At 39.1% G+C, this 133,324-nt stretch overlaps 2 protein-coding genes across 3 annotated transcripts; both read left to right on the top strand.

Annotated features, from left to right (window-relative positions):
* Positions 1-8,304: 8,304 nt before the first annotated feature.
* LOC133420062 (hepatocyte growth factor activator) lies at positions 8,305-37,652 on the top strand. Of its 2 annotated transcripts, XM_061709625.1 has the most exons (14): positions 8,305-8,493; positions 8,583-8,637; positions 8,836-8,929; positions 12,972-13,045; positions 13,139-13,282; positions 14,486-14,617; positions 17,638-17,748; positions 19,714-19,888; positions 21,789-21,886; positions 25,842-26,130; positions 30,610-30,749; positions 32,328-32,468; positions 35,092-35,234; positions 37,340-37,652. In XM_061709625.1, the coding sequence occupies exons 1-14, from the start codon at positions 8,443-8,445 to the stop codon at positions 37,511-37,513; spliced, it is 1,821 nt and encodes a 606-aa protein (XP_061565609.1). In that variant the 5' UTR covers positions 8,305-8,442; the 3' UTR covers positions 37,514-37,652. The 2 variants fall into 2 exon arrangements, with proteins under 2 accessions (XP_061565609.1, XP_061565611.1); XM_061709627.1 differs by lacking the exons at positions 19,714-19,888; positions 21,789-21,886.
* A 6,681-nt stretch (positions 37,653-44,333) lies between these two features.
* Positions 44,334-120,199, top strand: LOC133420508 (uncharacterized). The gene is made up of 14 exons (XM_061710203.1): positions 44,334-44,420; positions 44,535-44,580; positions 48,929-49,159; positions 58,826-59,026; positions 72,362-72,481; positions 84,280-84,378; positions 85,490-86,255; positions 86,360-86,597; positions 95,732-95,864; positions 96,013-96,534; positions 98,140-98,228; positions 99,945-100,053; positions 111,938-112,117; positions 118,887-120,199. The coding sequence occupies exons 1-14, from the start codon at positions 44,367-44,369 to the stop codon at positions 119,021-119,023; spliced, it is 2,925 nt and encodes a 974-aa protein (XP_061566187.1). The 5' UTR covers positions 44,334-44,366; the 3' UTR covers positions 119,024-120,199.
* The last annotated feature ends 13,125 nt before the right edge of the window (positions 120,200-133,324 follow it).

The following is a 133,324-nucleotide window of genomic DNA, read 5'->3' as shown; positions in this document are numbered from 1 at the left end:
ATGTTGAAAGAGCCATATTGGACCAAAAACACAAAAAACAAATATGTCTGGAGCCGCAAAAAATAAAAAGTCTTGTATAAGCCTTAGAATGAAGGCAAATGGCGAAAGTCAAAATTTTGAGAAAAAAGTCGAAATGTCAAGAAAAAAGTCGGAATGTCGAGAAAAAAGTCGAAATGTCGAGAAAAAAGTCAAAATTTTGAGAAAAAAGTCGAAATGTTGAGAAAAAAGTCGAAATGTCGAGAAAAAAGTCTCAATGTTGAAAAAAAAGTCAAAATTTTGAGAAAAATGTCGAAATGTTGAGAAAAAAGTCAAAATTTTGAGAAAAAATCGAAATGTCGAGAAAAAAGTCGAAATGTTGAGAAAAAAGTCGAAATGTTGAGAAAAAAGTCAAAATTTTGAGAAAAAATCAAAATGTTTAGAAAAACGTCGAAATATCGAGAAAAAAGCCAAAATGTTTAGAAAAAAGTCGAAATGTTGAGAAAAAAGTCGAAATGTCAAGAAAAAAGTCGAAATGTTGAGAAAAAAGTCGAAATGTTGAGAAAAAAGTCGAAATGTTGAGAAAAAAGTCAAAATTTTGAGAAAAAAGTCGAAATGTTGAGAAAAAAGTCGAAATATCGAGAAAAAAGTCGAAATGTTGAGAAAAAAGTCGAAATGTTGAGAAAAAAGTCGAAATGTCGAGAAAAAAGTTGAAATGTTGAGAAAAAAGTCAAAAGTTTGAGAAAAAAGTCGAAATATTGAGAAAAAAGTCGAAATATCGAGAAAAAAGTCAAAATTTTGAGAAAAAAGTCGAAATGTTGAGGAAAAAGTCGAAATGTCGAGAAAAAAAGTCGAAATGTCGAGAAAAAAAGTCGAAATGTCGAGAAAAAATTTGAAATGTCGAGAAAAAAGTTGAAATGTTGAGAAAAATCCAAATTTCGAGAAAAAAGTAAAAATGTGGAGATTAATGTCGAAGTACAATCTTGAGAAAAAGTCGAAATGTCGAGAAAAAAAGGGGAAATTTCGAGATTAAAAAGGAAAGGAAAAAGGAAGAAAAAAAGAAAAAAAGGAAAAAAAAAGAAAAATAGAAAAAAAGAAAAAAAAAGTCAAACATTTTTGAAAAAGCTCCAGGAGCCACTAGGGCGGCGCTAAAGACCTGCATGCGGCTGTGGAGCCTCGGGTTGCCGACCCCTGTACTAGAGGAAAGTAGCTTCCAGGTGCTTCTGATCAACAACATTTGATGATCTGTTGAAGCCTGTGATGAATTGATCATTGATCATTGAATTGCGGGTGTGCAGACCTCTGTAAAAGCAGATGTTTCAGCAGTTTGCAGGTCTGGAGCCTTCAGGTGTGTGTTAACACAATGCCAAGAGGGGAAAATTAAACATAAGCAAAGGTCTTAGAGGAGCATTTGCTGCTGCCCATTTTTCTGGGAAGAGTTATAATACAATTTGAATTTCATGAGTAGCAAACATTCTTCCCAGGAATGGACATTTCAGCTGGTTCCCCCCGAGGTATGACTGAAAAAAAACCAAAGCAAAAACACACATCTCAGAGTCCACAGGCATCAGTTAGCATGTGAAATGTTCAAACTAGTGACGGTTCAATTGGAAAAACTCTGAGCTGCCAGGAGACAAGCTCTTCTTGCTAAAAAAAAACAAACATGCCAGCAGGGTTTAGGTTTGCAAAGTTTCCACAAGACTTCTGGAACAATGTATTATGGACAAAGTTGGGATTTAACCATCAGTTAAAACACCACATTTGAAGAAATCCAAGCACGGCACATCTACACAAACAGCTCACACCAACAATTAAGCACAGTGGTGGAGGGGTAATGATTGGGGAACCTTGCAGACACTCATTACTATACAGCAGGGGTCGGAAACCCAACATGTTGAAAGATCCATATTGGACGAAAAATACAAAAAACAAATATGTCTGGAGCCGCAAAAAATGAAAAGTCTTGTATAAGCCTTAGAATGAAGGCAACACATGCTGCATGTTTCTATATTAGTTATACCTGGGGGAAGATTTTTTTTTTCATTATGCACTTCGAGAAAAAAGTCGAAATGTCGAGAAAAAAGTTGAAATGTCGAGAAAAAAGTCGAAATGTTGAGAAAAAAGTCGAAATGTAGAGAAAAAAGTCGAAATGTTGAGAAAAAAGTCGAAATGTAGAGAAAAAAGTCGAAATGTTGAGAAAAAAGTCGAAATGTCGAAAAATAAGTTGAAATGTCGAGAAAAAAGTCGAAATGTTGAGAAAAAAGTCGAAATGTAGAGAAAAAAGTCGAAATGTTGAGAAAAAAGTTGAAATGTAGAGAAAAAAGTTGAAATGTAGAGAAAAAAGTCGAAATGTCGAGAAAAGTCAAAATTTTGAGAAAAAAGTCAGAATATCGAGATTAATATTGAAGTACAATTTCGAGAAAAAAGTCGAAATGTTGAGAAAAAAGTCAAAATTTCGAGAAAAAAGTCAAAATGTCGAGATTAAAAAGGAAAGGAAAAAGGAAGAAAAAAAGGAAAAAAAGAAGAAAAAAGAAAAAGAGAAAAAAGAAAAAAAAAAACAGAAAAAAGAGAGAAAAAAGGAAAAAAAAATAAAAAGAAGAAAAAAAGGAAAAAAAAAACAGAAAAAGAGAAAAAAAAAAATAAAAAAAATTGGACTCCCTTCTTTGACCCAATATACTGTACATGCATGTGAAGGGACTCAATTAACTGGCCAAAGTACGTCAGACTCCACCCTAATCGCTGGTGATGGTTTCGCTTTGAGATTGTTGACACTGGGCTTTTCTGACCCCCCCTCCCCGTGAAAGCAGCAGATAAATCCCTGGATTCTCTGGCAGCATTACAATGAAACAATGGAGTTACAACTTTGTACTTTTATAAAAAAATCTTTGTATCCCTCTCTCCTTAGTTAATAAACAACAGTCTTACCCTCACAGACCTGATGCCTCCTACTTGGCATGAGCCTCATCAGTTTCAATAATTAACATTGTAGTTTGAGTTAATCATTCTGCCTTCTCATCTCAGCTGTTCCTGGATGTGACCGAACTCTCCAGCCTTCTCTTCGTATCTTTAGCCCAGCATCTGGAGAACAGTAGCTGGTGAAAATTAGAGGTTAAATCCTGGGACTGGAGAGTTTGTCTTGATGCAACATGCCACTGCTGGAATGCTGACACACTCGTGAAACCTAAATGCTTAGTTGGGCTACTTACTTTCAAATGGCCCTCCTTTCAAAGACAGGCTATTGTCATTACCCAGGTCTTAAATAAAACCATCATTTCTTCCAGATGGTAAGTTCAACTTCAAACTGAACTTTGTAAATCTCTTTTCCTGATAGACCTTAGTGAACCACGTGTGGATGTTTAGTGCTCTTGTTTCACCTTGTTTTTCCTCCTTTTGTCTTCTGGTAACTGCAGAGAACTGGAGAGAGATGCACGTTGGATTCCTGATGTTCAAAGCCAGACAAACCTTAATTAGACCACGGTCAATTCACTGCAAAGGGATGCTTCTGTCCTGATGTGGAAAACGTTCGGTGAGCGATAACGACTGATACAACATAGATACTGAGATACATACTGAGATAACGGAAGGATTTTTACCTTACTAATTATTTAACTGTTTCATGTGAATAAAAAAGGAATATCATATGATATGATGTCTACCCCCTTTTTACAACTTTTAACAAGTTTCTTTTGTTTTTGATCCGACAGTCAATAATATATTTTCTTTGATTACGTGAAGTCTTGTAAAGTACGCTTAACTCAAACACATAAGAGAAAGACAAAGAGTGAATGAATCATAGGTGAGACTACGGCAGCACGGTGGCTTATTGGTCTTTCTGTGTGGAGTTTTCATAATCTACCTCATGCTTGAGTGGGTTTTCTCCGGCTTCTTCCCACAAACATGCATGTTATGCAGAGTTATTATCGTTCACGAAAACGAACGAAATAACGAAAACTAAAATTGAAAAAACAATTTCGTTAACTGAACTAAATAAAAACGAAAATTAAAAGACAAAAACGATAACTAACTGAAACTATATTGCGTGTTTAGAAAACTAACTAAAATGAACTGAAATTATAGATATAATTTCCTCCGTTTTTGTCCCTGTCAATATAAGCCTCTTGGTATGATCAATTTATTCCGCTCTGGGCGTTTATCTCCAACTGGCAGCTACGGCACCTGAACGCCTCACGGTCCGTGACGTCAAAACTAAAACTAATAAAAACTAAACTAATAGTAAGCATTTTTGAAAATATAAAAACTAATAAAAACTAGCAAACCCACACTAAAAACGAATTAAAACTAACTGAATTGAAGGAGAAAAAGTCAAAACGAAATGTTGAAAGAGCCATTTTGGAGCAAAAACACAAAAAACAAATATGTCTGGAGCCGCAAAAAATGAAGTCTTGTATAAGCCTTAGAATGAAGGCAAATGGCGAAATGCGAAATGTTGAGAAAAAAGTCAAAATGTTGAGAAAAAAGTCAAAATGTCGAGAAAAAAGTCGAAATGTCAAGAAAAAAGTCGAAATGTCGAAGAAAAAAGTCGAAATGTCGAAATTAATGTTGTAGTACAATCTCGAGAAAAAAGTCGAAATGTTGAGAAAAAAGTCGAAATGTTGAGAAAAAAGTCGAAATGTCGAGAAAAAAGTTGAAATGTTGAGAAAAAAGTCACAATTTCGAGAAAAAAAGTCCAAATGTTAAGATTAATGTTGAAGTACAATGTCGAGAAAAAAGTCGCAATGTCGAGAAAAAAGTCGAAATGTCGGGATTAAAAAGGAAAGGAAAAAGGAAGAAAAAAAGAGTGAAAAAAGAAAAAAAAGACAAAAAAGAGAACAAAAAGAAGAAAAAAAGGAAAAAAAAGGTCAAACATTTTTGAAAAAGCTCCAGGAGCCACTAGGGCGGCGCTAAAGAGCCGCGGGTTGCCGACCCCTGTTCTATAGTTATAATATCATAATAAACTGAAGCCACTAAATTAGTTTGGACTTGCTGCGAGCTGTGTCTGACCCCTAATTCAGCAGATCTGAGGGTTTAGTAATAGGGCCTGGGAACTTCTGTTGCATTGTGGGGAGTGGCAGCCATGTTGGTAGCTATAAAAAGTGGATAGGAAACGAGCCTTGAGAAGACAAGTCATAAAAAGCCAAGAAAATAAAGAAAAAACAGAAAGAAAATAACCAAACAGCATATTGGTTTATCATGAGCAGTTATCAACTGAATACACGATAGCGTTATATGAAGAAGATGGCCAGTTTGAATGGTTTGGATCCATATAAGATCCTAAAGACTTCCACCACTAAGATACCCAAGATGTTTTCTTATCTTGTTTGTGTTGAGAGTGTGTTTATAATCGAGCAGTTCAGGGTTTGAAAAACGTTTGGATTACATAATATCCACATAAAGAAAGAAACTACCATAAATCACGATAAATCAGAAATGTAGAAAAATGATATTTCAGAGCATTGTCCTGTAGATGAGCTTCAAGTAAACGTAGTAAACAAACAGAAGTGTTAACAATTTGTACATGAATCTAACATGACCAAGCATATAAACTACAGCAACAAAATCACCCATGAGTTAATCTCCACTGAACAACATCCATGTGAAAATGTTCAACTTTGCAGCACAAATAAGGATATTAACCGCCTGGTTCACAGAACAATTTGGGCTGCCATAGCTACATTTTACATCCTTGACAACGGTGCGAGAGGTAAATTAATTTAGTAGAACATCAGATAAAACTATATACAGAGATATATGTATTTATAATTAGGGGTGTTGACTTTCATTGGCCATTCCTCATCAGTCATTGCCATGATGTGAAGCTTAGAGGATCATTCAGCAGCTTGTGCCAACCCCTCGTTTTCCACTGAAGATATTCACTCAGTGTCGTGCCTCTATTTTTATCCATTCATTTTTCTATACCCACTTAATCCAACGCAGGGTCACAGGGGTCTGCTGGAGTCCATCTCAGCGCAGTATGAGTGAAAGGCAGGGATCCACCCTGGACAGGTGGCCAATCCATCACAGGACCACATTTAAACACTCACTTCACAATTCCTAATATCATCCTCATCATTATGATTATGTTAGTAACTGGCACAGTTCCCAAAAGCTAGTAGCAGTGTGTAAGAGCCATTTGTGTTGGGTTTGAATGATTTATGTCTGGAAATGTTTTGTTTTGGGTTAGCCTCCTACCACTTGGGGGAGTGGTGGCACTCTCCACCACCAAGGTCAAAGGATATATAATTAAGGTGATGAACAAACTCAGGTGTTGCTGAGTAAGAAGCAAACCGTTTTTTTGACCGTGTGGTATGGTAAATGAAAAGGAAAGATTTGTATGTTTTTTGGACTAAAGAATTGAAATGCAGAACTGGACAGCGTGGACACATTTTGTTAAATTGGAAACAAAGTGTGACTAGAATAAAGTTACTCAATGGAAATAGTTTTGGACATTTGCATTTATTGCACGCGTCACAAAAAGTAAGACCGGCAACTGGTGGTGAATTTCTTTGGTATGCAAAAGGGACCCTACACAGTGGGTGATGTTTGATGTTAACATCATCATCAGCTGCTAAGAGATTCCTACACATGAGGTCCATGAGCATCTTTTTGGGGTCTAATTGAGGTCGGCCCATCATTACGCTTATTTAGCCCCAAAAAAGGGGCTCTCAGTTTGTCTTTATCTGGTCTGACATTGTCTAGATTTTAGACTGACAAAACAAGTTAAAGAACTGTTTTGTGTTTAGTCTATCTGACACGTCAAAAATGAAGACTTTTCAACTTTCACTTTCCAAACAAGTTGTTTAGAGGAATACAAAGATGTCTTTTGACAGCAACTACAGTTATTACATACATGAAATGCTAACTCATGTGAGTATATTTATCAAACAGCAGAAACATACCCCACTCACCAGCGCCCCCTAGAAAACTTTGTGCCTCAAGCCCCACAATACGGCTTGATGTACATGCACGAAAATCGGTACACACCTGTATCATGTCGCAACTTAAAGAAAAGTCTCTTGGCGCCATGGCCGAAACCCAACAGGAAGTCGGCCATTTTCAATTAATCGTGTAATTTTGCCGCAATTTATGCCATTTCTTTGGCTGTTTCTTCGCTCGAACCGTAACGTGCACCCAGGTGTGTTATACATCAAAATATGTGTCTCTATCCTGCGACGATGGGCATTACTTTTCTCAGTCAAAAGCGTTACCGTGGCGACGATAGACGCCAAAAAGCGCACCCCCCCCCCTTCATCTGATTGGTCCATATTTGATAGTTCCTACTTTATGCCATCAATTTTGAATGGTTTGATATAGACAGTCGTGGGTGGTGTCATTGGACTCGGTTTTGAGTCCTTGAACATAATTGGTGCAAATTAGCCCAGCCCCTTCTTCTGATTGGTCGATATTTGATAGTTCCTACTTTCTGACATAACTTTTGAATGGTTTGACATAAAGAGTCGTGGGTGGTGTCATCGGACTTAGTTTTGAGTCCTTGGTCTTTATGGGTGGAAATTGCATGCGAGGGCCTGTTCATCGCTGCTTGCAGCTTTAATTATTCTTATTATTATTAATATTATTATTTTATTTTCAAGTATTTTTATTATATCAATGGTTACTGCTGTACCTGTTTGCTCCTCTTCCAGCAAATATATAGAGAAAATAACAAAATACGACACATCAGGTCAAAAACTAACAGACTTTTTCCCAAAAGCCATAACCGCCCTGAACAAAATGTGAATGCCTTCATGTGCAATCACTGTTTTTACCGTGCAATACTTTTTCCCGGACTATCTGTGCAATATTCCGCCACATGCGTAACTACAGTATATGTTATTATCTGTAAATAGGATCTTAATTTCACTATTCAAATGCACCTTAACCTTTTTTATATGTTTATATTATTCATATTTATTTATATTTCTTATACTCTACCCAGGTATATTGACAATAAAGTATTCTATTCAATTATATTCTATTCATATGGTCCAGTTAGTCATTTGATTTGGTGCCCCCTCATTGGCTGGGTGGCCCTGGGCGCTCGCCCGGTTCAGTATATGGATAATCCAGCCTTGCTTGCTCTCCCGCCTCAAAAAACAACTTGTATTTTTGTGTGTAACCAGAGATAGTCCTGACATAACGCCTCTTCTCTGGAGAAAGTTTGGTCTCCCTCCCTCAGGTTTGAGCTCCAGCGGGCCGTGTGTGTGGAGGTGATGGGAGACACCAGCCAGGGTTCGCGCTGCCTCCAGTCAAACCAGCCCCGTGACGTCACGGCATTACTCAACACAGCTGCAGCAGTGAGGGACGGGGACAGGACAATACATGCAGGGTTTCCCACGTTTCCGATGACGAAAAAAGCAGCCTGAAACTGACAGATAAAAACGTGACAGACCTCCCGACGTTTATTCCGACTTGAGGAAATAAACTTCTCCGCACGCAAAGGGGGACTGACGGGTGCAGACTTTTTTCCTCATGGCACACTTCACGCTGCTCGTTCTGACACTTGTTCTCGCTGCTGGAGCGGTAAGTTTGAAGCTTTATCTGAGTGCGTGCGTGCGGGGGAACAAAATATGTAGGAGTGAAATAACATCTTCTAATTCCCCTTTTTTCAGAGTGTTTTAAAGCCTGGTCTTGAAACAGTGGAGTCAAGCGTAAAGAAAGAGAAAGGTATGTTTTTTGCTGGTGTGTCGACTTGACTTGTTTGAGTGTAAATGTTGCCTATTCATGCTCAATCTGAAAGGAGGACTCTAGTGTGAAATACATGCAAGAATGACAGTTTCTGTTTCTATTGCTCAGTGTTTTTTTTTTGTTTGTTTTGCTTTTCCACTGCTATATGATGAGAATCAAATTTTGCTCTGTTTTCAGTTTTCACCACAACCGGCAAAGAATGCAAGTTTCCATTTCGTCTGGGGGGACGGATTCATCATAAATGCATCACCATCTCATCCTCCAGATCATGGTGAGTCCTTATCAAACAGCTAATTGTCCTGGATACACTAACAGTCAGCAGTGTGTGTGTGTGTGTGTGTGTGTGTGTGTGTGTGTGTGTGTGTGTGTGTGTGTGTTTGTGTTTGTGTTTGTGTTTGTGTGTGTGTGTGTGTGTGTGTGTGTGTGTGTGTGTGTGTGTGTGTGTGTGTGTGTGTGTGTGTGTGTGTGCGCTTCTAAAGCTGCTTCATCATGTTGTGGTTGTCTGGAGACTCACTCACTTTACGTCACACACACACAGAGCTGGGTAGAGTAGCCAAAAATTATACTCAAGTAAAAGTACTGTTACTTCAGAATAATATGATTCAAGTAGAAGTAAAAAGTAGTCATGCAAATAATTACTTGAGTAAAAGTAAAAAAGTACTTGGTGAAAAAACTACTCAAGTACTGAGTAACTGTTGAATAACGTCTGATTTATTTTTCAACACAACCATTCAAACAGACAAAAGTACAAAATAATCATCTTCAGGCAAATTAAATCAATAAAATAAATTAAAATTAATAAAAGATAAAAAATAGCTTAAATTAAAATAATCTTAAAGGAAATTCAAGTACTTTAATAAATCCCGGGCGCCGTTCATATGGCAGCCCACTGCTCTCTAGTCTAATTAGAGATGGGTTAAATGCAGAGAAATAATTTCCCCGTTGTGGGACTAATAAAGGAAGAAAAAATAAATAAATTAATAACAGAATAAAAAAATAAATTAAGCACAAGTAGCACAAAATTTCAAGCCTTTGTACTTTTCTTTTTTAACCAGGCAGAACTAGAACAAGCCCATGAACTCATATAAATATAATGTGTGTGTTTGAGTCTGTGTAAATGTGACAAAACATGCAAAAACAAACATTTTTCCCAAAGAATCACCCAGTGATGTCATGAGATTGAAGCATACGCGGATAAAAGGGATAAAAGAAAAGTAACAGCTCAACGTAGCCTAATGTAGCGGAGTAAGAGTAACAGTTTCTTCTTCACAAATCTACTCAAGTAAAAGTAAAAAGTATAGTGATTCAAAACTACTCCTAAAAGTACAAAATCTCCCAAAACTTACTCAAGTAAATGTAACGGAGTAAATGTAACTCGTTACTACCACCTCTGCACACACACACACACACACACACACACACACACACACACACACACACACACACACACACACACACACACACACACACACACACACACACACACACACACACACACACACACCTCACAATTGCCTCATGCACGATTTCAGCATAACATTTAAAGAGTAAAAAGACAAATATGTTGCAGAAACATCAGGGATTTATTGAAGGATGCTGATGCTTTGAGTAAGTTGGGGTGTGTAGTTAGACCTAATTACAGCTGGCAGCGATTGAGGGATTTATGCAATATTGTGATGGCAGCTTAAATTTTAGCGGGGTGAGAGCCAAAAGGCTTGGAGGAATTGCTTATTGCTGACTCGTCGGCGGCACTTTGAGTCATCATTTTATCACAATACAGCATTATCGTAATCAACCGTTTTTTTAAAGGTTGCATAAGATAAATACAGACAGTTTTACATTTACCGCTCACAAATCATCCGTGGGGTGTATAAACAGCTGCCACAATAAAACCGTAATGGAGTTTTTTTTTTTTTTTTTTTTATTGGGCCAGATTCTAACATGGCAACAGCATCTTTTTTATTATTTTGGAAACAACAACATGATAGTTGCTGAAGGGCTTTTCAGTCATCATTACTTGAAGTTGAGACAGGGAGGGTGGGTGTCAACAAGTTGGAGCGACGTATATGCAATTATATGTGGGCCAACATCTTTTGTCCACCTACATGTCTGCAATATGGCCCCGCGTGTTTCCCCCGCGATGAGCTCATGATCTCAGCGTTTTTGATTATGTGTTGTTAACAATGCAGAGGAATGCTGTTGTTGAGAAACGTGGACGGCTGACACAATTCACAATGCCATATTTGGTCAGCACTTTGACTTTTAATCTACATAAAGGTGAAAACTGTGAACCGCCCTGAGGCCTTCTGTGGATAATTTCCATCAAACAGTGTTTAAGGAACATTTCACACTTAAAACATCTGTAATTGTATAGTTACATTTAGCCAGTGAGGTGTGTAAACTTGAATTAGGGATTAAAAGAACAGATTATAAATTGTCATGGGAGTTAATGTAACTTACTTATAGCTACTCAGAGGTGGGTAGTAACGAGTTACATTTACTCCGTTACATTTACTTGAGTAAGTTTTGGGAAATTTTGTACTTTAAGGAGTAGTTTTGAATCACTATACTTTTTACTTTTATTTGAGTAGATTTGTGAAGAAGAAACTGTTACTCTTACTCCGCTACATTAGGCTACGTTGAGCTGTTACTTTTATTTTATTTTATCTCATGACATCACTGGGTGATTCTTTGGGAAAAATGTTTGTTTTTGCATGTTTTGTCACATTTACACAGACTCAAACACACACAGAGTTTCTATGAGTTCATGTTTGTTCTAGTTCTGCCTGGTTAAAAAAGAAAAGTACAAAGGCTGGAAATTTTGTGCTACTTGTGCTTAATCTATTTTTTTATTCTGTTATTATTTTATTTATTTTATTATTTATTAAAGTACTTGAATTTACTTTAAGATTATTTTAATTTAAGCTATTTTTTATTTTTTATTAATTCTAATTTATTTTATTATTTTATTGATTTAATTTGCCTGAAGATGATTATTTTGTACTTTTGTTTGTTTGAATGGTTGTGTTAAAAAATAAATCAGAGGTTACTCAACAGTTACTCAGTACTCTAAATTGAACTTTGTAAGTGTACAGAAAGTGTTTAAAAAGGGCTGTTCGTGCAGGCATCTCCTTCAAATCGCTGCTGCCTTGTTTTATGTTGGTAGTTAAAGGAGCATGAGGCCGGATGGAGGCAGGATTTATGAAAAGAATTCGTATACGTTTTCAGTTTTCTAGTAATAATGTCAGATGAAGCGTTCCAAACCCAAAAGAATGTTTCCTCTAGTGTATCTCTCCGTTGCCTTGAACAGGCTGTGTGCTGCAAAATGTGCTGCAATTCCGGGCCGGAATTTCCCGCGCTGTCCTGTGGATGTGACGTCACATGACGCTGCATGCTCGTTCTCCCCGTTCTCCCGTGCCGGCTTCACTGTTGGCTGCAGTACCCCCAACGGCCGTCATGGTGAAGGGTGGCGCTAGAGAGTCTCATTTCTTAAAAGGAGCCTCATGCTCCTTTAAAGTAGTACTTTACTTGTACTTTACTAACTTACCCGATTTTTTCACCTCGCTCCATTGCCCCCTGTGCTAACATGAATTCTAATTTTACTGTAAAAGCATATTCTGATCTCATTTAACAGCTTCGATTCAAATCATTTTGACCCCTATTTAAAGTTGGGTTGTCTTAAGTCTGGAACAGCATCGTGAAAAAACACAAACTATCCATGAAGTCACACTTGGGCTCATCATGCTACTCTGACATAATCTGATCCCTTTGCCTCACGTGTAGATAAAACAACGAGGAGAGAGTCGATTAATTTGTTTAGTTTGCTCACACGTTAATGAATTCATTCCCAGATTTTGGCTAATGTTAGGGATGAGATAGGTCCTCCCGCACAGAGCCAGCACAATAGTCGTGTCATGAAAGCAGAGTCGTGATGCGAGTTAACAGGAACTGAACGCTGCGCTCCGAGACCTCCTGACCTCCACATGAATCAATGAGTAACAGTGAATATATCGGTATATGAATGTGAATGAGAAGGTCACAGACGAGGAGCGCTTTTCCTTTTAAAAGCTCCTTTCTGGTGATCGTTGTGGCACTAAAGTGAGAACAGAATAACTCAAGCTTTTTTTTGGTATTATTTCAAGTTAAAGTTAATTTAAACATGGGAATGGGTTGCGTGTTTTGGTGAAATAAGACTTTGTCTCAAAATAAATCCTTTACGTCAGTGGAATTCCCTAGATTTGTACATATTGCCTAACGCTGTTGTTTATTTACTTTATAATGACTAAATGGTGAGTGTGTTTCCTTCCTGCCAGGTGTTCTGTCACACACAACTTTGATCGGGACAGACAGTGGGGCATCTGCGCTCAAGAGAAACGTCACCTACAAGGTCAGTTTATCGACGCTGCCTGCAGCACAGATGGAGGGAAGCTTTCATTTCTTCTCTCACTGCCTTTTTTTCCCCCTTTTTGACGTGTTTTAGACTCGGCCCCAGGTCCTCGCAGAGCCGCAGATCCGTGTCAGGTGAATCCGTGTCAGAATGGAGGCGTGTGTACGCCGACGCCTCACACGGGCTCCGTCAAGTGCTCCTGTCCCGACAGCTTCACCGGGAAACGCTGTGAGCAAAGTATGTGTCCTTTGTTGTTATTAACACTTGATTATTTAAGACTAAGATGTAGGGCTGGGGATCGATTCAAATGTCAAGAATCAATTTGATTCCGATTCTTAAGATTCAGAATCGATTATCAAGATTTGATTCGATCCGATTTGATTCCGATATTGATTTGGGTTAGTGTTATTAAAACTGTTTTTTGAGTTGTTGCATGAATTATATGACTGTAGTTATGCAAAATATTACTACTATCAATTATATTGAGATTAAACAGCAAGTATTGCAGCTAATGATGCTCTAAGGACCAATCAGCTCCCAGAATGCTGATAGAACTGCTTTCAGAAACATGTGGGTCAGAATTACCAAACAGATCCAGGGAGGAAACAGAGACGGATGAAATCTGTTTTACTTTTTCTCACATTCCGTTTTTATTTGTTCCGTTTTCGGCCCATTTTGGTTTTTAATTTTTGAGCATTTGGTTTTTAGCATTTTTTGCAACTGTAACCCCAAGACAGTATATAAAGTAATGAAATATAGACAATTTATGCAATTATAACCTAACACTTTAATGTTTTCATACATTTAAACATATTTAAAGGCAAAAATATGGCACCAGTTATTCTCGTGTCCAACAAAACATTCCTTTTTTGGGGATAAACAAAAAAAATAACCAAAAGTTGTAATGTAATGATGGAAAAAAAATAAAAATAAAAAAAAATCGATCTTTAGACATATGAATTGATTTTTAGGAATTAATATGAGAATTGATTTAGAATTGGGAAATCGATTTTTTCAACACAGGCCTTCTAAGATGTATCGTTCAAGTTCAACATTAAAAAAAAAAAAAAAAAAACATCGGTAAAAGTCAGTGAAACAATTTTGAAATTTTAAGGCCATAATGACATGCAGCGTTGCTTCAATGTTACTTTAAACGTTGGATGTGAGTGATGAAGAAATGTTTTTCGAAACATTTTCATCTTTCTTTTCTTTTTCTTATGTCTCAGAGAAGTTAAAGAATAGACAATTAGTTCTAAGTCATTGGTAAACCGGGTATTGGAAATCATTAAAATCGCTTGCAACTAAAATAGTGAAACATAAACAACGCACAAAAAAACCAGCCCAGTCCAGGTCCACTTTGAATGCATAAACAGATTAGCTCAGTGCACTCCATTAAGCTCTTTAATCCCCTCTTACATTTCAATCTGTTGTCTTTTGCAGAGAAATGCTTTGAAACCAAACACTCGCGCCACTATGACATCGGAGAGTCTTGGGGACGAATTCACCTTCGTAATGTGGAACAATGCACATGTGCAGCCGGGGAGATCAAGTGTGAGAGAGTCCACTACACAAGTAAGACGCGCTCTCTGCCTTTGCTCATGTCTTGTTTTTTACAGTAAAAAACACACTTCACTTTGACAACCAGCAAACCCAAGAATGAGCCACATGTCCAGGAGACATATCATGGACAACAAACAAAACAAGGGTTTTTTGCAAAAGCTAAAACAGAAAATTAAAATAGTGTCAGGTCTCCTCCCAGCCTGAAGAAATAGCTTTTTTTTTCCCTCCAAAAAAAACGGGAAAAAAAACCCTCTCATAGCAGAAGACGAGAAGAAAGGGCCCTACCCTTTCTTTGATCTCAGCCCCATAGTTACAAGAGTACCCTCTCCATTGAAGAAAAGGCAGATTATATGACTCACTGTGACTCAGGAAAGGTGTTATAGGACACACCCCGTGGGGCCATACTGCGCTTTTCATCTCCGCGGAGGGATGTGCATGAGCTTTTAACAGATTCTTTGGCATAAAAGAGAGATAGGCAGTGGGGTGTTGTCATGCTCCTTCAACTGAAACAGTTTCTCTTTTCATGACGGTATGGGCTCATTTTACACTGTCACGCAAAAAGAGGGAAAAAAATCCCCCCTTTTCATCGCTTAAAAGTAAGAACATGACAGTTAAAACAGTATGCAATGATTTGCAAATCATTTAAAGCCCAATCTAGATATTGTTTTTGAATTTGACCCTTTGTTAATAAGTTGTGACATGCATGTTACTGACTGCATTGCATTCTCCCTCCTTTTACGACTCAGAAGACCAGTTGTAGCTCTAAAACAACCCAAAATGTTGAAAGAGCCATATTGGACCAAAAACACAAAAAACAAATAGCCTATGTCTGGAGTCGCAAAAAATGAATTGTCTTGTATAAGCCTTAGAATGAAGGCAAATGGCAAAATGTCGAGAAAAAAGTTGAAATGTTGAGGAAATATTCCAAATTTCGAGAAAAAGTCGAAATGTCGAGAAAAAAGTCGAAATGTCGAGAAAAAAGTTGAAATGACGAGAAAAAAGTCGAAATGTCGAGAGAAAAGTCAAAATGTTGAGAAAAAAGTTGAAATGCCGAGATTAAAAAGGAAAGGAAAAAGGAAGAAAAAAAGGAAAAAAGAAGAAAAAAAGAAGAAAAAAGAAAAAAAGAGAAAAAAAGAAAAAAAAGAAGAAAAAAATGTCAAACATTTTTGAAAAAGTTCCAGGGAGCCACTAGGGCGGCGCTAAAGAGCCATATGCAGCTCTAGAGCCGCGGGTTGCAGACCCCTGCTCTAAAAGTAAAATGTTCAGATATATTTATATGTGTTAAAGCTCTGTACTTCAGTAAAGTCAGCGTTGTACCTGGAATCCTTTACTCCAGAGACGTTTTGTAAAAATATTAGCATTGCTTTGCTGAAATGAGCAAGACTCTCCCTGAAAAACATAGGATATGCTGCTCCGAAACCTGTACAAATATTTCAGAATTGACTATATTATGAACTTTTTAGAGGTTAACCGGCTCCAACTGGAAGGTGACCAGCTCCATCATGTAGTACCCCACATTTGCCCCCAACCATTGGTTGTGTTGAGATGCAAAACAAAAAACCCTCCTCTAAATTATCATGCCTTGGCAACCCTTACAAAAGGAGAATATAGAAACTGACAATAGTTTTCAGAAGCTTTACTTTACTTTACTTTAGGGCCAGCATCGGCCAACGCTTGTGTGCAGAGATCTCACCACGTTTTCTTAATCCTTTAATGATACCACGCACCAAAGATTGAGAAACATTACTCTGAAATCGTCAAACTAGTCTTTCACACATTTGTGGACCCCTCCCATCATTACATGTGGGATTCTTGCTGTCTGGGATGCTGCTGGAGTCTATCCCAGCAGATCCCTGGGACAGACAGCATTCCAGCACGTAACCCTTCCAGCTTTTGAATGAATTCATTTATCACTTGCATTCCCAACACGACCCACTGTTCATTGCTGCGGTCTTCATTTAGAATCGGATGATTATTTTGTTTTCTATCTTGCTCCGAGACCGTTACATCTCCTAGCTCATCTAAAAGCAGGACTTTCCCTCAGGAGGTGGATTCATCTGCCACTATGCTGTTAGGGAGCAGAGGGCTGTGCGGCGATGGACATAACACAGATGTTTCACTATTCTGTGACCTGATTTTTAAGATTTTTGTCATATTTCTTGTGGGGAAAGCTGAGGCAAAATGAATAACAAGCACAATCAGAGCGCAGGAAAGAAACAAACAAACCCGGGGGGCTTTTTTAGGCCGCTGTTGCAGAAATTGAACGCTACTTTTTTTGTGATGAGGTCTGTTGTTGAATGAAGGGACTTTTGTCCATTTGGGTACATGCACTAACCTGCAAATATGTTGCCTAACCTAATCAGAGGTGTCTTCAGTATTCACATTCATTACTCGGGTAGAAGTATAGATACTAGAGTTTAATAATACTCCTGCAGAAGTTGAAGTATCAACTCAAGTTTTTTACTCAAGTAAAAGTATTGGTTTCAAAACTACTAAGTATAAAAGTAAAATTAATGTAAGGGGGGAAAGGCCATTAAGGACAAAAGCCATTGAAAATGAATGCATCTTAGTATAATGCAAATATATTAAAGAACCATATATGTGTACTATTGAGCACAACAACCACAACCAAATTCACTCTATCCGGATGGAGCAATTTAACTGGATAGTTTTTATTTAAAGGCCGAAATGAAATAGAGTAACGAGGCTGTTTTTAAAATGTAAGGAGTAAAAAGTACAGATAATTGCGTGAAAATGTAAGGAGTAAAAGTAAAAAGTCGTCTGAAAAATAATTACTCCAGTCAGTGAAGTATAGATAACCAAAATTTCTACTTAAGTAAGGTAACAAAGTATTTGTACTTTGTTACTTGACACCTCTGCTAACAATTACAGCTAAAACTTTTATCCATGAGACGTCACATCTCTGGCTACGTGGCAAAGCGGGGACACTTTTTGTATCTCTTAAGCGATGCTGGACTGTACGGTTTGAGTCAATAGCGTTAAGATGGGATCCTGTGTCTCGATGTGTCCAGAGTGCAGCACAAACCCCTGCCAGAACGATGGGACATGTAGACTGATCCCATCCACTGGAAAGGAAGTGTGTTACTGCAAAAATGGCTACGGCGGGCCTCACTGCAGCCTCGGTAAGACTGCACCACTCAGTTTCACTCATTTAAAACGTTCACAAGACTAAAAAGGTGTAATGATTATGGCTGAAAAATAAGAGCTTTACCTTTTTTTTGATGGAGACTGCAGCCCGCTGAATGGCGTGTTGCCACTCGTCGCGTATTCGTGTCTGTGCACCACGTCTGCGTCCATGCATGCGTGTTTGATAATGGTTTGATTAATGGCAGCAGCTGAAGCTGCTACACTTGTGCTCAGCTGTTGTTAACTTTCCCGAAATGCATGTACAAACATTCTCCACCATGTTCCCACTGATTCCAATGTTAAAGAGCATATTGCAGGTTAGGGTTTTTTCAAAAATTATACCTGACCTTATGTGAAAATGACTATGTGAGAAGTTAATGTAGGATTTAATATGTTTTACAAGACATAAGGGCACGTATTCAGAGGAAAAAGTGGCTGATTTTAGCCAAGTTCCTACAAACGCTTTTGTTTTCGAACACCGCGTCATATGACACCACACCAGGGAGACGTCTCCACAGCTGCCCCATCTGACTGCCCAGACCCCATACACACGTAGCCGGGTATCTGCTAAACCCAAGATATTTTCCTACATTTGGACCTGTCATCCACATGAAAACGCAAATAAACGAATGTTTAAAAAAACTCCCGGCAAAGGGAAGATTTTTGAAAACTCCGTTTATGTAGATGCGTGTAGACCTGGTGTAAACAGAGACAGAGAGCAGTTTTGCGTTTTCGAACGTCACATTATGCTCCAAAACAACAAGAATCTGCTCTGATTCTGACGTCTAACGTGCGACCTTTGTTTACTACAGAACTACAGATGATCCACCATCTGTCCTCCAAGCTATTTATGAAATAAATGGTCTCTGCTCTTGACCACCGTTTACTGCGTTACACCGACACAGAGCCTACACCGTAGGGTACGCGGCGACGCGCAGCGTCAATTTAACGTGGCAGCTCTGTGGCGGGACACGGGGGACTCGGGCTCAGAGGCCGGAAGACCAGATGATCTACAGGTTTGGAATGCTTATGAATGTGGTCGAAAACGCAGATCTTCGGTTATGTGTGGAAGGTTTTTTTTTTTAACAACGATGTAATGTGGATACAAATTATTTTATAAACGAAGGGGGGGAAATATTCGGTTTAAAAAATACCCGGCTATTTCGGATGCATTTAATCAGAAAAAAGAGAAGATAATAAGCTTGTTTTCTGTTTAGAAAGTACAAACGTAGACAGATTACAAGTACTCACCCATCTTTTAGGAGTTATTTTTGGAGTTTCTTTCAGGAGCACGGGCGGGTGCTGCGGTGATTAAAGGCGGATTTATGGTTCCGCGTAAAATCGACGGCGTAGCCTACGGTGTAGGGTACGCGGCGCACGCAGCGTTCGGTGCGTCGCCGCGTACCCTACGCCGTAGGGTCTGCGTTGGTGTAACGCGGACCCATAAATCAGCCTTTTAAAAAGCGAGTTTCAGCTGTCAATCAAAAGAACGTGGGGGGACTAATGGGTTCGTAATTATAAGGCTGTGGCCCGTCATATTGGTGTGAATACACATTCACAACCTCTTCAGCGTCACAACTAACATTAAGATCCATTATTTTTCCTATTGTTGAAATTCACCGCACTCCCTCCCGCTACGTCACTTCCGGTTCAGCTTTTTCAGATGTGGAAGTAAAATACTCTCACAAAAACAACTCCGGAGGTCACTGTAGTATATATTTATGCGTATTTCAATGAAAATTCAGTTCCTACATTATTTTCCTACACATTGATTCACAGGGGTCTCCAACCTGCAATATGCTCTTTAAAGACGGCCATCATCAACACACGTCTCCATCTCCAATGCGGACAGTGAACACGCTCATGTTGTTTGCAAGCCCAGGCTTCACTGCAGAAATGGGCTTGAAAAGAGACAGGGTTGAGATTGTTTTGTGTGTCTCTGTGGTTTTATGTGCATGCAGAGCCAGAGACTGAGTGCTACAGCAGCAGGGGCACAGCTTACAGAGGAGTGGTGGGCACCACGGTGTCCGGCGCCCGGTGTCTGCCTTGGAACTCCGATCTGCTCTTTGACGAGCTCCATGTGGGCACAGTGGTTGCGTCAGCCCTCAGGGGCCTCGGGGAGCATGCCTACTGCAGGTGTGTGTACTGAAACATCCTGCTAAGTAGCTGGTGTTGCAACCAAAATCAGATATTAAGAGACACTGGTGATTGCTACAATGTAGGGCTGGGCGATATATTGAGATTTTAATATATATCGATATATTTTCAAACGCGATATGGTACGAGACAATATCGTTTATATCGATTTAAAAAAAAATAAATAATTTTTTTTAATGATTTGATATAGCTTATTTTGTGACAAATTGACTTGAATGTTTTATTTGATATTTGCACAAATGTTTTGTTATTTGCACAACTGTCAACCTCAGTGGAAAAGTCTGCCTGTTACTGTCTACATTGTATTAATTGCACAGTGTATTTTAATTTAATTGTTATGCAGGAAAGGGATATTTGTTTTATTTTATTCAAGAAGCATTTTTATTCTATATATGCAGGCAGTTTATTTTTTATTCATTTTTTTATATATTTTGATATTGTGGAGACTAGTGATGCACCGAAATGAAAATTTGTGGCCGAAACCGAAAATAATAATAAACACTTGGCCGAATACCGAACAATACCGAACATGGCTCTTCAGCAGTTTTTCATTTATTTTGCCAATTTTTTCACCATTGCATAAATCAAATACATTTGATTTAGGCATGCTTTTCAAAGAAAAAAATCTTTTACAAAATTACAAGGTAGAAAATATTTATTGAACATAAAAAAATGAAAATGTTTTAATTTCCCAGCATTATGTTGTTTTGGGTCCACCTCCTGGTGAATGTTAGGTAAAATTCTTATGGGGTTAGTTTTTGGTTGGCCAACGACTTATGTAGTACGCAACGTTACGGGACGGAGCGGCCAGTCTATTTCCTTATTTTACAACGCCGTTATTAATTGTTCGGTTTTTTTCCCACTTATTCCACCGAACACCGAAAGTGTTTTTTTGCCATTTTCGGCCGAACAATTTCGGTTACCGAACAATCGGTGCATCACTAGTGCAGACCTCTGTTAATAAAGGAACCTGTGTGACATTTGGCACGAGGCTTTGTATTAAAACTGACTGTTCTTTTAAGGATTTGCCTCAGAAAAAAAATTAAGCTAATGATGCTATGCTATAATGCTTTGGGGGAAACCCCAATTATGGCACAGAAAAAATATCGATATATATCGAGTATCGCCAAAATATCGAGATATGACTTTTGGTCCATATCGCCCAGCCCTACTACAATGCCAACTCACTTATCAGGAAAGCCAGACTTCCTTATACTTTTCTGATTATATTCCTCTTTTCAAGCTGCAATGTACAGCTTTTTTGCCATGAGTCTGCAAAAGCTCGCTGCTCCTTATCTTAATGAGCCAACAGCTGACGCTCATGCGGACGAGGCTTCAAACAGCATGTAGTCCGAGGCCAGCAGCAACCATGAAACCACCATGAGCATTAAACAAGCACATGGCAAAGCCGCGTCTCATCTCTGCCACTCTAACTGTCCTGCTTCTCTATCTATTGTTGTTTCTATGACTACCCAGCAGCCATGTGACATACCCACAGCAAATGATACGTGTCCAAAAATGTCAAAACATCAAAGAATAACTAAATAAAAGCAGACTCTTAATTTAAGGACACATATATCTGGAGGTTTTCGACTCAGATTGATCATTTATACTTAATTTTAGTTCATCTGGAAAAGATGGAAAAGACATACAGTATATTACGTACTATAATCTTGCAGCATTTCATTTAAATTCAATAAAAATAATGTTTAGGTGTGAGAGACTCAGCCAAAAGCAGAAAAAGGTTTCAATTTTTGGCATGGAAGCCGACGGGGTCCCTGAGAGCCGTCTGGAAGCAGCATTTCATGAAGTATTGTCCAGCGACAAACGCGGCAGAGGCGCATATTCACACATGCCCTGTGTGTTTCTGTGTGTGCAGAAACCCAGATGGGGACAAGAAGCCGTGGTGCTACACGGTAAATGACAGCGCCATCTCCTGGGAGTACTGTGACGTCCCCTCCTGCGTGATGGCTCTCTGTGAGTAACCGGGGCCAAGGAAAAGGAGCTTGTCTTCATCACTGAGTGGGTCAAGTGGGGAGCTCGCTTTTATGTCAAAATGAGCTCAAAAGTACTGTATATACAAGAAAAGAAGCTCATGACAAGAAAGGGATAATAAAAGTACAAAAAAGACTTCCGTACCAAGGAAAAATGACCAAAATATGTACTGGAAAGCAGCAAAAAAATGGAGGAAAGTGAGAAAAAAAGAGATTGAATAAACATGGATACCATTGCAAAACACTAAACAACCATGAATAAATGCAAAGTCAAATATAAAGTGAAGTATTTGTTACTCAAATAGAGCAAAAGGATATGCAATCACAAAATAGGACAGAAAAGATGAAAATCAGACACAAAATGAACACATATCCACAAATTCTGACTGAACTTTACAAACATATAATCAACAAAAAAACAACTTGCAATGGACTGGACGTTCCAATAACGTTAAAGTGTAGACGGCTGGGTCGGTATCCAGAAGAAGTGGGTACGGATGGATGGATGGATGGATGGATGGATGGATGGATGGATGGATGGATGGATATTGGAAAACATTTCAAACAAACCAAAAAGGCTGAAATTGTATGAACACGTTTTGGTTTCGTGTCGCATCTTTTCGTCTTGTTGTCTTAATCCTCGGTCGGAAGAATCAAGTAAACCTTGATTGCTACATTTTATCAAAAGTTCTGTCAAATCCGAAGTCGCAGAATGTTTAAAAAATGTTGCAATTGTTTTGAAGGAAGCGTTTATCACTGATATTGAGTTCTGTGGCGCCAGAAGACTGTGATATGTATCTGATGACTAAAGGGGCATATTTGATGAGACATTAGTTTCTACTATTGATCTCTTTCTAACATCTTTGCATCGATGATTGAACTTATCAAGAATGCCGTATCCATGTACGGTAGCTTCATGCAGCAATGATTTATTCATGCAAGGAATGTTGGAATGGCTTGTGGAATGCAAATAATAATAATCAGCTGAATTGAAGTGGTTCTTTCTTTACATTTGATCGTTTTTAAAACAAATATATTTCATGTTTTGCCTCAGCATTGCTCCATTTCAAGCCTACGGCCCTTTTTAGAAGAGAAGAGTTTTGATCTGAGCAATTTAGTCCTGGCAATACGATAGTAAATGAAATGATGTTATTTCAAACAGGTGATGATGAAAGGTTATTGTAATCATGATCTGGAATAAAACAGTATCCATGACAACCCTTAAGGCGTAAACATCTGCAGAAGATCTCTGGATTGGCAACAAATTTGGTAGAAAATTAATGAAGTTTTTCAAAACAAAGAAAGATTTGAAGGAATTAGCATATGTTTCCCTCTGTGTTGAAGACATCTTTAAACTATTCAAGGAACCTGGAACAATTTCAGTGCAGGAAGGACAAACGTCTAATTCCTTTTAAGGGGCGAGAGATTCTTTTCCCGTTAACACTGAAGTAAATTCACAAATTCCAATTAAAAATGTAATGTGCAAAAAAAGAAGCCTTATGTCAGCCTTCTCCGGGATGGACCATTTTACGGCCGAAATGTTCCTCGTTCCTGTTTCAGGTGCTTTAAATGTGTCACATCTGGAGAGAAGTAAGAGAGAGACGAATAACCAGTACTCGAGTTGTAAAAAAAATCAGGGGGGATGGTGGATTTTATCATATGGGGACAGATAATTTGTGCTGATTAAAAATAATATAATATATTACAAATAATAGCAGTGACCAAAACACCTGCAGAAATACTGCAGGAATGACATAGCAGCAGTTAAACGCAGCCTTCTGTAAGCTTTAAATATCCACTGGGCTTACATCAAATACATCAAAACACAACAATAAAAAACACTTTTCTGAACTTATCAATATGACTCTGTCCTTCACAGGATAAGTAAAATGCATCACTGCAAAAACTAAAACTCTTAACAAGAATATTTGTCTTATTTCTAGTTAAAATGTCTCATTTTAGTAAAAAAAATCTCATTACACTTAAATCTCACTGTAAAAAACAATTTTCACCTGTTTCAAGTAGATTTTCACTTAAAATAAGTAGAAAAATCTGCCAGTGGAACAAGATTTTTCGTGCTTGTAATAAGAAGATAAATCTTGTCCCACTGGCAGATTTTCCTACTTATTTCAAGTGAAAATTTACCTGAAACAGTTGAAAATTGTCACATTTTTCTGGTGTTATTTTTCTGGTGATGACTCTAAATGTTGAAATAGCAGTAAAACCACATTCATTGATGAAATGACATAAGGGATGGAAAGGGGGGATGGCAGTTTTACAGGGGGATGATTTGGACCGTTTTTATTTCAGTGGGGATGCCATCCCCCCTCATCCCCCCTCATCCCCCCTCATCTCCAGTACTGCGAATAACGAATAACTCAAAGAAAAAGCTTGGACCGGAAACAGCTGTACGACAGGAGGAACGGGACAAATAAACACCTGAAATGTTTCCCTGCTCAGCCCCTTCAGTTCCAGAAGTGTCTCCTAAGTATTGGGCGAAATAACAAGTGAGAATATTAGTACGTAAACAAGAATCACTGCTTTTCTTTTCTTCTCATTTTTAATATGGACCCAACTTTTTGGTGTTCGATGTTGCATAAAAAGCAATGATTATTTATGAAGGTTTTTATCGATATTTGAACACTCTCAGTCTGGATTTATTTACACAGCAACACTCGACGTTAGAGCAGCTGCTCAGCAACTCATTAAAGGGCCTTGCAATTTGATTAGAAATCTTGTTTTTGACAAAAAATTAAGCTTTTCTCCACCGAGTCGGACTCTTAAGCTGAATTGGGCTCAGTTGAAATGAGCTTTTTTAGAAACGAGGGCTTGATGAGATAGGGGGGACGAGGGCAGGACTCGCCCTGAGTCAACACTTGTCTGTTGTCAGGTGGAGCCACATGTTTGTGCGGTGAGTGGGATGTGGCGCAGTCGGCTGTCTGACGCCATGCCAGAGATATGGACACAGTTCACGGGGTTTTCCCATCTGCTGCGTCCTCCTCGGCATACGGTCCATACCGAGAGGACGCTCCGTCACCCAAACAACTCATATCAGCAGAGTATGAAATACATTCGGAAAAAGGAATTAAGAAAACTTAGGGTGGGTTACGATTAGGGCTGGGGATCGATTCAAATGTCAAGAATCGATTCCGATTCATAAGATTCAGAATCGATTATCAAGATTTGATTCGATTCGATTCCGATATTGATTTGGGTTAGTGTTATTAAAACTGTTTTTTGAGCTGTTGCATGAATTATATGACTGTAGTTATGCAAAATATTACTATTAGTATTATATTGATATTAAACAGCAAGTATTGCAGCTAATGATGCTGTAAGGACCAATCAGCTCCCAGAATGCTGATAGAACTGCTTTCAGAAACATCATGTGGGTCAGAATTACCAAACAGATCCAGGGAGGAAACAGAGACGGATGAAATCGGTTTTATTTTTTCCCACATTCCGTTTTTATTTGTTCCATTTTTGGTCTATTTTGGTTTTTAATTTTTGAGCATTTGTTTTTTTAGCATTTTTTGCAAATGTAACCCCAAGACAGTATATAAAGTAATGAAATATAGACAATTTATGCAACTATAACCTAACACTTTAATGTTTTCATACCTTTAAACATATTTAAAGGCAAAAACATGGCACCAGTTATTCTCGTGTCCAACAAAACATTCCTTTTTTGGGGATAAACAAAAAAATAACCAAAAGTTGTAATGTAATGATGAAAAAAAAAAAATACATAAATAAATAAAAGGAAAAAAAATCCCCAAAAAATCGATCTTTAGACATATGAATCGATTTTTAGGAATTAATATGAGAATCGATTTAGAATTGGGAAATCAATTTTTTCAACACAGGCCTAACCAAGATGTTTCAGTCACAGCTTGAAATAAGCGCTTGAATTAATCATCTTTCCTCACTTGTTTCAGCTTTTTCCCGAAGGATCATCCCGTTCCAAGTCTGGCCCGGTATTAAAAAACCAAACCCCACTAAGCCGAAGCTGAAGCCGAAGCCGAAGCGGCCCAGAAGTCCTGCGTGTGGGACGAGACACAAGAAGAGGTTAACGGTGGCCAGGGGCCGTATTTTGGGTGGAAGTTCAGCCCTGCCAGGTACTCATCCATGGATGGCAGCTATTTATATTGGACAGTCAGACTTCTGCGCCGGCAGTCTGATCTCTTCCTGCTGGATCCTCTCCGCAGCACACTGCTTCTTCCGCAAGTATGCACCGCAGCCCAGCTGCTCTCTATACGAAGCTGTTGAATCTTGTTCAGTAAAAATACTGTGGGATTTTCCACACAAAATAGGAACATTTGATCCCCCGTGTAATGCTTCATTCCTGCAGAAATGTCTCCTGTTTTAAAGGAGCATGAGGCAGGATTGAGGCAGGATTTATGAAAAAAATTTGTATACGTTTTAAGTTTTCTAGTAATAATGTCAGATGAAGCGTTCCAAACCAAAAAGAATGAGTCCTCTAGTGTATCTCTCCTTTGCCTTGAACAGGCTGTGTGCTGCAAAATGTGCTGCAATTCTGGGGCCGAATTTCCCGCGCTGTCCTGCGGATGTGACGTCACATGACGCTGAATGCACGTTCTCCCGTGCCGGCTTCACTGTTGGCTGCAGTACCCCCAACGGCCGTCGTGGTGAAGGGTGGCGCTAGAGAGTCTCATTTCTTAAAAGGAGCCTCATGCTCCTTTAAGAGTGAGGGTTGTGTTTTCTGAATTTTGAAGCTGAAGAGGTCATGACTGATGAAGTTATTCTGAGGCTTTGACCCCTTCAGCACACGAACAGAAGGATCAAGAATCCCTTTTAATTAAAACCAAAAACATTTAAAAAAAACAAACTCTTCCTTTTGATTCTCGTGACCTAACATTCACTGCCCTGAAGTCCTTAAATCATTAAGTTTGAGCTTAGCAACAGAGTGCCTTTCAAATATAGTACAATCAATGCTAAATAGTGTTTTCGTACACTTAGTATTCAATTACAAGAGATTAGAGCGACCTCAGATAAAGGCTTTTAGATCAAAGTTTAGATAAACATCTTAAAAAGGTTACTATGACAGAGTTAAACTGAGCAACGATTAAAACTTGTTAAAACAAATACTTACATTGAACTGTGTGCAAAGAGCCCCTTTATAAGTGAACTTTAAGTGAACTTATAACTTGAGGCTAAAGAAAGTTCTTCGCTCTGGTGAAATTCCAGTTCTTCCATTTTCAATGTTAGTTATATTTAATTTAGTGCAGTTGAGTTTTTATCCTGAGCATGTGCATTTAAACATTTATAAAAGACTCAAACAACAAACAAATCCAGTTTAACGTACATATCAACACAACATACATATATATTAACCCTATCTACATATGTTTGCTTCAAAGGGGAGAAGTAAAACCAGTTAACTCCCTCGTAAAAAGCTAGATCCTGGCCATTAGTAACAATTAAATGACAAAAATATATAATAAAATGATTATATTGTAATTATTGTAACAATTACAGCAATTATGAATCTGTGGTCATTTCATAACATCTCCCAACATTCAAATGTTACAGATCTTATATTCGCCATACATATTATTAATGTCACCTTCATCGAAATCATCATTAAAAATGATATATTAATATGATTATGATCATTAATTAGATTAGTACTGGTGATGTAAAAGTAGTCACTGACTAAAACTAGTATTGACAATTAATTACAAGGTAAGACAATGACTATTCAGAGACATTTAGAGACATATAGCTGACTAATACATGTCACCTCAGCTTAATAGTCCCATAAACTTAGACAGGACTTTGAAAGTCTCAGTGGGCTGAAAGATGAACAGAGAGAGAAAGGATGAACATTAATCCACAATGTAACAATAACCACAATCCTATTGGCCTTAACAGCATTTGGTACACATTTCATTAAAAATGATACTGCACATCAGCAAAATATTGTATTATCAACTCTTTCTCCAAGTTCTCAAATATTGGAGTCGTTATGACTCAGCTCGTGAGCCTGTAGGGGCCGTGTTCTGAAGAAAAGTTAAGAAGAAAAAGAAAAGAAAGAAAATCCTCCACATGAACTGCTGGGAATAGTCTTAAAAAGTGATGCCTGGATGCTGAAACATGCACAAACAACTCCAGTAATGACCTCCACGCATTGATCTGCGCCTAACAGGATCTTCTTTTCATCAGACGAGACGTCTTTAAAATAGTACATAGGCTACTTTTTATTCTTTCAATTCCGTAACCATTACCAGGCGCTGAAAGAGACAAAGAGTGCAGACTATAGCAAACATCATGCATTTATTGAGTGTAGGTGAAGAAAGCGCTGTCATTTTTATGTTGTGCAGCTACTAGGGATGGGCGGTACGGACTAAAAAAATGTATCACGATCATTTCTGGCATTTATCCCGATAACTATAGAAATGACGATTAAAAAAAATACCAATTCAACTCCACCTTTGTAACTATAAATCTATCTCGCTCTCAGATCAGCCATGTTTGTTACACAAAAACATCATCAACGGGAATTTATCTTTCTTTCTTTCTTTCTTTCTTTCTTTCTTTCTTTCTTTCTTTCTTTCTTTCTTTCTTTCTTTCTTTCTTTCTTTCTTTCTTTCTTTCTTTCTTTCTTTCTTTCTTTCTTTCTGGCTCATTTCCTTCCTTCCTTCCTTCCTCCTGCTCTCTCCTTCCTTCTTCCCTTCCTCTTTTCTTCCTTCCTTCCTTCCTTCCTTCCTTCCTTCCTTCCTTCCTTCCTTCCTTCCTTCCTTCCTCCTTTTTTCCCTTCCTTCCTTCCTTCCTTCCATCCTTCCATCCTTCCTTCCTTCCTTCCTTCCTTCCTTCCTTCCTTCCTTCCTTCCTTCCTTCCTCCCTTTTTCCCTTCCTTCTTTCTTTCCTTGTTTTCTCCCTTCCTTCCTTCTTTCCTTGTTTCCTTCCTTCCTTCCTTCCTTCCTTCCTTCCTTCCTTCCTTCCTTCCTTCCTTCCTTCCTTCCTTCCTTCCTTCCTTCCTTCCTTCCTTCCTTCCTTCCTTCCTTCCTTCCTTCCTTCCTTCCTTCCTTCACGTACGTTGTGCGTGGATTTAACGCAGAACCATAAATCAGCTTTACACAAAAACGTCATCAACGGGAATTTATTGTTTTTACCGTGAGATACAAATTCTTATTGTGGGGAATTTTTTTGACGGTTTATCGTGAACGGTAAAATATCACCCATTCCTAGCAGCTACCTTGCTTGGGTTTCTGTGGGAGTGTTTGAGCACACGGCAGCGATATGTGGCGGGAACGTCTGGAATAGGGCTGCAACAACGAATCGATAAAATCGATAAAAATCGATTATTAAAAGCGTTGGCAACGAATTCCATTATCCATTCGTTGTGTTGCGCGATTATTACGTCACTCACTAAAGCCTGATTTATGGTTCCGCGTTAAATCGACGGCGTAGCCTACGGCGTAGGGTATAAAGACTTTAACTTAAAACTTAACTAGAACTTAAAATTTGCTTGACACAAATGAAAGTTCAATAGAAACACGTGGGAAAAACAGCTAACCTTTTAAGTGATGTGTGTTATCAGGTGTAATGGCATTTTTAGGTTAGAAATAAGAAAACTTCTTGGTAAGATCCTTAGTTTTTATTTTTTCTTAGAGAACAAATTGTAATGTTCTAACAAATCCTGTTTCTGATTTGTATTTTTCTTTATTTTTTATAATTTATTTATTGTTTTGACAGCTCAGGTCCCTTTTAAACAAAGTATACCTCTTTTGTGCACTTTATTTTTATATATTTGGCAGATGTATAGCATACATGTGTATGTTTTCTGTGTTAGTCCATTTAGTTTAGTTTTTAATCAATACTTTAAAAGCTCAGGGATGTTCAAGGAGCAACCTGTTTGTGAACTTTCTGAAGATTATCTGCACTGTGAATTTCCACTGTCAGTTCTGTTTTCGAATGGTTGGAATTTAATGCTTATTTTTTCTTTTAATCCGATTCATCAATTAATCGAAAAAATAATCGACAGATTAATCGATTATTAAAATAATCGTTAGTTGCAGCCCTACTCTGGAATCAACTGGTTCCTGTTAAAAGGAAACGGTGAAATCTTAAAGTCAATTTGGAAATGGACAGGGAGTCAGTTAAGGGGTTGCAAAATCAGAGTTACCGTACACGATTAGTTAAGCTGCTGCTGCAGAAAAAGGAAGCCCAAAAAACATCTGGGCCTGAAAAGGAAGGGTTAATGTGCAAAAAAGGAGCTTTGTTGAGTCAAGTCTGGGTCATGCACCGGCTGTAGTCGCAGCACATTTGATCTGATCAGGAAACGGCCTCCTGAGATAACAGCTGTGCTGTTTAAGATAATCTGGAGAGCAGTAACGGGGACAAAAGGATATGAGAAGTGCAGGAGTAGGTCATGCCTTTACCAGGTGGCCTTCATTTTGTGGCAGTCTGCTCTTTTCTATTTTAATTTCCTGTGCAAACGTTCAAAATACAGGAGAGATAGGCCAGGTTGTTAGGACACCTACCACGAAATGCCCTTATCGCCGCACCATTCTGCTGCTCTCGATTCTCTTCTGTTTCTACGGCAACAACTCGATGAAAGTACACAGCGATGATGAAAGAGATGGTGGTAATTGGGGCAACCTGGATGTTGGACTAAAACATTGGACTGGCAGAAATGTAGAAGTCTCGTCTTCTAAGAGTTTTTCTTTTCTTCCCCTCCAGCCCTTTGAAATCCCAAATCCGCGTGGTGCTGGGCCAGCAGGGCTTCAACATCACCGGGCCCAACACCCGGACCTTCGAGGTGGAGGACTACATCTTTCCAGAGCAGTTCTCCGTGTTCAATCCCACGCTACATGACATCGGTGAGCATTCGGCCTCGTACGTGCCCGATGACTCACATAAACACGGAGACTTTCCGTACCCGTTTAGAAACACTCAAAACTCTCTTCAGACTCCACTTTGAGTGCGCAGCTGTGCATCACGGAGCAGCTGTGGCCCCGAGCTCCCCGGCTCTCAACACACACTCACAGATGGGTGTGGCGGCATCACGCAGGGAGACTCGGAGTCTACCACTTAGGGCTGGGCGATATGGACCAAAAGTCATATCTCCATATTTTCTAGCTCAGGTCGGCAACCCAAAATGTTGAAAGAGCCATATTGGACCAAAAACACAAAAAACAAATATGTCTGGAGCCACAAAAAATGAAAATCTTGTATCAGAATTAGAATGAAGGCAAATGGCGAAATGCGAAATGTCGAGAAAAAAGTTGAAATGTTGAGAAAAAAGTTGAAATGTTGAGAAAAAAGTTGAAATGTTGAGAAAAAAGTCAAAATTTAGAGAAAAGGGTCGAAATGTCTAGATTAATGTTGAAGTACAATCTCGAGAAGAAAGTCAAAATGTTGAGAAAAAAGTCGAAATGTTGAGAAAAAAGTCAAAATTTTGAGAAAAGGCTCGAAATGTCAAGATTAATGTTGAAGTACATTCTCGAGAAAAAAGTCAAAATGTTGAGAAAAAAGTTAAAATATCGAGAAAAAAGTCAAAATTTAGAGAAAAAAGTTGAAATGTCGAGATTAATGTTGAAATACAGTTTCGAGAAAAAAGTCAAAATGTCGAGATTAAAAAGGAAAGGGAAAAAGGAAGAAAAAAGGAGAAAAAAGAAAAAAGAAGAAAAAAAGAGAAAAAAAGGAAAAAAGAGAAAGAAAGAACAAAAGAGAAAAAAAGAGAAAAAAAAGGAAAAAAAAGGTCAAACATTTTTGAAAAAGCTCCAGGAGCCACTAGGGCGACGCTAAAGAGCTACATGCGGCTCCAGAGCCGCGGGTTGCCGACCCCTGTTCTAGCTGAATGGCGATACTCGATATATATTGATATTTTTTCTGTGCCATAATTGGGGTTTCCCCCAAAGCATTATAGCATAGCATCTCTGTTAGCTTCATTTTTTCAGTTTTAATACAAAGCCTCGTGCCAAATGTCACACAGGTTCCTTTATTAACAGAGGTCTGCACAATATCAAAATGTATAAAATAAATGAAATGAAAATAAACTGCCTGCATATATAGAATAAAAATGCTTCTTAAATAAAATAAAACAAATATCCCTTTCCTGCATAACAATTACATTAAAATACACTGTGCAATTAATACAATGTAGACGGTAACAGGCAGACTTTTCCACTGAGGTTGACAGTTGTGCAAATAAAAAAACATTTGTGCAAATCTCAAATAAAACATTCAAGTCAATTTGTCACAAAATAAGCTATATAAAAATCATTAAAAAAAAATAATTAAATTTAAAATCGATATAAACGATATTGTCTCGTACCATATCACGTTTGAAAATATATCGATATATATTAAAATCTCGATATATCGCCCAGCCCTACTACCACTTGCTCCCTAGCTTATTTCAACCATTTCATAACATTTCCTCTTCTTTCCTCCAGTTCTGGTCAAACTGAAGAAGCAGGGCGGGCGATGCGTGAGGAAAACCCCCTTCATCAGGCCCATCTGCCTCCCAGGAAAAACCACCACGTTCCCCGACGGCTTCTGCTGCGCTATAAGCGGCTGGGGACACATGTACGAGAGTGAGTGATGCGGCATCATTTCACTGTCATCATAACCGCCGCCTACATATTTGCAGTGCAGCTCCAGTGAATGATGTCTTTGTTTATCCATTAAAGCTGCCACCGCCGGGGGGGATGGGGGGAGTGCTGTGTTCGTTTGCACTGTAAATAACTTCCAAGGAAAGTTTTCTATTAATTTTCTGGACGCATATAAGGAATATTCACTCTCCTTGGTGCTGACAGTTAGATATGAAGATCAATATCACTATTAGATCTGTCACGGCCAGATGCTGATGAGCTCGGCTCAGGAAATGCAGATATTTAGTCTGAGTCAGCAGCTCTGAGCACAAACAAGAAAACTGGTCTCCAACTTCAGTTACTAAGGACGAGTTATGACCCCTGTACAGGACTGTCTCAGAAAATTAGAATATTGTGATAAAGTTCTTTATTTTCTGTAATGCAATTAAAAAAACAAAAATGTCATACATTCTGGATTCATTACAAATCAACTGAAATATTGCAAGCCTTTTATTATTTTAATATTGCTGATTATGGCTTACAGTTTAAGATTAAGATTCCCAGAATATTCTAATTTTTTGAGATAGGATATTTGAGTTTTCTTAAAGGGGACATATTATGGCATTTAATGTATATTTTAAACAGGCCTTGAATGTCTTAAAAACAATTTAAAGCTTGTTTTTTCTACATAAATCAGAAATCCAGCCTGTGGGCCCTGTCACTAGTTTTACCGCTTCTAAGCCCTTTTTCTGTGCTTCATTTTAGGGAAGGGGGGGGTATGATAATGAGGCTCTGTGCTGATTGGCTCCCTGAATGACGTGTAGGAGGGGAGGAGAATAAACCTCGCTCCAGCCAGAGCAGCCGGCTACGTACACAAAGCGTGTCCCATGCGAGAAGCTTCTGCGACAAAATAAAATCCATTGCTTTATTTTTTTTGTATTAGACTGTCCTAACTGGCCGCGAGTTTAACGGTTTCAGTGTGGACAGAGAGCGTCCGATGTCACGCAGCTCGATAGTCGGATGCTCTCATTCAGTTACACCCTGTAAACGGATCTTAAAGCCTGATTTACGGTTCTGCGTTAAATCGACGCGTACCCTACGCCGTAGGCTCTGCGTTGGTGTAATGCGGAGCCATAAATCAGCCTTTAGTCACTGCGCGCTGGCCCTGCAACCCCACGGCGGGCGCCCGGCGCATGGCTCCGGGGCGCATCGCCCGTTACCGGGGATCAAACCGACAGATTTCGCTGAAAATCTCGGAGGGTGAAGCTGATCCAGCCTGGGACGTACCCCAGAAATCCCTGCTCCCAAAGCGGCCGGGAACCTGGACAATTTAGTCAGACGGACCCCGCTTTGGGAACCAGGAAGTAGGCTGGAGCAGCGCGCATCGTCGGTTACCGGGGATCAAACCAACAGATTTGGCTGAAAATCTCGGAGGGTGAAGCTGGTCCGACCTGGGACGGACCCCCGAGGACCCAGCTCCAAAACCACCCGGGAACCTGGATGATTTAACCCGGATCCGCTCCGCCGCGGCGCCGCGTCCAACTGGCTCAAAGAAGGACCGCTCCAGCCGGCTGAGAGAGCTGGTTGTGGGCGTGGTTTCAGCAGCGGAGGCCGAACCTCTGCGCCTAGGGTGACGTCACCCTAGGCGCAGATTCTAATCGGCTAAAAAAAAATCACGTGACACTGGGGGATACTGTAAGGCGGGGGTCACAGACCTTGCAGAAATTCATGGTATTTTGTCTCCCCTGTGCTGGCAGGGTGAGGGGAGACCACTTTATATATGTTAAAACAAGAAAAAACTTGTTTTTCATAATATGTCCCCTTTAAGCTGTAAGCCATGATCAGCAATATTAAAATAATAAAAGGCTTGCAATATTTCAGTTGATTTGTAATGAATCCAGAATGTATGACATTTTTGTATTACAGAAAATAAAGGACTTTGTCACAATATTCAAATTTTCTGAGACAGTCCTGTATATTTAACCTTCTCATGCATGAGCAAAAATGGAAAAAGAAAAAATACTTTAAAGGCTTCATAGCCTACTACTATTAACCGTCACATATTCCTCTCTTACATCGTTTAGTTTCATTTCAGGTTGACGACCTGACAAAATAAACACTTAACAGGTTTACAAGCCATTAAAATATCAGGTTTTAAAGCTTTTCCTTTTCCCCTGCCATGACTGAAGTTCAGCACCCCCCAGAAGCAGACATTTAAAGGTATTTATTGTGTGTATTAGAGACTGGAAGAGGGAGATTGCAGATCTAATGAGTTCCCTGTGTTGCGTGACGGGACCCCCGTTAGAGAACACGGTTGAGCAGGCCGGCAGCGGCCTGGAGGAGAGCTGCAGCTGCTCCACATTCAGGGGAAACCATTTGAGGTGGTTTCAGCATCTGGTTAGAGTGCTTCCCTGGTATTTGTATTGCAATTTACAAAAATCATTGTGAATAGGCTATCAAAGAGTAAACGGCCTTTGGCTGCAGCTACAGGATATGTATTCATTAGTCGCTGCATTAATCGGTGCGAGGCTGCGTTTTACTGTCACCTGCTGCATCTGGTCGCTCGCGTCTTCTTTTGCATCCGCTTGTTTTTTGTCTGAGTTGTTGCTGGTTTGATTTTTTACAGAGGCGAACCAGTACTCCAGTCTGCAGGAGGCCGGCGTGAGGCTGTACCCGCAGGACAAGTGCAGGAGACCAGAGGTGTACGGCCAGCACGTCACCGGCGACATGATCTGCGCCGGGCTCAACGGCTGTGCCGACGCGTGCCAGGTGAGGAATGCAAACGAAACACAATGATTATCAAAACCAAGAAGAGACTGCGGTCCTGATTTGTCCTACAGTCATAATTAGGGCTGGGACGATACGGGTAACTCACGATTCAATACTGTGTCGATATGTGGCCCAGGATAACGATAATATCACGATACACGATATCTGCGACATTCGATATTTTGTAAGAAATTTCATCAACGATATATCACGATATATGTGACTGAAAAAGAACAAATACCCATAAAAAGGAAAACGTCTGTAGTTATGCATTTATTCAATGACAAAACTTCATACAATGTACAAATAAAGTGCATTTGTATAGAGCAGGGGTCGGCAACCCAAAATGTTGAAAGAGCCATATTGGACCAAAAACACAAAAAACAAATATGTCTGGAGCCTTGTATAAGTCTTGTATAAGCTTTAGAATGAAGGCAACACATGCTGCATGTATCTATATTAGTTATAACTGGGGGAAGATTTATTTTTTCATTGTGCACTTCGAGAAAAAAGTCGAAATGTCGAGATTAATGTTGAAGTACAAACTCGAGAAAAAAGTCGAAATGTCACGAAAAAAGTCGAAATGTTGAGAAAAAAGTCGAAATGTTGAGAAAAAAGTCAAAATTTCGAGAAACAAGTCGAAATGTTGAGATTAAAAAGGAAAGGGAAAAGGAATAAAAAAAGAGGAAAAAAAGAAGAAAAAAATAAGAAAAAAAATAAGAAAAAAAGAAAAAAAAAAGGAAAAAAAAGGTCAAACATATTTGAAAAAGCTCCAGGAGCCACTAGGGCGGCGCTAAAGAGCCGCATGCGGCTCTAGAGCCGCGGGTTGCCGACCCCGGGTATAGAGCCTTACTGCCTCCTAGTCTTGTAAATGTAAACACTGTACAGCTGAACAAATTAAAGTGCATGAACAATAGTGCGGTGACAACCCTGTAAATGTGTGTTGTAATAAAATATCGATATTTTCCGTCAGTTTATCGATTATTTATTGCGACAGAGAGCGCAACAATATATTGCAATATCGATTTTTTTCCCCACCACTTGTCATGATCCCTCGAGTTGAGGTGGGAAATATTATTGTGGAGCACCTGTCTGAGTAGTCGGTACCCAGAGTCACAACAGACGATTCAGCTGTTTAGACGGCAGCAGGGATGAGAGGAAGCTTTGAGAAAGGAAGTAAGAGCTTCTCCAGTGCCAGACTACCCACTCACCCTGCTGTGCCAAACATTGAAGCATCCTCCTTTTAAATTGAATGTCACAGTTCACTGTTTACCTCATTGGCAGAGAGCAATTTTTAGTTATGTATGAGCAGTACTGGAGTTGTAAAAAAAAATTCAGGGGGGATGGTGGATTTTATCATATGGGGACAGATAGTTTGTGCTGATTACAAATAATATAATATATTACAAATAATAGCAGTGACCAAAACACCTGCAGAAATACTGCAGGAATGACATAGCAGCAGTTAAATGCAGCCTTCTGTAAGCTTTAAATATCCACTGGGCTTACATCAAATACATCAAAACACAACAATAAAAAACACTTTTCTGAACTTATCAATATGACTCTGTCCTTCACAGGATAAGTAAAATGGATCACTGCAAAAACTCACAATCTTAACAAGAATATTTGTCCAATTTCTAGTTAATATGTCTCATTTTAGTAAAAAAAAATCTCATTACACTTAAAACAAGACATCACTGAAAAAAGATTTTTTTGCTTGTAATATGAAGATAAATCTTGTCCCACTGGCAGATTTTCCTACTTATTTCAAGTGAAAATTTACTTGAAACAGGTGAAAATTGTCAAATAAGTTATTTTTCTGGTGTTATTTTTCTGGTGATGACTCTAAATGTTGAAATAGCAGTAAAACCACATTCATTGATGAAATGACATAAGGGATGGAAAGGGGGGATAGCAGTTTTACAGGGGGGATGATTTGGACCGTTTTTATTTCAGGGGGGGATGCCATCCTCCCTCATCCCCCCTCATCCCCCCTCACCCCCCCTCAACTCCAGTACTGTGTATGAGGTTTCAAGTGTGTGACTCAGTGTGTGTTGGGCCCGTGCATATGTGTTTACGCCTGCTCTCGTGCTCTTCCCCAGGGCGACTCCGGCGGCCCACTGGCTTGTGCGAAGGGTGACGTCAGCTTCATCTACGGGATCATCAGCTGGGGAGACGGCTGCGGCCACTCAGCAAAGCCGGGAGTTTATACAAGAGTGGCCAACTATATCGACTGGATAAATTCAAAGATCACACGCAAACCCAAGGCTTCATGAATAACCGCGACTGTAGGATCTGAGTTATTGTAGTTTATAAATATATATAAATATATATATACATATGAATATATTTTAAGTGTTATTTTATTTTTTTGTAATAATTATGGAAGTTTATGGGATACTGTCTTTAACTGTGAAATGCTTTGTGAGTGAATAAACCTTTAATGACTTGACCAGACTTTGTGCATCTTTGAGACAAATAAAGAGCAGTCGCATTAATCTAACCCTGAGAGTTATGCAAAACCCAAATATTGAAAAAGAAATGCTGAATGAAAATGACTTATTAAAAAAAAACACCCCAATGTTACGAAAATACTTTTTTTTACACTTCCAGAAGGTGGTTGTTCTGGCGATTTGATATATTCCACTTTATCTCAAAAGTGTAAATGAAACGCTTTTTGCACATTTCCACGTCTCTGGCACCACTGGATGTGATGTAGCGAATCAAATTTAAAGTCATCGAAATTTCCAGCTTTTCTTGGCCTCATTAATACGATGTAGTTGTGCTGTAACACGACTTACTCATAATGCATCACATAAGGAATGATCATTTGAATGATCATCCTCTGATTATTCTCTCAACAGCAGTAAACACAATCATTTGTCAAAGACTAAAGACGTTTTTGTCTATCTTCTTTAATGTTGAGATTTTCTTTTTTGTGCACAGGATCCTGAGAATTAAACTTATTCAAAAAACACACAATTCCTGGTAAAGCTTTTCAAGGACTTTTTCAAGGAACAATTAACAAAATATAAAGGCTTTTACTGTGGATGGAGTTTTTCAATTTCTTTTTACTTTACAAAATTCTGATCAGTTTTATTTTTATAATAGTCATAGCCATAGTTTTATACAATCATCCCACACTCACAATTGTATATCATTGTGTGTCATATTTGTACTCATGAGTCAGAAGCAACTGGTACCAGTCATAAAGTTTAAATTTAAACTCAGAAAGTCGGAATTGTTTTCATGTACCAGACTTCACAGTCCAGCAAGACTGTTAGGGTTGGGGTGAGGTAAACATGCAGCTACACTCACTCTTCATGACAAAGGCTACAGCCAGACACGGAGAAAGGTTTACCATTCACTCAGGTGTGACATGATTCCAGTTACGATCTCCGACTTCTGAGGGAAAGGAGTGCACCATCAATCCCCTTGATCTGCTTTCTAGATGCAGTCACATGTTTAATTTAAAAAATACCACACACATGTTGCCATGTCAGTGGTCCTGAACACAGTTCAATGAAATCTTATTTCAAGTCTATTACAATACAAGTTGTCTCTAGGCCAGGGGTGGGCAATCCTGACCAGTGTCCTGCAGGTTTTAGATGTTTCCCAGTGTCATTAACAGACTTGTGCAGACCCTGATGACATGTTGATGACGGATATTAATTAGAATCCCGTGTTTTAAAGCAGGGAAACATGTAAAACATGCTGGATAGGTGCTCTCCAGGACCAGGGTTGGTGACCCCTGACCTCAAACATGCAGGACACCGGCCCTCGAGGACCAGGATCACCCAACGCTGCTCTACGCGCTTTCCAGAGACCCAGAGCATGACCCCCGAGCAATTATTCATTTAGAAGCTAAGCCAACGCTTTAAGCCACTGAGGTGTATTTCGACGGAAGAACCTTTTTGACGTGCTTACTTTTCATATGCCAGGTGCATGATGAATGAATGTCCACTTAAACTTTCTTCACGATGCACAATATACATTTATTTGACACTCACATAATCCAGTTTGCAAGTTACAGACATACACCAGCCCGGTACGGCATGACATTCTGTGCGTACATGTGTGCGTGCGCTCCTGCCAGTCGGAAACGTACCTGGTGAGCCAACAAAGGTTCATGGACTAAATAGGTTTCAGCGTCACATTGAAGCCAATCAGCACCTTGTAATCTGCTCTTACAATTCATTTCAACAATTTAACAATATCTAAAAGAACATATAAAAAGCACACAAAGTCAAACGTAAATCTACTCTAAATAAATAAATCTACCACCTTTCAGGCCTTTCAGGGACTTGAGTTCTGCCTTTTCCACATTTGGGAAAATTTAGCTTTTTAAATATTGGTTTCTGTGTTTGAGAAAAAGTTTGTCGTTTTGTAAAATTTGATGATGTGACAGATTTTATATGTGGTAAAATATGTTTTATAAAGTGTTGGGTGTTCTGTTCAAAGTGAGGATGAAAGTGTGAAAAAGCCCTGATGTGTGTTTTTAACCATGAGTGTGAGTTTTTATATGTTGATGTTGATTTTATCATGTAAAGCACTTTGCCTTACTGTTGTATGAGAAGTGCTATATGAAAAACGTTTGATAAAGGGTTTTAATAATCCCTTTCAGTAGGTGAAGCCCCCCACTCCACTGACCTTGTTGGAACCAGTAGTCCATGTTGGGATAAAAATTAGAAAGATTGTGGAGTCCTGGTTAGATTCTGAGAGATCAGGTTAAAATTAAGGTTAAAAAATAAATAAAATAAATTCAAGAAGTGACACCAGGTGCCCCTGGCCCCCCAGTACTCCCATCTCCCTGGTTCAGTATTTTCTTTTCCACCTCAAGGTCCTATTGTGGAACTACGGTTGCCAACCGTCCCTTGGAAAACGGAATCGTCCCGTATTTATAAACTAAAGTACGCTTCCCTTATTGAGCTGTAAAGGGACGCAGTTTGTCCCGTATTACTGTGAGAGTCAAAAAATGCCAATGGAAAATGGCATTGAGGTCAGTGTATCTTTTGGTCATTGGATTTTTCCGTCATGAGTGGGAATCAAAAAACAAAAAACGATTGGTTTATTTGATTTTCCTTTTAAAACAAAAAACAAATATTGAATTACACTGCATTTTTTCTTTTTTTGTGTTAATATGATTTAACAAAGATTCAAAATACGCTTTTATTTTCGTTTTCTATTTCATATAAGAAAAATGAAATCACTAGTCAACAGGAACGAAAAACGAACTAAAAACCACTGTTTATTCATATTCATGCACCGGAAGCTGGCATTTACAAAGCAAGCGCGCGAATGAGCTGTTCTTTACCAACCAAGAGCGCACATCAGCAGCATGTCTCTGGAGCCCTACTCACAGATGATTTTAGATAGATAGGCAAAACAAGGCCTATCATCCTCTGAAATCTCTGCGCACATTACGCAAGAAAGTGGCGGCGGGAGAGGATTTTCTACTGGCTGACTGTAAAACTGCAACTGAATACAGGGGACTTCTAGTACTCGGGGACTCGGGGCTCTGTACTACAGATGGAGGACAATAATTTTGATGTTTTATTTGATTAATTAAACTGCATTATTTTTCTGTTTCATATTTGTTTTGATCTCTTGTCTGCATTCTAATCACATATTTGTATGACACAGGCTAATCCAGATGCGTATGTCTCCTGACATTTCAGTGCACTAATTGTGGATTACACCTGCGTTTTTCCTTCCCTCCTCTTTTCTGTCAGTGTGCAGTTGAGGCAGTTATGCCGTCTTTCATTGATTAGAAAAAAAAAATCAGTGTTACAACTTTTCTTTTCACTACTATTAGGCTACGAACATGACATGTCCTTTTGACGAGGATCCAATTGATGCAGGTGGAGCATTAATCCACAGAGAATTTAATATAGTCTTACGTTGAGAGCTGATCATTAGACCACGCATAGGCCTAGATGTATTATCATATTTAGTAAAAATCTACTTTAAATTATGTAATTGATTACAATCACTTCTTGTGAGTAAATACTTTTGTTTGGACTTTTAAACGTCTGTAGGCTCTGCTAAGTCTCTCTCTCTCTCTCTCTCTCTCTCTCTCTCTCTCTCTCTCTCTCAGACTTCCTTAACTCAGACGTCGTTGTGCGTTTATAAAATTATTCATAGCCTAATATAGCCTATTATATTATCTTATAAGCTATTAGGGCCTGTATATTTCGTTGTCTGTGTTGTTTTTATCTGTGCTTTTTTTTAAATCTGTTTTTGAAGTGCCTTGCAAACTATGAAAAGTTCTATGACAATAGAGTTTATTATTTTCATTTTATCACCATCTTGTCATTTTGTGGGTAAAAAAGCCTAAGTTAATTTTATTTTACCTTTTGGTCTAATAGATGTATTATTATTGTTGCTGTTGTTCTTTATTTTGTATGGATAGATATTTATCTCAGCGTTTTTCCTGTGTGTGTTTCTTGTTTCAAGTGGTAATTGATGCGCGCTGCGTGACCGTTTACTATTTAGGCCACTCAGTGTCAGACCTGAGCCAGAATTTATGAATGAAGATTGAATGACACAATGAGTGACGTGTTTTTCCACCTACATGAACTGTCTGACAGTTAACCTGATGAAGGTCACAGCCTACCCAAACGTTGTAACAATTATAGCACGACCTTCGGCATAATGGACTGTCGGCATATTGTAGCCTATTCTAGTTTTTTTTTTATATTATTATTTTTCCGTGCTTTTCACAACCCTTCTCCCGGTAGAAACATGGAGGCTGCAGTGGAAATCATGAATGACCGTCTTGACATTGTTGTAGCTGCAAATGCATGTAGTTCAAATCCATCAGAAGAGTGAACTTTCACATGATATTGAGATGCTAACATGCAGCAGCCTGTGGTAAAGAACATTTTTCTATCTTTTAACAAGCTCTAGAACTGACGTCAGCCCATTATCCCCACAACAAATGACCACAGTCCCGTTGCTGCTTTGACCTGGTGTATACTGTTGCTATGACAACTGTAGCTACATCTGGGGGCGTAATGTCAGTAAATACGAGTAAAATACATGCCTCGCGTATAGTGTGAATGCACCGCAGAAAACACAGGGGGGGGGAATAGTAGCCTAGAGTGGCTGGCTCGAGTGGGACGGGGTGGTACAGAACAACTTCCCCTGGAGAGAATTGTCACAGGAATGCCTGTCAAATATCCAGAACTAAGTTCACTCGGTTGTAAATGCCAGCTTCCGGTGCACGAATATGAATAAACGGTTGTTTTTGGTTCGTTTTTTCGTTCCTGTTGACTAGTGATTTAATTTTTCTTATATGAAATAGAAAACGAAAATAAAAGCGTATTTTGAATCTTTGTTAAATCATATTAACACAAAAAAAGAAAAAATGCAGTTTAATTCAATATTTGTTTTTTGTTTTAAAAGGAAAATCAAATAAACCAATCGTTTTTTGTTTTTTGATTCCCACTCATGATGGAAAAATCCAATGACCAAAAGATACACTGACCCATTGAGCTGTTGAGTTCATAAGTTCTGTTTTTCTGTTTTACTACAACTGTAGCTACAGTCATGGCCTTTGAGGCACAAATATGTTTACAAGTTTTCTACAGAATTTCTGTTTGCACTTTTGTTATTGCACTAAAAATGTGCACGATTACAGAATGGATGTTCTGCTTTCTTTCTATTGTTTTATATTAATTTAGGCTATACAATTTTAAGTTAAGCAGGACAGGTTTCTCTAAGAAAGATACTTATTTTATTCAGTTCATTTTGTTATTTTGTATTAAAGCGAATTGCTGGATAATAATTTGTTTTCCATGTGTTCATGCCATTCAAAAATATGCATCTAATTCAATTCAAGTTCGAGTAAAATAGTTAAAAAATAGTTTAACTCACAAAAAAGGGGCTAAAATCAGGTTGGCCGGTGTTCTGCCAATTTCTGCTGCTTTGCCAAAAAATGCTACCTAATGTTTTTCTACCTTTGTAGAGCTACAATTTTACTGTGTTTTACTCCCTAAACCACTTCCTTTCCCCCCAAGTGGTCCTTGTCTCTTGCCAGGACGTCATTGTAAATAAGAATGTTCTTAATGACCTGCCTGCTTAAATAAAGGCCAATGACTGAATGAATATCAAATAAAGCCATAGAATTGTAGTTTTTTTTCTCTTTATCGTATAATGTACACAAAGTGTAATGCAATTCATGTCATGGGTCGTGTATTTTGAAGGATCAAATACTCAACATCCCATATTATCAATTCAGTGTGGCAATCAAACGTTGAAAATCGACTGTGCGCATGCGCAGAACCACAAAGTAGCATTTCTCGGCAGGTAGCAGAAATTGGCATAACACCGGTGTTCTGCCAATTTCTGCTGCTTTGCCAGAAAATGCTACCTAAAGGTTTTCTACCTTTGTAGAGCTACAATTTTACTGTGTTTTACTCCCTAGCCCACTTCCTTTCACCCCCAAGTGGTCCTTGTCTCTTGCCAGGCCGTCATTGTAAATAAGAATGTGTTCTTAATGACCTGCCTGCTTAAATAAAGGCGAATGACTGAGTGAATATCAAATAAAGCCATAGAATTGTAGTTTTTTTTCTCTTTATCGTATAATGTCCACAAAGTGTAATGCAATTCATGTCATGGGTCGTGTATTTTGAAGGATCAAATACTCAACATCCCATATTATCAATTTTACATCGCGCAAGAAATGATGCAAACGTTGAAGATCGATTGTGCGCATGCGCAGAACCACAAAGTAGCATTTCTCGGCAGGTAACAGAAATTGGCAGAACACCGGCCCTGCCGATCCCTTATTTATTATTCAGGGAGTTGGCAACCATGTGTAACTCATGCAATACACTGTTTCTAAAATAGAAAAGCTTAAAGCTTAAAAATGAAATAGATGTATAAACTGTGCATGACATTATTGTTTTAGTCAGATTGTGCTGCATGTGTTCCCAGCAGCAGCAGCAGCAGGTGGTTTATGTCTCCCAGGTGGGAGGCCGGTTCACGGCCCCCCGGACACACGTGCCTCCCCGCCCGGGGGGCGAGTTTGCGCCACACAAGCACAAGCACAAGAGCAGCAGCTATTTTGAAAGTGACCCCGCATTCAGGCAGCGACGGTGCAGCTGTCAGGAACCATGACTGAAGATGACGGATTCTGTTGTCGTGGAGGGATACTGCAGACTCCGAGATGGGAAAAAGGTGCTCACTTTGCTGCTTATTTGTCGGCGGAAAAACGACGGCAGGACCTTCACACACAACTTTTTTTTGTATTTTTATTGCTTAATAAACTTTTGTTTTTGTTTGTTTCCTTAGTGGAAAACTAGATGGCTCGTGCTGCGCAAGCCTTCACCCGTAGCAGGTAAGAAAACACCGAGGAGCCGACGGGTTTCCGAGCAAAAGCGTTTTGTCAAATGTGTCGTAAATGTAACATCGAGATATTGTTACGTCACAGCACGTGCGTCACGTGCCAACTTGTTTTTCAGTCGCGTGAAACTTCAGCTGGGTAAGTTTAATTAACAACATGGACCCAAAAGATGTTTTTATTAAGTAGCATACTGCTCTAAAATAAAACATATTAAAACACTGGACACAGACTTGTGTGACCACTTGAATGTGTTATGTAGGGTGGGGGGAAAGGTTGAATTCAAGTTTGCAATATCAAAATATGTGCAGTCATTGATAGAGGTTACTCAGTTTTGAAGCTCTAACTTTTACAGTAACATTGAGGTGAATATGTGCATTTTTTTATTTAAAGGTCTTCTTGTTGAGTTTAAATGTTGCTCCAAGGTCTAAGGCAGATTCTGGCTATACTTCACTGGATGAAGTGAGAGTGTGTGTATAATGTATGTGTAGGAATTGACTACCATGAGATGTGGATTGGTGTGTCAATCAATGCTTTGATTCCCAGGATAAGTGACATTGATTAACTAGATGAGGAGTCGCTGTCTGCTGATATGTCTAACGCAATACAATTGTGATTGGATTCAGGAGGTAGCGTTCAATATGAGATGTCAAATATAGATAATACAATTGCTTCCATTCATATCAAATACATGAGCTAAAATATAGTTTCACAGTTTTATTACAACTACACAGTTTAATGAAAAAAAAAAAAGTATTAAAGGCCTCATGATAGAATGTTTTGATGAAGATGACATGGTATTGTGTCTATTGTACTGAATGTTTCAAACTTGGCACAAAAAGTACATTTGTATTTGGCAGATTATTTCTTTGCTGGAACACTGCTTCTTGTCTTGTTCTTCATGCTGTTATACGGTTGGAAAGCCTGTTTTTTTTTTTTCTCCAAATCTTTTCTGACAATGCCAAACAGCTTATTTTGCTGTTGCTATTGACTCTTGTTTTGAATTTCTGGTACCTCTAGTTGCTACCAACCCAGGCACCTGATTGTGGAGGAATGTTATGTTCAGCAATGAGTCGAGATTCTGCCTACAGCATTTGGATTGTAGGGTCAAAGTGTGGCGAAGACTCTGAGAGCGCTACGCTGATTGCTGCACCGATAGAGTAACGTCTCTCGGTGGAGGCAGTGGGACGGTGTGGGGCGGCAACTCCCTCGCTGGAAAAATGCAGAGAGATATCCAGATGAGATTCTGCAACCAGCGGCAATGCCGTATCTCCACAGTCTGAGGCTGAACTCTCTCCTCCAAGATGACAACACTCGCCCACACAGAGCGGGTTTATCAGAGACTAGGCCTGTGTTGAAAAAAAATCGATTTTCTGATTCTAAATCGATTCTCATATTAATTCCTAAAAATCGATTTGTATGTGTAAAGATCGATTTTTTTATTTTTATTTATTTTTTTTTTATATTACATTTTTTTTTTTTTTTTTTCCATCATTACATTTTTGCCTGGTGAACTTTAATCCCAGTAGTCCCAGTAGTTTTGAAAACTCCTGAACTAAATTAACTTTTCTTTAGAGAAAATGCTGGACATTTCAGCTTAAATTTCTAAATGTTATATTAGTTCAATGAAGTTCATATTATCTATATTTACTATAGCTTGTTTGGTTTCTCTGTTATCGGACACGGTTTGTCATGAAATACCTGAAAAATGCCGCTTGCTTCATGGCAAGCTGTGTGTCTGGTGACAGAATAAATCAGACAAGCTAAAATAATTTAACTGCTTGAGCTGTTGCAATTTCTTTCTTTTTTTGCACTTTAAATGGATATGGAAATGCCTATTTGAGTTATTTATTTCTTAGTTATTTCACAATAATTATTGTGAAATTATTATTTCAATAGTTATTTTACAGTCATTTAATCCAGGCAACACTAACCCAAATCAATATCCAATCGAATCAGATAGAATCAAATGGTGATAATTGATTCTGAATCTTAAGAATCGGAATCGAATCGATTCTTGACATTTGAATCGATACCCAACTCTATCAGAAACTACCTCCAGAATTTGGGAGTGGAGAGGATGGAGATCTGCCAGCAGTCCTGACTTCAACCCCATCGAACACTTGTGGGATTCGTTGGGCTGTTCGTGCCAGGGTGACCAACTCAACCACGTTGGCTGACTTTGACAAATGCTGGTTGAAAATGGGACACCGTGGGTCACGGTGACGCAGCTGGCAGTACAGCCGCCTCACAGCTAGAAGGTCCTGGGTTCAATCCTCACTGTTGTGGCCGTGTGTGGTTGTTCCTGAAATGGATAAATTGTTAAATGGCCAATATGTGTTCTTTTTTTCAAGCTTCAATCATCCAATCCACCAGAGAGGATTTGGCAAATTTTCCCTGTGCACAACCCACATACTCAGCTCTGCTGCTCATCCCACTAATGCATGTTTTCCGGACAAATGTGGCATAATTTAAAAGGGAAATAAACAGGCTTTCCAACATTGTAAGATTTATTGCCAAAAAGCATCATTACAACAAAGAAATAATCTACCAAACACACATTTCCTTTACTTTTTGTGCTGTGTTTAGATGGATCGTTTCACCCCTAAAACAGAATTCATGGTTGAGTGGACCGTTTTAATAATTTAGGATGATATTGCTTTACACTCATCTGAATTGTGCATTGTGAGTTTCTTTTGGTATGTGGTGCAGGACAGCTTAACGCGCTGGACAGGTTGCACGTAGGTCGAGTCCTGCTTAACGTGATCTTTGATGTCAGTGTTTTCACAGCTGTCCTGCGCTCATGCCTCAGTTATGTGGGTTAAGATGTGTGTAGGAGAATGATGCGTGCTCACACGGGGGTTGTTTTTCCAGTTGACACCGATTGTTCAAAAGGTGTCAACGGTGTAGAGGACACTGCAGAAGCAGAAGCAGAAGCTACTGTGGGTCATAATTACACTGTAACTTTTGGAAATAACAATAGATTGTTGGGAAACTGGAAAGTAGGAATGGGCGATATTTTACCGTTCATGATATACCGTCAAAAAAATTCCGAAGGAAGGAAGGAAGGAAGGAAGGAAGGAAGGAAGGAAGGAAGGAAGGAAGGAAGGAAGGAAGGAAGGAAGGAAGGAAGGAAGGAAGGAAGGAAGGAAGGAAGGAAGGAAGGAAGGAAGGAAGGAAGGAAGGAAGGAAGGAAGGAAGGAAGGAAGGAAGGAAGGAAGGAAGGAAGGAAGGAAGGAAGGAAGGAAGGAAGGAAGGAAGGAAGGAAGGAAGGAAGGAAGGAAGGAAGGAAGGAAGGAAGGAAGGAAGGAAGGAAGGAAGGAAGGAAGGAAGGAAGGAAGGAAGGAAGGAAGGAAGGAAGGAAGGAAGGAAGGAAGGAAGGAAGGAAGGAAGGAAGGAAGGAAGGAAGGAAGGAAGGAAGGAAGGAAGGAAGGAAGGAAGGAAGGAAGGAAGGAAGGAAGGAAGGAAGGAAGGAAGAAGAAGGAAGGAAGGAAGGAAGGAAGGAAGGAAGGAAGGAAGGAAGGAGCCTAGAAAGAAAGAAAGAAATGAGCCTAGAAAGAAAGAAAGAAATGAGCCTAGAAAAAAAGAAAGAAAGAAAGAAAGAAAGAAAGAAAGAAAGAAATGAGCCTAAAAAGAAAGAAAGAAAGAAATGAGCCTAAAAAGAAAGAAAGAAAGAAAGAAATGAGCCTAAAAAGAAAGAAAGAAAGAAAGAAATGAGCCTAAAAAGAAAGAAAGAAAGAAAGTAATGAGCCTAGAGAGAAAGAAAGAAATTATCCTAAAAAGAAAGAAAGAAAGAAATGAGCCTAGAAAGAAAGAAAGAAATGAGCCTAGAAAGAAAGAAAGAAATGAGCCTAAAAAGAAAGAAAGAAATGAGCCTAGAAAGAAAGAAAGAAAGAAAGAAAGAAATGAGCCTAAAAAGAAAGAAAGAAATGAGCCTAAAAAGAAAGAAAGAAAGAAATGAGCCTAAAAAGAAAGAAAGAAAGAAAGTAATGAGCCTAGAGAGAAAGAAAGAAATTATCCTAAAAAGAAAGAAAGAAAGAAATGAGCCTAGAAAGAAAGAAAGAAAGAAAGAAAGAAAGAAAGAAAGAAAGAAAGAAAGAAAGAAAGAAATGAGCCTAGAAAGAAAGAAGGATAAATTCCCGTTGATAACGTTTTGGTATTGGTATTGTTTTTTATCGGGATAAATGGCAGAAATTATCGTGATAAATATATTAGTCCATACCGCCCATCCCTACTGGAAAGTGTGAACAACTGGAAAGCTGTGGGGTTATCAGTATTCTACTTCACTTGCCCGTAGACATCTTCTTTGCGGTGTGTGTGGTTAATCATCTTCTCGCTCCTCCAGATTGCCTCGTGCTGCTGGTTTTTAAAGACAAATCAGACAAAGTTCAGGGCAACAAAGAGAGGGCGAGCGTCACCTTGGAGGAGATCTGCGGCCTGGAGGCCGGGCAGTGGTACGAGGGAGTAGCTTTTACACTGACCGTCCTCTGCTTGAATCAAGCGGCTCTACTGGGCTTCGACAGCAGGGAGGCCCTGCAGGCGTGGGCCATCCGCCTCCGATACAGCCTTGGAGAAGGTGAGGACAACCATGCGTGTTTTGGATAATATTTCATCCTTGTGCTTTTTAAGAAACACTAGAAAAAACACAAAAACAAAAATAAAAAATACACTAAATTTTATGCAAGAACAAAATGTTGGACCTGATTATGCTGCAGTTGCTGTTTTAACAATAACCAGATGGGTTAATGCAATTTGCGGTAAAGTTTTAGTGCTTGAGAGTCGCTGAAGGTCTGGATTTAATAAGCAGGATTTTAGTCTTGAAGAACCATTTCCATATTCAGACCGGGGTTTACAGTGTTTTGAAGCTTCTTTACTTTTACAAATGTGTATCACTATGACAACTGATGCTAGAATCCAGATGTGTGGCTCACTGGACAATAAGAGCAAGGGCGTAGGTTTGCATAGGGACGGTAGGGACATAACACTACCAACTTTTCAGGAGGCTCAAATTGTCCCCACCAACTTTTAGGCAACCTTATTTGCATTATATAATGAGTTCAGATATATAGGTAATTTAGATTGTCTTCCCAAATTTTGTAAGGATAGAAGTGACCCTACCAATATTAAGTGAATTATATTCATTATGTTCAGACTTACATTTACCCCTTTTCACTTGCTGAATTTGCTGGTAGATTTTTTTTTCCCTCAAACGCACGCTTGATTGGCTGATCACTATTTTCTACATTATTTATTCAAAAATACTTTTATTTGCAGCCTATGCAGACATTGATTCAGATAATCATACATTAATCATAATCGAGGGTAAAAAGTTCAATTAATCTTGATTTAGATTTTTTCCATAATTGCTCAACCCACTGATGCATTTTAGAGATGAAAATAAGGGAGAAGAAGGTGAAAGAGACACACTGCCCACCTGAAGACATTTATATTTTCACATTTTTGGTTCAGGATTTTGTTGACATGGAAATCCAAACATCATTTTCCGCTTTCATGTCAGAATTGTGTCATTTCTTCAGTGTATGCTCCTAGATTGAATATATATTTGGATTCATGGGCAGGCAGGGACATGAGTGAGAGCAAGCATATCAAAATTCATGTGACTTTTTGCCCACACGTACTGTATGTGCTGAGCATTGACCTTTTGAGATATGCATTTTTCAGCAAGTGTGAAGAAACTCTGCATCCAACTGGATACGTAGCAGAAATCAATCTTCTCCTCTTTGATGTTATCACAAGATGCTGGACGAGTCTGTGCCGTCTTTTGGAGCTAATAACCCGCATCATACTTGCTATCGCTTCCATTCATAAGCATTTGTTTCCCCTTTAATCACATCTCCCTCATCACTATGACCTTAGAAATATCTTTTCTGTTGTTGATACAAATGATACACACCAGACAGAATCTGGTGCACATGTGTGCTGTTTCGGGTCTGTCACGTTCACAAGCCTGACGCAAGACGCTGCTAGTTATTATTTTGAAGAGTTGGTTGTATCACATGTGGCTGGAATTTGATGAACTTAAAGATATTTGCACGTAAGTCCCATCATCTTCTGTTTGTTGTTTAATGAGTCTTATGAACATTTTGAGTAGCTAGTTTTGCATCTGTGAGAATGAGGGTGCTATTAGACATCTGCAACACACTGATTTGATGAAGTTTGCAGTTGCACATACTGTCACATTTTCACTTAATTTAAAGATACTGCAGTGATTTTCACTAGGGCTGGGGATCAATTCAAATGTCAAGAATCGATTCGATTGCGATTCTTAAGATTCAGAATCGATTATCAAGATTTGATTCGATACGATTCGTTTCGATTCCGATATTGATTTGGGTTAGTGTTATTAAAACTGTTTTTTGAGCTGTTGCATGAATTATATGACTGTAGTTATGCAAAATATTACTACTAGTATTATATTGAGATTCAGCAGCAAGTATTGCAGCTAATGATGCTGTAAGGACCAATCAGCTCCCAGAATGCTGATAGAACTGCTTTCAGAAACATCATGTGGGTCAGAATTACCAAACAGATCCAGGGAGGAAACAGAGACGGATGAAATCTGTTTTATTTTTTCCCACATCCCGTTTTTATTTGTTCCATTTTCGGTCTATTTTGGTTTTTCATTTTTGAGAATTTGGTTTTTAGCATTTTTTGTAAATGTAACCCAAAGACAGTATATAAAGTAATGAAATATAGACAATTTGTGCATCTATAACTGAACACTTTAATATTTTCATACCTTTAAACATATTTAAAGGCAAAAACATGGCACCAGTTATTCTTGTGTCCAACAAAACATTCCTTTTTTGGGGATAAACAAAAAAATAACCAAAAGTTGTAATGTAATGATGAAAAAAAAAAAATACATAAATAAATAAAAGAAAATTAAACCCCCCCAAAAAAAAATTAAAAAAAAATCGATCTTTAGACATATGAATCGATTTTTAGGAATTAATATGAGAATCGATTTAGAATTGGGAAATTGATTTTTTCAACACAGGCTTAATTTTCACTGCTGTATTTACTGTTTCTTTCAGTATTTTACATAGATGCACGTATCACAGCTCTGTGGATAAGTGTATCCAAGTTCTTTACTTGTTCTTTATATATTTAAATTGTTAGTATTTATATCCAGATCAAACATGGGCAGGAAGAGACTATGTACAGGAGAGCAAGAGTAAAGGAGGAAGTATTGCAGTGCTTGTTATTAACATATGGCCTGATTCTGTTGTGAAGGAGCATCTTTGCACTCTGGTTGTTGCATAGTTGTCTGTTCACCACTTGTATCTGATGTCATCAGTACAGCTTGTTGCCTAGCTACAAACATAACATCCCCATGCATTCATGGTGTTTTTGGAGATTCTGTTTCTGGAAATCAAACCTTGCTCTCTGCTACAGATCCAAGTACCCAAAAGTTTGTCACCTGATTTAATTTTTTTTTTATTTTGCACCATTTTGCCATTCTTCCTCAATAATTTCTAAACATCAATAGAGTGTGTAGCTGCATACTTTCATTTTAGTGGGGTCAACAACGTACATCAATACTTCAATAACAAATGTGAATCTGGGGCAGAGTTTAAGTGGCGTTCCAGTGTCTTCTTACCTTTCTGGCAGAATGGCAGAATGTTCTATCCAGCCAAGAATCGTCTATCCAGCCAAACCTCAGGAACCTTGGTGGTGGTTTTGACTCTGCTATGTCTTTGGAACGTCATTCAAGAAAAGATCAGATTAGAAAAATGGCCAGACCTTGTAAAGTATTGAAAAAATCAGAGTTGTAGATGATTATTCCTGGTTTTATTCCATCTCACTTACACTATTGCAATAGCATTTTTACCTGTTTAAACGAAACAAGAGCTTGACTGTGTGTCTATAAGTGGTCTAGATTGCTGCTGCGAGGATTCTAACAAACACAAGAAAGAGGCTAAAACATAAACTCCTGCTCTAATCCCTTTGCACTGGTTACTCTTCCATTTTAGAATCAATTTAAAATTGTAGTTCTCACTTTCAGAGTCTTATGCGGTCAAGCTCCTGCCTACGTTTCTGACCTTTTAGAGCTCCACACCACTTTTCATAGTCTTAGGTCATTTGTTCAAAAACTGCTGGTGGTGCCAGACACTCATTTTCAGACTAGAGGTGACCAAGCTTTTACAGCATTGACCCCTAAGTTGTGGAAAATGTTGCCTGCATCTGTACGTTGCCTTGACTCTGTTGAATCCTTCGAAAAGCAGATAAAAACCCTCTTATTTAGCTTTTAATTAGACTAGGGCTTGGTAGTTTGCTCTGTATGTTTTAACTTGTTTTTATGTTTATCCTGTTTCATGCTTTTGTCTTGTTGTTACGTGTGGCTGTTGCTAAGCACTTTCTGGCTTTTCACCTCTGAAAAGTGCTATATAAATAAGCTTTACTTTACTTGCTAGATTTTACAGTGAAAAGATGATCCCGTTTTAAAATAACTTACATCTTTGTCACGACCAAATCATATCAGGGCTCTGTTTAACTGCCTTTCAGTACAGACTCAGACACACATAGTTAAACTGGTCAAATAAGTGTTTACGAGGGATAATTTAAAAAACCAGCATGATGCCGAATTCCAGCTGAGATGAAAAAAAACGTAACTTATTGCGTGTAATAAAAGATGAAAGTGAAGATAAAAGAACAAAGGTGTGATTCAACTTTAAACATTGTTTTAAACTCAGTGCTATGATTTGCACTCTTGAGGTATGGGGGCAAAAACAAAAGTAGTGTTGCAATGCCCTCATCTGTGATGATGTGCACGAACATTGGTTTTAACCTGAATATCCTCCTTTCTCACTAAAGCATGTAGCGTTCAATGCATTCAACTTTGATTGAGTTTTACTCGGGATATTTGACATAAGTCAAATCAAGTTTTGCTCGGGGCTGGTCACGTAAAAACTTTGAGATTTTCGGTGTCTTCACGCTTTAGGAATGTCTGACCGCACCGTCGCAGCACTGAGACTCGGTGGCATGTGCACTGCGTGGACCTATTATATAAGCTGCATGAGCGGTGAAAAAAAATAAGGGCTATGAATAGCGTTGGACTGTTCAGCAGTTGGCAGCTGAATTGCAAAGATGTAACTAATGACGGTGTTAGGAGACCTGATTGTGTGGCAGCAGCCAAAGACTAATTATGTTGCAGTTGTTCCTTCCAATTTGGCATTTGTCAAAATATACATGCAGAGTTGCATATGCGATGAGTGAGTTTGATGACTGGACTGTGTGTGTGTGTGTGTGTGTGTGTGTGTGTGTGTGTGTGTGTATTACTGCCTAATACCGCAGAGGGGAACGCATCAATGCCTGCAGAAATGGCACCTGTCTGGGCTCTGAGCCACCACGCACAGAGGTTTTGTCATCTTGTGTGACACCACATGAATCTTCTCTTAACCTGAGTGATGATGTGATGCAGCTGGCCAAGATTTCCTCGTCATCGCCCGCATTAATCTCACCCGCTCGTTTGGGGCAGCTCAAGTATTTTAGGTGTTTTTGACTGTGTCTTTGGCTGCCTGCCGCAGAACTTCTTCTGCAACACAAGAGGCGGAGTTTAAAAAAAATGCTCCAATGGGTTTAACTACATGCACCAATGCAATTTAAAAAATAAAATAAATAAAAACATGGTCTTCAGATGCGTTTTATTTTTCTTGCAACAGTCATTCTAGACCAGGGGTCGGCAACCTGCGGCTCTAGTGCCGCCCTAATGGCTCCCTGGAGCGTTTTCAAAAGTGTTTGACCTTTTTTCCCTTTTTTTCTTCTTTTATTTCCCCTTTTTTCTTTTTTATCTTTTCTTCTTTTTTGTCCTTCTTCTTTTTTTCTCCTTTTTTCTTCTTTTTTCCCTTTCCTTTTTAATCTCGACAATTCGACTTTTTTCTCGACATTTCGACTTTTTTCTCGAGATTGTACTGCAACATTAATTTCGACATTTCGATTTTTTTCTCAACATTTCGAGTTTTTTCTTGACATTTCAACTTTTTTTTTTTCGAGATTGTACTGCAACATTAATCTCGACATTTCAACTTTTTTCCTCGAAATCTTGACTTTTTTCTCGACATTTCGACTTTTTCTCGAGATTTCGACTTTTCTTTTCGAGATTGTACTGCAACATTAATCTCGACATTTTGACTTTTTTCTCGACATTTCGACTTTTCTTTTCGAGATTGTACTGCAACATTAATCTCGACATTTCAACTTTTTTCCTCGAAATCTTGACTTTTTTCTCGACATTTCGACTTTTTCTCGAGATTTCGACTTTTCTTTTCGAGATTGTACTTCAACATTAATCTCGACATTTCGACTTTTTTCTCGACATTTCGACTTTTTTTCTCGACATTTCGACTTTTCTTTTCGAGATTGTACTTCAACATTAATCTCGACATTTCGACTTTTTTCTCGACATTTCGACTTTTTTTCTCGACATTTCGACTTTTCTTTTCGAGATTGTACTTCAACATTAATCTCGACATTTCGACTTTTTTCTCGACATTTCGACTTTTTTCTCAACATTTCGACTTTTTTCTCAACATTTCGCCTTTCGCCATTTGCCTTCATTCTAAGGCTTATACAAGACTTTTCATTTTTTTGCGGCTCCAGACATATTAGTTTTTTGTGTTTTTGGTCCAATATGGCTCTTTCAACATTTTGGGTTGCCGACCCCTGTTCTAGACAATAAGAGTAATAATACATTTCCTGCTTGAAATAAAAGTCGTAATACTGTAGGTATCAATATTACAAAAAAGCTTCCAGAAATATTGGAATCCGATGCTTTGCATCCCTGCTATGAGATCCTAAACTTTTTCCAATAAAGTTTTGGTGCAAAACATGAAGAAACTCTCCAATTACATTTGACCTTCAAATGTCCTGCCATTGCACAAACTACAGCCGATCCATAGAACTGGATCAGTACTTGGATATTTACAGCAAGTGTTAGAAGCAGAGGTCATTAACTCTCCTCTCTTTGCAGCTGTTGACATTTAGTCGTTGACTAGTACCGACTGGAAGGAGATACCTGGACAAACAGTCCTTTTTATATACTTTCTGAACACTTACAAAGTTAAAGTGGCTTTGGCTTGTGTGGTGGGTTTCTTATCCACAGCATCATTTAAGTTAAATGACTTTTCTTTTTTTTTGTCTTGTCAGAGGCTTAAAATAGGCATTTATTTTGAGGTCAGTTGCCCAAAGCATGAACATTAGTTCCCATTTTCCTGCCATAACACGTCCTCACTCTAAACCACTTTGATTAATGTTGCTTCCTCCCCTAAAGAAGGTTTCCACTCCTTACCATCTAGCAATAGATCAAAGGTTGTTGTAGCTCTTGAATGTGTTTTGAAGCGATATTTTAAAATGTTAATAGGCTTATGTTAAATCATATTATGCGATAAAGTCGTGTTTGATCTCTTTGCCATAAGTCCTTCTAAGAATAATAGTGATGGATGTCACAACTGCTTTAATTTTAGCAGGTTAATTCCTCTTTCTGCAGCCCCTCTAGAACTTAATCATCTTTACTCAATGTCTAGATGTCTCCAAAGGTTTTTACCTGGGACCATCTGTGAGATTTATTGATTATGATTGGGGACCTGTGGATTCTAAACTTTACAGTGATTTGCTTTCTTTTTTTTTTTCCTATATTAAACTTTTTGTACGAAACAAAGATGAAGCATCAGAAACAAAGAAACAGACAAACTTAAGAACAAGGCTGGCCACTGGGGGGGATGCCATCATCACTGAAGTAAAAGATGGGATCAGATCTGCTTCTAATCTTTTATCTCTTCAGTCTATATGCTTTAGACCAGGGGTCGGCAACCCGCGGCTCTAGAGCCGTATGCGGCTCTTTAGCGCCGCCCTAGTGGCTCCTGGAGCTTTTTCAAAAATGTTTGACCTATTTTTTTTTTTTATTTATTTTTTTTTCTTCTTTTTTTCCTTTTTTTCTCTTTTGTTTCTTTTTTTTCTTTTTTTCTTTTTTTTCTTCTTTGTTTGCTTTTTTTTTTTCTTTTTTTCCCTTTTTTTTCTTCCTTTTTCCTTTCCTTTTTAATCTCGACATTTTGACTTTTTTCTCGAAATTTTGACTTTTTTCTCGACGTTTTGACTTTTTTCTCGAGATTGTACTTCAACATTAATCTCGACATTTTGACTTTTTTCTCAACATTTAAACTTTTTTCTCGACATTTAGACTTTTTTCTCAACATTGACTTTTTTCTCAACATTGACTTTTTTCTCGACATTTTGACTTTATTCTCAACATTTAAACTTTTTTCTCGACATTTTGACTTTTTTCTCTACATTGACTTTCTCGACATTTTGACTTTTTTCTCGATATTTCGACTTTTTTCTCAAGATTGTACTTCAATATTAATCTTGACATTTCAACTTTTTTCTCGAAGTGCATAATGAAAAAAAAATCTTCCCCCAGTTATAACTAATATACCTACATGCAGCATGTGTTGCCTTCATTCTAAGGCTTATACCAGACTTTTCATTTTTTGCGGCTCCAGACATATTTGTTTTTTGTGTTTTTGGTCCAATACGGCTCTTTCAACATTTTGGGTTGCCGACCCCTGGTGTATAGTAAAATCAGTCCGTCTTAATCCTCCTTAACTCATACTTCCTCCAATGAGCACAATCTTTGACGAGATATGCAACAAAATAAGTTCTCTTGTTGTGCCTGCTACGTCGTGTCTAAGGGAGGCAGTTTCTGATTATCTTTGGTTTGTCATGTGACCTTGATATGTGAAAAGTGTTTCCATTGCAGTGTTGCAATTTTTTTTCTTCTGAATGCCTCCTCATACAGACTCATTTTGTATTCATAGCTCCATTTTGATGATAGAAACGTGTCTATGGAAGATAACAGATCTGAAAATCTGCAGGGGGTCAGAAAAAAAGCCCATCTCAACTTCATGCATGTCATTGTCACTCTAAGCTAATTGGGGCAGAGCTATAGACGGACCTCCCAGCTGCTGCATCTGCACAAGCGCCACTGTGTGTTTTTAGTATTTCAAACCAGTATGCATTGCTTCTAGACCACCATCCATCAAGTAAACGGCGTGCTGCCACAGCTACCAAGTCCACATCTGCACAAGATTTCAGGGCCAACCACAAACTAGGTGCTTGTATCCGATTCTCATTCGCAACCAGACTTCCAAGACTCATTTGCCCAGATGTTTGTGACGCGCTGTGATTGAACGTATTTGGCTGAAGATGAGAGCTCTGCCTGCTGAGTTCACTCTCATGAGCAGCTGCTTCTCTCTTTTTAGTTGTAAATGAAATCAAGTCCAAGCTGAAGTAGGGCTGGGCGATATGGACCAAAAGTCATATCTCAATATTTTCTAGCTGAATGGCGATACTCGATATATATATCGATATTTTTTCTGTGCCATAATTGGGGTTTCCCCCAAAGCATTATAGCATAGCATCTCTGTTAGCTTCATTTTTTTCTGAGGCAAACCCTTAAAAAAACAGTCAGTTTTAATACAAAGCCTCGTGCCAAATGTCACACAGGTTCCTTTATTAACAGAGGTCTGCACAATATCAAAATGTATAAAACAAATGAAATAAAAATAAACTGCCTGCATATATAGAATAAAAATGCTTCTTGAATAAAATAAAACAAATAGCCCTTTCCTGCATAACAATTAAATTAAAATACACTGTGCAATTAATACAATGTAGACAGTAACAGGCAGACTTTTCCACTGAGGTTGACAGTTGTGCAAATAACAAAACATTTGTGCAAATCTCAAATAAAACATTCAAGTCAATTTGTCACAAAATAAGCTATATCAAAATCATAAAAAAAAAAAAAAAAAAAATTTAAATCGATATAAACGATATTGTCTCGTACCATATCGCGTTTGAAAATATATCGATATATATTAAAATCTCGATATATCGCCCAGCCCTAAGCTGAAGTAATAACTGTGTAACGAGACTGTTTTCTAACCCATTTTCAGTCTATACTACGTTCACTGACATTTGCCTTCACACCATTTATACTTTATTTTCCTAATTGGACAATTCATCACAGCAACTGTCAATATTTCTTGAAAGAAAATGCTATGGGTGCCTTCTGAGCAGACTTTATTGACGCAGTGGTTTAGTTTTGCAGAGCCTCACTCTGAACCCCTTTTGACTAAAGTAGTTGGATCAGACGTGAAGTTTGGAGGCCTGTTTTTATTCAAGTTGCTGCTCAACTTAAAATGTCTCTTGTTTTGCTCAGTTCATAGTTTCAGCGTTGGAGTCTTACCAGGGACCAAGTTGGAGAGCGGACCTGCAACTCTCCATTTGTGCAACAACCTACTGGCGCTCTCCCGGGACATCCCTCCCGCCATCATCGCTCACTGGAACCTGCCCGACCTGCGCAGATATGGACCTGTGCCCAATGGATTTGTGTTCGAAGGAGGGACAAGATGCGGTTACTGTAAGTTTATTTTTCATTGCTCTCTAATATGATTTGCATTTGGATTTGTTTAAACTTTGGTAAACTTCCAAAACATCATTTTTCGTCAGAATTGGCTTCTTTTTTTAGCATCTTGGTTGCTGCACACTTTGGCACATTTGGAGAAGTAATTTGACAAACTGGGCTGTGTGATGTGGAAGCGTTTAAAATCCCTGTTAGACTTGGCAAACGAAACAGGAGATATGTCGAAAAAGCAAAATATGAGCATGTGATTAATTATCCTGTGTAAAGCTGGGTTGCATGGAGCTCATTAAATTAAGATCTAAGCCATGTTTCTTTTATTTGGGTTGATTTGTGTTCCTTAAAGCTCCAATCCAATCCACTTATCCAAACTGCTGATAAAAACTCCAAAAGGGTTATATTCATAATACCGGTGTCGTTTTCTGCGACTGAGTCGGTGAATCTGCTGACCGCTCTGCTAGTAAAGCATCACTTCACAGGAGATGATCATTTACTGATATTATTTCCTCTCTGCACATTTATCTCGTCAGGTATTAATGATGCTGTAAACCTTGATCGCTCTTTGTAAATGATTTGCTCCCCTCCCGCCGCTGGTCATCACTTCCTGATGATGATGGAGCACCCCCATACTACGAACTAAGCACTTCTCAGATTTAAAAAAAAAAAAGAAAGAAAGTGCTGTACCAACTAAGATAACACTGGAGTGATGTATCGACCCGCTGCTAGGTGGGCGTGAAAGAAGAATCTCGCTGATTTCCCCCCGTTGTATAAAGACTCAGCTTGAGTCAGCTTGACTGTTGCTCCATACCTGTGCTTTTATTTGGTTTTTAGAGAAAAACAGTTTATTGGTAGACTTTTAAACCAATGTTTGAGTTATTATTTGTTTTTGTAATGTTGAGCTCCAGTGCGATCGTACATTCAGCTAATCAGTCAACCTTTATGGTTTCTGCACCAGTCAGAGTAGAATCCTCTCATGCTTGGAAAGGTTTTTAATCTGAATTAATAGATGAAAAAGATCCTAGAAAAGTAGTTTTATGAACCGCAATCAGTTACTCCTGCACACAGAATTGGAATGAGAACTTTGTCCGATAATAATAATAATAATAATGATAATTATGGAAAGGTTTCTGTGGCCTATAAAGCACCTAATGTGGTGTTCTCCCATGTGAAACTGCAAATGTTGTCACCTCTCTTCTTTAGTTTAGTTTAGAGACTTTTTATGGACTACTTTTGAAGTCTTTTGAGTACATTTTCAATGAGTGGATCAAAGCTCAAAATGTCCTACATTTTTTGCACATTGTGGTTTCATATTTTTCCCAAGAGCTGAATATATTTACAAGCTGTGAGGGTCCGTTATATAGTGTAGCTTTTTTTTTTTTTTTTCTTTCCTCCCAAATAAGCCACTTCTCCTCTGCTTAACACTGAATCTCTTCATGGACTTTATTATCTAAATTTCATTGTAATCCTAGCTCTAAAATATGCTGTGCAGCAGCCAGAAGAGAAGTCTTTAGCAGATGAGGATTTTTTTTCCTTTTTTTTTTCCTTGCTTTTTTCAAAATGCAAGAATAAAATTAGTCTTTTTTTTTTTTTTTTGTGACAGGAAAAATAGAGTCTGCAGAAAATAATGTTTTGGTTCAGCAGCCAGAGGAAGTTGATCATATTGGCTGGGTTCCTTCGAGGATTGACTTGTTTGGAGGAACATTTATCACACACTAGAGGAATATCTTCAGGGTGGGGTTTTATGTGTTTTTCTTATTATGTAAAACTGTCTTAAATGTTAATAAATTATTATAATCAGTGGAACACAACAAGCCTTTGCTGCACATGGGTTTGTCTTACTTCATCATTGTGGTTACATTAGTCAGATTTAGCTCATTCTTCTTCACTGTGTTTAAATTGATGCTAATTTGTGCGTGGAGCTTCCACTTCCAGTGTCGGCGCGAGCACGTTTTGGTGAGCGGGTTGGACTCGGTCTCCTCTCTCGTTGTGCATCTGGCCTCCCTCAGGCTGACATGTTAAGATACTCAATGGAGTTTTGTGAAATGACAAAAAGAGCCTTCAGATGGGTTTTATGCCTGCCAGAGGGTTTAGCATCCACATGTGCAGATGGCGTCGTGAGAAATTCTGCCTTTTCAATAGGTTTTGTTCCTGCAGCATGATTTCTAAAAGGCTTGATGGTCGTTTGTAATCAAATAGCCTGTGACTCGGTTCTTTTGCAGCTGGGTTTTAGTTGTTTTTTTTTGTTTTTTTATTCCCCAACTGTTTTTTTTATTTTTATTTTTTAACTGTAGTCTTCAATTTAGATCTTAGGAAGTGCTTTGCTCACCTATGTGAAATCTATATGTAGTTCTGATTAGGGATGGGTGGTATGGACTAAAAAATGTATCACAATAATTTCTGCATTTATCCCGATAACGATAAAAATGACGATAAAAAAATACCAATTCAACTCCACCAAAACACTGCTCTAAAAGAATACTAAATGCTACTAAACTACACTAATTAAGTTGAATTGATAAAAACCAATTAAATGAGTTACACCTGTACTGCAAAACTGTAATGACTCAAGCTCCTCGCTCTCAGATCCGCCGTTCTTTCTTTCTTTCTTTCTTTCTAGCTCATTTCTTTCTTTCTTTCTTTCTTTCTTTCTTTCTTTCTTTCTTTCTTTCTTTCTTTCTTTTCTTTCTTTCTTTCTTTTCTTTCTTTCTTTCTTTTTCTTTCTTTCTTTCTTTCTTTCTTTCTTTCTTTCTTTCTTTCTTTCTTTCTTTCTTTCTTTCTTTCTTTCTCTTTCTTTCTTTCTTTCTTTCTTTCTTTCTTTCTTTCTTTCTTTCTTTCTTTCTGGCTCCTTCCTTCCTTCCTTCCTTCCTTCCTTCCTTCCTTCCTTCCTTCCTTCCTTCCTTCCTTCCTTCCTTCACGTACGTTGTGTGTGGATTTAACACACAGAACCATAAATCAGTTTTACACAAAAACATCATCAACGGGAATTTATTGTTTTTACCGCGAGATGACAAATTCTTACCGTGGGGAATTTTTTTGACGTTTATCGTGAACGGTAAAATATCACCCATTCCTAGTTCTGATTCATTTAATGATTTGGAAAAGACCACAAAATATAAAAAAACGAAAAGAAAAAGCTCTTTAGATTTGGTCACAAATATGTGACAGCTCAAACTAGGAATGGTAATAATAAAAAGTGATTGTCCTGTTTAGTTTAGTTTTTAGTTTAACAACTTTAGTTAAAAAAAAACACTGCAGAAGAAGTAAAAAAAAGATGTTTCTAAAGATGGAAAAGTAACATTACAAAAATAAAACTTCAATCAGCTATTTTCATCAAGGTAAGTTGAAATGACCTTTAACAAATTTGGATGCAATCAGCTAAAAATAAAAAATTGAGGAGCTCCTCTTCTTACAGAGTTTGAATTGACATACGGCTTAAGTTTCTCGAGCCACGCCCTGCAAGAAGAAAAATTGTCACCCTTATTTTCTTGCCTAGAAGTGTAATGGAAATCCTCCTGATGACTTCTGGCTCCAGTTGAGAAATGTATCACTTCATTCAGTAACATGAAGCCAATATTTATTTATTTCTTATGAGCCATTTTAGTTCCAGCTCTTAGATTTGGGCTGTAATTGGTGCTTCTGTTCTTTTTGTACCTATAACTGGTCCCTAGAGGCCATCTAGTTCGGTGTTAACCTGTTGACAGCTGGGGATTGGAGCTTTAATTGGAGATGGTATATAAATATAGATTAATACAATTTTCATGGACATTTTCACCTACTGTAAATCAATCGTTCAGCTGTCCAAGTTCTTTTTTTATGTTCCTGAAAACGTGTAGAAAATGTCCAGTGAATAGTGAATGTTGCGTTCATACTAGGGGTGTAACGATACACTAATCTCATGATACGGTACGATACACGATATTGAGGTCACGATAACGATACGATACGATATTATAGCAGTATTTTTTTAACAACCTTGAATGAGGAACATATGACTGGAAAAAATGGTCTTTTATTTGAAAGATACAAAACAATACTGTGCATTTGCCCTATTGTTCCAGTTTGTAATGCTTTATAACTTGTTTAAGTTTTAAAGAGAAAGCCAGGCCAACCATTTTCCACAAACTGAACTAAAAGTAAATGTCAGGTTTGCATTATGCATCTTCAGTTTCATACAAGTACAAATATTTTGCCACAAACTGAATAGTTTCTCTCATGTAGGGATTTGACTTTTTTCTTTTCCAGAAATTTAACAACTAAAATTAAATAAATAAATACAAGTAAATAAATACATAAAATTTTACATCATAAAAAAGTTGATTCATGCTCACCTTATAAGTGTAAGAGGAGATTTATTTTTGTTAAGAAGGTTATTTTGGTAATTCAGGATTCATTATTTTATAAATATATTCTTTATATTCTGATGTAAATCAGGGGACTATAATGACACTAGTCAGTTTATCTGTAGTTGTTAATATGTTTTAGATTGGGCGGAGTGATACGCCACAGTACGGCACTAGGTGCTGTGTTGATGTTCTAAAATCCTACGCTGTTGAGCGGACATTAAAGTACACTGGAACTCAGCAGAAGTTGTCCCTGTGTTTATTCTACTCACGACCCCAAAAGGTTTAATTTAATAAGGTAAGGCTTAACTCTACACCAGCCTTACATTAGTAAAAGTTCAGAGCTCAAAACCTGCAAGAGTCCCGTGATCGGGACCAAAACGGTACTAGTTTCTTCTGAGCGGAGGAAGATTTTGGTCCGCCGGTCGAGGCGCGGTCGGCACCAATACACTGCGCGTTACTAGTCAACACAATAGATTAATATTAATAATCCAATATCGCGATACAGTTTGTCACCCTCCACGACACTTATCGTGGCGTTTTTGTATCTTAAATTTTCGTGGCACGTTATATTGTTACACCCCTAGTTCATACATATTCAAAAAGGTTAGTGCTGAAATAACAGATGGAGGATTATTTAACCCTCCGGGACACCTTTAATAATTGTTACACTCTGACCCCTTCGCGCAGAAAACGCGCTTTTCATAAGGTAGCTATAAAACATATTATACATTAATATTATATTCCACTTTAATTGAGCTCATTTCTTTCACCAATATCTGACCCTAAGTGTTGATATCAAATATTAATGATATTTTAAAGATTTAACCCTTTAAATGCCAGGTTTTTGTCACGATGCCACCATGTTTTTAGATGAAAAAAAACAGAAAAATTTAATTATTTTCAATATACTACATGCAAAGTAGATTTTTTTGTTTTGAGTTATTACAGCCTGGGATATGTCAATGATGAGTAGCAACATTGATTTTCATGCATTATTATTTTTTGTGCAGTGTCAAATAGTTACACTCTGACCCCTTCGCGCAGAAAACGCGCTTTTCATAAGGTAGCTATAAAACATATTATACATTAATATTATATTCCACTTTAATTGAGCTAATTTCTTTCACCAATATCTGACCTAAGTGTTGATATCAAATATTAATGATATTTTAAAGATTTAACCCTTTAAATGCCAGGTTTTTTGTCACAATGCCACCATGTTTTTAGATGAAAAAAACTGAAAAATTGAATTATTTTCAATATACTACATGCAAAGTAGATTTTTTTGTTTTGGGTTATTACAGCCTGGGATATGTCAATGATGAGTAGCAACATTGATTTTCATGCATTATTATTTTTTGTGCAGTGTCAAATAGTTACACTCTGACCCCTTCGCGCAGAAAACGCGCTTTTCGTAAGGTAGCTATAAAACATATTATACATTAATATTATATTCTACTTTAATTGAGCTAATTTCTTTCACCAATATCTGACCTAAGTATTGATATCAAATATTCATGATTTTTTAAAGATTTAACCCTTTAAATGCCAGGTTTTTGTCACGATGCCACCATGTTTTTAGATGAAAAAACCAGAAAAATTGAATTATTTTCAATATACTACATGCAAAGTAGATTTTTTTGTTTTGGGTTATTACAGCCTGGGATATGTCAATGATGAGTAGCAACATTGATTTTCATGCATTATTATTTTTTGTGCAGTATCAAATAGTTACACTCTGACCCCTTCGCGCAGAAAACTCGCTTTTCATAAGGTAGCTATAAAACATATTATACATTAATATTATATTCTACTTTAATTGAGCTAATTTCTTTCACCAATATCTGACCTAAGTATTGATATCAAATATTCATGATTTTTTAAAGATTTAACCCTTTAAATGCCAGGTTTTTGTCACGATGCCACCATGTTTTTAGATGAAAAAAAACAGAAAAATTGAATTATTTTTCAATATACTACATGCAAAGTAGATTTTTTTGTTTGGGTTATTACAGCCTGGGATATGTCAATGATGAGTAGCAATATTGATTTTCATGCATTATTATTTTTTGTGCAGTGTCAAATACTCACACTTTGACCCCTTAGCGCAAAAAAATGCGCTTTTCATAAGGTAGCTATAAAACATATTATACATTAATATTATATTCCACTTTTATTGAGCTAATTTGTTTCACCCAATATCTGACCTAAGTATTAATATCAAATATTCATTATTTTTTAAAGATTTAACCCTTTAAATGCCAGGTTTTTGTCATGATGCCATGTTTTTAGATGAACAACACAGGGAACACAGAGCAGCAACATTGATCTTCATGCATTATTATTTTTTATGCATTTCAAAAGGTAGCTATAACACATACTTTTTTACCCAGAAGTGAAACAATGAACAATGAACCAGGAACAGTGAGCCAGGAACATCAAAACTGACTAAATAACATTCAATAACAGCAACAAAATTGTGACAGAGAGAAAGAGACTGTGTGTGCGCGTGCGTGTGTGTGTGCGTGTGCGTGTGCGTGTGCGCGTGTGTGTGTGTGTGTGTGTGTGTGTGTGTGTGTGTGTGTGTGTGTGTGCGCGTGTGCGTGTGTGTGTGTGTGTGTGTGCGTGTGTGTGTGTGTGAGTGTGAGTGTGTGTGAGTCAGTTCAGGTGAGGCAGGAGCTGCAAACAATTTGGTAGTGCTCCTTGCAGATGGGACTGTCGCACTTTCTGCAGGTGGAGTACACGTAGGAGTTTGTTGCTGGTGCTCAAAACACACTGCCTCCTCCTCTGGGTGGTGTGTGGGGATGGGCTTGTGCACTTGAGCTTGGACCTGGGTCTCCTTTGAGTTCAGCACCAACACCAAAGCCGCAGCAGCTGGTGTGCGGGGAGGTGGCGTCTCCTTGCCATTTGTGGAGCTACAAGAGTCTTCCCCAGCTCCTCAATGAACAGCCTCCTCCGCTAACTTTTTCCCCGTTGCCATGAGGGATCCACGGTGGTCCAAAGGATGAAAGCAAATTTCACTGCCACTGAATTTCCCCACTTCTGGAAGTCTCATCTTCCTCACTGTCAGAGGACACATCAAAGCTCTCAGAAGACGATTCAGACACCGGTTCCTCGTCTGTAGTATCTGTGTTCTCTGTGTCAGATTCCTCTTGCCCGCGATCAGAATCAGACTCCATCGCTATGTCCAAAGCGTTGTGCACTCAATAGGCTCTCTCCATCTTGCCAAATAAGAAATGACTAGTTCCACAGGTTGCATTTTTATAAACTTTGGCTGCAGTCGCAGCTGTGTAAACGACTCAACAAAAAGCATGATTCTCTCTATGGCTGCACCTTTCATGTGATTCAAAATGCCCCATGTTTGGATTTATTTGTGTTTATGGACCTCTTGTGTAGGTGTGTGTGGTGTGCATTTATACAAAATAATCTTATAGGGGCTTTGAACTTCTGCACAAAAACCATGTGAATGAATGAAAACAGTGGCACTTGAAAGCCTTTGCTCATAATGTCATAAGGTCACACACACACACACACACCACACACACACAAACACGCACACACACACATACACACACACATACACACACACACATATACTAACTGTACATGCAAACATACACACACACACACACACATTAAGGGAGGGGGAGGGGTGAATTGTGACGGTGCCATCCAGTGGAAATAGCATGTTTTTTCTCCATATGCCAAATATGGTAAAAATGAGGTAATCTGGTTCAGAGTAGTAAATATGATCAATTCCAAGGCAAAAGACCAGATTGACACCTAGATATAATAAAATGCATTTATTATGCTTTAATGGAAGCAAGATCAAAAATTGAAGTTTGAATGGGTTTCAATGGCGCGTTTTTTGCGCTAAGGGGTCAGAGTGTAACAATTGTATTTTACAGAGTGTATTTTAGACTTACTGTAGGAACTGAGCTGGAAATATAAAGATCATATAAAAATACACAATCTCACCAAAATTCATGCCATATGGATGAACTCAGCCAAAATTATCCAAAAATGAAAAGTGAAAAGCGCGTAAAATGCGCCTAGGTGTCCCGGAGGGTTAATGTATTTTCTTAAACTGATCAGGATTAAAACACTTATGTCACAGCGCAGTGTCTCTCAGAGATGGTAAGAATATTTGACATTGAAAACATGACAAACATCTAAACCAGAAAAGAAGATAAACGCGTGTAGATTATAATGTTTGTGTTGCATTTTAAGTAATTAATCAAGTAAGAATTACAAACAAGTACAGATTACTGCTCCTCAGATGTCGGGACTGGAGAAGCTGCTGCTGTATTTATTAATCTCCTGATTTGGACACTTTGCTTGAGGCTTGGGCATTGTGAATAAATTATAAAGTGTGAAAATGGTCAGAATGTTAATAAGTAATGAGCTGTGGAAATTGGTATTTCATGTATAATACAAAATAATTGATTATAAAGTGGAACTTATCAATATTTTTTTTAATTAAAATTGAATTTAAGATGATTAAGTGACAAGTATTTTAATGACAGTGCTTTTAGTTTACACAAAGCAGTTTAGCTCTAAATGTTAAGTTTTAAAACAGTCACAAATCTGCTCTGGCTCTGGTCAGGATTGATGAGAAAAACACATCTCAGGTGCTCATGCTGATGTTTTATGAGGCTGCTGTGGGTTTGAAAAAACAGAAGAAATACTTATTTATTATTTTATTGTGCCGTTTCCTACGGAAACTGGCAGCACCAACTTGCAGGTGATGCGAGATAAGACAAGACAAAGGAGAGAGACGGTCTTATGTCATCCCTTTATGTTGCCGTGGCTCACGGACTCGTCTCCTGGGAGACGAGGAGACTCAACATAGCTCCAGTTCGGTATACATTAAAGCCCTCAGAGCTCTGAGAGTACAAGTTCAGAGAGATGGGTACTAATTTGAAGGCCTTCTCTGAATACCGAGTACACTAAGTTTAGACTTGTAATGTTGGGTACTTCATACTTCTCAAACACAACCCGGGAGAATGTTCTCTGGAGGATGCGTTTGATCCTTTTGCTGTTGGAGTGAGTGTGTTCTTCACCTCAGCTAACAGGATAACTAGGCCTGTGTTGAAAAAAATGATTTCCCAATTCTAAATCGATTCTCATATTAATTCCTAAAAATCGATTCATATGTCTAAAGATCAATTTTTTTTTTTTTTTTCCTTTGGGGGGGGGGGGGGGGGTGGGGGGATTTTTTATTTTTTCTTTTCTTTTATTTATTTATGTATTATTTTTTTTTTCATCATTACATCATGACTGAAACATCTTAACTAGGCCTGTGTTGAAAAAATTGATTTCCCAATTCTAAATCGATTCTCATATTAATTACTAAAAATCGATTCATATGTCTGAAGATCGATTTTTAAAATTTTTTTTTCCTTTTATTTATTTATGTATTTTTTTTTTCATCATTACATTACAACTTTTGGTTATTTTTTTGTTTATCCCCAAAAAAGGAATGTTTTGTTGGACACGAGAATAACTGGTGCCATGTTTTTGCCTTTAAATATGTTTAAAGGTATGAAAACATTAAAGTGTTATATTTGCATAAATTGTCCATATTTCATTACGTTATATACTGTCTTTGGGTTACATTTGCAAAAAATGCTAAAAACCAAATTCTCAAAAATGAAAAACCAAAATAGACAGAAAATGGAACAAATAAAAATGGAATGTGGGAAAAAATAAAACCGATTTCATCCGTCTCTGTTTCCTCCCTGGATCTGTTTGGTAATTCTGACCCACGATGTTTCTGAAAGCAGTTCTATCAGCATTCTGGGAGCTGATTGGTCCTTACAGCATCATTAGCTGCTAATACTTGCTGTTTAATCTCAATATAATACTAGTAGTAATATGTTGCAGAACTACAGTCATATAATTCATGCAACAGCTCAAAAAACTGTTTTAATAACACTAACCCAAATCAATATCGGAATCGAATCGGATCGAATCAAATCTTGATACCGATTCTGAATCTTAAGAATCGGAATCGAATCGATTGAATCGATCCCCAGCCCTAAGGATAACACATATTCAAAAATGTCTTAAATTTAGTTGAACATAAAAAGCTTAAAACACACTGTGACTCATGTTGGACCGTGGACCCCTGTGTCAAGTGTGGATTCCTGTTAATTTGTGAGATGCGTTTGCTTTTTAGTGCTCCTGTTTCTTTTTTTATAGATTTTTTGGGCTCTAGTGGAACTTTATTCAAGTTGCAGACAAGAAAGGGGGTAGAGAGAGATAATGGGGATGACGTGCAGCAAATGTGCAAGGCCGGGATTGGAACCTGCGACCGCTGCAGGAGGACTGTAGCCTCAGTATATGAGCCGCTTGCTTAACCCACTCCTGTTTCTTAACTACGTTATAATTAAAGTTTTATAGACAGATAAAAGAAAAACCTCTAAAAAACATCTGAGGATCTTTTTCCAATCGGGCTCCATCTAGCTTGATTACCACAAATGTGAAGTTCTAACTTTCTTCTTTACTCATTCTTTGAAGCTTCCTCCCCTGTTTTTACTTCCGCTCATTGATGAGAAATGCATCCTGGGAGTCTTTGCCGTGTCAAATCTCAGCTGGATGCCTCCCTGATGAGCATGAACACATGCGGGGATTTCGACCGTACTTGACTAGCTTGCGATTGACGTTTTCCAAACACACAATAGCACAAGTACAGACTAGAACACATCCCGAGAAATTCTGTATGATTTAACACGTGCCCCCGTGTTTGAGAGTCCTGTGTCTACCGTGCAACTTCCCAGCGGTCAAGCCGCTTCAAAGCTGCCGGTTAACTCCTATAGCGGCCTCAGCCTACCGCAGTAATTTAAAAGATGTTTTCAAATCAATGCACAACTCTAGAACGACGGTGAGGATGCTTGTTTGTGATTGGAGGGTCAGATACCGATGTCTAGGAGACCTTGTACAAAACGGAGCAGACAAGAATACTGAATACCGCCAAACTAACTCGCACGAGGCTCTTTTGTGAGTTATAACTTAACATGACCTTCATCAAAAGTACATCTTTTATCTGTAAAATCAGAGTGAATCCATAAATATCACTAGTAAATTAAAGCCAGAAATCCAATTTCTGTAATATCTTCTGCTTGGCTGGCCTTGCTTTGTTTTTTTTTGTTGTTGTTTTAAAAGAAAGAAAAAAGACAAGCCTTGACTCTCAGGTGTCTGCAAGATTCAAGTTTACACAAGTTTACGCTGACTGAATCAGATTTGATGCATTTGCAGTGTCTGTGTTTGATGGCTTCCCGGATCAGAGACCAGTAGGATCCACTTGAGTGGTTTTTGTTCTACACAGGAGGCCGTAAGCGAAACAAACTCTGCCACCTGTTCTTTGTTTTGCTTTGTGGTTATTTTTTGCACCGGAACACCTGATGTTTCTGTCGTCTGCCGCCAAACTATTGAAGTGTAGTTGTAGATCGAATTCAAATAAAGGTGATTCTAAGGTTGGGATGCTTATTTGCATGAACGCCTCTTCATCGGACCCGTAAAACACTTTGTAAAACACTTAGCAGTTGGTACATCTTCAGTTTCAAGTGGTGCAGGGGCTGAAGGCTGTTGACTTTCTGCGTGGCATGGGCGGTGTTGGGAATGTCCTTTACATGGGTGGTCTCGGGGGTGACACAACGACCCTTTATTGTTGACGCCTTGTAACGGATAAGCAGCTGTATTGTCAGAGGACGCTCTAGACACGTCTGCAGGGCAAGACCTCTGACCTTTACCATGTTGTGTCTCGAGACGGAATTGAAAGACAAACTAAACAATTTTTTTGTTCCCATTTATAGTCAAACGTGGAAGCAGCAAGACAACAGCTTAAATACTTCCTGAAGGCGAGTTAGCATTAGGGCTGGGGATCGATTCAAATGTCAAGAATCGATTCGATTCCGATTCTTAAGATTCAGAATCGATTATCAAGATTTGATTCGATTCGATTCCGATATTGATTTGGGTTAGTGTTATTTAAAACTGTTTTTTGAGCTGTTGCATAAATTATATGACTGTAGTTATGTAAAATATGAATACTAGTATTATATTGAGATTAAACAGCAAGTATTGCAGCTAATGATGCTGTAAGGACCAATCAGCTCCCAGAATGCTGATAGAACTGAAACAGAAACATTGTGGGTCAGAATTACCAAACAGATCCAGGGAGGAAACAGAAACGGATGAAATCAGTTTTATTTTTTCCCACATTCCGTTTTTATTTGTTCCATTTTCGGTCTATTTTGGTTTTTAATTTTTGAGCATTTGGTTTTTAGCATTTTTTGCAAATGTAACCCCAAGACAGTATATAAAGTAATGAAATATAGACAATTTATGCAATTATAACCTAACACTTTAATGTTTTCATACCTTTAAACATATTTAAAGGCAAAAACATGGCACCAGTTATTCTCGTGTCCAAAAAAACATTCCTTTTTTGGGGATAAACAAAAAAATAACCAAAAGTTGTAATGATGAAAAAAAAAAAACATAAATAAATAAAAAAAAATAAAAAGAATTGATCTTTAGACATATGAATCGATTTTTAGGAATTGATATGAGAATCGATTTTAGAATTGGGAAATCAATTTTTTCAACACCGGCCTAGTTAGCATTTTTCCTGGCAGCCACGTCTGCACCACCTCTTCCAAACATGAACATGTAGTAGTTCTGAGAAGAAGTAACAAAGACTTAAGTTTTGTGAAATCATCCTCCTTTTTTTTCCAATTTAGCCTGCTATTAGTCTGCTATTTCTCAAAATGTTGTAGTTTTGAGAACATTGGGAATTTTCTGTAACTGATATAGTAAACATGTTCTTTTTGCTCCAAAACACAAACTTACTCTCTCACGGTTGTGTCTTTAGGGCATCCTCGCGGATATTTCTTATTTCGAAAGCATATAAGAAGACAAGCAAGTGATCTAACTGACTGTAAAGATAACAGTATTTAAGACACTAACAGAGGTTCATCTCCTACAGGGGCCGGTGTGTTTCTGCTGGCATCAGCAGAGAGTGAGCAGATCAGCTTTCTGTTTGACTGCGTCGTCAGAGGCATCTCCCCCAGCAGGGGACCGTTCGGCCTGCGACCCGTTCTGCCAGGTGAGGACCCACCACAGCTTCTCCATGTTGGAGAGAATCAGAATGAGAAAGAGCTTTATGCCAAGTATGCTTGTGCGCACTCAAGGAAGCTCCCCCACAGGCAACATAAAACCAGCTTTCTGATAATAGAAGAAACACTGACGGAAACCAGGAACTGTTCATGCAAGTTACTGGAAAGACAAACACACGTAAACAAAATGAAAACAGAGCGCTGCATGAATAGCTATGAGTTGAGCTGCTTTCTACGAATGCAGTCATTTTGGCAGATCTCACTGGAGGATGCAATTACTTTTAAAGGTAGAGGAAGCGATTTCACACTGCAAAAACTCAAAATCTTAACAAGAATATTTATTTCTAGTTAAAATGTCTAATTTTTCTCATTACACTTAAAACAAGAAAAAACAACAATTTTCACCTGTTTCAAGTAGATTTTCACTTAAAATAATTATAAAAATCTGCCAGTGGAAAAAGATTTTTTTTGCTTGTAATGAGAAGATAAATCTTGTCCCACTGGCAGATTTATTTGACCTATTTCAAGTGAAAATTTACTCGAAACAGGTGAAAATTGTCAAATAACAAGTTATCTTTCTGGTAATGACTCTTGTTTTAAGTGTAATGAGTTTTTTTGACTAAAAATGAGACATTTTAACCAGAAATAAGACAAATATTCCTGTCTGTGATAGGCTGGAGTCATGCCTTTTGGGATTTTGCTTGCTTTTTAATTTTTTTTTAAAATATATATATATATATATATATATATATATATATATATATATATATATATATATATATATATATATATATATACTGTGTATATATGTATATGTATATAGGGGGTATATTCACAAGATGGGCAGCTTTCGGATGGGGAGGAAATATTCACTAAATGGGACAAATTGTGTGGAATTGCTTATCCTATCTTTAACTTAAGCATACTGAGACAAATGAAAACCTCATGTTACCTTTAACATCAATAAAATCATAATTGTTGCAGTAACTATGGCAATAAACTCTATTATATATTATAGATGCATGCATATGGTGTAGAACTGTCAGAGATGAATGTTTAATTGCTGTGATTTAGTGCCGTATCCTCGTGAGTGGAGTCCTCCACAACAGAAACAATTAAACCAAGAGGTACTTGAACTGTTAACGCTCTGAAAGAGAAACCGCTGTGTAAACAGTGACCTAAATAAGATAATAATTGAAATAAGTAAGCAATGATTGCATCAAGGCATGTGGAGTGTGTAGACATGTCAACACCTTAATGATAAAATAAAGATCTGTTTGAGCTTTTGCAGCATTTTGCATCATCAAATGGTCCAAGCATCGTTATGAAATGTTCAAAGATGAGAACAAGTGGTGTGCAAGTGAAATGTCCAAGGACACCCAGTTATTCAAAACCCTCACTCCTGTCCTTAAATGTGATTTATTCATTCTTGTCACACATTTGGATGCTAAATCTAATCTCACCAAAGCCATTAAAAATAACCTTTTGTCCACTTCCACACTTATTTTCTAAGTCAGCATTTATTTTTGATAAAGAAGACAAAACAAAAGTCAAAAGTGAAGCAGAAAAGTGCCGAGCGGGCAGCCGTAGAGGCTGACGGGTATTCTGGGTTTCACACATCTTGCCGCTCAATGACGGGTTGAGCTCATATTCCTGTTATTGTGGTGCGGGGGGTAGAATAAATAGCTGGGTGGATGTTGAAGAGGGCGCAAGCGGTCAAAGTCACAGTTCATACGAGCAGAGCAGCCAAAGCCTCCTAATCACTCGGGGCATGTGTGTAACCTCATCCTCGGGATTCCTCTGCGGCTTTCTCATCATTCTCAGTCGCCCAGCACTTGACTTTCTCTCCCCCATTCACTCTCGTCCTCCTTTTTTCTTTTTTTTTTTTTTTTTTTTTTACAAGTTGTGCTCTTTCCTGAACAACATAATCAGAGTCCTCTCTGTTTTTCTGTCCTACCCAGCTCCTGAGTGAATGTTTCTGCCCTTTCTTTTGGCTCCCATGTCAATAAATGTCATCTATGCTCTATGCTCTATGCAAAGATTGCCAATACCAATTGCCTACAGTTGGGGCAAAACTGACATTTAGAAGTACAGTATACCTGTTTGCGAAGCAGCAGATACTTTTTTTTATCAGGGAGCTGTTTAGGCATTTCAGTGCGGCATTTAAGATTTATTTGGTTTTGATTCCTTGTGTCATAACAGAAGACATGAGAGAAATGTGGTGAGGACACGTCCGAAGCCTGTTTACAGCTCGCTGCCCTCTGTGCCAGATCCCGGAGCCATAAAAGCCCAACTTGGTCAGGAGGGGGAGGAGACCTGGACGAGGCTTAAGTTGTGATGAGCGAAACATATAAATATATTTGGCTCTGATTGGCTGGTGGTGCCTGTCAGTCAGTGACGTGCAGTGAGGTTCATGGTTGGTGAGGCACTGACTCCTTCCAAAAAGGGAAGCTTATTCAATTGGCTACTGGTTATTTCATATCTCATCAGCATTCTTCACAAAAAAAACACACGGTACATATTACAGATACGTAAAGGTAAGAAAAACGTGCATTTGCTCTACACCCTCCATGTGTTGGCCGTCGCAATTCTATAATTCATACAACATAAATGAGAGTATAGACTGATGTACAAAACCACAGATTTAAATTTTGACCTTTAGTGAAATATTCAGTTGTCTTTAAAACGTTTAATTCTGATACTTTAATCAATTTAATACAGATTGCTCAACAAAAAGCATGAAAAGAAAAACAAAGAATATTTTATTTAAGGCCAAAATTTATTTTTTAAATATTCTATTGTATTTTTCTTAGTCTAAACTCTTTTTTATAAGATTGGAAGTGTTTTTTTGGTCTTACTTTTATTTGTAAATGAAGTCCATGCGCCTGTCCTTCGCCACAAAATCCTCCGTTACTTTGTTGTAAAAGTCCTCCTTATTTTAGTACGTGAGCGAACGGCGTTGACTCACGTTCGCCCCCTTCAGGTGAGGCAGAGTATTGTCTGCCTCACCCTGTGCCTTTTTAGCTGCGGTTTTATTTCCCATCAGCGAAACTAAATACGGTATGTCACTAACAAACATTAAACTTTAATGGTTAAAAACATTAGCCGGACTGTGTAAAATCAGGTCAAATAAACTGCAAACTTTATATTGGCGACATGCATAGATACGGCAACCAGCACGGGCCAATCGCACGTATCAGCACAGTTAGTGATGGATTGCGCAATCAGAGTTGAGGCTCTTCTCGCTGCTGCCTCACCTCAGGTTTCAGCCCCCTATTTGAACAGGAAATAGGCAAATTCAGCGATTTTGACTATAATAAATGTTCGAAATTAGTCATACATAAAGTTCAGTGGACAAATATTAGTATAAATTTGATGTTATAATTATTTATTTTTTTACTTGTGACCCCCCCTGACCCCTGACCGCACGTCAGTCAAGAAGATGTGGCCTAATGCCGCGTTCCATTTGTCCTCGGAAGTCGGAATTTCCCAGTTCCCAGTCGGAATTTTCAACTGGAACGCCCCTCGAAGTGGGATTTCCTACTGGGAAAGTGGGAGAAGCTTCACCACCCCCGAGTTACCATTCCAAGATGGCTGCCATTCCCAGTTCCCAGTTCCGATTTCCGAGGTAAATGGAACGCGGCACAAGACCTGCGGAATCAGACCACCACAGGTGGAAATGGTGTCACTAGGTTGAAACTGAGCACTTTCGTGCAGTAAGATGGAAAATAAAACGCAGGTGTGCGCTCAATGCTAAATCTGAAACTAAGAGTAATAGTCATTTTCTGTAAATTCTTAAAGCAGTAAGTTGCAATTTGAAGTGAAATCACAGTATCTTGACTCCTTGCGACATGAAAAGCTTTTGCTGTTGCTAGAAAGACAAATAATATTCATCGTACTGAGTTTAAAAAAATATCAAGCACAACTTTGCATCAGTTCATTTAAAAAAAAGTTAATTTTACAACACAAGCCGCATGTATCAATTAATTTTGATACATGTTTTTCAGAAAACGGGAAAAAAAAACTAAACGAAATATTTGGTTAAGTTGTTTCTGCTTTTTGCAAAATTTGACAAAAATATGATGTAGGTCATGATTTTAATTGGGGCGATGATACGTTTCCTTTAACTGTGGAAGTAAATCCCTGGATTGTTAAATGAAGTATGTAGTTTCCCCGCAGCAAATACACACCTTTTGAAGGTTTTACTCAGGGTAAATAAATACACACACACATACAGTTGAGCCTACAATTGGACTCAGAAGGGCTTTAGACTTCATCAAATACTGTATGTTTCTTTGCAGAAGGTAAGCGGTGTAGGGATGCGTCGTCTATGGTTACGGTCAAACTGCAAAACCTTTGGTTGAAATTTCTGGGACTGTGAGAAGGTGAACCATTAAAACATCCGACTCAAAACACATAGACAAGATTTTTTTCTATATTTTATTCATGATGAATTCTAGGGGATGGGCGGTATGGACTAAGAAAATTATCACAATAATTTCTGGCATTTATCCCGATAACAATAAAAAATACCAATTCAACTCCATCTTTGTAAATATAAATCTATCACCACATTCAGTCTTTGGAGCCCCCAAAACACTGCTCTAAAAGATACTAAATACTACTAAATGTCATCATGGGATGCTTTCTTTCTTTCTTTCTTTCTTTCTTTCTTTCTTTCTTTCTTTCTTTCTTTCTTTCTTTCTTTCTTTCTTTCTTTCTTTCTTTCTTTCTTTCTTTCTTTCTTTCTGGCTCATTTCCTTCCTTCCTTCTTTCCTCCTGCTCTCTCTTTCCTTCCTTCCTTCCTTCCTTCCTTCCTTCCTTCCTTCCTTCCTTCCTTCCTTCCTTCCTTCCTTCCTTCCTTCCTTCCTTCCTTCCTTCCTTCCTTCCTTCCTTCTTCTTTTTTCCCTTCCTTCCTTCTTTCCTCCTGCTCTCTCCTTCCTTCTTCCCCTCCTCCTTCCTTCCTTCCTTCCTTCCTTCCTTCCTTCCTTCCTTCCTTCCTTCCTTCCTTCCTTCCTTCCTTCCTTCCTTCCTTCCTTCTTTTCTCCCTTATTTCCTTCTTTCCTTCCTTCCTTCTTTTCTCCCTTCCTTCCTCCTTCCTTCCTTCCTTCCTTCCTTCCTTCCTTCCTTCTTTCCTTCCTACCTTTGATCCTTCTTTTCTTCCTTCCTTCCTTCCTTCCTTCCTTCCTTCCTTCCTTCCTTCCTTCCTTCCTTCCTTCCTTCCTTCCTTCCTTCCTTCCTTCCTTCACGTACGTTGTGCGTGGATTTAACACAGAACCATAAATCCGACTTTACATAAAAACATCATCAACGGGAATTTATCATTTTTACCGTGAGATACAAATTCTTACCGTGGGGAATTTTTTTGACGGTTTATCGTGAACGGTAAAATATCGCCCATTCCTAATGAATACGTCTCGTATTAAAACAATCAAACAAAAGGAAGTTGGCCTAGAATAAAACCTCAATGTGGTATTACAGCTTGTAAAAGCTTTTTACAACCAAGTCTTTTTCTCACTGATTAATTCTTCGTCCTTGGATCACCTCGCATCGCATGCTCCTTTTCTTTTGGGGATCTTTGTGGATTTTTTGTTATGTTCAGGTCAGTGAAGTGTGAAATTCATTATAAAACCGTGTTCTTGTATTCCTGTACTTTGAGGTGCAATTAAAAGCATCATTACGCACCAGAAACCTCTTCCCTTTTTTAGCCGTTCACAGTGTGACATTTAATTGGATTCATTCCTTCCTCTGCCAATGGAAGGTCCCCTGTGCCTCCTCGTGCAACAAAAGCCACCTGTTTGGGATATATATTGGTGTCTTTTTCAGCTTTTACAGCATTAGCTTTTGTTTTCACTCTGATATTGTACTTTAATCATACAGAACTCTGCGTGCCGATATTCTCTCTCCACCATTGTCGTGTACAAGCGTCCTTCACTCTAAGTCCTTCTACTTGGCCTCTTTGTGTGTTTGTAAAAACTTCTCAGATTTGTCCTGTTTTTCTCTCACATTGTTGATAAAAGGCTTTCATTCCTGCAGAGAGAAAGCCAGATGTGACGTTAACAGACAACATTTCCACAGTTTCACTGGCGTGTCCTCATTTTAGTTTAGCGTGTCCCCTCCTGACAGTTGATAGTTAAACGGACTTCAGATTATTATGCATTTAGAAATCTCTGATTTTATCCTAGCTTTTGTGGTGTTCACATTTGATCTTACATCTCCTTTTATAATATAAAAGTAGATGTATATAATTCATGTAAGATTCAAAGAAAGGAGAGAAGAGGTCAACAGAAAAGTTTGACGACAACCTAGATGAAGCTGTATTTGAACTCTTACACAAACTCATTATGTTTATAGGCAGGATGTTAATTAACATCCGTATATTCTATCCACAGTTATGCTTGTGAACTCAAGGACACTGCTGATAAATCAGGAGAAAAATCTTTTTTTAATATACTCATATTACTAATTTGCTTAACGCAAGGATAGATTTTCCCTGTAAATCTTTAGCAGCTCATTTTTCAAGCACACATTTGCTCATCTACGCTTTAAAAGTTCCAGTTGATAAAACTTGGTTATAGATTGAAACAACTTTGTTTAAATTTTAGTTTTAAAACTATATTTAGAATTTCTTGGTTAGGGTGCAGGAAGAGTGTAGTTCTGATGAGCCCATGTGCACATACATATATGACGGTTTTAATATGCACGTCGCCTGGTTCCTCGTTGATAAAAATGATTGGTCCGGTTCCTCTGCATTCAACTGTCAATCAATCAAAAATGACGATTAAAAAAAATACCAATTCAACTCAACCTTTCTAACTAGAAATCTATCACCGCATTCAGTCTTTGGAGCCCCCAAATCACTGCTCTAAAAGAATACTAAATACTACTAAACTACACCAATTAAATTGAATTAATAAAAACCAATAAAATTAGTTACACCTGTACTGCAAAACTGTAACAACTCAAGCTCCTCACTCTCAGATCCGCCATGTTTGTTACACTAACACGTATCAATGGAATGACGTGTTCGTTCGTTCGTTCGAATTCTTTCTTTCTTTCTTTCTTTCTTTCTTTCTTTCTTTCTTTCTTTCTTTCTTTCTTTCTTTCTTTCTTTCTTTCTTTCTTTCTTTCTTTCTTTCTTTCTTTCTTTCAGGCTCATTTCTTTCTTTCAGGCTCATTTCTTTCTTTCAGGCTCATTTCTTTCTTTCTTTCTTTCTTTCTTTCTTTCTTTCTTTCTTTCTTTCTTTCTTTCTTTCTTTCTTTCTTTCTTTCTTTCTTTCTTTCTTTCTTTCTTTCTTTCTTTCTTTCTTTCTTTCTTTCTTTCTTTCTTTCTTTCTTTCTTTCTTTCTTTCTTTCAGGCTCATTTCTTTCTTTCTTTCTTTCAGGCTCATTTCTTTCTTTCTTTCTTTCTTTCTTTCTTTCTTTCTTTCTTTCTTTCTGGCTCATTTCCTTCCTTCCTTCCTTCCTTCCTTCCTTCCTTCCTTCCTTCCTTCCTTCCTTCCTTTCTTCCTTCCTTCCAATATCGCCCTAGTTATAACATGCCAATCTAAATAGGCAGGTCTTTAGTTTGTATTTTAATTGAGTTTAGGACCAGCTCCTGCAAAAGAGCGATCGCCCCACAGAAGTGGGGCGATCGCTCTCCCATCGTCTGTCCATCGCAGAGATATGAGCAGGCAAGGCCATTTATAACACTAAAAACAAGCAACAAGAGCATAACAAGAACTCCAGATGCATCGGGGAGCCAGTGTACGGACTACAAGTTTATCTGTATAGCACAATTCAACAACAAGGTCATTCAATACACTACAGGAACCATGTGGTCGTGCTTCCGTTTATTTGTCAGCAGGCAAGCAGGATCATTCTGAACAAGTTACAAACGACCCAGTAAGGTTTGGTTGATACCCAAATAAAGGGCCTTATAATAATCAAGCGGGGAACTAATGGAAGCATGAGCAGCTTTCTCAAGGTCACCACGGCTCAAGGACGGCTTGACTTTTGCCAGAAGCTCGCCCTGACGACAGAGTTGATCTGCTTGTCAAATTTTTACAGTGTTATTAAAAGCTACACCCAGATTTTTTACTACCTGGCTGAAGTGAGGGACAAGGGCATCAAGACCTAGTACAAATGAGGAAGCTGTGCTACCGCAGGGCTTGGAAGGAGCAAATATAATATATATTCAGTTAGCAGATGTTTTGAGACTGTCGTCTAGGCAACTGTTGGATTCCAGGGCGTTTGATGAACCAGGTTTGATTGGCAGATACAGTAGGTTTTCCAGATTATCTGCATACAGGTGAAAAGGGACATTGTGTTGGGAATTATTGACCCTAATAGCAGCATGTATAATTGAAATAGGACAGGGCCCATATACTGTGATGTCCAAGAGGCAGTACCAAAGGACAGAGAAGAGAAACTGCCTTTAGACCAGGGGTCGGCAACCCAAAATACTGAAAGAGCCATATTGGACCAAAAATACAAAAAACAAATATGTCCGGAGCCGCAAAAAATGAAAAGTCTTGTATATAAGCCTTAGAAAGAAGGCAAATGGCGAAAGGCGAAATGTCGAGAAAAAAGTTGAAATGTCAAGATTAATGTTGAAGTACAATCTTGAGACAAAAGTTGAAATGTTGAGAAAAAAGTCGAAATGTCGAGAAAAAAGTTGAAATGTTGAGAAAAAAGTCGAAATGTCGAGAAAAAAGTTGAAATGTCGAGAAAAAAGTTCGAAATGTCGAGGAAAAAAGTCGCAATGTCCGAGAAAAAAGTCGAAATGTCGAGATTAATGTTGAAATGTTGAGAATAAAGTCGAAATGTCGAGATTAAAAAGGAAAGGAAAAAGGAAAAAATAGAAATGTCGAGATTAAAAAGGAAAGGAAAAAGGAAAAAAATAAGAAAAAAAACAAAAAAGAAGAAAAGAAAAGAAAAAAAAGAGAAAAGGGGGAAAAAAGAGAAAAAAAGGAAAAAAATAAGAAAAAAAAACAAAAAAAGAAGAAAAAAAAAGAAAAAACAGAAGAAAAAGAAGGGAAAAAAAAGTCAAACATTTTTGTAAAGCTCCAGGGAGCCACTAGGGCGGCGCTAAAGAGCAGCATGCGGCTCTAGAGCCACGGGTTGCTGACCCCTGCTTAGACGCTGTTGGATACACACCCAGCCAGTCACAGGAATGCAGCATGTGAGGTAGGCAGAGCCACACCAGACTAGTATTACAAGTAAGCCAAAACGACATGCTGGGTGTAGAACCGCTGGTGAACGACCCTCAGTTCTGCAGTTAAAACTCCTTGATCCAAAGTTATTAGCCAATCTGTAGCCATCTTGGTTGTTTTCCTGTATACATTATCAATTGGAGACTGTCCACTGTGATTTTATTAATTTTTTTCCTCCAGCACATTCAGTATCCGTGGAAATGTCTGTCATGGGAGGGAGACCAGACGCATTTCAAGGAGAGAATTGTGTGAAGTGAGTGGGTATGGCTGGCCAGGCTGATGTTGCAGATCTGGCTGCACATTGTGTGGAGCAATAAATCAGTATTTCAGTCTAATACATATTCCTGTAGGCTTTCTTTCTTCCCTTAGTGAGATATCTCAATATCCTTCCTCAGAAAATCTTACAATCTAACGCTGCCGAGAGCCTTTACAAGTCCCACCTCACCAAAAAAAGAGTAGAGTCTTCATGACCGTGCAAAAGTCAGTGTCCCTTTTTTGAAAAGGTGAGAGAAAAAAGCTAATTAAAGTTGGAGACCTTCTTGATCCGTCTGAGAGCTCACATCTAGCACCCAAAGTGGAATATGTTTCCTACTTTAACTTTATGCCTTTTGGGAGCCCGATTGGCTTTGATTAATGAACCACGTTAACAGAGGTGTCTGTATTCAGTGCTGAAAGAAACTTGAAAAATATTACCAGTAATTATAAAAAAAAGACCTGTGTGCTCGGGGATTGATATTATGAGAAAAGAAGGTATTACATTGAGCTTAATGAGAAAACAAACTTCCTGCTGTCATCAGTGTTTTTTCTCCCAGTAGGTTGTGTTTAGTCTTTTTGAGGACTCAAAGTCAATCTACCAACGTGAAAAGGTGCGACATTGACTCATTTGCAGGTTTCTGCGAGTGTAACACTTTCCAGCGTCAGTATCAGACGGATTAGAAGCAAAACTCACATATGCGTTATAAGATTCAAAGTCAGACCTGACCTTGATGTGTGTAAGATACACTAGACGCTCGAGCGGCATCGGGAATCTTTAGCCGGCAGCGGCGCAGCGCGTACCAGCAGAGCCACGTGGCAGCGCTATTAATAAACCGCGCGGCGTCGCACAAATACAGCAAGGTGCGAGCCCTTGTCTGTGCCATGATGCCAACCACCCGCCGGGTACACTAGCAGATCAGGTTAACGCCAACCAGCGTGTTCACTCGCACGACACAGATGCCACAGGGAGACGGGTGCGATCCGTGATGCTCCAAGAATGTTTGTGTTTCTCTCGGCTGGTTAAACACCGGCTGCACGGTACTGCTGGGGCGGTATGACTAAAAATTTATATCAAGGTATTTTCAAAATTAAATCGGTATCACGGTATTTATTTTTTCATGCACAACTGGGTGTTAACCACATTTTCTTATGATTTGGAAAGGAATTGCTGCAGTAAATTGGCTTAGAATGGCCTATTTTACTGTCATGAGGAGGAATATTGTAGAAAAACATGAATGTCCACACTAGTATGAAATACAGGTTTGCATGGTCTCACAAAATAATGCCGTTTACAATGAGGTGGCAGCACTTATGATTCTAATGAAGTGAGAGAATCAGTCAGGACACACTTAAAGACTTTAATTGTTGTCTGACTTGACTTTCTCCTGCATTCGAGTGTTCCTGTAGACGTGGATGACGCAGATCTCAGCTTCATGCATTCTTGATATTCTATCACATGTTTGCGGCTGAGGTGGTGGAGCAAGTTGCTAGTGTTGCCTCCCGCGGCTACAACTTAGCTTTACAACACTTGGACGTCGTCTTTTTAAAGCCAAGTTCTCCTGTGTCATGTCTGGAACAGTTGTGGGACTTTAGTTTCAGCAATCTTCACCCACATATGTCCGCTGTAAACAATGCAACTGCTAGATAGTGATGCACCGAAATTAAAATTTGTGGCTGAAACCGAAACCGAAAATAATAATAAACACTTGGCCGAATACCGAACATGGTTCTTCGCAGTTTTTCATTTATTTTGCCAATTTTTTCACCATTGCATAAATCAAATAATTTGATTTAGGCATGCTTTTCAAAGAAAAAAATCTTTTACAAAATTACAAGGTATAAAATATTTATTGAACATTTTAATTCCAGCATTATGTTGTTTTGGTTCCACCTCCTGGTGAATGTTAGGTAAAATTCTTATGTGGTTACTTTTTGGTTGGGCCAACGATTTATGTTTGTGGTGCGCAACCGGTACGGTAAGCGGCCAGTCTATTTCCTTATATTACAACGCCGTTATTAATTGTTCTGTTTTTTTCCCACTTATTCCACTGACACCAAAAGTGTTTTTATGCCATTTTCAGTCGAATAATTTCGGTTACCGAACAATCGGTGCATCACTACTGCTAAACAGTCCCCTCACAAACAGTGTCCAGCGGCGCTACGTTCCCAACGTTGTGTACGCTACTGTACATACTCACCGGTATTACGGTATATGAAACATTCATATCATAGAAAAATAAACACCGGTATTCGGTATGAACCGGTACACCGCCCAGCACTACTGCACGGTATTCATTTCTGCCCCATAGTTACCTCTCAGGTGCTCTCATCTTTTGCAGAGCTCAGCTCGTCCCAGGCGAGTTCAGAGGAGAAGCTGAACCATGAGGCAGAGGAGCTGGAGAAGCGACTGAGCATGCTCTCCCACGGGAGCAGCACAGGTAAAAAATACGGCTCTGCACTGCTCTCAGTCACAGTGGAAATAAGAACAGTTTCTGACCTAATGTTTTATTGAACGGCTCAGAACGCCCATAACGATCCTTTAATAGTGAGGCTCTATATTCCCAAACCCTATAAATGATACATTGGCTTGGAGCTTTAATTTAAGTTTGCACACTTGACATTGGTCATGCAAGTGATTTATTGTTCCTATTATGTGGCGAATATCAAAGAGAGAAGTGGCTGGGGATCAGCAGGCGTAGTGATATGCTCAGAGGTGGGTAGTAATGAGTTACATTTACTCCGTTACATTTACTTGAGTAAGTTTTGGGAAATGTTGTACTTTTAGGAGTAGTTTTGAATCACTATACTTTTTACTTTTACTTGAGTAGATTTGTGAAGAAGAAACTGTTCCTCTTACTCCGCTACATTAGGCTACGTTGAGCTGTTACTTTTCTTTTATCACTTTTATCCACGTACGCGTCAATCTCATGACATCACTGGGTGATTCTTTGGGAAAAATATTTGTTTTTGCATGTTTTGTCACATTTACACAGACTCAAACACACACAGAGTTTCTATGAGTTCATGTTTGTTCTAGTTCTGCCTGGTTAAAAAGAAAAGTACAAAGGCTTGAAATTTTGTGCTACTTGTGCTTAATTATTTTTTTATTCTGTTATTTTATCTATTTTATTATGTTTTAAAGTACTTGAATTTACTTTAAGATTATTTTAATTTAAGCTATTTTTTTATTTTTTATAAATTTTAATTTATTTTATTATTTTATTGATTTAATTTGCCTGAAGATGATTATTTGTACTTTTGTCTGTTTGAATGGTTGTGTTAAATAAATCGGACGTTACTCAACAGTTACTCAGTACTTGAGTAGTTTTTTCATCAAGTACTTTTTTACTTTTACTCAAGTAATTATTTGGATGACTACTTTTTACTTCTACATGAGTCATACTATTCTGAAGTAACAGTACTTTGTACTTAAGTACAATTTTTGGCTACTCTACCCAGCTCTGGATATGCTTCTGCTCTAATATGTTTTATGAAAGCAGCGTTTGTGTTGATTAAATCCATGTAAATTGTAATGTTTTTCTTCGTTAGGGGCCTCCTCTACATACTGCCCGTCTGTCGGGGGGGACGACCGCAGTATATCCGGTTCTTCTGACGCGTCCGACACCAAGCCGCTCAGACAGCAGCCTCGGCAGCCGGACTGGTCATCTGGGCCGAACCCGCGTCCGTCCCGCCCGCAAACGTCGGCCCGGCTAAAACGCCGCCGCAGATCGTGCGAAAAGCTTCCAGCCAACCAGGGAGTCGTAAGCAGACCGGCCTCCAAGACGCCCCGGCAGCTGCAGGAAATCGGCCGTCAGAGTTCCTCCGACAGCGGCATCGCCACCGGGAGCCACTCCTCGTATTCGGGCAGCTTCTCCTCGTACACGGGTAGCCTGGACATCACCTCCGGGGAGGACTTCGGCTCCGTTTTCAGCTTGCCTCCCCACCTGGCCCAAGAACTGAGCCCGTGCACGTGCACGGCCGATCGTGGACGTGAATATCAGGTGCAGCTCCAGCACCGGCACCGGCGCACGCTCTTTATGACACCCCCCAGGAGTCTGCTGCAGGAAATAAGTGGGGATGCCAACAACAATGAGCCCTCCTCTTCAGCTAAAGACACTCTGGCCCCTTCAGACCTCCCGACTGAGACAGAAAGAGGGAGTAAAATCAGCGCTGATGGTCTCTCAGACGCCTCAGAGAGACAGTCAATAAGTGAACACTCACAAGGCCTTCCAGACGAGGGCAGGAAACCAAAACGGCGCCCTCTAGTGACGCTTGTCACACTTGCAGCTCTCTCACGTCTGCTTCCAAAACCACGGTGACCATCTGCTCAGCGTGCGGTGGCTTTAAGTGAGTGAGGGGTCTGTATTCTGTTTGTTCAGACTCCTACAACAAATTCCTTCATCACTCCCCGTTTCAAAGGGGTTACTGTATGGATTACCTCGCAGTCAGGTGGCAGCAGCTTGTGCGCGCAGGCTTCAGCGGCGTATCATCTGCTCCGTGGCTCGCTGTCAAAGCGAACGGGGTGATAACGTGCGGGCTGAAGGCGATGGCGCTCTGCGTTCGGTGGCAGAACAACCGACGGACCCACGGTCCATCTGTCGAACAAATTAGCATCGCAGCAGCCAGTTTACTGAGACGCTGCTGTGGAACAGAGCAGGTTTACACTTGTAATTTATCACTGTCTCCTCCTGTTGCACCATTACCTCAGCTCATAGCATCATTTATTTATTTTGTATTATATTAAACATGTGCCAGACTTGCTGCCAACTGTTGGACTTGAGGAATACACTTTTGTTTAAAAACTACAAGAAACATTTTGTTGTTGTTATACTCAATGTTCAACAAGGACTCTGACATGTTCCCTCGTTGTGTTTATTGTTCTTTTAGCGGCGCAAATAGAGAAACTGGGGCCGGCCGGTTCACCAATATGTTCTTAACGACTCTTAAGAAATGTCTTAAGATCTAAATTTAAGAAGTTCATAAGAAAGTTCTTAAGTGCAATTCTTCAATATTTTTTAAGAACCGTCTTAAGAACTGTCATTTCTTACGAATTTCTTATTTTTCCTACTTTAGAACTTCTTAAAATGTTATTGCATTGCACACGCCAACAAACAACATTTATACAGGTAGTTTGGTCTTAACCGTCAGTCACTCACTAAACATGGAGAAAGAGAAAAAGAGATTGAGAGATGAGATTAATGTGCGAAAAAAAATACTATTGGGGAAAATTAATAATAATTAACTACCACGCTAACTAACATGCTAACAAACAGTTAACAGGCTCTTTGTGTAATTAATTACAAAGTATATCCTCAAACTATGATCTACTAGTCTAAACTTGTCTAAAATGTGTTGAAAAAAGTGATTTAGAGGATTATTATTATCATTATTATTATTATTAGTATTTATTATTATTACCTTTTCACAGAAGAAATTTTAAGACAGGTGAAGGTTGTCTTAAAGTTAAGAAAAAAGTCAAGAACAAATTTGAGAACTTTATTTCAAGAATACCATTTATTCTTAAGTTTTTTCTTAAGAAGAAACTTAAGAAGAAAGTTGAAAAAATACTTAGAACTTTTTTGGAGAATATGACTTCTTCTCTTTTTTCTTCTTAAGACTGAACAGAAAAAAATGACACTTAAGAAGATTTTCTTTCTTAAGAATGTTTTGTGAATCCGGCCCCTGATCTTTTAATGTTGATAAATTCAGAGATTGTTTTCCAATGACCAACATTTATTGCTTTAACTTATTATTTATCACCAGTTACACTTTTTTTTGCACCTCTACCCTTTATAGCTTTTTTTCTGCCGCCATAAAAGCAGATATATCTGAATCAGAAATATTTGCTGCTGTCACGGTGAACAAGGAACTTTAGGGTGGAGCGAGTTAAAAATGTTTATTTTTATTTTATCAACTTTTATCCCATTTCTTTCCCCATTTTATCAGCCAGTGCTCCTGCAGAAGTCAGTCCTGGGCGTTTCTCCCTCTACCACCCCGGGAGAGCCCACACTGAGCTCAAATCTCCTCCTTTACTTGAGGAGTGAGCAGGCCGCTGCTTTTCACCAGACAGGGTGGGATGATTAAACTTGTCCAGCTGGGTCTTTGGCAGAGGTGTCTTCAGTATTCACATTCATTACTCAGGTAGAAGTATAGATACTAGAGTTTAAAATACTCCTGTAGAAGTTGAAGTATCAACTCAAGTTTTTTACTCAAGTAAAAGTATAAAAGTACTGCTTTCAAAACTACTTAAAGTATAAAAGTAAAAGTAATGTAAGGGGAAAAAAGCCATTAAGGACAAAAGCCATTGAAAATGAATGTATCTTAGTATAATGCATATATATTAACCCTTGTACTGTATTTAGGTCAAATGACCCAATTCTTCTATCCTTCTTTCCTCCTGCCATGCTCTCTCCTTCCTTCTTCCTTTCTTCTTTTCCTCCTTTTTTACCTCCTTTACTCCTTTTTCTTCCTACCTCCCTTTCGTGATTCGTTCCTTTATTACCTTCTTTGCTTTTCTTCCTTTTTTCCTTATTTTCTCCATTCCTTCCTTCTTCCCTCCCTTCTTTTTCTCCTTTCTCCTTTCCTCCTTCCTCCCTTCTTTCCTTTTCTCCCTTCTTTCCTTCCTTTCCCCTTCCTTCCATCTTTTCTCCCTTCATCACTCCTTTTCTACTTCCTTCTTCTTTCCTCCTTTCTCCCTTCCTACCATTCCTCCTTTCATCTTTTCTCCTTCCTTACTCCCTTTCCTACTTCCTTCTTTTCTCCTTTCTCCTTCCTTCCATCTTTTCTCCCTTCCTTACTCCCTACTTCCTTCCTTCTTTCCTTCTTTTGTCCTTTCTCCCTTCCTGCCTTCTTTCTTCCCTTCCATCTTTCTCCCTTCCCTTCTTTCCTCCCTTCCTTACTCCCTTTCCTACTTCTTCCTTCTTTTCTCCTTTCTCCCTTCCTTCTATTCCTCCCTTCTTTCCTCCCCTTCCATCTTTTCTCCCTTCCTTACTCCCTTTCCTACTTCCTTCCTTCTTTCCTCCCTTCCTTCTTCCCTCCCTTCTCTCTTCCTACTTCCTTGACCAGAAGACAGCACAAGGGTTAAAGAAGCATATATGTGTACTATTGAGCATTAACATGTGTTTTCAGAGAGCAGGAGATATGATGACTAGTTGCCTATAAGTATTGTAATGGTGCAAAAAAGTCAAACTTCAGAGGCATGTTATCATTTATCCTAACCTTTATTGGAATGTACATCCAAGTTTAGTTGCAGGAATCTGAGGGAACGGATGTAAAGAACAAAACTGGACAAGAACATCTGTTTTTTCTCCCACTAGGGGAGTTTTTACCTGCCATTGTTTATGTAATAACTGCCTCCGGGGGTCATGTTCTGGGTATGGGTCCTCTGTAAAGCGTCTAGAGACAACTCTGTTGTATTAGACGCTATATAAATAAAATTGAATTGAATTGAATCTGAAACAACCACAACCAAATTCACTCTATCCGGATGGAGCAATTTAACTGGATAGTTTTTATTTAAAGGCCGAAATGAAATAGAGTAACGAAGCTGTTTTTAAAATGTAAGGAGTAAAAAGTACAGATACAGTACAGATAATTGCGTAAGGAGTAAAAGTTAAAAGTCGTCTGAAAAATAATTACTCCAGTGAAGTATAGATAACAAAATTTCTACTTAAGGTAATGAAGTATATGTACTTTGTTACTTGACCCTCTGGTCTTTGGTTCTGATGGAAACGTTACTCGTTTCACCTTTTTCCACACGGTGAACTCTGCTGGAGTCATTCCCTTTCCAGCTGAAGCCGACTTTAAAGGCGCTGAGTAAGAACAAACACACAACCGAACTTACTTCAGTCTATAAAATCGATCCTTAATGGTAATGAAAGTAAGTCGACTTTAGGATCTACTCATGTTTTCCTGAACCGGCTTAAAGGTGATCCTGCATGTGTGCACCGAGTGTGCCTGTTCTGGGGATGTTCCCGTCGTAAATCTGCTCTTATTCTTCTGTTTTAAGTAAACTGAGGATGTGTCAATACAAGGCTCTTTCTGCAGCGGTTCCTGCCTGTCCAGACGCAGCTCTGAGCCTCGGGACACCTCTCCTCTTCATTCTTCAGCTTTTGCATCAGTTACCTTCCCGTTCCAGTCACCAGGCAGCAGCGGCAGGAATGCTGTTGTAACACAGATCTCACTATACTAATCAGAGGATCGATCAGTCCACATGATATCTATTTTGGGAAGATTTTCTGAACCCTACATTGTTCATTTTGCATGTTTGGTAGAGAAAAGAGCTGCATGTTACGAGAAAAGCTGAATGCTGATCCAAACATGGTTTTTGGCTGACACTGCGAGGAGCTTTTAAAGAGTCTTTTGTTGAAATGATTTGTTTAAACATCAAGCTTAACTTGCTGAGTGCGTTTAGTGGAGAGTACAAACAGACCGTCATCACCTCCTGAATAAAGAGTTTTCTACATTTTCCCCTCGGGGAGCACACAGTTGGCTAAATGAAACATGAGTTATTAGTCTACACTTAAAGGGTGAGTTCAAAGAAAAAATCAAACCAAAACACTATAACTGCAATTATCTCCTCGCTATTAATGTGAGACTTAAAGGAGTTTAATTGGCTTCTTAAAAGTCTTGAAGGGAAAATAAAGTCAGCATTGACCTCTGATCTGTATGATGCATGGAGATAAATCACATGAAGCGTTCAAAGCCATTACTTCTGACTGAGATGTATGGATGCAGAATGGAACTACTCTGTGTCTGTCTCTAGAAAATACACTATCTGACATTTTAGAGTTATATTTTCTCCAGAAAGAAAGAAATGAGCCAAGAAAGAAAGAAAGAAAGGAAGAAATGAGCCTAGAAAGAAAGAAAGAAATGAGCCAAGAAAGAAAGAAAGAAAGAAAGAAAGGAGCATAGAAAGAAAGAAAGGAGCATAGAAAGAAAGAAAGAAAGAAAGAAAGAAAGAAAGAAAGAAATGAGCCTAGAAAGAAAAAAAAAAGAAATAAATGAGCCTAGAAAGAAAAAGAAAGAAAGAAATGAGCCTAGAAAGAAAGAAAGAAATGAGCCAAGAAAGAAAGAAAGAAATGAGCCTAGAAAGAAAAAGAAAGAAAGAAAGAAAGAAATGAGCCTAGAAAGAAAGAACGAAAGAAAGAAAGAAATGAGCATAGAAAGAAAAAGAAAGAAAGAAAAAAGAAAGAAATGAGCATAGAAAGAAAGAAAGAAAGAAAGAAAGAAAGAAAGAAAGAAAGAAAGAAAGAAATGAGCCAAGAAAGAAAGAAAGAAAGAAAGAAAGAAAGAAAGAAAGAAAGAAAGAAAGAAAGAAAGAAAGAAAGAAAGAAAGAAAGAAAGAAAGAAAGAAAGAAAGAAAGAAAGAAAGAAAGAAAGAAAGAAAGAAAGAAATGAGCCTAGAAAGAAAGAACGAAAGAAAGAAAGAAATGAGCCAAGGAAGAAAGAAAGAAAGAAATGAGCATAGAAAGAAAAAGAAAGAAAGAAAAAAGAAAGAAATGAGCATAGAAAGAAAGAAAGAAATGAGCCAAGAAAGAAAGAAAGAAAGAAAGAAAGAAAGAAAGAAAGAAAGAAAGAAAGAAAGAAAGAAATGAGCCAAGAAAGAAAGAAAGAAAGAAAGAAAGAAAGAAAGAAAGAAAGAAAGAAAGAAAGAAAGAAAGAAAGAAAGAAAGAAAGAAAGAAAGAAAGAAAGAAAGAAAGAAAGAAAGAAAGAAAGAAAGAAAGAAAGAAAGAAATGAGCCTAGAAAGAAAGAACGAAAGAAAGAAAGAAATGAGCCAAGGAAGAAAGAAAGAAAGAAATGAGCATAGAAAGAAAAAGAAAGAAAGAAAAAAGAAAGAAATGAGCATAGAAAGAAAGAAAGAAATGAGCCAAGAAAGAAAGAAAGAAAGAAAGAAAGAAAGAAATGAGCCTAGAAAGAAAGAAATGAGCCTAGAAAGAAAGAAAGAAAGAAAGAAAGAAAGAAAGAAAGAAATGAGCCTAGAAAGAAAGAAAGAAAAAAGAAAGAAATGAGCCTAGAAAGAAAGAAATGAGCCAAGAAAGAAAGAAAAAGAAAGAAAGAAATGAGCCTAGAAAGAAAGAAAGAAAGAAATGAGCCAAGAAAGAAAGAAAGAAGGAAAGAAGGATAAATTCCCGTTGATAACGTTTTGTATTGGTATTTTTTTTTATCGTTATCGTGATAAATGTTTTAGTCCATACCGCCCATCCCTAGTGCCGCATATAAAGTCCAGCTCCTTTAAAACTCAGTTGTATTAAGTAAATTATTTCATCTTGAACTGATTTTTTTTTGTTTCCCTAAAAGAAACGATTGGGCGTGTTGGTGAAACCAAAAACAGCCACAGGAAATCTGCCTTCAACAGATTTCTTTTCATCAACTTTTACATTTCCATGAAGGACACAAGATTCACAAAAAACCCTCAAAATCTATATCTATTTTCTTTACAGGCTCAACAAAAGCTGGAGCTGCAGGCAGCGATAAAGTGCAGCGGTGTGGTTATCGACTTTCCTTAACTGAGGCTTTTTTCTTTCTCGGCCCTGCGAACGTTTTCGTCGGTGTTTGACACGGTCTTCTCGCACTTCTTTTGCACGATATATGCCTAACATATGCAGCCTTCTCCAGTCAAGAGGAACAGACAGGGAGATGTGAAGAATAAGAAATAAGGTGAAGCACTGTTACTGCAGAATGCTGATGCATCGGCGCACACAGGGTCATACCTGCCCTTTCTTTCAAAAGTAAGAGTTACGCATCAGAAATGCTCTTTAAAGTTGTCCCATTTAAATCCAGCACTGAGGAAGTACATTTACAGCACTCTGGAAAGGTATCGGGCACATCTTGTCTTTTTGTTTCATCAAAGTTTATGATATCCTAAATTATATTCTCTTTAAAATACAGATGGAAAATACAGTAAAAAAAAAAATGAAATAGACAAGTCATTAAAGCGTTTATAAAACATGGATGAAAGTGCCTGACTTTAGTCTCGCACATTCACAAACTGAAGTGTTCTTCATAACTTCTTTTTGTCTAAGTCTAAGTAGAAAAGTTTATTAGTTATTATAACGATGAGCAGACAAATCACTTCTAATTGGTATTCTATCAGCAGTGTGGGAAACACAGTTGCCAGCAATCAGCACCAAAACATAAAAGCACAATTATACATTTTCTGCATCGCTGTCTGAGTGGATGCTGGTTCCCATGGCAACGCCACACACACCAGTTGCACAGCTGTTTATTTCGCAGCTTTATTTGGTCGCACTTCTTTTTGTTTCCATCTAACGGCGTTTCCTAATTACCTCTGTGTGGGCGATAGATCAGCTCCAGCTTATAATCGAGGTCTGGCCCAGTCGGAAAATGATCCGTTCATTTGAATCAGGTGTGTTGGAGCATTGAGACGTCTAAAACGTGCAGGTTGGTGGCCCTGGAGGACTGGAAATGAGCTGCACTCGCTCTGTTTCACTGATGCACCCACTGTGAAGTATCTGTTAGTAGGGCACCACCTAACCCGCTCAAAGCAGTTTAGTTCGGACTAAAGCGATGAAACACAAAGCCGTGCCATCAATGCCTGGTTCTTTAAACTATGTTTCACATTTCAAACATTTAGGTGGAAAAAATTTTACATTTTAAACTATAATAATCCACTACGGGAGAGTATTAGGGCCATGGAGTAGAAAAAATATTTGAGAGGGGAAGATTTTTTTTTTTACTGTGCACTTCGAGAAAAAAGTCGAAATGTCAAGAAAAAAGTTGAAATGTCGAGATTAATGTTGAAATACAATTTCAAGAATAAAGTCAAAATTTCATAGATAAAGTCGAAATTTTGCCTTTTTTCTCAACATTTCAACTTTATTCACGAAATTTCGACTTTTTTCTCAACATTTCGACTTTTTTCTCGAAATTGTACTTCAACATTAATCTCGACATTACAACTTTTTTCTCAACATTTCGACTTTTTTCTCAACATTTCGACTTTTTTCTCAATTGTACTTCAACATTAATCTCGACATTTCGACTTTTTTCTCGACATTTCAACTTTTTTCTCAACATTTCGACTTTTTTCTCGAAATTGTACTTCAACATTAATCTCGACATTTCGACTTTTTTCTTGAAGTGCACAATAAAAAAAAAAAAAATCTTCCTCTAAGATATTATTTTTATTTTTCTCCTGCCTGGCCCTAATACTCTTCCGTAAATCCACGGCTAAATCCAACATATTATTTTTCTTCACTAAGATGAAGGCGTTCAGACTCCAGGGCTTTTGCCTTGGTTGAGGAGGATTTTTACCTTTACAACCAACTGAGTACCTTCAGAAATGTCCTCCTTTTAAAAATAGACTCCTGTTCTGCGATGATGTGCTGCTGGAGATGTACTGGCTGCATGCCGCTGTCTCCTTCACAAAGGCTTTGATGGGTTGCAACTTGTGGGCAAAAATTCAACTTGAACACGTTGACTGAATTTTCCAGAGTCTGGTTTTTCTGTCTTTGGCGCGTGTCTCTTCGTGTTTTGTGCCAACATTGCTGGTACACCTTGACAGCGACTCCAGTGTTTTCTTTTATGGCAGCGGGTGATTGACAGGAGCCCTTTGTGAGGTGCTGAGTCTGACCGAACCGTCGTCGTAGCGATAGGGAGGCTTTGCCGCATAGGGATGGGTGATATTTTACCGTTCATGATATACCGTCAAAGAAATTCCCCACGGTAAGAATTTGTATCTCACGGTAAAAATGATAAATTCCTGTTGATGATGTTTTTGTGTAAAGATGATTTATGGTTCTGTGTTAAATCCACGCACAACGTACGGGAAGGAAGGAAGGAAGGAAGGAAGGAAGGAAGGAAGGAAGGAAGGAAGGAAGGAAGGAAGGAAGGAAGGAAGGAAGGAAGGAAGGAAGGAAGGAAGGAAGGAAGGAAGGAAGGAAGGAAGGAAGGAAGGAAGGAAGGAAGGAAGGAAGGAAGGAAGGAAGGAAGGAAGGAAGGAAGGAAGGAAGGAAGGAAGGAAGGAAGGAAGGAAGGAAGGAAGGAAGGAAGGAAGGAAGGAAGGAAGGAAGGAAGGAAGGAAGGAAGGAAGGAAGGAAGGAAGGAAGGAAGGAAGGAAGGAAGGAAGGAAGGAAGGAAGGAAGGAAGGAAGGAAGGAAGGAAGGAAGGAAGGAAGGAAGGAAGGAAGGAAGGAAGGAAGGAAGGAAGGAAGGAAGGAAGGAAGGAAGGAAGGAAGGAAGGAAGGAAGGAAGGAAGGAAGGAAGGAAGGAAGGAAGGAAGGAAGGAAGGAAGGAAGGAAGGAAGGAAGGAAGGAAGGAAGGAAGGAAGGAAGGAAGGAAGGAAGGAAGGAAGGAAGGAAGGAAGGAAGGAAGGAGCGCGCCAAGGAAGGAAGGAAGAAAGAAATGAGCCTAGAAAGAAAGAAAGAAAGAAATGAGCCTAGAAAGAAAGAAAGAAAGAAATGAGCCTAGAAAGAAAGAAAGAAAGAAATGAGCCTAGAAAGAAAGAAAGAAAGAAATGAGCCTAGAAAGAAAGAAAGAAAGAAATGAGCCTAGAAAGAAAGAAAGAAAGAAATGAGCCTAGAAAGAAAGAAAGAAAGAAATGAGCCTAGAAAGAAAGAAAGAAAGAAAGAAAGAAATGAGCCTAGAAAGAAAGAAAGAAAGAAAAATTCCCGTTGATAACGTTTTTGTATTGGTATTTTCTTTATCGTTATCGGGATAAATGCCAGAAATGATCGTGATACATTTTTTAGTCCATACCTCCATCCCTAGTGCCGCATATAAAGTCCAGCTTCTGAACCTCCACTAACATTCAGTTGAATTATTTATAGAGGATCCCTGTGAACCCCCTTGAATACACATCCTTCCACTTTAGAAATGGGTGTTTTAGATCAAATACCAATTTTATTTCTCTTTCCCCCACAGGGGACACTTTATACCACTCAAGTTCGTTAGTGACACCAGGTAAGGATAACCTTTTGGATTTCTTCTTTTGTCAATCACAAACTGCATGTATTGCCCCTTTTTGTAAATGCATGAGCAGATCAATTGAGGTGTGTATGGTGAAATGGCTCATTTAGCAGTGGTATGCTATGACACGCACCGTTTGCAGTGAAGAAAACTCTGCAGAAGTCCTCTCCCGGTTCCGGAAGCATCCGCTCCACAGAGCCGCCGGGAGTGAAGACGGGCGAGGAGTCGGCGCCGTTCAAAAGAGGAGAGAAATTAGCCGGCCTCTTATCTGATCTGCTCAGCTTTCCGAGCGCAGACAGGCGGCCAGAGGCAAAGGCACACAGGCTGAACCTGTACGAATCAATGAGCCCGGCTTTGGGACACGGGCCCAGCTCGACACCTGCCGTACCTCCACAAGACCATCAAGACAAAAGGCCTGTCATTTATGAAAACTGTACCAAGTGTCGGCGAGCGCACTGCCACCCTCCTCCGCGTGCCATGCCTGCTAAAAGGTACGGCAGCGGGGACATTTCCACTTTTCAAGCCTTCCCAAATGGGCCGCACCTGACGGAGAGCCAAGAACGTGACTGTGCGGCCGATGAGGAGCCGCTCCATCAGTCTCTCAGAAACATAGACGGCCGGAGCCAGCACGAGGAGATGAATGGTTGGACTGTAAACTGTGAAGGTAAGAGAGACTGAAAAGTTTGAAGCCATCCTCTGATGGCCTCTTTTTCTTTTTCCCCTGACGCCCTGAAGTCCATCTCTCTTTTTTTCCTGCTGTTTTTCCATTAATAAAAATGCACTCTGCCTGGTTTTGCTTGGTTTGGTTTATCGCTGTTGCTGCAACAACTGAGGAAGTCAGAAGTTATGTGTAGGCTCATTAGACTCTGATGGTACCGGTTTTCAAAAAAAGCCATTTACTTGAGCTTTTTATGTACATGACAAGCGGGTGACTGAACGATCATTATTGAGTATTTTCATAAGTGTGTTTCTAAATGAATTATGTTTCATTGTCAAAGGTTTTTGCAGATATTAATGGTTTTATATCGAAGAGGATCAGTCAAATGTGATGTGGAAACAAGACATTATTTAAAAACATGTTGGACTAAACCAGGGGTCAGCAACCCGCGGCTCTAGAGCCGCATGCGGCTCTTTAGCGCCGCCCTAGTAGCTCCCTGGAGCTTTTTCAAAAATGTTTGAACTTTTTTTTCCTTTTTTTTCCCTTTTTTTTTCTTTTTTTTCCTCTTTTTTCTATTTTCTTCTTTTTTTCTTTTTTTCTTTTTTTCTATTTTTCTTTTTTCCCTTTTTTTTCTATTTTTTCTATTTTCTTTTTTCTTCTTTTTTTCTTTTTTCCTTTTTTTCTATTTTTCTTTTTTTCCTTTTTTTTCTCTTTTTCTTCCTTTTTCCTTTTTTAATCTCGACATTTCGACTTTTTTCTCTAAATTTTTGACTTTTTTCTCGACATTTAGATTTTTTTCTCAACATTTCGACTTTTTTCTCGAAATTTCGACTTTTTTCTCAACATTTCATCTTTTTTTCTCGAGATTGTACTTCAACATTAATCTTGACATTCCGACTTTTTTCTCGACATTTCGACTTTTGTCTTTAAATTTTGACTTTTTTCTCGACATTTCGACTTTTTTCTTGATATTTCGACTTTTTTCTCGACATTTCGCCTTTCGCCATTTGTCTTCATTCTAAGGCTTATACAAGACTTTTCATTTTTTGCGGCTCCAGACATTTTTTTTGTGTGTTTTTGATCCAATACGGCTCTTTCAACATTTTGGGTTGCTGACCCCTGGACTAAACTGTTCACACTAAGAGCACTTGTGAATTACATCAGACATGCATAGCTTCAGAACAGCAGATATATATCTGCAGCAGTGCTTATGTTCAAAATAAAAGCTTTCTACATGATAAGACTGAAAGTAGCATTAGTGAGGCGTGTGCACACGTCACTGAAGTGCATGTTGAAGCTCTTAACCAGCATGTATTGAGGGCTCTCTGACCTTTGCACAATATGACGAGAACAACTTCTCTCCTGCAGAAAAAGGTATTGTGAGCTGAATCAATCCAAAGTCATTTCTCTCCACCTCCAGATCTGCAGGACTTTATGCATAACCTCTTAGAAAATAAGTTTAAAAATGTTTCCCCCCCCACTCTGATTCATTAAAACCGTTTAATAAAGCATGGAGGCTCGTTTTCAGCTCTGGTTATTACCATTTACATTTTCTGTTTTGTTTGTTTTAATTAGAAGCTACATTTATTTGTATTTTTTCCCCCCTCCCAGACGAAAAGCGTCATAGCAAAGGCGAAAGGTGCAGAGCTGATCCTGCTTACGCCACCATGGAGAGTTGTTTGACGGAGAGGAACGTGGAGGTAGGTACTCCAGAACGTTTTCATCCACCGCCATGCCGTCGGCCGCTCACGCGCTTGGATTACACAAGTCATTGTGCAGCACATTCCAGGGAAACTGTCTTTTTATCACAGGAATATCAAATGAAAAGTGTGAAAACGAACAATTAGAAGGTTGAGGCGATTTGTTGAAGATGTTTTCTATCATGTGATGAGCTGAAATGATCATTTAAACAGCTGTAATGAATGTACGTGTATGTTATTTATGAACAGCATTATGGGTTTTACCGAGGAGTCGTCGAGTTTTTACTCGCTGATCTCAGAATAGGACTGGGCGATATATCGAGATTTCAATGTATACCGATATATTTTCAAACGCGATATGGTACGAGACAATATCGTTTATATCGATTATTAAAAAAAAAAAAAAAAAAACTTTTTTTTTTTAATGATTTTGATATAGCTTATTTAGTGACAAATTGACTTGAATGTTTTATTTGAGATTTGCACAAATGTTTTGTTATTTGCACAACTGTCAACCTCAGTGGAAAAGTCTGCCTGTTACTGTCTACATTGTATTAATTGCACAGTGTATTTTAATTTAATTGTTATGCAGGAAAGGGATATTTGTTTTATTTTATTCAAGAAGCAGTTTATTTTTATTTCATTTCTTTTATACATTTTGATATTGTGCAGACCTCTGTTAATAAAGGAACCTGTGTGACATTTGGCACGAGGCTTTGTATTAAAACTGACTGTTTTTTTAAGGGTTTGTCTCAGAAAAAATGAAGCTAACAGAGATGCTAACAGAGATGCTAACAGAGAAGCTATGCTATAATGCTTTGGGGGAAACCCCAATTATAGCACGGAAAAAATATCGATATATATCGAGTATCGTCATTCAGCTAGAAAATATCGAGATATGACTTTTGGTCCATATCGCCCAGCCCTCTCTCAGAAAGCGGACTTTTCTAGTCTCTCCTAGTTTCATGAAGACTTCTAATAAGCTTTAAATCATAGCTTTATGCTACAAAGACCTGTATGGAGGCGCACTGTTGTTGCACCTTTTTAATTAAATGGGTTAAGTGTCACATGGAGATGATGAAAAGAGAGCTACCAAAAGAAACATTAACACCTTTTTGATGATACAGTGACTGCTAAGAGAGGATGGGGGGATGCGGTCCAAATTGTCATTTTTATGTAGTTCAGAGATATTCTCAAGTAACAACTGTCAGTTCAGTCACACTATAATTCTTAATATAAAGGTGAAGATGGCATACAGTCAAAGTACAAAGCCTAGTATCTCCCACTAATGAAGCAAGTAATTCATGTTTTGGAAATGAATTTCAGGCTCTGAGCACTATTACAGGCATTATCTTCAATGTCCTGGCCCCGTTCTCTGATATTGTGCTTCCATCAGGGGATATGTTTGTGATTGCAGTGCTGGCAGTGGCATCTCATTGGGACAGAAATCAATACGCCTGCTCTCAACTAGCAATTTTCACACCACAGGTGCTGTTGGGAATCTGATATTACGAGACTGCAATCCGAAAGATATGGTTATCGGCCTGTAATGATGAGTCGTCGCAGAGCCCGTTTTGTTTTTGTTTTTTTTACATGCAACACTCGGCCCTAATTTCAGCAAAGGCTGAATATCAACCTCTGTCTATAAATACACCTGAGATGTTAAGTAGAAAATAATCATCATACTTACAATACATTTATGCTTCTGGACTGCAGATTGCGGGGAGCGGTGCTGGCTGTCTCTGCACGTTTAAGGCAGAAGAGAAGAGCAAGTATGAGCTAATGGGCAGCTATGGCCAGAGGAGGTTTCTTCACGAGGCTGAAGGTGAGTGAGACTGTCGTCATGCAAGTCAACGTGACTGACTCTGTTTGGGTTTAACATATTTTAATCCCTCCAAACCAGGGGTCTGCAACCCAAAATGTTGAAAGAGCCGTATTGGACCAAAAACGCAAAAAACAAATATGTCTGGAGCCGCAAAAAATGAAAAGTCTTGTATAAGCTTTAGAATGAAGGCAACACATGCTGCATGTTTCTATATTAGTTATAACTGGGGGAAGATTTTTTTTTTTTTATTATGCACTTCGAGAAAAAAGTCGAAATGTCGAGAAAAAAGTCGAAATGTCGAGAAAAAAGTCAAAATTGCAAGAAAAAAGTCGAAAGGTTAAGATTAATGTTGAAGTACAATCTTGAGAAAAAAGTCGAAATGTCGAGAAAAAAGTCAAAATTTCAAGAAAAAAGTCAAAATTTCGAGAAAAAAGTCGAAATGTCGAGGAAATTGTCAAAATTTCATGAAAAAAGTCGAAATGTCGAGAAAAAAGTCAAAATTTAAAGAAAAAAGTCAAAATTTCAAGAAAAAAGTCGAAATGTCAAGATTGCAAAGAAAAAAAGAAAAAGGTAGAAAAAAAGAGGAAAAAAGAAAAAAAGAAGAAAAAAGGAAAAAAGAAAAAAAAGAAGAAAGAAAGGAAAAAAAGGTCAAACATTTTTGAAAACGCTCCAGGGAGCCACTAGGGCGGCGCTAAAGAGACGCATGCGGCTCTAGAGCCGTGGGTACTGAGCCTTGCTCCAGACCGACATATCCAGATCATCAGGTTTATTGCTGCACAAATGAATCTCTTGTCTGTTCATTATCTTTCTTCTTCTTCTAAATGCCCTGAACATTTCCAGCGACGCAGCTCGCAGGCTTCTTAAAACAACAAGGGCGTGCGTCTCTTAATGGAAGTGAATTAAACGGAGTCTCGCACCTCAGTCAAGGTTGCTTAAAACATCACCTGTTGCTCGGCGGCACATGCACAGAATTGAATCTGTAATATAACTCATTCTGGACAAAGCGGACGGGCACGTGTGTGGAGTGCAGATTCCCATCCTCTCTCGAGGGCATCGGCACATGCACTGCGCTTCAGTCACAGTAATGGACTGTGACATTGATGGAAATAGTTTAATAAAGTGCCTACAACATATACAGTGCAGCAGAGTTTGTCACAGAGCTGCTGCTGGCCATGTTACAACACCGTAGAAATGCACTAAGTGGAAGATTGTTGTGAGGAGAACTGGAGACAGAAGAGAAGCTTGTTACAACAGGATTTGTTTGAGGTGAACAGAAAACAAACTGATGCCGATTTTCCAGTCTGTCCTCTAAAACCGGCGAGTCTAACGTGAATCAATCTCTTAGTCTGGATTAGTAAATTATTAAGATATACTTTAATAATTTAGAAATGGATGGATGGATACTTTATTTATCCTGCAATGAAATTATAGTTTCATCAGGATGTCAATTTACAGAAACAAGTGGACATTTTATATATGAGTACTGAGAAAATAAAAACATTGTTAGCCTCAATGAATAATTGCCGTAGTCATATTTGAATGTAAATGGACGTTATAATAATAATAATAATAATAATAATAATAATTCATTTTATTTAGAGGCGCTTTTCAGGTCACCCAAGGTCACCTTACAAGAGATACAGTTAAAAACACACATTTTATAAGTTAAAATACAATTAATACAAAAAAGCAGCGACACACAGCATAAAAAAGTACATACACTAATAAATAAAAGAATGCTATGAGCCTCACGATTTGGGTAATAATTCAACAGTGTTGCAGAACTACAAAACAAACATCCCTCGCTGCCTTTTCCTTTTTGTTGATAACAATAATGTGATTTTTATATGATCATGAGCGTCAACAATTTTTTCAGAATTGATTATTTTCAAGTAGTCGCTGCAGCCTGAGTTATCATTGCTGGACAAATCAGCCTGAGTGCAACACGTGGCACTAATAATTCATTTTTGCAACAGTTTATTCGTTTTAATTAGTTGCAATATTTTTCACAGAATGCAACAATTTTTTCCAACTTCATCTGATTAAATGGAGTGATTCTTACAAGGAAAATCATTTAGATTATCATCTGCTGTCTTTTAAAAAAAAAAAATGTATGGACAAAAATAAAGTAAAACCTGAGCGGATACATATGAGTCACGTTTGAAGTATCTGGAGCCGTTAATGTATTGTACAACAGAGATTTCAACATCCTCCTTTCATCATGCATATAAGGGCCTGCTGCAGCGAGACTCTTCATTTGCATCTTATGCAACACCATAAACTTGAATTATATACCGTTAAGAGCCACTTGTGTGCAGAGAAAACGCAGATGTGCAAAGAGAGTGGAGTCACGTGTAGCGAGGCTCCTGACCTGACGCGAGGTGAGAAGACGGTTGTCAGGGGACGTTTGGCCACTGCCGTGTCCTGTCCACCCACATCCTCTCACTCTGAGACACACCTGCTGTAGATGAAGCCCAGGCAGCCGTCAGGAAGTAGAACCAAACCCATCAGTCATGTTCACGTTCCTTCACACACAAACAACCCTGCTCCCGTGTCAGTGTTACAGTCATCCCACCTCAGCAGGTGGTTAATGAGCGAGGATGGTCACGCGTGCGTGAGTAAACAGCTGAAAGGAAGAACTTTTCCGTTTGATTTAAAGGGGACCTATTATGGAATACAGGTTTTTTCTTGCTTTAACATATATAAAGTGGTCTCCCCTCAGTCTGCCAACTCAGAGAAGGAGGAAACAACCAAATTCTGCAGTGTCTGTACAGCCGCCCGGATGAGCCGTCTAGTGTGATGTGGATCTACGAGCCGTTCAGATTCTGCTCCCTTTCGTGACGTAACCAAAATACGATTTACATCGGTTGGCCTCCGATGCGTGAAACCACGCCCACAACTAACTCCGCAGGCCGGAGCTTCCGCCATTTTTTCGTAGCGGTGTATCGCGTCATTCAAGCAGCCAATCAGCACAGAGCCTCATTATCATAGCCCCGTCCACTCAGAATCCTGCATAGATAATGAGGTTAGAGAATGGGAAGATAAAGACATGGCCCAGAGGCTGAATTTCTAATTTATTTAGCAAAAACTATCAAAAGCTTGTTTTTAAGACATTCAAGGCCTGTTTAAAATAGGTATTACCGTATTTTCTGGACTATAAGCCGCTACTTTTTAATAGGTTTTCAACCATGCAGCTTATACAAAGGTGCAGCTATTCTGTGGATTTTTCTTCCACCGCTAGGGGCGCTCTAACCGGAATTAGAATCAAAACTAAGACTAAAAAATGCACAGAAGAATACGCTAATTCTTCTTTAGCAGATAGAAGTAGGTGGAAGCAGATTTCAAACAGATAAATAAATACCGGTTATTTTCTCTTGGTTCTGTCCCGTTTTAATCAGCAAAGTTGCTGCCGTGTTAAAAGACACTGTTAGGAAAGGAACTATTTAGGTACAAACATGTACATCATTTACAGTTCAAAATCGTTCTGTACATGTAGTAAATATCTAATCTAACAACATAAATATCTGCGGCTTGCATATCTTTTTTTTTAAATAGAGCGGATGCGGCTTGTATTCAGGTGCGGCTTATAGTCCAGAAAATACGCTAGATGCCATAATTGGGTCCCCTTTAACTTAACAATATTTCCTCCACACGATCAGTACCGGGGTCGGCAACCCTATTCCTAAAGAACTGCAGTCCTGCATGTTTTAGATGTCTCCTTGCAACAACACACCGGAGTCTAATTAAAGGTCATAATCAGCTCGTCATCCCGGTCTGCACAAGTCTGTTAATGACACAGCTACTTGTGTCACGGTGCCCTGAAGCAGAGGAAACACCTGAAACATGCAGGAATGCAGCTCTTTAGGACCAGGGTTGGCAACCCCTGGATTACTAGGTAACTTTGTTCAGCAGATAATTTGCCAACATTGGTCAACCTAGCCAGTAAAACGAGTGCATATAACACTTTTTATATTGCCATGTTACACATGGGATCCAAAGGGAAAGCAGCCTATAGGATATATTTTTAAGGGATGTTAAATGTATTAGTGAGTCATAGTAGTTAATGCTTACTTAAAAAAAACAAAACCAAAGAATAAACATTGGCTATAGTAATGACAGTGAGGGATTGCTTAGTCACCAGTAAACTAGCACGTTTAGTTCTTGCTAATGATTTTCATGACCAGGACAATATCGACCCTGTAAAAGACCGGCGAGTAGTAGAACTTTGGGATGTCTTTAGTTGATACCAGTGTGGTCATCGTTCTGTTAACATCACATGCCTCGTTTCTTTTCATTGGTTGTGAAACCAACCCTCTTGATCAGGTTGGTGCAAAATACCCAAAGCTACTGATACCTCTACACGAGACAATCAACTTTTAAAACATCATCCCATTGAAAATTGAGAAGCTCAATCACTCGAGAGGAGCTCAGAGTAGAGCTGCTGCTCCTTCACATGGAGAAGAGTCAGCTGAGGTGGCCTGGGCCTCTGTAACTGATGCCCCCTGGACGCCTCCCTAGGGAGGTGTTCCAGGCATGTTCCACCGGGAGGAGACCCCGGGGAAGACCCAGGACACGCTGGAGAGACTAGGTCTCTCAGCTAGCCTGGGAACGTCTCGGACTCCCCCCCCAGAAGAACTGGAGGAAGTGTCAGGTCGGCAACCCAAAATGTTGAAAGAGCCATATTGGACCAAAAACACAAAAAACAAATATGTCTGGAGCCGCAAAAAATGAAAAGTCTTGTATAAGCCTTAGAATGAAAGCAAAAGGCGAAATGTCAAGAAAAAAGGCAAAATGTCAAGAAAAAAGTCGAAATGTTGAGAAAAAAGTTGAAATGTCGAGAAAAAAATCTAAATTTCAAGAAAAAAGTCAAAATGTCGAGAAAAAAGTCGAAATGTCGGGGAAATAGTCAAAATTTCGAGAAAAAAGTCGAAATGTTGAGAAAAAGTCGAAATGTCGAGAAAAAAGTCGAAATGTCGAGAAAAAAGTCGAAAAGTCGAGATGAAAAAGGAAGAAAAAAAGAAAAAAAAACAGAAAAAAAGAAGAAAAAATAGAAAAAAAGAAGGAAAAAAGGTCAAACATTTTTGAAAAAGCTCCAGGAGCCACTAGGGCGGCGCTAAAGAGCCGCATGCGGCTCTGGAGCCGCGGGTTCCCAACCCCTGGTCTGGGGTAAGGGAAGTCTGGGCATCTCAGCAAATTCATTTCTGGCTATTTACTTTCAAGTTGGGTCTACAATGTACTTTTATATTTTAAAATATGCAAAAGAGAATGTCGAAGGACATTTCCAATCTTGTGTGTAAAGGGGGATTTACTGTTAATTTCTGTTGGGTTGTAAACAGTTGCGTCTATTAAGTACCAGATCATTTTATCTGGTCTTTTAACTGCTTTTTTTCAGATAACGGTGTTCAATTTGTGCTCTTTAGATCGCAGTTACCCATTTAACATGATTGAGCACAACACCTGATTACAAGGATAACATCAGGATCAAGTCAACAGCTCTGGACTGTTTAAAGTCATATTTATCTGTTAGATTATACATGTAAATATGTGCTGAACACACACCGGAGAAGGTCATGCTGTTCCACAGGGAGGAGATTAAATTCATTTTTTTTAATATACTGGTTTTGGACAATTTCATTAGAAAACACGACATGCAGTTCCATTATTTGCTGATGACACTCAACTCTATTGTATCTATGAAGTCAACAGAAAGTAATAGTTTAAGTAGAAGTTTGAGGGTTGTTATGAAGATATCAATGGCAACATGACCTTTTTCTGTTCAGACTAAAGCATCCTCTTTTAATTTATATTTTTAGAGTATTTTTAACTTTTATTTTTACTTATCATTAATGTATTTATTTTGTATTGCAGCAAATTCACTGATGTGCCCCTTTTAAGTGTTGCTTTTGCAGTCAAATGTCAGTTGAAATGCAGGAGAAGTAGAATATCAAACATCTTGAAAAGGGTTTTATGCAAAGACTTAATTCTCCAGTGCGATCATTATCCAGAATCCCGCCGCTAAAGGGATCACCAACCGCTGTCGTCAAAGAGCCCATCCCAAAGCCCAGTGGGGACGGCTGTATCAGGAAGGGCATCTGACTTAAAACCCAGCCTAATCAATATGTGGAACACGAAGATCCTGTGAGGCAGTGGAGAGATAGGAAAGCTCAGTTTTACCTTCTTATCATGCAATGATTTTCACCAATTCGGCTTTAGTTAATCATGTTTTTTCCTTTCCATATGATGTAGTTGTCAACAAAAAAATGTAAAAGCCTTTTCATCCTGAGGACTGAGCTGTCGTTGAACCCGTGTTTTCGCTGAGATTGGGTCACCGAGGCCCAGCAGGTTTTACCTCTTAACATCTCTCAATGAGGGCTCTGGAAAGTGTATGATGAAAAAGTCTCCCAGCCATAGAGCTGCGGGCAAACCTATTCTTCTAATGTTAGCCATTACAACGACACACACACACACTCACACACACACACTCCTGCAAGGGCTTGTTGGCGTCTGATCAATTAGGTTAGATTTTTGCCAAAGGCTGTACCCGCTGAGACTCTGCTTCCGTCTAATAGCCTCTCTCTGATTATAGGCGTGTCCCCTGCGGTTCATGCTCCTGAGCGGTGGGTAATGACCGCTGCTGGTTGTCATTCTTTCAGAGGAAAAAGAAGCTTTCACCTGCTGCTCCGTTCTCTTTATCCCACACAAAATATGCAGCTGTGGTTCCCCTCTAACTGAATTACAACACAGTAGTAGAAAAGAAGAACAACTCGTTAATTAGTTTAAGATCACAGCCAATATTAAAGAGTCTTTTATCCTTTTTTTTCTTCCCCTTTTTAAATCATACTCTCAATTTTACTTTGGGAGTCTGCTTGTTTTGTTCACAGACCGTGTTTTTTTCGTGCCCTGACCTTGTGCCTTGAAAGTAGGCCTGTGTTGAAAAAAATTGATTTTCCGATTCTAAATCAATTCTCATATTAATTCCTAAAAATCAGTCTTATGTCTAAAGATCGATTTCTTTTTTTTCTTTTTTTTTATTTATTTATTTCTTTTTTTTCTTTGGGGCTTTTTTTTATGTATTTTTTTTTCATCATTAAATTACAACTTTTGGTTATTTTTTTGTTTATCCCCAAAAAAGGAATGTTTTGTTGGACACGAGAATAACTGGTGCCATGTTTTTGCCTTTAAATATGTTTAAAGGTATGAAAACATTAAAGTGTTAGGTTATAATTGCATAAATTGTCTATATTTCATTACTTTATATACTGTCTTGGGGTTACATTTGCAAAAAATGCTAAAAAAATTATTTAAATTTCTTTCTTTTTTGCACTTTAAATGGATATTGAAAGGCCTGTTTGAGTTATTTATTTCTTACTTATTTCACAATAATTATTGTGAAATTATTATTTCACTAGTTATTTTACAGTCATATAATTCAGGCAACAGCTCAAAAAACATTTTAAATAACACTAAGCCAAATCAATATCGAATCGGATCGAATCGAATCGTGATAATCGATTCTGAATATTAAGAATCGGAATCGAATCGATTCTGGACATTTGAATCGATCCCCAGCCCTACTTGAAAGCTCTGCTGTGGTCCTTTATTATAAAAACCCAGACGGGCCTGAATTGTGCCAAACTAGCCACTAGGCAGACAGTTGAGGAGTTTTTTAATTTAATTTAATGACACAATATTATTCCCAAAGGGAAATGTACACTGTTGAGATATGTTACTGGAAAAAAAAAATCTAATAAAGAAATAGTCATTATCCAGAGCTGTTATAACAGCTATACCAGAAGGCAAAGATAATCTTTCCTAACTTGATTCCAGTGGTGCTGAAGTTGCTCTGTTTGTTTATCCCTGTGTTGTTTAGGGGCAATAAAATCTGCATTATATTTAAGCTTATGCATCATTTTTCTCTCCACAGCAATCTCTTGGGGCTCAGAGCATTATGCTGATTACTGTTGTGGTGTTCAAACAGGTGTCTGTGTCTGTAATATTTTCATTCCTGGTAATGTGGACCTTCAGTGAGTTAGCATTTTGATGCCCCTGCCCCTTATCTAAACTACCTTTTTATATTCAATTTTATCACAGAAATAAGCTCCAGCACAAAAAACGGTTGTTTGATTCTCTGCTTTGCTCATTTGGCCGCAGCTGCACCTGTAACCGCTACCCGGCAGCAGTCTGCAAATGAGATAAAAGCTTAGTGAGGTTTCTGAAATTTCAGTCCAATTCACTTCATTTACGTAGGGCACTTTACAGAGATGGTAAACACACGGTACAGTTGAGTCTAATTACGATCAATAACGGTCATTTGCACAAGTTAGTACCCCATCTTTAAAACCTATGCTATTATAAAAAATGAACATCATAAAGATCATCTACCCATGAGTCTCATTATTTGGCAATACATTCATTCAATTCATCCAAACAATGTGATGGGTTTTTTTTTTGGTTTGTTTTTTACCAAACCAATGTTTAAAATGAAGCCAAAAAAGAGGGGGATAAAAGAATCTGTAAGGTGGCCATACTAAGCTCCTCCTTACTGCTTCTATAGGATGAAGGCAGGTGCTGCTAATAAGCAGCCCAACCCTTATAAAAGCAGATATTTTGTCATTTTTCTGCTCTGGAGCATTTAGTCATGTGTTAACACTAGGGATGGGCGGTATGGATTCAAAAATGTATCACGATAATTTCTGGCATTTATCCTGATAATGATAAAAATAAATACAAAAATGTTATCAACGGGAATTTATCTTTCTTTCTTTCTTGGCTCCTTTCTTTCTTTCTTTCTTTCTTTCTTTCTTTCTTTCTTTCTTTCTTTCTTTCTTTCTTTCTTTCTTTCTTTCTTTCTTTCTTTCTTTCTTTCTTTCTTTCTTTCTTTCTTTCTTTCTTTCTTTCTTTCTTTCTTTCTTTCTTTCTTTCTTTCTTTCTTTCTTTCTTTCTTTCTTTCTTTCTTTCTTTCTTTCTTTCTTTCTTTCTTTCTTTCTTTCTTTCTTTCTTTCTTCCTTCCTTCCTTCCTTCCTTCCTTCCTTCCTTCCTTCCTTCCTTCCTTCCTTCACGTACGTTGTGCGTGGATTTAACACAGAACCATAAATCAGTTTTACACCAAAACTTCATCAACGGAAATTTATCGTTTTTACCGTGAGATACAAATTCTTACCGTGGGGGAATTTTTTTGACGGTTTATCGTGAACGGTGAAATATCACCCATTCCTAGTTAACACCAACCTAATGTGTCAATGTAAAACATTGAAAGTCCCTTATTCCTGTTGTTCGTATTTCTTCTTATTATTATTATTATTTTCCCATTTAGAGACAAAATTTCAGCACTTTTCACGCCCCAGAATCTTTGTGATATGTTTACAACTTTTATCTGCCTTTCTACTGAGTTCACACACACAGAAACTCTATAAGCCAGAACATTCTTAAACAAATGTCTCTTCCTTCTCTATCACCTCACAGCCTCGCACATTCACCACTGATTTATGTATTCTCTCTTTGATAATCCACATTCATAAATTTCTAAAAAACTTGCTGATATCCATCCATCCATTTTCTGTTCCCACATAATCCAATGCAGGGTCACGGAGGGCTCTGCCCCTTTTCCATTATACAGTTTTCGACTCAACTAGCTTCCGTCTCAGTTATTTTCCATTACTGTTCAGTACGACCTGGATGTGGGCGGGGTCATGGTAGGGCAGCCTGAAACGCGTTGCTCCATCGAGCCTCCTCTGGTTGTGGTTGTCAGACTCCAAGCACAGAAACGCATGGACCTCCTCGTAGCACCACCAAGTAGTTTTTCTTGCCATTTTCCGCCACACCAAAGTTTAGTTTAAAAGGGACCTATTATGAAAAACACGTTTTCTCTTGCTTTAACATACATAAAGTGGTCTCCCCTCAGCCTGCCAACTCAGAGAAGGAGGAAAGTAACCAAATTCTGCAGTGTCTGTACAGCCGCCTGGATGAGCCGTCCAGTGTCATGTGACTTCTATGAGCCGTTCAGATTCGGCGGATTTTTGTTACGTAACCAAAATGCAAACCACGCCCACAACTATAAAAGCGTGTAACTGCATGCGAGCGTCCGACTATCGTAGCACTGCGTGACATCGGACGCTCTCTGTCCATCTCCCTCCAGCAGCTGCCACTTTATTGAGGTTTTTGTAGTGAAATGTGGAGGAATCATAGAGATAACTTCTCATTTCAACTAACTGGATCAGCCGTTCCTCATCCGTGACTGTTTCCTACAGCGCTTTCAACCGGCTTTCAACGCGAGCAGCAGGAAGAAAATAGAAGCAGGGCGTTCGACAAATGAATAGAAAATAAAGCAATGGAATTGATTTTGTCGCTGATGCTCGCTTGCATCGCATGTATGACACGGTGTAAAGGCTGATTTATGGTTCCGCGTTACACCAACGCAGAGCCTACGCCGTAGGGTCTGCGTCGATTTAACGCAGAATCATAATTCAGGCTTAACTCCACCGGCCGGAGCTTCCGCCATTTTTTCATAGCGGCGTATCGCGTCATTCAGGCAGCCAATCAGCACAGAGCCTCATTATCATAGCCCCGCCCACTCAGAATCCCGCATAGATAATGTGGTTAGAGAATGGGAAGATAAAAACATGGCTCAGAGGCTGAATTTCTAATTTATATAGAAAAAACAATCAAAAGCTTGTTTTTAAGACATTCAAGGCCTGTTTAAAATAGACATTAAATCCCATAATAGGTCCCCTTTAAAATAAATATCACTTTTCCTGACTCAGCTAGGTTAGAACCCTGGCCAAGTGCAAAACAAGGATGTACTAAGCGGTACTATGACCTTGTGGAACAACAGAGCCGAGTGGTAACCAGTGGAAAAGCCCCACATCTCAGCCCACTATGGGTGGAAGGCAGGATTACACCTGTCAGGTCGTCAGTCACTGCAGTCGTACAGGAAAATGAAGTGCAGCTCCTGGTGCTATAAAGAAGAAAGTAGAGATTAAAAAAAAGAAGAAGTACAAGATGAAACCTCCGTGAAGGAGCACGTTCACAGAGCACCATAAGTGCACTGTATATGCAAATTTCCAAGGTTCTTTGAGTGGGCTTTCTTCATTGTCAAGGCTGTTGCCGTCTTTTCACGGCCGCCAGTGTTGCAGGTGTTTGGAAATAAATTAAAAAGAAGAAGATTTTATGTGTCAAAGTGCTAAAATATGCACATATTTTATGTGACTGTCATGAAATCACATCCACAGGATTCTGAACTGAACAGCATTTCTCAAGTCAGCAGTGAACCCCACTCTGTACTTCATCCCTCTCGGCCTTCAAATTTGACGGATAAATCGGCGGGGGGTCGGTTTTTATCGGCAACTATTCCTCAAGCGCAACGAATTGCATAAAAATGCATTTTAATCAACATCGCGGTTATAATTTGTTCAGTTAAAAAGGGTAGAGGCGGCGTTTGTTTTATTTAGTGCATCTTTTTCCTTTTCTGCTGACTCCAGAAATCCCTGAGTTATAAGTTTAAGCTGTTGTTTAGGGTGATGGTTAAAACACAGATGTGAATGATCTTCAGTCACAGTTGAAAATGAACATTGTGCATGCAAAATCCATATATTAGAGAGATGTCAGAAGTGACATAATGGCTTGATGGTGTAAGTCATTAGTAGGAACCCGGGGAGAGAAAACAGAAGGTTCTTAGCCCTGCTAAATGTCACGAGCTCAAACACAACCGCCCGACTCCTCTCTACTCTTTTAATTGAAGCTAAGCATGGAGTTGCGGCCAAAGCTAACAGACAAGTCTTGTCAAGAAGATAAATTACAAAAGCCTGTGTGGTTCACACCTTGAATTAAAGGGTCACAGGAATGAAGGAGCCAGCGCCTGATCTCCATTTACTTCTTGCATTTCCAGGGCCGGTGTTTGCCTGCCCTCCAGAGGCTCCGCTTTCTGACAGATCTCGCAACGAAGGCGCGACGTACGTCAATATTCCCGTCAGTCCCACGTCTAAGAAACAAGTGAACTACATGGAGCTGGAGCTGCAGGAGCCGGGCCCCGGCGCCCGAGGGACCGGCGCACATCTGCCAGCTCAGAGTAAGGACGCACGGCCAGTAATGTGTGATAAGTAAGAGGCCTCGTCTCCAGACGCTCTCTCTGACGCATCAATATTCCGCTGTCTATCTGTAAAACATCCAGTGTTTAATTTTAATCAATCCACGGCCGTGTTTAACAGTCAAGATGGTGAATTCTACCGCCGGAGGACGGTTGTATAACAGGATGGCGCTTTAGATTTCAGGAAGAAGATCCACCATCGGAATACTAATTCAACTAACGCAACGACAGATTTCTTCATGCACCGCATGTCATAAAAATACTGAATTTCTGAAGTGGTGTTCTCTCAGTACATCAATATCTTCACACTTGCTCACCTGCGATATCCCAAATCTGGTTGGTATATTTCAAGCTCCTGAACAACCTGGGGCTCCTCCTTCTCCACAGAGCACTGCAAAAACTCAAAATCTTACCAGGAATATTTGTCTTATTTCTAGTTAAAATGTCTCATTTTTAGTCAAAAAATCTCATTACACTTAAAACAGGAGTCATTACCAGAAAAATAACTTATTATTTGACAATTTTCACCTGTTTCAAGTAAATTCTCACTTTAAATAAGTAGAAAAATCTTGTTCCACTGGCAGATTTTTTGACTTATTTTAAGTGAAAATCTACTTGAAACAGGTGAAAATTGTTGTTTTTTCCAGTGATGAGTCTTGTTTTAAGTGTAGTGAGATTTTTTTTTACTAAAAATTAGACATTTCAACTAGAAATAAGACAAATATTCTTGTTAAGATTTTGAGTTTTTGTAGTGAGGTGATGGTCAGTGATAGTACAAGAGTCAGTTCTGGAAGTTGAGGGTCAGGACACCAAAGCTGACGTCTTTTGTCACAAGTCACATGGCACCCGACCCAAGGTGCCCTCCTGCAGGCGGTGAGCATGTAGGAGGGATAATCTGCTGCTGGAGAGCGCACTTCCCACATTTCCTCATTTATAATGTTTGGTAATGCTCACTACACTGGGAAAAAACTCATTTCTACAAGATAAAAGCCTTGTTTTAAGAAAATTAGAAGACTATTTGCAACAATGTTTCTAGTTTCAATAATTAGGGCCCGAGCACTTACAGTGCGAAGGCCCTATTGTATCTGTAGGAATTCTTTCTTCTTTATTTTTTCCCCCTAAACGTGCCCCAAAAGTCACCGAATTTTGCACCCATGCCAGGCCTGGTGAAACATTGATATTTAATGGTTTGCATTAATGGGCGTGGCCTAATGGCTCAACAGCGCCCCCTAGAAAACTTTGTGCCTCAAGCCCCATAATACGGTTTGACGTACATGCACGACAATCGGTACACACCTGTATCATGGCGCAACTTAAAGAAAAGTCTCTTGGCGCCATGGCTGAAACCGAACAGGAAGTCGACCATTTTGAATGAATCGTGTAATTTTGACGCAATTTCTTCGGCAGTTAATACGGCCCGGACCGTAACGTGCACCCAGGTGTGTTATACATCAAAATGTGCCTCTCCATCCTGCGACAACGTGCATAACTTTTCTCAGTCAAAAGTGTTACCGTGGCGATGATAGACGCCAAAAAACGCGCCTCACCTTCTTCTGATTGGTTGATATTTGATAGTCCCTATTTTCTGCCATAACTTTTCAATGGTTTGACATAAAGAGTCATGGTGGAGTCATCGGACTTAGTTTTGAGTCCTTGACCTTTATTGGTGAAAATTGCATGCGCGAGGGCCCGTTCGTTGCTGCCTGCAGCTTTAATTCTACTTTCTTACCCCATTGGCAGATATATTTTTGCTTAAAATAAGATCATTTTGACGAGATTTAGGAATATCAGAATATTTTAAGAGGTTTTTTTGTGTAGTACCACAAAATCTTAATAAAGAACAAAGGATGACACCCCAAAACTGTTTCATAAAAGACTGGGTCGTGTCCTTATTTGGTGGAATACATTACTTAATGAGTTGTGGGTTCTTGTGTTTCGCTGATGATAGTGTTTGTTTAACTATTAGCAAACTTGGTTCCAACCTTATTGATCCGTAGTTCTGTATATTTATACTTTTTTATCTAATAAGTGGGATTAACATAAAGATTGAAAGATTTCTGTGCTGTGGGTGGTTTTTAATTAGGTTTAAGTGTAACTTTGTGAGCAGAAATTAGATAAAAAAACGCTTTAAAATGAAAGCAAGATGACATCAGTGGCGTCTGCGTGCTCTCGTCTTTGTTCAGAGCTCTCAGTGAGTCACGCTACGTTTTTCCAGAGTTCAAACCCCGCAGACTGATTTAAAGCCGCCTGCCTACAACACGGCAGCGTGACAACTTCAGCCCGGCAGGAAGAGTCGTCGTAAATAAATACATGACTCATGAGTAATTCTATTTTACCTTTGTCGCCGTTATAGAAACCTCTTCCACGTGATTGAGACAATTACTTCTTATCTCGGGGAGAAAGACGGCTGAGTCCTTGTCATCGGAGACGTGGCGGCGGGAACTAATTGACTTACGAGTCGTTACCTTCAAGAATACGGGAAGCGTCTGAGCCGTGACATGAATGAGGTTAATGTCTAATGCCGGCGTTGGAGTTTAGATCCCAGCGTGCAGCCTCATTAATCTGTCACCTCGGAGAAGGGGTGTCTGCCTCGCCACCGCCACGGGGTCACACGGGTGCTCGGATCACAGCTGTGGATTCGCCGGCTCTAATGGGATCCTCCTCCCGGGACCGCTGATATGTTAAATTGGCGAGCACGACATGGCAACACATTTCAGAGATATCTCGTGGTTAAACCCTGACATCTGCTTGATTTTTCTCACATGAAAGTGCAACAAAGTTATGTTAATGTCTGTAATGTCCGTATGGAAGAGCGTGTAAAGCCCTCAGCTGAATCATTTGTAGTTTTTTTTCAGTTTCTTTTCAGGTTTGTATTGTGATGCTATGTCATACTTTTAGTAAAGCAGCTGGCGTGGGCAGAGATCCACTTCGCTCTGAACCGTTGCATCTTTTGTTGTTGTTTTTAACAAGGTGATTCAGAAGAGTTTTGTTGTTGCAATCAAAAACAAAACCCTCTAATTTCTTTGAATGATGCAAATTTTTTGCTTTTAGCAGTTAATCTATTAATTATTTAGCCATCACTTTGTTTCCAAAGGAAGAGTGAAAAAGGCCCATTACCTTTCTAAATGTCATACCTTATCCAGCCTCCTCATCTTGTTGTTGAAATGTTCTGCTGGGAAAACTGCATTTATATTAATGTTATTTTGGCATTTGCTACGTATCTACATTTTTTATTACAGACCAATCCCCCACCCCCAACATGGCAACATCATTCCCCCACAGTAGCAGGTCAGTGGAGCACTCAGTGATTATTGCCCGGAGAACACGACGCAAAGTCTGAGATGTGTTTTAGACCTCCAAACTCTGCAGAGACCAATCTGATGGGACCTAGCATTTTATTAGGTTCAAGACATAAGTTATCTTGTATCCCAAAGCTAGATTTAAAGTTAAATAATGTGACTGTTGAACAAGTGGAGAGTGTCAAACTTCTGGATGTTATGTTGGATTCCAGACTTTCTTTTAGTAATCATATTAGTCAAATCCTCTTAAAGACGGGAAGAGCTGTTGGTATCTAGGAAATGTGCTTCCTTTGTTGCTCGACCCCTCTTGTGTCAGATTGTGCAGAGTTTAGTATTATGTCACCTTGAGTATTGTTCTGTGGTCTGGGGATCTGCCGCTAAAGGTGAGCTCAGAAAGCTGCAGATTGCCCCAAATAAGGCTGCACGCCTGGTATTGGGTTGCTCTACAAGATCAAATATTAACCGCATGCATGATTCTCTCTCATGGTTGACAGTAGTAAACAGGTTAGCTTTAAACACAGCTGTGATGTTTAAGTCAGTGTTGATCAGTAAAACACCTGACTTTTTATTTAAACATATTGTTTTTAGAAGTACTGTGCATGACCATGACACTAGAGGTCAAAGGTCAGCTGGAGCTGCCTCACCCAAGAACAAATGCCTTATCACGATCTTTTACCTATAGAGCAATAACCCTGTGGAATAATCTGCCTCACTATCTCTGTCGTATAGAAAGTAAAGTATTTAAAAAGAAACTTAAATCTTATTTTAGATTTTAGATTATAATGTTGACTTGGCTGTATGTCGAATGGTTCCGTGTTTTAGTGGAAATTAATTTTAGGTTCATAAAATTATTAAATGTTTGTCTTAAGTGTTTTAACATCAGATATTTTATAATTGAATTTGTAAATGTATGATATATTGTGGTTGATGTGATTGACTGTTTTATATTTTTGTTGTTCTTTGTGGACCCCAGGAAGACTAGTTGGTTACTACGGTACCAGCTAATGGGGATTCTTAATAAACTAAACTAAACTAAACCGGTCTCCAAAAGCAGTATCTGCCGATCCTGATATTACCGATCACAGCGAGAAATCCATAAATTTGTCTATTGTTGTCTCATGTACATGACATTGTATTATTAGGTATAAAAATTAGGAGATGAGAAAGTATCATGAATTGACTGTTTTATCGCATGCTGAGGCAATGAGCAATTTTTCACCCTCTAGAGACCATTAGAGACGATTTAGACTCGGCTTACAAAGAGTAAGTGTAGGTTACTAGCTTCAGTTTTCCTGTGGTAATAATTATGTAACAACACAACATGTGCACCAACACAGACAACAGCAGACATGTCACTCTCTAAAACCCTTGTAACATTCCTCCTCGGGGTATTTCCTTTGCACACACTTTGCAAACTGCAAATGTGTTGTCCTTTTCAGACATTGTAAAACTCCTGCACCGGCGAGGCCGGCCACGCCCCCTCAGGTCACCTCGGTCTGAGGTGTGGGAACGCCCGGGCGGGTGGCGTTTGTTGGTGTAAACGTCATCAGATCGGCCTGCTCTGAACTATTATTTTCCGATCTCCGATCAAAACCGATAGGGGTATTATCGGCCCGATACCGATCAGTGACCGATCAATCGGTGCATCTCTAGGAAACACTGGCGTGTTTCCAAGTCAGCTGACTGATACAGTTTCATCATAAACTCTTTCGTCCAAAAACACACCCTAGCTCCAGGTTATCCTGAGAGAGTCCTGAGCTGATGTCCATGCGGAGGAGCAGCAGCTCTACGCTGAGCTTCTCCTGGATGCCTGAGCTCCTGGCCGTATTAATGACCAGCCCAGCCACCCTTATGTGTATAGCTCATGTCCGCTGCAATGTCTCGCAACCTCACTCTTTTCACAGTTTGTGATCACGGTCGAGGGTTGGAGCATAGATCGACTGGTTAATTGACAGTTTTTCCTTTGAAGTGCGGTCATGGTAACAGGCTCCTGCATCTCAGCAGACTGACCCAACCTGCCCGTCGGTCTGCTGCTCTATTCAAGCCGCTCTCATTCTCCCACAGATGTACTTAAACCCTTCCTCTTGAGACGGCAGCTCTTTCTATTGAACTCCACCCTTAATGTGGAGCAGTGGGTTTCAGTGTCCGAATGATCACAGGAGCTGCGGTTGTGGGAGGAACAATACGCCCTATTTTAGTGTGAGGGCTTCATTATAATGGTGTAAAGAAAACCTTGAGCTGGTCTTTTTACACTGTGCTAACTGTGGTTGGCTATAACCAGTACTGGAGTTGAGGGGGGATGAGGGGGGTGGCATCCCCCCTGAAATAAAAACCGTCAAAATCACCCCCCCTGTAAAACTGCCATCCCTCCTTTCCATCCCTTATGTCATTTCATCAATGAATGTGGTTTTACTGCTATTTCAACATTTACAGTCATCACCAGAAAAATAACACCAGAAAAATAACTTATTTGACGATTTTCACCTGTTTCAAGTAAATTTTCACTTGAAATAAGTAGGAAAATCTGCCAGTGGGACAAGATTTATCTTCTTATTACAAGCAGAAAAATCTTGTTCCACTGGCAGATTTTTCTACTTATTTCAAGTGAAAATTTACTTAAAACAGGTGAAAATTGTTGTTTTTTCAAGTGATGAGTCTTGTTTTAAGTGTAATAAGATTTTTTTTTTTACTAAAATGAGACATTTTAACTAGAAATAAGACAAATATTCATATTTTGAGTTTTTGCAGTGATCCATTTTACTTATCCTGTGGAGGACAGAGTCATATTGATAAGTTCAGAAAACAGTTTTTTAATTGTTGTTTTGATGTATTTGATGTAGGGCTGGGCGATTTTGGACAAAAATAAAATCCCGATTTTTTTTTTTTCTCTGAAAACCCGATTTTCGATTTCGATTTTTTTGGTAAAACTACAAAAGACAATGGAATAAATTGTTTCAAATATTTTATTTTTAAAGAAAAATAGCAAACACATTTCCCTATTGGGAATGAAGTGCAATTGAAAGATACTGTAAATCCTCCTTGAGTTTAGTAAAGTGACATTTACAATTTTCTTCACCAAACTAAGATGACTAGACGAGCTCTGTCTGTAATCCAGCCAGCTGCAAAAAAGGAAAATCAATTTTCCTTTTTTTAACATCGTCTTGATTAATAAATCCGATTTAGATTTTTAAAATCGATTAATCGCACAGCCCTAATTTGATGTAAGCCCAGTGGATATTTAAAGCTTACAGAAGGCTGCATTTAACTGCTGCTATGTCATTCCTGCAGTATTCCTGCAGGTGTTTTGGTCACTGCTATTATTTGTAATATATTATATTATTTGTAATCAGCACAAATTATCTGTCCCCATATGATCAAATCCACCATCCCCCCTGATTTTTTTTTACAATTCGAGTACTGGCTATAACGCGGATAATGTTGTGTCTTCACAGGAAAGAGCTCCACCAGGTACGCCCACATTGACATCACGGCCACCGAGACGGCCCATAAGGTCGGTACGCAGCACGCTCTGGGTCGACAGGAGGGCCTGCAGACCCTGGAGCTGAGGCGGAAGGGGACGCCACGTTGACGCACCACAAAGTTTTGCAAGAGCCCCGGCTTTAACGAACCCCCGTTCTGCTCCATCTGTTGAAAAAATATATTTCTTGCTTGGATGTCACCAGCCGTTTACACATGATGAAATCCCCAGAATACATTTGTCTCACGCTTGCAGCCTGAGATTTGCTTTACAAACTCGCTGGAAGGTGGAACTCCATCAGGAAGGTTTGGCACGGGGCTCAGGAGCGACATTTCAAAAAAAGTTTGCGAACTCAGGCATACCATTATGTCAGCTGAAGGATGATGTGCCAGTCCTGAGCTGAGCCGCTGGCCCGAACAGACCCAGGCGGAGCGGCATTACAGAGCCAGCTCAGGCCATCCGTCATTACATGCAGCATGCTGCTTTTGCAAATGAGCCGGGGTAGCTGTGGGAAAGGAAGCGGAGATTGTTTATTATCATGAGGAGTAAACCCTTATTTATTCCTCACTGGTCAGTAATTTCATTTTTTAGCTGCAACAGAACTCTCTGAATGTATTCAAATGTGGGTAAATGTCATCAGGACTCGCTGCTCGACCTTGTGAATGACTGGACGTTGGTTCTGCAGCAGGATGCTCCTGCGTGCAGACCTGGTTAATCTGGTAATGAAAGGATTACAGCAAGTGAGCAGAAAGCTGATGCTGCTTTAGTTTTCCTGTCTGAGAAAGTCTTCATAAATAATGCAGAATGTTCTCTTTGAAGACTTTCTATGGAAATATGTTTAACGATGGCACCAAATGTTATGTATTTAATCCTTTTAAATTGTTCATATTTTGAATTTGAGTTCACATTAGCATTTTACAACTGTTTGACAAATGTGTTTTGCATACCTGCACTCTCTCACTAGATATATTGTTTTGTGTCATTCTGCTGTGATCAAACTATATTTTTATTAACATTGATTTGCTTGTTTTCTACTTAAATGATATGGATTGTTATAAAATGTACACGTGAAGACACGATGTACAGCTAAGATGTATCGAAAGAGTTAAAGAGCATCGCCTGCTATCTAAATAACCATATTTTTTTCCATGTAACTTGATTTTTCATGCCAGTTATTTATAAATATATCTCCAACTTTGAGTTTTTCTTTTTTCATTCAATCATCGGGACGTTTCCATCATGTACAGTTTTAATCCTGTTTGTTATAGTGTTATATAAATCATCCTTGCTGGGGTTTTTTTCTTTCTTTCTTTCACTACTAATGGAAACGATGAGAAACATGTCAGCCGCAACATAAAAACCAACACCTTTCATAAAGATTGATGTTGTGGAGTCTGCAAAAATATTACAACCATTTAATATTATTTCTCCAGTTCGACTGCTTCGTGTAAGGCAAAGAAAAAGAAATAAAATATTGAAAACCATCTCTGAATAGATGCAATTCCAAGGTCCTCAAGCAACGCTGTGATGACAACAGTCGACGTGGAAAGAAGAAGAAATGACTGCACGGATGGGAGAACAGTTAATAAAACCATCATTCAGCATAAATAATGGCTGCACCTATGAACTAAAGTTAAAACTGAATTCAAGAACATGAAGAAGTGCTGCCAGCCTCTTCCGACCTTTAAATGAACTGAGGTGGAATGAAAACTTAAAACCGTACCAGTGCTTTTAGTAGAAGGACGGAGACCATTCAGCTTCTTATCAGCATAGAAACCAGGAGGTGTAGACGGCAGGGCCTTAGGCCCAATCTCAATACCCCCCCTACTTTTCTTCACTCGCCCTTCTTTTCTTCCCTACCCCCTAAAAGAAGAAGGGGGATATTTTAGGGCACTTGAGATCTAGGGCACTTGGCCCAGGTGCCTGTCCCAATACTCCCCCTACCCCTCGTTTTCATCCCTACCCTGATCAGGAAGCTGAGAGACAAAAGCTGTTTTAATTTCAGCTGTAGCGCTGTTAATATGCTACGACGGAGTATTAGGGCCAAACTAAGACAAAAGAAAATTGGAAATTACGAGAATAAAGTCGTAATATTACGAGAAAAAAGTAACATCACGAGAATAAATTGGTAATTTATGAGAATAAAGTCGTAATATTACGAGAATAAAGTGTTAATTTATGAGAACTCTAACAGAAAGAGCATCTTCTTCCTGTGTTAAAATGAGGAATATTGAGCATCTTGTGAAGTTATATTTATATATTTATAATATATTTAATATTACGACTTTATTCTCAAAATATTACGACTTTATTCTCGTAATATTACGACTTTATTCTCGTAATATTACGACTTTATTCTCACATTATGACTTTATTCTGGTAATTTTACGACTTTATTCTCATATGACTTTATTTTCGTAATTTCCATTTTTTTTTTTTTGTCTTAGTTTGGCCCTAATACTCCGTCGTAATATGCCACTCTATTAAGTTTTAATATTTTTTCAGGCGTAAGAGTAACCGTTAAGATCCCCAACCTGGGCTCAGTTTATCCAAATAACGCCTGTTAAGAAATTTGACTAGACGTTTTTGGAGATGAGAGGAGCCGCAGCTCACGTACAGACGTGATCGCTGGGTTGACCCACGCCATCGTCCCGGGAGAGAAACCTGCTGTTGAGAATTATGCTGGCTGAAATAAATCAGCCCGCCGCCCAGGGTGAGAGGCGGCGGGCTGGTGTGGGCTTGGTTATAGCCCCCCAGCTCAGCCGCCATGTGTTGGAGTTCACCCCGGTGAACGAGAGGGTCGCTTCCCTGCGCCTTCGGGTCGGGGATAGGTCCCTCACTGTTGTTTGCGCCTACGGGCCGAACAGCAGTGGGGAGTACCCGGCCTTCTTGGAGTCCCTGGGAGGAGTACTTGATGGTGCTCCAACTGGGGACTCCATTGTTCTACTGGGGGACTTCAACGCTCACGTGGGCAATGACAGTGATACCTGGAGAGGCGTGATTGGGAGGAACGGCCTCCCCGATCTGAACCCGAGCGGTGTTTTGTTGTTGGACTTCTGTGCGAGTCACAGTTTGTCCATCACGAACACCATGTTCAGGCATAAGGGTGTCCATCAGTGCACGTGGCACCAGGACACCCTAGGCCGGAGGTCAATGATCGACTTTGTTGTCGTTTCATCTGACCTTCGGCCGCATGTCCTGGACACTCGGGTGAAGAGAGGGGCTGAGCTGTCAACTGATCACCACCTGGTGGTGAGTTGGATGCGCTGGCGGAGGAGGAGGTTGGACAGACCGGGCAGACCCAAACGGATTGTGAGGGTCTGTTGGGAACGTCTGGCTGAGCCCTCTGTCAGGGACATCTTCAACTCCCACCTCCGGGAGAGCTTCTCTCGGATCCCGGGGGAGGCGGGGGACATCGAGTCCGAGTGGACCATGTTCTCTGCCTCCATTGTCAACGCGGCGGCTCGAAGCTGTGGACGCAAGGTCTCCGGTGCCTGTCGTGGCGGCAATCCTAGAACCCGGTGGTGGACACCGGAAGTACAGGATGCCGTCAGACTGAAGAAGGAGTCCTACCGGGCTATGTTGGCCGGTGGGACTCCTGACGCAGTAGATAGGTACCGGCAGGCCAAGCGGGCCGCGGCTCGGGCAGTCTTGGAGGCAAAAACTCGGGTCTGGGAGGAGTTCGGGGAGGCCATGGAGGAGGACTTTCGGTCGGCCTCGAGGAAATTCTGGAGGACCGTTCGGCGCCTCAGAAGGGGGAAGCAGTACTCTGCCGGCACCATTTATGGTGCTGGTGGGGAGCTGTTGACCTCGACTGGGGACATTGTCGGACGGTGGAAGGAATACTTTGAGGATCTCCTTAACCCGACTGACATGCCTTCCACTGAGGAAGCAGAGGGTTGGGGCTCGGAGGCGTGCTCATCCATCACCCAAGCCGAGGTCACCGAGGTGGTTCGTAAGCTCCTCGGTGGCCGGGCACCGGGGGTGGATGAGATTCGCCCTGAGTACCTCAAGTCTCTGGATGTCGTAGGGCTGTCTTGGCTGACACGCCTCTGCGACATTGCATGGAGGAAGGGGACAGTACCGCTGGGGTGGCAAACCGGGGTGGTGGTCCCTCTGTTTAAAAAGGGGGACCGGAGAGTGTGTTCCAACTACAGGGGGATCACACTTCTCAGCCTCCCGGGGAAAGTCTACGCCAGGGTACTGGAGAGGAGATTACGGCCGATAGTCGAACCTCGGATTCAGGAGGAACAATGCGGTTTTCGTCCCGGTCGTGGAACACTGGACCAGCTCTACACCCTCAGCAGGGTGCTCGAGGGTTCATGGGAATTTGCCCAACCAGTCTACATGTGTTTTGTGGATCTGGAGAAGGCATTTGACCGTGTCCCTCGTGCCATTCTGTGGGGGGTGCTGAGTGAGTATGGAGTCCGGGGCCCTCTACTAAGGGCTGTCCGGTCTCTGTATGATCGAAGCAGGAGTCTGGTTCGCATTGCCGGCAGTAAGTCAGACTTGTTCCCGGTGCATGTTGGACTCCGGCAGGGCTGCCCTTTGTCACCGGTCCTGTTCATAATTTTTATGGACAGGATTTCTAGGCGCAGCCAGGGGCCGGAGGGGATCCGGTTTGGGAACCTCAGGATTTCATCTCTGCTTTTTGCAGATGATGTTGTCCTGTTGGCTTCATCAGACCGGGACCTCCAGCATGTGCTGGGGCGGTTTGCGGCCGAGTGCGACGCGGCAGGGATGAGAATCAGCACCTCCAAGACCGAGGCCATGGTTCTCGACCGGAAAAGGGTGGCATGCCTTCTCCGGATGGGTGGAGAAGTCCTGCCTCAGGTGAAGGAGTTCAAGTATCTCGGGATCTTGTTCACGAGTGAGGGAACAATGGAGCGTGAGATTGACAGGCGGGTCGGTGCAGCGTCCGCAGTAATGCGGTCGATGTACTGGGCCGTCGTGGTAAAGAGGGAGCTGAGTCGAAAGGCGAAGCTCTCGATTTACCGGTCAATCTACGCCCCTACCCTCACCTATGGTCATGAACTTTGGGTAGTGACCGAAAGGACAAGATCGCGGATACAAGCGGCCGAGATGAGTTTCCTCCGCAGGGTGGCTGGACGCTCCCTTAGAGATAGGGTGAGGAGTTCGGTCACCCGGGAGGAGCTCGGAGTCGAGCCGCTACTCCTCCACATTGAGAGGAGTCAGCTGAGGTGGCTTGGGCATCTGTACCGGATGCCTCCTGGACGCCTCCCTAGGGAGGTGTTCCAGGCATGTCCCACCGGGAGGAGACCCCGGGGAAGACCCAGGACACGCTGGAGAGACTATGTCTCTCGGCTGGCCTGGGAACGCCTCGGACTCCCCCCAGAAGAGCTGGAGGAGGTGTCTGGGGTGAGGGAAGTCTGGGCATCCCTGCTGAGGCTGCTGCCCCCGCGACCCGGTAACGGATAAGCGGGAGAAGATGAGGTGAGGTGAGGTGAGGAAATAAATCATTTAGGAAGATAAATGTTGGTTTAATAGATGAAATCTAACAGTTGTAGCTACGCCTGTTAAGAAATTTGCTCCGAAAATTTTGAGATTTCTGCCTGCCCAGTCCGAGCTTATGTATGGGTCCGCGTTAAATCGACGCAGAGCCTACGCCGTAGGGTACGGCGCGCGTCGCCGCGTAACCTACGCCATTCAGTGAATGTACATAATAACTTTTTTGCCTGTTTTTGCATCCTCGCCAGAATAAAGGCTGATTTATGGTTCCGTGTTACACCAACGCAGAGCCTACGGCGTAGGTTACGCGGCGATGCGTACGCCGTACGCCGTACCCTACACCGTAGGCTCTGCGTCGATTTAACGCAGAACCATAAATCAGCTCCACTATCTTCACTTCAGCTTTATCTGAAAGTGTGTAAATTACCCAGACAGCTTACACAGCTTTGTGGTTTCTGAAAACTATTATATCAGAAACATCCAAAACAAATCTGACGAGTCCGAGGCAATCTTCGCAAACAACGGACAAAAAAGGGATTATGTACATTCACTGAGTGAATATTATGAAAGTAAAATATATATTTCTCGCTAGAAATGTAATCAAAACGCATTTTTATGCAGAAACTAACTCAAAATATTGATTTTATTCACTAAAAAATAAAAAAATGTCCGCCATGTTTTTTTTTTGGATTCAGTCCGCAAATGACGACGAAAAGCATTCTGGGAAATTTTTATAACCCCTGCGCTCGCGAAGTCAGCATGTGAAATCACTCGATGTGAAGGGGCTATTTTCAGCCCCTCGCCCTCGTTATGCCCACTCCCCCTAGGTGAAAAGAGGAATTGGGACACCACTACCCTCACGGGAACACGCAAAATTTAGGGGGACGGATCAAAACGAGGGCGAGGGGAGTATTTGGACGCACCCTTAGTGGTGATGCACAGTACCGGGGTATAGGCTGCTGCAGGACCCACGGATGATGAATGTGCATTTACTGTTCTTTATAAGCAGTCTCGACATCTTTTCACTAAAGTGTATCAGTGCTTTTATTTGGCTCGATGTAAGCTTTGGAACTCGGCCGGCTGATTTTGTGCATAATTTTTCGGCGCTTGCAGCAGAGCTGGCTCGAACACTTCAGAAATAAAAGCTTCCCCGCACAGACTATTAATAAGGATTTCACATATTTAAAAAAAAAAGAAATCCTGCAGAGAGAGACGTTACATCACCTTGCCGTACGGCTGCATGCAGCACGGATGTCACCTTCACTGACCTGGAACATGGCCATACGGTGCAGCGAAGGGTTTCTGGGGAAAGTCATTTACTCATTAAATAGCTGGAGAGAGCAGGGAGAGTTTGATGGACTGTCTCTTCGGCCAAATATTGATATAAATAAATTAATGTCCGTGCTGTTGAGTGAGTGGCAGCAATTTAATGAACTATGCAGAGGCACTGACAGGGTTTTGGATGTGTATATGCGGCGTCTGCTCGTCCTGGGCCTCAGGTGAAACACGCAATCCGAGACACGGTGCGGCAAGAAAACATTACAAATAAAAAAAATGTCTGAAAATGCAACAGAATGGTAGAAAATAAAATGAGCAAAACCCAAACACAGCAATTCATTCATCACAACAAATGAAAACAACATTTTGAAAGAAGAGAAAATAGGAATGAGGACTTTTAAAGGAACATTCGGGAGTTGAAACAACCCTAGGACTATCATTAGATGGTGAGGGATGTGAAATGTCTTCATGATGTGAAGCAAGCAGTTTTAAATCATGATAAAATATACATTTCCTGCAAAATGGCATCTAATGTAAGCACGCCAAAATAAATGACTATTTTACGCCTTTAACTAGACCAGGGGTCGGCAACCCGCGGCTCTAGAGTCGCATGCGGCTCTTTAGCGCCGCCCTAGTGGCTCCTGGAGCTTTTTCAAAAATGATTGACTTTTTTCTCTTTTTTTTCTTCTTTTTTTCTCTTTTTTTCCATTTTTTTCTTTTTTTTCTTCTTTTTTTCCTCTTTTTCTTCCCTTTTCCTTTCCTTTTTAATCTCGACATTTCGACTTTTTTCCCGACATTTTGACTTTTTTCATGAAATTTTGACTATTTCATCGACATTTCGACTTTTTTCTCGACATTTCGACTATTTTCACGAAATTTCTACTATTTCCTCGACATTTTGACTTTTTTCTCGACATTTTGACTTTTTTCTCAAAATTGTACTTCAACATTAATCTCGACATTTCGGCTTTTTTCCTCGAAATTTCGACTTTTTTCTCGACATTTCGACTTTTTTCTCGACATTTCAACTTTTTTCTCGAAGTGCATAATGAAAAAAAAATCTTCCCCCAGTTATAACTAATATAGAAACATGCAGCATGTGTTGCCTTCATTCTAAGGCTTATACAATACTTTTTATTTTTTGCGGCTCCAGACATATTTGTTTTTTGTGTTTTTGGTCCAATATGGCTCTTTCAACATTTTGGGTTGCCGACCCCTGAACTAGACTCAAAAATGTCCTTCCGCTTATGTGAAAGTATTGGGGCGTTCAATATCTAACCTGCTCAACAGGTGCTCCTGCAGCTGACCCGTGTTCAGCTCCCGGCCCGGCTCTTTACAATCAGCAGCTCACTTCACATTCAGAATAAAGCGTCTCTGAAGACCCTTTCAATTATTATGGAGACTGTGCTGTAAGAAACTGACAGTGCGTTCTTGCCTGTGGCTCTCAGTTACAGTTTGTTTTATATCTGAAGGAATCCGAGAGGAACGTTCATGCGTAGGTGTCTAATGTCTGAATGACAGGAATGTCATCACTCCAACAGAAAAATGAAGCCGCTGATGTAACATTTCTAATAAATACAAAAAAAAAAGTCATGATGCACACTTTAAGCAGTGTATTTGTCAGTGGCCTTCAATAAGACGTTTAAACAGAACTCTGTATTCAGTCTTATTTTTAGTCTCGATTCAACGAGCAAAGCTTCTATATAAAGATCCAGAGACATTCACTTATGTTCTGTTTTCTCGTTCAATTATCTGAAACATCCTTCTCTACCTTTAGAAAATTACATCCACCAAATAAGTACTGTAATTGCTACTTGCAGATTAAATTGTCTGTTTTGCTTTGTCAATCTTATACTTGCTTGTCAGAAAACAAACTCAACAACAGTCTAATTATTCATGCAAGGTCATTTCCCCATCTGCTGCTTTTTCCTCTTTCAGGACTAACATGACTCCTCTCTGGACGGGACTCGGAGGAAATCAAGACTACGTTTTTATAAATTATGCAGGAACCCCGAGGAAGGGTTAAGTTCAGGAGAAAAGCTCACGGCCCAGGCAGTGAATTCTGCTTCAAATCGCATTAATAATTCTCTATAAAATTAAATGCATTATTGTTTGTCTGGACATAAGTACATTTTGAGCCTAAGAGAGTCCGCCAAGCGGCTTCTGATGCCAAATTACCATAACTTGATCTTTTGCTAAGTCTCATTTCCATATCGTTAGGACAAATACAGAAGTGTGAAAGGAAACAGTGGTCTGAGTCAACATTCAGAGTCAAACACTCACAAAGGCACAAGCCACAAAGATCGTTTCCTCTATTCAAATAGAGCCAAAAACAAATCGTTTTTTCTTTTAATGAGTCAATGCGGCGCCTGTTGTTGTTGGTGATGACTTTGCAGTACTTTTGCTGTTTTGCTCCACCGTTTTCTTTCATCAGCGTTTGGTTTCAGTGGAAAAGCTTTAGCTTTGAAAGCACTTATCAGCAATAGCTCGTTCATCTGTGAAGCTCTATTATTTACCAGGAATAGAATATAACAACCCGTCAAAACCTTCACTGCATTCTACCTTGGTCATAAATCCCCCCCCCCCCCCCAAAAAAAACCTAAAGATATTTAAAACGATTCATCCCCGACGCAGAGGCGGAAAGCCTTCTCTGGTTGAGAACCGTACTCCTCCCTGCAAAAGAAAAACCCCACCACATTTGGTCTTTGCAAGTGAAACTCTAATCTATTTGCTAAATTGCATATGTTCCTGTTAGGGGCTACATATCATGTGTTACCAACCAGTACTGGAGTTGAGGGAGGATGAGGGGGGATGGCATCCCCCCCCTGAAATAAAAACGGTCAAAATCATCCCCCCTGTAAAACTGCCATCCCCCCTTTCCATCCCTTATGTCATTTCATCAATGAATGTGGTTTTACTGCTATTTCAACATTTAGAGTCATCACCAGAAAAATAACACCAGAAAAATAACTTATTTGACAATTTTCACCTGTTTCAAGTAAATTTTCACTTGAAATAAGTAGGAAAATCTGCCAGTGGGACAAGATTTATCTTCTCATTACAAGCGAAAAAAATCTTGTTCCACTGGCAGATTTTTCTCCTTATTTTAAGTGAAAATCTACTTGAAACGGGTGAAAATTGTTGTTTTTTCCAGTGATGAGTCTTGTTTTAAGCGTAATGAGATTTTTTTTTACGAAAATGAGACATTTTAACTAGAAATAAGACAAATATTCTTGTTAAGATTGTGAGTTTTTGCAGTGATCCATGTTACTTATCCTGTGAAGGACAGTCATATTGATAAGTTCAGAAAAGTGTTTTTTATTGTTGTGTTTTGATGTATTTGATGTAGGGCTGGGCGATTTTGGACAAAAATAAAATCCCGATTTTTTTTTTTTCTCTGAAAACCCGATTTTCGATTTCGATTTTTTTGGTAAAACTACAAAAGACAATGGAATAAATTGTTTCAAATATTTTATTTTTAAAGAAAAATAGCAAACAAATTTCCCTATTGGGAATGAAGTGCAATTGAAAGATACTGTAAATCCTCCTTGAGTTTAGTAAAGTGACAACATTTACAATTTTCTTGACCAAACTAAGATGACTAGACGAGCTCTGTCTGTAATGCAGCCAGCTGCAAAAAAGGAAAATAGATTTTCCTTTTTTTAACATCGTCTTGATTAATAAACCCGATTTAGATTTAAAATCGATTAATCGCACAGCGATGTTATTGTTGTGTTTTGATGTATTTGATGTAAGCCCAGTGGATATTTAAAGCTTACAGAAGGCTGCATTTAACTGCTGCTATGTCATTCCTGCAGTATTTCTGCAGGAGTTTTGGTCACTGCTATTATTTGTAATATATTATATTATTTGTAATCAGCACAAATTATCTGTCCCCATATGATAAAATCCACCATCCCCCCTGATTTTTTATACAACTCGAGTACTGCTACCAACCCCCCCAGAACCTAAACTCTGGGTGAACCTGGACCCACCGTGCTCATCGTGTTCAGGTACTTCAGCGTTGAAACACGTCTTGTCACGCTATGAAATGAGCTTGTCACAAGGCAGCTTTGCTACAGCTATTTCCCAGTTTCCATCCAACACAGGATGCAAGTGGAGGATGTGAAGAGGTGCAACATGATGCATTTAATGAAATGAGACATCCTTGCTTTGGAGTGTCCTATTAAACCAACACAAATTAAATATCAAGTGTGATACAGCCGCATCATCTGTCAATTACATTGTTGTAGACAATTATGTTTCTCCTCCTGCAGACGGCGAGTTACATAATTTGTAACAGCTTAATTAGAGTCAATTCTAATTAAGTTTACAACACGAGATTTAGTGCACAACCTTTGTTTTTATGTTACAGAAATCCACTTTTGGATGATAGACAAAGAAGCCAGGCACAGATAAGAGACGTGATACAAGCCCACTCCTGCAGACTTCAGCCCTGCCTAGACCTGGTACTAACATCCAGAGGTGGTAGTAACGAGTAACATTTACTCTGTTACATTTACTTGAGTAAGTTTTGGGAAATCTTGTACTTTTAGGAGTAGTTTTGAATCACTATACTTTTTACTTTTACTTGAGTAGATTTGTGAAGAAGAAACTGTTCCTCTTACTCCGCTACATTAGGCTACGTTGAGCTGTTACTTTTCTTTTATCCCTTTTATCCACGTACGTGTCAATCTCATGACATCACTGGGTGATTCTTTGGGAAAAATGTTTGTTTTTGCATGTTTTGTCACATATACAGACTCAAACACACACAGAGTTTCTATGAGTTCATGTTTGTTCTAGTTCTGCCTGGTTAAAAAAGAAAAGTACAAAGGCTTGAAATTTTGTGCTACTTGTGCTTAATTTACTTTTTTATTCTGTTATTTTATTTATTTTATTATTTATTAAAGTACTTGAATTTACTTTAAGAATATTTTAATTTAAGTTATTTTTTATTAATTTTAATGTATTTTATTTTATTGATTTAATTTTCCTGAAGATGATTATTTTGTACTTTTGTCTGTTTGAATGGTTGTGTTAAAAAAATAAATCAGACGTTACTCAACAGTTACTCAGTACTTGAGTAGTTTTTTCACCAAGTACTTTTTTACTTTTACTCAAGTAATTATTTGGATGACTACTTTTTACTTCTACTTGAGTCATATTATTCTGAACAGTACTTTTACTTGAGTACAATTTTTGTCTCCTCTACCACCTCTGCTAACATCCATCCTCTAATCCCATCACAGGGGGACGGCTCTATGTGTCACACCTGGCATTGACATCAGATCTCACTCCCTTTCAAATAAACACCCACATACTCCCAGTTGCCCCAGTAATGTGACTACTGATCTAGCTATGAAACCCCTACATGTCACTGGTCTGGAGGAACTCCAACTTTCCATCCTCGCTGCTCAGCTTCTGCCCCTAATTCTGTGTATCGACGCTTCTTCCTTTCATGTGTCTTCTCCAATGAACCTTCACTGGGAACTTTCAGCTCAATGAAATCAACTATTTGCTGACTAAGTGACCAAAAGACTATGTCAGGCCTATTTTTAATAGCTGTAGCAAAGCTGCCTTGTGACAAGCTCATTTTATAGCGTGACAAGACGTGTTTCAACGCTGAAGTACCTGAACACGATGAGCATGGTGGGTCCACATTCACCCAGAGTTTTAGATTCTGGGGTAGCAGAACTCGAGTTGTATAAAAAATCAGGGGGGATGGTGGATTTTATCATATGGGGACAGATAATTTGTGCTGATTACAAATAATATAATATATTACAAATAATAGCAGTGACCAAAACACCTGCAGAAATACTGCAGGAATGACATAGCAGCAGTTAAATGCAGCCTTCTGTAAGCTTTAAATATCCACTGGGCTTACATCAAATACATCAAAACACAACAATAAAAAACACTTTTCTGAACTTATCAATATGACTCTGTCCTTCACAGGATAAGTAAAATGGATCACTGCAAAAACTCACAATCTTAACAAGAATATTTGTCTATTTTTAGTTAAAATATCTCATTTTATCATTTTAGGAAAAAAATCTCATTACACTTAAAACAAGACTCATCACTGGAAAAAACAACAATTTTCATCTGTTTCAAGTAGATTTTCACTTAAAATAAGTAGAAAAATTGAAAGATTTTTTTGCTTTTAATAAGAAGATAAATCTTGTTCCACTGGCAGATTTTTCTACTTATTTCAAGTGGAAATGTACTTGAAACAGGTGAAAATTGTCAAATGTTATTTTTCTGGTGATGACTCTAAATGTTGAAATAGTAGTAAAACCACATTCATTGATGAAATGACATAAGGGATGGAAAGGGGGGATGGCAGTTTTACAGGGGGGATGATTTTGACCGTTTTTATTTCAGGGAGGATGCCATCCCCCCTCATCCCCCTCATCCTCCCTCCACTCCAGTACTGAGTATATTACAAGGTCAGATTGCAAAAAATTAACTATAACTAGCTCAAATTACATGAGAAAAAAATGTATGACATTGTTGTCACATTATGAAAGATTACCTTATTACATTTTTTTGATAGCTGTTAGGATTATTGTGGCTTACTCTTGAAGGGATGGAAAGGAGGGATGGCAGTTTTACAGGGGGGGATGATTTGGACCGCACATGATAGCACATGATATGTAGCCCCTAACAGGAATATATGCACTTTAGCAAATAGATTAGAGTTTCACTTGCAAAGACAAAATGTGGTTTTTCTTTTTTTTTTACCGTGGGCAGTAATGCACTAAGCAATGTCTAGTCCCTCAAAAGAGGTCACGTGAACAAATATGTCCTGCTTACACAGAAGACTAAAGTGATGTAGGCATCTCTTTATCGTGGCCCAGGATGCAATGCTTTTATACTTCTAAAAGACTGTGGCCACATTTCTTTTTCTCTAAACGTTGACCCAGTTTCAGGAGGTATTTATTACATTTCTGTGGCATGTTTTGGTCTGAAAGCATAAAGAGATACAACACAAAGTTTTCTCTTTACAACTTTGTTTGAGATGGTGGATTGGAGGGGGAGGAGATGAGTCAGACATGTGACTCAACTGTGCAATTTAAAAAACTGGCAGCAAGGCTTTGTGTTATCTACGACGGAGTATTAGGGCCAAACTAAGACAAAAAAAAAAAAGTCATAATAATATGAGAATAAAGTCGTAAAATAACGAGAATAAAGTCATAATATTACGGGAATAAAGTCGTAATATTTTGAGAAGAAAGGCGTAATATTACGAGAATAAATATATTATAAATATATAAATATAACTTCACAAGATGCTCAATATTCCTCATTTTAACACGGGGAGAAGATGCTCTTTCTGTTAGAGTTCTCATAAATTATATTCTCATAATATTACGACTTTATTCTCATAAATTACGACTTTATTCTCGTAATATTACGATTTTATTCTCGTAATATTATGACTTTATTCTCGTAATATTACGACTTTATTCTCATAAATTACAACTTTATTCTCGTAATATTACGACTTTATTCTCGTAATATTACGACTTTATTCTTGTAATATTACGACTTTATTCTCATAATATTACGACTTTATTCTTGTAATATTACGACTTTATTCTCATAATATTACGACTTTATTCTTGTAATATTACGACTTTATTCTTGTAATATTAC

Source organism: Cololabis saira, chromosome 20, assembly GCF_033807715.1.
Source record: "Cololabis saira isolate AMF1-May2022 chromosome 20, fColSai1.1, whole genome shotgun sequence".
Classification (NCBI taxonomy): Eukaryota; Metazoa; Chordata; class Actinopteri; order Beloniformes; family Belonidae; genus Cololabis; species Cololabis saira.
This window is presented reverse-complemented; position numbering and strand designations above follow the sequence as displayed.

What these genes read in the sequence shown, in the direction of transcription:
- LOC133420508 (XM_061710203.1), top strand. Translation starts at nt 44,367, where the DNA reads ATGACGGATTCTGTTGTCGTGGAGGGATACTGCAGACTCCGAGATGGG. An exon ending in GTTTCTTCACGAGGCTGAAG is followed by an intron (nt 100,054 to 111,937) that starts GTGAGTGAGACT and finishes TTGCATTTCCAG; the next exon opens with GGCCGGTGTTTGCCTGCCCT. An exon ending in CGCACATCTGCCAGCTCAGA is followed by an intron (nt 112,118 to 118,886) that starts GTAAGGACGCAC and finishes GTGTCTTCACAG; the next exon opens with GAAAGAGCTCCACCAGGTAC.
- LOC133420062 (XM_061709625.1), top strand. Translation starts at nt 8,443, where the DNA reads ATGGCACACTTCACGCTGCTCGTTCTGACACTTGTTCTCGCTGCTGGA. An exon ending in TTGTTCTCGCTGCTGGAGCG is followed by an intron (nt 8,494 to 8,582) that starts GTAAGTTTGAAG and finishes CCCTTTTTTCAG; the next exon opens with AGTGTTTTAAAGCCTGGTCT. An exon ending in ATCTCATCCTCCAGATCATG is followed by an intron (nt 8,930 to 12,971) that starts GTGAGTCCTTAT and finishes CCTTCCTGCCAG; the next exon opens with GTGTTCTGTCACACACAACT.